The sequence below is a fragment of the Phascolarctos cinereus genome, unplaced genomic scaffold, assembly GCF_003287225.1.
Source record: "Phascolarctos cinereus isolate Bilbo 61053 unplaced genomic scaffold, phaCin_HiC Scaffold_1;HRSCAF=81, whole genome shotgun sequence".
NCBI lineage: Eukaryota > Metazoa > Chordata > Mammalia > Diprotodontia > Phascolarctidae > Phascolarctos > Phascolarctos cinereus.
In genome coordinates, this window is record NW_027555514.1 from 92154737 (window position 1) to 92276632 (window position 121896).

The 121896-nt window shown below is 37.8% G+C and overlaps 5 protein-coding genes across 7 annotated transcripts; 2 read left to right on the forward strand and 3 right to left on the reverse strand.

Moving 5' to 3' along the window:
- Positions 1–16323: 16323 nt before the first annotated feature.
- On the reverse strand, positions 16324–39029 carry LOC110201961 (GTPase IMAP family member 4-like). 2 transcript variants are annotated; one of them, XM_020977886.2, is made up of 3 exons: positions 38876–39029; positions 36258–36372; positions 16324–19486 (listed from the first exon to the last, which is right to left on the reverse strand). In XM_020977886.2, the coding sequence occupies exons 1-3, from the start codon at positions 38912–38914 to the stop codon at positions 18555–18557; spliced, it is 1086 nt and encodes a 361-aa protein (XP_020833545.1). In that variant the 5' UTR covers positions 38915–39029; the 3' UTR covers positions 16324–18554. The 2 variants fall into 2 exon arrangements, with proteins under 2 accessions (XP_020833545.1, XP_020833546.1); XM_020977887.2 differs by lacking the exon at positions 38876–39029 and adding an exon at positions 38359–38467.
- On the forward strand, positions 38494–63556 carry GIMAP7 (GTPase, IMAP family member 7). Of its 2 annotated transcripts, XM_020977888.2 has the most exons (4): positions 48586–48691; positions 52847–52959; positions 56710–56742; positions 62275–63556. In XM_020977888.2, exons 2-4 carry the CDS (start codon positions 52930–52932, stop codon positions 63178–63180), a joined length of 969 nt encoding a protein of 322 aa, XP_020833547.1. In that variant the 5' UTR covers positions 48586–48691; positions 52847–52929; the 3' UTR covers positions 63181–63556. The 2 variants fall into 2 exon arrangements, with proteins under 2 accessions (XP_020833550.1, XP_020833547.1); XM_020977891.2 differs by lacking the exons at positions 48586–48691; positions 52847–52959 and adding an exon at positions 38494–38649.
- A 24901-nt stretch (positions 63557–88457) lies between these two features.
- On the reverse strand, positions 88458–109673 carry LOC110201949 (GTPase IMAP family member 8-like). The gene is given in 7 exon segments (XM_020977855.2): positions 88458–92322; positions 92324–92361; positions 97375–97423; positions 98981–99705; positions 100400–100457; positions 108267–108344; positions 109247–109673. Coding segments are annotated over 6 exon segments (1548 nt in total). The 5' UTR covers positions 108282–108344; positions 109247–109673; the 3' UTR covers positions 88458–91659.
- Positions 95199–96007, reverse strand: LOC144456737 (GTPase IMAP family member 8-like; the record flags this gene model as incomplete). The annotated part of the gene is given in 1 exon segment (XM_078152107.1): positions 95199–96007. A coding segment is annotated over 1 exon segment (804 nt), but the record flags the coding sequence as incomplete, so codon positions are not given.
- A 2105-nt stretch (positions 109674–111778) lies between the features above and the next one.
- GIMAP6 (GTPase, IMAP family member 6) lies at positions 111779–121585 on the forward strand. Its single transcript, XM_078152942.1, has 3 exons — positions 111779–112044; positions 117917–117992; positions 119482–121585. The coding sequence occupies exons 1-3, from the start codon at positions 111913–111915 to the stop codon at positions 120303–120305; spliced, it is 1032 nt and encodes a 343-aa protein (XP_078009068.1). The 5' UTR covers positions 111779–111912; the 3' UTR covers positions 120306–121585.
- Positions 121586–121896: the final 311 nt, after the last annotated feature.

Genomic DNA, 121896 nt, shown 5'->3' on the forward strand with positions numbered 1-121896 from the left:
CCTCCCTCGTTTCTGCTAATGCACTGGGAGATTCCTTTGCAGTAGAGTGCTGAGGAACCTGCTGGTTTTCCAAACTGGCTTCCACCAGTCCCTGCCCCCCCCCACTGAGGCACTCAAACGTCCAGGTGTTGGTGTTTGCCTGCTCTACCACCTGGGCTTCAGTATTTCTTCACAATTGGAGGCTGCAGGGCTCTGACAACTCACCTGGAATTGCCTGGAACCAGCAAGACCGGAACTTTAGGAAGACTTTAAGTTGCTTTCCTCAGCTCCTTTAAGATGAATGCCACAGGATACTTATCTGCCTGGGGCCCCTTGTAGTTCTGCTACCCTTATTTTTGCTGAGGCACTGGGAGACCCGTTTGCTGGGCTGCTGCACTGCTGCTCCCCGTGTTTCTTCTAGTTCAGCTATTCCAGGGTTTTTTTTCTGGAGTGATATTTTCTGGGTTTTTGAGGTTCATAGGGGAGAGTGAGAGCAACTACCTTTTTACACTGCCATCTTGGCTCCCGGAAGCTGAAGTAGGAGTCACTTCCTCTTCTCTAACTTGCTGCTCAAACCTCTCCAATTTAGCTCCTACCCTCATTGTTGAAATGATACAGTTTTCTCCAAAGTTACCAGTTATTTCTTAATTGTCATACCTAATGGCCTTTCCCCCAAGCTTCATCTGCAGCATTTGATACTATTGATTACCTTTTCCTAGAACATCTCTCTAGGCTTTATGACACCCTTTTCTCCTGTTTCACTTCTTTTCTTTCTGACTTCTTTTTAATTTCCTCTGCTAGCTCTTCATTTATGTCATGGGGCAGCTAGGGGGCACAGTAGATAGGGTGCTGGGTCTGGAGTCAAGAAGACTCTGCTTTGTGAGTTTGAATCTGGCCTCAGGTACTTACTAGCTATAAGACCTTGGGCAAGTCACTTACCCCAATTTGCCTCAGTTTCCTCATCTGTAAATTGAGCCGGAGAAGGAAATGGCAAACCACTCCAATATCTTTGCCATGAAAACTGCAAATGGGATCATGGATAGTCTGAAATGACTTAACAAACATTTTATGTCATGCCAAATAACCATGAATGTCCTCTAAGACTCTGCCATGGGGGCTCTTCTCTTTTTTCTTTATACTATCTCACTTGGTGATCTTATTTCCCATTTCCATCAGTTCCTATATATGGTCAATTATTGTCTTTGTGCAGATGATTCCCAGAGCCATATAGTCATGAATCACCCACTGCCTCTTGAACATCTTGAACTGGATGTCTCAAAGAATTACAAAGGCAATATGTTGAAAACAGAATTAATTGTATTCTTTCAACTCTGCCCCAACTCTCCCCTCTCAGGAACCTTCCTAATACTCTTAAAGGCACCACCATATTTCTGGTCACCCAGACTCACTCCTCAGTGTTTTTATGGACTCTGACTTTCCTTCACCTCACATGTCCAATCTATTCAATAAATCTGATCATGTCACCCCTTCCCCAGACCTGGCCCTCTCAATGAGCCCCAAGGGCTCCGTATTACCTCTAGAATAAAATCCAAACTCCTCTACTGGCCATTGAAAGCTCCTCATCACCTGACCCAATTAATTCCTATTTTCCAAATCTCACACTTTACTCCACTCCATGCAGTCAAAGATTCAGCTGCACTGGCCTACATGCTGTTCCCCCAACAAGATCCTCCAGCTCCCATCTCCATGCCTTTTGTACTGGCTGTCCCCCATACCTGACTGTTCTCCCTACCTCCACACCCCTCCTTTATCTCTGCCCCCTTAGTTTCCTTGGTTTCCTTCCAGACCCAGTTCAACTATAACCTTCTGCAGGAAGACTTTCTTGGGGCCCCTAGCTACTTTTCTCTATCTACTCTGTGTCTACCTTGTATTTACCTAATTACTTACATGTTGTCTTGTTCATTAGAATATAAGCTCTTTTCTTTGGATCCACAGTGTTTAGTACAATGCCTGGCATATAGTAAGTACTTAATAAATGATTACTTCCTGACTGACCTGGTGAGCAATGTAGAACAATGCCTTGCTTGTATATAAACAGTAGGAAAAAGACTTATTTCTTAAAAAGATATGAGTATGAAAAAATACTTCAAAGGTCAGAAAATGAGATGTTAAACCATATTGATGACTTAGAATTACAGGAGTTTCTTCCACATTAATTCATTTGCATTTACCTGGTTTTTTTTTGTGTAAAAAGGATTAAACTAAGAAAAAAGAAGACAACAATGTGAAAGCAGCTACAAACAAAGCCTCAAAGAGAAATGCTAATTGAACCCAAATCCAACAAGAAATCCTGGAAGTTGGAGAAGTAGAGAAGAATAGTAGAGGAAAATTGGAGGAAAGAAATGAGAATGATACAAAAAATTATAAAATGAGAATTAACAGCTTGGGAAAAGAATGATAAAAAAAATACTAAAGAAAATAATAGCTTAGAAAACAGAATTGTCTTCATGCTAAAAGAGACAGAAGGTCACTAAAGAAAAGTACTCCTGAAAAAAACAGAATTGATGGGGTAGGCTAAGATAATATAATAAAATTACAATTCTACCAAAATTTATTTATTTATTCAGTCCTATATCAATCAGACTACCAAAGATTATTTTACAGAGCTAGAAAAAATATTAACAAAATTTATCTGGAAGGATAAAAGTTTCAAAATATCAAGGGGATTAATGAAAAGAAATTCAAGGAAAGGTAGCCTAGCCTCACCAGTTCTAAAACTGTATTATAAAGCAGGAATCATTCAATCTACTTGTTACTGGTTAAGAAATAGAGTGCTTAATCAGTGGAATAGGTATGCAAGACACAGTAGTCAATGACTATAGTAATATACTGTTTGATAAACCCAAAGACCCCAGGTTCTGAGATAAGAACTCACTATTTGACAAAATGTTTGGAAAATTGGAAAATAGTATGTCAAAACTAGGCATAGACCAACATCTTACACTGTATACCAAAATTAAGTCAAAATGGCTACACGATTTAGATATAAAGGTTGATACTATAAGCAAATTAGGAAAGCAAGGAATAATGTGACTATCAGATTCTATCGAGCAAAGAAGAATTTATGGTGAAATAAATGAGAGATAGAGATCATTATAAAATACAAAATAGATGATTTTGATTACATTAAATTAAAAAGTGTTTGCACAAAGCCAATGCAACCAAGATTAGAAGGGAAGAGGAAAGCTGGAAAATACTTTTTACAGCCAGTGTCTCTCATAAAGGCATCATTTCTAAAATATATAGAGAACTGAGTCAAATTTATAAGAATATAAGTCATTCTCCAAATGATAAATGGTTAAAGGATATGAATAAGCAGTTCTCAGATGAAGAAACTAAAGTCATCTATAGTCATATGAAAAAAGTGGTCTAAATCACTATTGATTAGAGAAATGGAAATCAAAACAACTCTGAGGTACTACATCACACTCATCAGATTGGCTAACTTGACAAAACAGGAAAATGATAAATGTTGGAGAATATGTGAGAAAATTGGAACACTAATGCATTGTTGATGGAGTTGTGAACCATTCTGGAGAGCAACTTGGAACTATTCCCAAAGTGCTATAAAACTGTGCTTACCCTTTAATCGAGCAATATGACTTCTAAGGCTATATCCCAAAGAGATCCTACAAATGGGAAAAAGACCCATATGTACAAAAATGTTTATAGCAGCTGCTTTTGTGGTGGCCAAGAATTGGAAGTTGAGGGGATGGCCATCTATTGGGGAATGGCTGAAGTAGAAGTAGAAAAGAATAGTAGAGGAAAATTGGGGGAAAGAAATGAGAATGGTACAAAAAAATTATAAAATGAGAATTAACAGCTTGGGAAAAGAATGATAAAAAAAAATACTGAAGAAAATAATAGCTTAGAAAACAGAATTGTCTTCATGCTAAATATGAATGCAATGGAATATTATTGTTCCATAAGAAATGATTGGCAGGTAGGCTTCAGAAAAACCTGGACTTACATGAAATGATGCTGAGTGAAGTGAGCAGAACCAGGAGAACATTGTACACAGTAACAGAAACATTGTGCGATAACCAACTTTGACAGACTTATCTCTTCTCAGCAATTCAAAAAGTTAAGACAATTCCAAAGGACTCATGATGGAATATGCTGTCCGTATCCAGAGAAAAACTATGGACTCTGGATGGAGATCAAAATATACTATTTTTTCTGTCTCTATCTCTGTCTCTCTCTGTCTGTCTCTTTCTGTCTCTCTCTTCTCTCTTTCTCATGGTTTTTCTCTTTGGTTCTAATTCTTCTTTGCAATATGACTAGTGTGGAAGTATATTTGGTATGATTGTACTTGTATAGCCTTATAACAGATTGCATGCCATCTTGCGGAGGGAGTAAGTGAAGGAAGGGGAGAAAATTTAGAACTCAAAATCTTATAGCACCAAAACAGTGGCCATAAATATTTTTGTACATATAGGTCCTCTTCTTTTTTGTTGTTTATCTCTTTGGGATATAGACCTAGTGGTTGTGCTAGGGCAAAAGACATACATGGTTTTATAGGCCTTTGGGTATAGTTCCAAATTTTTCTCCAGAGTGGTTGAATCAGTTCACAACTCCATCAAAAATGCATTAAGGTCTCATTTTTCTCACATCCATGACAAACTTTGTTATTTTCCTTTTCTGTCTTATTACTTCATCTAATAAGAGTAAAGTGGTACCATAGAGTTGTTTTAATTTGCATTTTATAATAAATAGTTATTTAAAGTATTTTTATATGATTATAGATGAGTTTGATTACTTTGTGTGAAAACTGCCTGTTCATATTCTTTGAACATTTATCAATCAGAGAATGGCTCTTATTTTTATAAACTTGACTCAGTTCTCTATATATTTGAGAAATGGGGCTTTTATCAGAGAAATTTGCTGCCATTTTTTCCCAGTTATAATTACTATTTTCCTCCATCATATTCACCCCCCCCATTTATCCTACTCTCTCTCTTACCTTTCACTCTGTCCATCCTCAAAAGGATTTTGCTTCTGACTACTGCCTCCCCCAATCTGCCCTACCTTCTATCAATCTACCACTTCCCTTATCTCCTTTTCCTCCCACTTTCCTGTAGGGTAAGATAGATTTGTATACCCATTTGGATTTGTATGTTACTTTCTCTTGGAGCCAATTCCAATGAGAGTCAGGTTCATGCTCTCTCCCCTCCCTCCACCTACCCCATGGACCCTTGCATTGTAAAAGCTCTTTTATGCCTCTTTTATCTGTAATAATTTACCCCATTCTACCACTCCCTTCCCCCTTCTCCCAGTGCATCCCTCTTTCTCACCCCTTAATTTTATTTTTTTGAGATAATCAAACCATCATATTCAACTTACTCCCATATTCTCAATGTATATTCCTTATATAATGGCCTTAATAATGAGAAGGTCCTCAAGAATTACAAGTATCATGCAAGAATGTTAACATTTCAACTGTATTGTATCCCTTTTGATTTCTCTTTCCTGATTACCTTTTATTGCTTCTTTTGAGTCATACTTTAAAGTCTATTTTTCTATTCAGTACTCATCTTTTCATCAGGAACTTTTCATCAAAGTTCTCCATTTCATTGAATGTTCATGTTTTCCATGGAAGGTTGATACTAGTTTTGCTAGGTAGGTAATTCTTGGTTGTAGGTAATTCTTTGCCCTCTGGAGAATCATATTCTAAGCACTACAATCCTTTAAAGTAGAAGGTGCTAAATCTTATGTCATTCTAATTGTGGCTCCATGTTATTTGAATTGCAATTGCTTCTTCTGGCTCCTTGTAATATTTTCTCCTTAACCTGGGAGCTCTGGAGTTTCATTTTGGGATCTCTTTCCGGAGGTGATAGGTGGGTTCTTTCCATTTCAATGGCTCTAGAATATTAATTCAGCTTTTCCTTGATACTTCCTTAAAAGGTGATGTCTAGTCTTTACTTTTGATCATGGCTTTCAGTTAGTCCAATACTTCTTAAATTAACTCTCCTCAATCTACTTTGCATGTCAAGTCTTTTTACAAAGAGATGTTTCACATTTTCTTTCATTTTTTCATACTTTTGATTTTGTTTTATTGCTTCTTGATGTCTCATGTAGTCATTGGCTTTCACTTGCCCATTTCAAATTTTCAAGGAATTATTTTCTTCAGTAAGCTTTTGTACCTCCTTTTCCATTTGGCCAATTCTGCTTTTTAAGGCACTTTCTTCATTGGATTTTTGTGCTTCTTTCACCATTTAGCCTATTCTGTTTTTTTTAAAGGCATTATTTTCTTTAGCGGGGTGTGTGTGTGTGTGTGTGTGTGTGTGTGTGTGTGTGTGTGTGTTTGGCTAAGCTGTTGACCCTTTTCTCCACTATTTTCTTGCATTATCATTTATTTCCCCAATTTTTCTTCTACCTCTCTTTTTTTGATTTTTAAATTCCTTTCTGAACTTTTCTAGAAATTATTTTTGGACCTGAGACCAATTCACATCTTTTTTTGAGTGTTAGGGTGTAGTAGTTTTGACTTTGTTGTCTTCTTCTGGGTTTGTGTTGTTTGCTCATTTTTTTTTTCAGCTAGTTGCCACCTAATAGCAAGCCTGGCTGGAAAAAAAAATGAGCAGACAACAACAACAAAAAGATCAATAAAGTGGTAATTAGCTAATATGATAACAAAATTCATATTGGTTTTATAAAGAGAAAGATATTCTTCCAATACAAAAGTTAAAACAGATGGTTAATGGGAGAGGCCCAGTATCTGACTATGTTAAATTTGATGGGCATTGGCTTCCTACTTTCTATGTGCCAGGAACTGTACTGGGTGTTGAGAATATGAGCACATGAATGAAAGCAGTCCATACCCTTAAGGCACTTAAATTCTTAAACCATTACACAAAGAAGTAAATATCAAATTCATTCAAAGACAGTGTATGTATGGAAAAGATACTGGCCCTCAAGTTAAAAGGCTCTGAGTGTGAATTCTACCTCTGACACTAGATGTGTAACCCTTGGTAAATGACATTTGAGGCTCGGTTTCCTCATCAGGAAAATAGATATAACAATAGTACTTAATTTACAGGGTTATTGTGAAGATCAGATATGGCAATGAATGTAATTTGTAAGGCTTCAAATACTGTATATGTTAGCTATTGTTATGCTTCTAAAAGTAAAAATAAATTGATTTCTAAAGTTAGGGAGACTGGCATCTGGTTGGATCAGAAAAGGTCTTGTGTGGTGTTTGAGGTGACATGGCAAATGAGGAGTCATTTGAGCTGAACCTTGGATGAAGCTAGAAATTCTAAGAGGGAGAGGGCAGACATTCCAGGCATGAGAGACAACCTGTGTAAAGACATACCCATAGGAATAGCAAGTTGACTAGTTGGCCTGGAAAGTAGAGTATGTGGTGGTGGGGGGAGGGGGGCGGGAAGCAGTTTGTAATAAATCTAGAAAGGTAAGTTGGAGCCAGATTTTGAAGGCCCTTAAATAACAAACAGAGGAGTTCATATTAACTATGAAGAGGCAATAGGGATTCACTAAACTTTTTGAGGAAGAGAATGACATGATCAGAATTGTGTTTTTGGAAATATCAATTTGGAAGCTGTGTATATGGGAGAAGAGAGAGCTTGGAAGCTATGAGTCCAATTAGGAGACTGTGGTGAAATCCAAGCAAGAGGTGATGACAGACTGAATTGAGGCCACTTGCTACATGAGTGGAGATAAGGGAAAAAATATAGAGATGTTTTCCAGGTAGAATTATCAACACTTGGCAAGTGATTGTATGTTTTGGTGAGGGTGAATGTAGAATTTAGCGTTACTCCAAAATTGTGAACCTGGATAACTAGAAAGACGGCAATGCCCTTGACAGAAATAGGGAAGGCAGGAAGAGGAGTGTGTTTTAAGATGATGAGCTCTACTGGTGCTCTGAATTCATGTTCAAAGCTTTGTTGAGGTTGAAGCGCCTCTGGGATGTCCAAGTGGAGATGCACTACAGGTAGTTGGAAGTAAAGAACATTTGCTCAGGAGAAAAATGAAAGTTGCCTATGTATCTTGGTGAGTCATCTCCAAAGAGATGACAATTGAACTCAGGAAGGCTTGATAGATCTGTAATAGAAAGGGAAGGTAAGAAGAAAAGGCATAGAATGGAAGATATTTTGCTATGGTCTACTTGAGACAAAAGGGCCCTGATTTTGGTGAATAACTTTAAAACTAAACTAAACTAAAACTTTAATCTTAGAGATTTCATGTATGAAAGGAGGGTGGTTCATGGCCAGGCAGTGGGAGAGGTGCCTTCAAGGGGGGCAGAGCCAAGATGGTGGAGTAAAAGCAGTGACTTGCTTGAGCTCTCCCCCAGACCCCTCCAAATACCTGTAAAAATGGTTCTCAACAAATTCTAAAGCAGCAGAACCCACGAAAAGACAGAGTGAAACAAATTTCCAGCCCAAGGCCACCTGGAAGGTCAGCAGTAGTTCATCATGGCCTGCATGCAAAGACCAGGCCTCAGTGAACCTGGAGCAGTCCCCAGGGGATTGAATCAAGGGGACGTGTGGTGGTTTCCAGACTTCTCAACCTACAAGCACCAAAGACAACTTAGAAGGTGAGCAGGAAATGTGTGTGACCAAGGTGAGAGAGGAGCATGGTCCAGCTCCAGTCCCAGTAGAGCCCCGGGGTGATGGCTTCTAGAGCTCTTGGCCCACAGATGGAGAGGGAATTGAACAGCTGATCAGAGGGGGGTTACAGGGATCTCTTTGCTGGTGCTGAGGAAGGATTCTTTTGCTTTGCCCATACTTAGATCTGGGTCACAATTCTGGGTGGTGGGACTGGGGCAAGGAGGAGTGCTGGCATGGTAGAGCTTATGCTTTTGTGCAGAAGGAATCCTTCTCACAGTTCCAAGGCAGAAAAAAGTGCTTGTGGGCACTCACAGACTCTGGCACAGGCCAGGAAAGGAGTGAACACCTCACCTTTGATTATACCAACTTGGAAGCAGAGAAAATTTACAGGTCCCTAGAAGTATCTCTGAAAACAGCTGCACAAACCCCTAAAGCTTGGGACAGTATATTCTCCACACTGGAAGCAGACCCCTACCTTAACAAAGAGTTTAAAACTCAAGTAATTGGCTTGGGACATGAGCAAATAGCACAAAAAAGTCAGGCCATAAAATCTTTCTTTGGTGGAAAAGAAGATCAAAACATACAACCAGAAGGAGACAACAAAGTCAAAGCTCCTACATCCAAAGACTCCAGGAAAAATATGAATCAGTCCTGTGCCATGTCCTTCAACTAAAGATCGTCTTATAGCACTCTAGTAGCAGAGGAGAAAAAGCTATATGGAGCTGAAACTTCCATTTAGTTTCCAAGTTGAAAGTGCAAGCTGGTAGCCATGATGATTTGATGACAGGGAAGGCGTGCTGGAGAGCCATATTATTTTGCCCACAGTATTACAAATGATCAGTTGATAGAAGGCAGGTCTGCCCAATGGAAATAAGATAAGATGGTATAGGAAGAATGACTTCTCCCTCACATTTCAAAGGTGTGTGAGCTAGGAAAAAGTAAGCACTTCTTGCTTTTTTTTTTTGCTACCTGGAACCCCCAAACCATGTCAGAAAGTTGATTTCCATTAATAGAAGGTAAACTCCTTGAGAACAAGTATGTTTCCATTTTTGGCTCTGTATCTCTAGCACCTAGCTCAGTACCTATCACATTGCTTTTCATTTTCTTTTTTTCAAGTTTATATAAAATATTTAATTCTTTGAAAACACAGACTATTCATGTCATATAAATATCTTCATTTCCAGGTTGGCTGCATATGGGCAGCAGGATTTCTAGTGTGTCTATGAGGAATAACTTAGATACTGTCATTTACAGCAAAGTCAACAGTTACCAGACTCACCTTACTTAACTTCAGATACTTGAATACTGTACCTACATGGCTAATTTTTAGATTTTTTTCTTCACTTGTGCAATAACTAATTACGAAATTGTTAGTGCCCTTCGGAGCACCAATCACCTTTTTAAAAATGGATTGTAAAAGGTATTTTTCTAAACTTTAAGCTGACCTGTTAAGGAACTTACTTTCCCTCCCTACACCCACATAGTTTGTAAATAAAGCCCATTGCGTCATTTTAGCATTTTGCTAGTCTATGCAGTAATTCAGAAATTTAAAAGAAAAATAACATGGACTTTTTTTCGAGATTGAATGCTTTATTTTTTTTAATTTTTAACATGTGTTTTTAAAACTTTGGGTTATAAATTTTCTCCCTTCCTTCCTCCCCACCCAACCTCATTGAAAAGGCAAGCATCTTGATACAGGTTATAGATGTGTAGTCATATAAAACACTTCCATAGTAGTCATGTTGTGAAAAATGAACTTTATTTTCCTTAATCCTATTCTACCCCCATTTATTCTATTCTCTCTTTTGACCCTGTCCCTCCTCAGAAATGTTTGCTTCTGATTATCCCCTCCCCCAATCTGCCCTCCCCTCTATCAACCCCCTGGTCTCTTGTCCCCTTCCCCCCTTATTTTCCTGTAGGGTAAGATAGATTTTCATACCCCATTGTGTATGTTATTCCCTCCTTAACCCAACTCCTATGAGAATAAGATTCACTCATTCCCTCTCACCTTCACCCATTTCCCGTCCACTGTAAAAGCCTTTTCTTGTCTGTTTCATGTGAGATAATTTACCCCATTCTACTTCTCCCTTTCTCCTTCTTCCAGTATAATCCTCTCTCACCCCTTAATTTTATTTTCCAGATATCACCCCTTCATCTTCAACTCACCCTGTGCCATCTATCTATCTATCTATCTATCTATCTATCTATCTATCTATCTACCTATCTACTTATCTATCTACACATACATATATATTTCTTTCCTTCCCACTGCCCTACTACTGACAAAGGACTCATGAGTTACAAATATCATCTTTCCATGCAGGAATATAAACAGTTCAACCTTAATAAGTCTCTTGTGATTTCTCTTTCCTGTTTACCTCTTCCATGTTTCACTTGAGTCTTGTATTTGAAAGTCAAATTTTATATTCAGCTCTGGTCTTTTCATCAAGAATGCTTGAAAGTCTCCTATTTCATTGAATGACCATTTTTTACCCTAAAGGATTATACTCAGTTTTGCTGGGTAGGTGATTCTTTGTTGTAATCCTATCTCCTTTGCCCTCCAGAATATCATACTTCATGCCCTCTGGTCCCTTAATGTAGAAGCTGCTAAATCTTGTGTTATCATGATTGTGTTTCCACAATACTTGAATTGTTTCTTCCCGGCTGCTTGTAATATTTTCTCCTTGACCTGGGAATTCTGGAATTTGGCTACAATATTCCTAGGAGTTTTTCTTTGGGGATCTCTTTCAGGAGGTGATCAGTGGATTCTTTCAATTTCTATTTTCCCTTCTGGTTCTAAAATATCAGGGCAGTTTTCCTTCATAATTTCTTGTAAGATGATGTCTAGGCTCTTTTTTTGATCATGGCTTTAAGACAGTCCAATAATTTTTAAGTTCTCTGTCATGGATCTATTTTCCAGGTGAGTTGTTTTTCCAATGAAATATTTCACATTATCTTTTCTTTTCTCATTCTTTTGGATTAGTTTTACAGTGCCTTGATTTCTCATATAGTTAGCCTCCAATTGCTCCATTCTACTTTTTAAGGAAGTATTTTCTTTAGGAAGCTTTTGGACTTCTTTTTCCATTTGGCCAATTTTACTTTTTAGGGCATTCTTCTCTTTATTGGTTTTTAGACCTCTTTTGCCATTTGGGTTAGGCTATTTTTTTAAGGTGTTATTTTCTTCAGTATTTTGGGGGGTGTCCTTTAGCAAGCTGTTGACTTGTTTTTCATGATTTTCTTGCATCACTCTCATTTCTCTTACCAGTTTTTCCTCTACTTCTCTACCTTGCTTCTCCAAATCCTTTTTGAGCTCTTCCATGGCCTGGGACTGATTCATATTTTTCTTGGAGACTTTGGATGTAGGAGCTTTGACTTTGTTGTCTTCTTCTGTATGTTTTGACCTTCTTTGTCACCAAAGTAAGATAATTTAGTCTGACTCTTTTTGTGCTGCTTGCTCATAATCCTGGCCAATTACTTGAGTTATAAATTCTTTGTTAAAGTAGGGGTCTGCTTCCAATGTGGAGAATGTACTGTCCCAAGCTTCAGGGGTTTTGTGCAACTGTTTTCAGAGATGCTTCTAGGGACCTGTAAATTTTCAGTTCTTCCAAGGTGCTATAAACAAGGGCGAGGTATTTACTCCTATCCTGGCCTGTGCTCTGTTCTATGAGTGACCACCAGAACTCTTTCCTGTATTGGAACTGCAAGGAGGATTTTCTCTTCACAGCCACTATGAGCTCCATCATGCCAGCACTCCTCCTTGCCCCAGGACCACCACCCAGGACTGTGAACCAGATCCAAGCATCTGCAAAGCAAGAGAATCCTGCACCATCAAAAAGATCCCTGTAATCCCTCTCTGATCAGCCACTCTATTGCCCCTCAGTCTGTGGGCCAGAAGCTCAGGAGGCAGCCACCAGTCCAGGGGTGAGCTCAGGGAATGGAGCTGAGCTCTCTCACGACAGAAACAGACTTTTCACACTGACCTTCTCAGTTGTCTTTGGCATTCATGGGCTAAGAAGTCTGGAAAACACCACAGCTGCCCATGATTCAGTCCTCTGAGGCCTGCTCCAGGTTCATTGAGGCCTGCGCGCCCATGCCGAACTGCGTTCCTCTCCCAGCCTGGCACAATATGACTTCTAATCAACCATCCAGATTGTCTTTGGCTGGAAATTTATTTCACTTTATCTTTTTGTGGGTTCTGCTGCTTTAGAATTTGTTTAGAGCCATTTTTATAGGTAATTGGAGTGGTTTGGGGGAGACTTCAAGCAAGTCACTGCTTTTACTCTGCCATCTTGGCTCTGCCCCCCAGCTTTTTTTGTTTTTTAATAGAACTGTTGCATCAAGAGAAAGATTGCGTCCTATTTTCTCAAATGAGCACAAAGTACACTTTTCACAATCACATTGAAAGAAGGTACAAAGACTGACAGTGACATTGGGGTGAATGTAGCTTTGTAAAAAGAAAAATGCCCAATAAGTCACTGCCCTTTCTGATTCTTGGCAAACTTCATTTTTGCATAAAAGGTGGTTCAAACTTACAAAGAAAAAGCACAGATATTCATAGTTCAGAAGATCTGCAATAGGGTCATAAAATGCTTGTGTCCCCAAGTTTAGGTACACTAATACTTGCAAAAATACAAAATAAAATTGCTAAATACAGTCTGAAGATGTACAGTACAGAGATCTAGTTGTCAGAACAGCATGAATTTAATCCAAGGTGGGTTTTTTGTGTGTAAGATGTTTTTTGTTTTTAACTATTCTAAGCAAGATCCTTTTCCACATATAAAATAAAACTGTTGTTCAATTAACGTTACTCAAGTGTATTGGATTGTTGCCTAAAACTGCAGCTCAGAAAAGTCTTTCCAGATAAAAATGGTGTGCCTGAGGAAAATTAGTTATGCAGTAGGGCAACCCTCTACCTCACCTTCTGCTTATAGATATGCTAATGCATCCCCTGTGTCTTTGGGAATAGCCAGGGCCTTGGGGGCAGTGGGAAGGCCATGTTTGTCTGTGCAGAAGGCCAGAGCCCACTGGGCTTTCCTGTAAGTTGCCCCAGTGGTTGGAGCTGTGCATCTTGGCTGGCAAAGAGTGAGTGCTCTCAGGCTCTATGGCACGGTCCCTGCTATTGGCCAGAACTGCAATTCCACTGTAATTATACTCAAATCTATGGTTTTTGTCTCCACCAAATAACATGGAACCAGTGTTGAAGTAAATATCTCCATACCCAGCTACTGAGCTGGAGAAGGATTCTGAAAAGGCAGGCAACTGAGGGGGCTGCCAGAATGAGATGAAGCCATGCTGTAGGTCTCCAAATACTGTATTTCTAAGTTTGCAATGAAGCTTCATCTTTCTCAGGCTGGGAATAGAGCCACTTCCTAAACCATCATTAACATTAGAGAAAGAAGAGGAGGCAAAATTATTCTTGTCATCTGAACTTGGAACATAGGTATAGACTGCTTGATAAATCATATTTATTTCCATTTTTGGGTCATCCTGGGTCTGATATAGAGCATGGAGCTACAACAGAGCAGCATTCACTCCACCATGAGGGTCAGTCAATGAAGACCTAGGTGTGGGCACATGCAGCTTTTCTGTCTGATAATCCAGATCTTCTTCAAAAGGGAGGGGTGACTGGGATTGGGGGGAATTTTTTTTGAGGGGGAGGCTGGCTTGGAGGCAGGATTCATGGTCACTCTTGTTCTGAGGTTAGCTCCAACATCCTTATCTCTGCGGGTTTGACATGTTCATCTTGCCCTACAAAAGGATGGCTGGGTTCCAGAAGCAGAAGAATTCCTCCTCCAGTCTGTTTTGAAGACTCCTGCTGGGGTGTTGGTGGGATCTGTCTATTTTTGACCAAGTGCTACACTGATGTTGCCCTGACATTTGAGTTGTGTGGTAATTATTTTCTCTGCAACTTCCAATCTTAGAGAGTTGCCTACAGCATTGGGAATTTAATTAAACCAGATAAGATGTGACAGAAATAGGTCTTGAATCTACATCTTCCTGCTTCCAGCTCCATATCCACTAAACTACATTGCTGCCTCTTTTTTTTTAACTAACATTTCAGGGAAATTCCATAATTGACCTATGACCATTGGAAAATGGACAATGTACCTAAGGGTTGAAGTAGGAAGGGAGTTTTCAAGCCATTCAGACAAAGGTAGATATGATATGTCAATGTATCACTAGAAGAGGAAAAGGAGGCATTGGAAGGGAAATGGGAGGTAGGGGCAAAGAAGGGGCATGAAGTTTCTCTGGACACCAGTTCTGGCTGAAATGTTCCACATAACCTCATAGTTTCTAGGGCAGTGGAGGAAGGGGAAGAGACATCCAACTTGGGACCAGCTGTGGCTATGGTTTATAACGTATAAGAGGAGTTGCCAAACTTTTTGTCCTCAGGACTCCTTTATATTCTAAAGATTATTGAAAACTTCAATAAGCTTTTCTTTTTTGTGGGTTATGTCTAGCAATATTTAACATATTGGAAATGAAAATGTCTTAGCATTATTATGAAAATAGTTTTGGCTTGAAAGACCCTAGGAAAGGGTTTTGGGATGTGATTTTGAGCTCCTAGGGATGCAGGGAGTAAAACTTATCCATACCTGACTGACAACCTCTTTATATCATCCCCTCAAAATACTTCTCCAGAGGTCATTTGAAGACCTCAAGTAAGGAGAAACCCATCAGCTCAAGAGGCAGCCCATTCTACTCTTGGTTAGAATAAGTTTTTAACATTTCCTTACAATGAGCCAGAATCTACCTCTGGAATGTCCATTCATTATTTCTAGTTCTTCCATCTGGGACCAAGAAAAACTACAAGTCTAATCTGTCTTCCACATGATAGCCCTTCCAAAACCTGAAGACAATTATTAGGTCCAACCCAATCCAACCCAAATCTTTTCTTCTCCAGACTAAATAACCTCAGGTACTTCAACTGATGATCATCTTATATCATGACCTTGAAGCCATTCACCGTTATGCCATCAACAGCCGGCTTGAAAAACAAACAGGCAAGGCTTTGAAATCAAGAACTTAATCCCAAATGGCTATTTATATGGTCATTGGTCTATTGCCCGCTGCAAATCAGAATTCCACCACCTGGCAGACATATATACACTTGTCAGAATGAGAAGAGTTGTATATGAGAGAGTGAGGATAATATCACTTCATCATACAGGCACCATGTTTTTCTAAGAGGACATTATAATGACCAAGAATTTAGTTTGAGGTATTTTTAGGATCTGTAAGAGACATGCTATCAGATCCCTAAATCTTGATGTCAAGTAGAAGTTGAGAGAGTGACTTTGGGAGGACAAATAGGAGCTTGAAGAACCATCGAGGATCCAAAGAAATGTTCTCCAGGATGTTCATCTGAATTAAGAGGTTCTGTCATTCAACTATGAGGATCCGACTTCAGGAGAATGTGCTATTACAGATAACTGAAGCTCTGATCCAAGGCAAGACCAAACCAATGTGACTAAAAATTATAAATATCTTTAAAAAAAAATCAACCTCCTGAAACTGGAGAGAAGAGTCCTTGCGAATGGGTGTGGTCAGCAGAGAATAAGTCCAAGAGAGCTCAATGGTCCCTGACCATGAAGAATTGCAAAGCAGGGATCATTACCACAGGGAGTAAACCAACTCTTGCCCACAAGACAACCTGAAACTTTACCTGGAAGGGATCTTCCTACATTTGTTTAGATAATATGGCAATGTACTGTCCCCAAATTGTCCTCATGCAAATACCCCACAGAAATAACTCCTGGAAAATTACAAATATGAACTTTTATTATTTAAAGCATATAATCTAGTAGAATGAGAACAAATATTGAACTACATTTTCTCATCTTCTGAGTCAATGTCTTTCTTTTACCTTCTCTGGTCATTATAATTTGGTCACTCCATTTATCCCATCATTATCTACTGAATATGCTCTGTACTAGGCAGATTAAATTCTGACACATTTAGCCAACAGTAATTTAGCAGGAAGGATGACATTATAATAGAAAAAGTGTTGGACTTGGAGTGAGGAGAGATGCAGATTTGAATACTATTCTGTACATTTACTAAGTATATGACAATGAGTAACTTATTTAGTCTTTTTCAGTCTCAGTTTCCTCATCTGTAAAATGGAGATGATACCTGCCACAGTCTCACAAAGTTTCTGGGAAGAATGGCTTTGTAAATTCTAAAAAGCTCTATAAATGAGTTACCATCATCACCATCACCATTATTTTTAGTATCATTAACAACCAATGAAAGAATTCTGTAAGCTTCAGTAAAGGAATAATGAGATAGGTCATCTTATTATAGCATAGGAACTCTCTGAGCAACTCCAACCTTTAGGCTGAGTGAATATGAAAATAATTGTATATGATTTCATCTCCTTACCCTTGGAATATTCATTAATATAAGGAGATAAATGCCAAAAGTCAATTAGATTAGCTAATATGAAGTGTTTCTTGATGTCATTAGTAATGGAAACGTGGATGAGGTCCAGGATCCAGTTGGTACCTTGTTCTCTTTTATTAGAAAAAAATATTTTTTTCAATGGATGAAAATCTACTTTCTCTCCTTACTGCCTCCCTTCCCTCTCATGTGAATTGAGAAATAAAGAAAAATAAAACCTACTACAAACATATATAGTGAAGCAAAACTTATTTGAACATTGCCCAAATTAAACAAAAATGAGACATATCTCAATCTGTACTCTGAACTCAACACCTCTTGTAATTAGGAGGTATGCAACATGTTTCATCACGTATCTTTTGGAATTGTATTTAGTCAATGTGTTATTTAGAGTTCCTAAATATTTCAAAAATATTTTTTTTGCAATACTGTTGTCATTGAATAAATTGTTCTAGTACTGATCACTTCACTTCGAATCAATGCCTACAAGTCTTCCCAGCTTTCTATGAAACTATCCCCCTCATAATTTCTTATAGTACAATATATAATATAGTATTCCATCACATTCAAATACAATAACTTCCTTAACCACTCCCCAAATGATGTGCACTTTCTAAATTTCCAATTCTTGAACGCCACAAAAAGGACTGCTCTAAATTTTTTGTACATCTGGGTCTTCTTTTTTTAAATCTCTTTCAGGATATATATCTAGCTATGATATTGCTGAGTCAAAGAGTATAGACAGTTTAATAGCTTTGGTGGCATAGCTCCAATTTGCTTTCTAGGATGTCTGGACCTGTTCTCACTTGTTCTCAATGCACCAACAGTGCATTAATGTACATGTTTTCCTACAGCCCTTCCAGCATTTATCATTTTCTTTTTTGTCAGCTTTGTAATTTGATATGTATGAGATGGAACTTCAGAGTTGTTTTAATTTGCATTTCTAAACTTATTAGTAATTTAGGGCATTTTTATATGGTTATTGATAGTTTGGATTTTTTTTCCCTGGAAAATGTTTGTTTCCTTTGAACATATCAGATGGAGAATGGTTCTTATTCTTATATATTTGAATCAGTTCACTATATATCTTAGATATGAGATCTCTAGTAGAGAAACCTGCTGCAAAGATTTTTTTCCCCGTTTACTGATTCTTTTCTAATGCCAGCTGCACTGGTTTTGTGTACACAAAAACTTTTAAATTTTATATAAACAAAACTGTCCATTTTGATATAGTGTTTTTAAAGAGAAGGAATGGGAAGCAGAGCTGAATTCCTAGTACAAGCTTTGCTCTGTATTCCTTCCTTTCCTCCAGATCTTCATGGAAGAATTCCCAAGGCAGTAACAGACCTTTTTTCTCTCAATTTTCACAGAAAAGAGGTCCTATTCCTTTATTTGTAGATCAATCAGGGAATTTTTCATGATAAAGTATTGACAATTATCTTTATTCTTGAATATCTGAGTTGTACAACTGATTCAGGAGAGCTGAATTGAGAGGACTGAGGGTTGAGGAGAATTGAGAAAAATCCCAGGATTGAGGATTGAGGATTAATAGAAGAAGCTAGAGTATAGAGTGAAAGATGGTTTTCCTTAAGCCTTAAATATGTTTTGAATGGTAGAAACCCCTGATTTCATGATATCTATAATTCTTTCAACGAATTTATTTTGGCTCAGAACCTCATCTCTGGCAAATCTTTGCTTGTTTGCATAGATTTCTTCTTTTTCTGAAAGATTCCTAAACATATTTTCTTTTCTTTCTTTTTGCTCCAGTTCATTCTTTAAGTTTTGGATTTCTTCTTCATATTCCTGTCTTATTTCTTTTTTTAGTCTTTCCAGGTCTTGCTCATAGGATCTTTGTAATGCTTCAATTGCTTTCTGAATCTTCTCCTCAGCTAGTTGATACATCTGGTTTGTGTAGCAAGAGCCTCCATTATTCTGTAATACTTTCTCAACGAAATGCAGAAGGTCTCTTAGCTGGGCTTCTTGCTCACTTGCAGTTGCTCGGTTGTTGAATGCACAGTATCTTCCATCAAACTGGCCTATTAGGGCTTTCAAAGCTTCATTCTTAGTTTCACGTAAATATTGATTCAAATCAGCACCTTCCAAATCATCCTTCCGGGTCAATAAAAGGATCATGTATTCCTTGGCTTTGGAACCAAAAATTCCCAGGATCTTCTTTACTGCATCTTGTTCCTCCTTGGTGTAACGAGTAAGTGGCACCACCAGGATGATGGCATGAGGCCCAGGGGAGGACATAATGAGGCAGCGGCTGATCTCCTTTGAAGTGTCCACATCAGACACATCAGTGTCAAAAATCCCAGGAGTATCCACAACTACAATTTCTCTCTCATTCCACAATCTGCTTGTTTTTTTACAATTCTTGGTCACCGATTTTGCTGCTAGTCTTGCCTCAAATGCTTGTTTTCCAAGGATGCTGTTCCCTGTTGCACTTTTCCCAGCTCCTGTTTTACCCACCAGGACAAGTCTCAGTTGCTTTTTGCTGAGGTCTTGGTTTCCATAACCTGAGGTGTGGGTAATGAGAGTGACAATGTTAAACTCTACCTTCAACTGTTATCCTTTCAGTCCCTCTTCCCACCCAGTATAGCCATGTCTCTACTCTATACTCAGTCTCTACTGAGGCTTCAGCCTCTGAGTCACATGCACTCTGGCATTAGGTTCTTCTCTAGCAAGAAGCATGCTAAAACTCCGGCTCAGAAATAGGTTCACCTTTTAGTTATCTGGTGGTAATAGTGGTGAGGCTTTTGTTGATCTACCCTCACATGTTTCCGTTTAATTACTTAACTCACAGAGTTATTACAAGGAATGAATGAGGTAATGTATATAGAGCTTGTCACTAGCCTTAAAGTAGTCTACAAATTTTAGCTAATATTCTTATTGTAGTGGTTATTATTCTATCTAACCCCCCCATTACCTTTGAAAGCATATAGAATTGTGCCTCTGGAGATATTAAGAAATAATCTTTTAACTATTTTTACATCTGAAATCCTTAAAACAAAAGATCTAATCTGTTTCTTTTTAATTTTTTTTTAAAAAATTTTAATTACACATAAAATAATTTTTAACAATTTTTAAAATTTTGAGTTCCAAATCCTTTCCCTGCCTCCCTCCCATTTCCCCTCCTTGAGAAGGCAAGCAATTTTACATAGATAATACATGTACCACCATACAAAACATTCCCATATTAACCCTATTGTGAAAGAAGATACAGGTTAAAAAATACAAGAAAAATAAAGTTTTAAAAGTATGATTCAATCTGTGTTCAAACTCCATCAGTTCTTTGTCTGAAGGTGGCTAGCATTTTTCATCATATGTTCTTCAAATTGTCTTAGATCATTGTATTGCTGAGAACAACTAAATCATTCATAGTTGATCATCTTACAATAATGTTGTTATTGGGTACAATGTTCTTATTCTGTTCACTTCATTTTGCATATTTATATGTATTCCCAGGTTTTTGGGAAAACATCCTGCTTGTCATTTCTTATAGTACAATAGTATTCCATAACAATTGTATATCATAACTTGTTTAGCTGTTCCCCAAATGATTGGAATCTCCTTGATTTCTAATTCTTTGACTCTATAAAAGAAGCTTCTATAAATGTTTTTTACAAAGTTTCTTTTTTTACATCTTTGGGATACTAGCAGTGGTATTGTGGGGTGAAAGGGTATATTCAGTTTTATAGCCTTTTGGGCATGGTTCCAAATGGCTCTACAGAATGGCTGGATCAGTTCATAACTCTACCAAAAATGCATTAGTGGACCAATTTTTCCACATTCTCTCCAGTATTTGTCATATCAGGGTAGTTTTCTTTGGCAATTTTTTGAAATGTGATGTCTAGGTACTTTTTTAAAATCATGTTATTGCTGAGTCATTTTTCAGTCATGTCCTACTTTGTGACCCCATGTGGAGTTTTCTTGGCAGAAATGATACTTGAGTGGCTTTGCATTTTCTTCTCCAGCTCATTTTACAGATGAGGAAACTGAGCCAAACAGGATTGAGTGATTTGGCCAGGGTCACTCAGTTTGTAAGTGTCTGAGGCCAGATTTGAACTTAGGAAGATGAGTCTTCCTGACTCCAGGACTGATTCTTTATCTACTGTATCACTTAGCTGCCTTTTCAAAAAAAATAATGAATTTGATAATGAGTACAACAATTCTTAAATTATCTCTCCTTGATTTGTTTTACAGGCAAGTTGTTTTTCCAATGAGGTGTTTACATTTTCTTCTTTTTTTCATTCTTTTGACTTTGTTTTATTGCTTTCTAATGTCTCATGGAGTTATTATCTTCCACTTACACAATTCTCATTTGCAGGGAATTACTCTTTTTCAGTGAGCTTCTGCACCTCCTTTTCCATTTAGTCAATTTTACTTATTAAGGAGTTCCTTTCTGCAGTGAATTTTTTACATTTTTTTCCAGTTGCCCGATTCTGCTTTTTAAGAATTTCTTCTCTTCATTGGATTTTTGTGCCTTTTTTAGACATCTAACCAATTCTGTTTTCAAGATGTTATTTTCTTCAGGATTTTTCTGCCTCTTTTGGCAAACCATTGACTCTCTTTTCATAATTTTCTGGTGTCATTGCCATTTCCTTCCTTAATTTTTCCTGTACTTCTCTTACATGATTCTTAAAATCCTTTTTGAGCTCTTCCACAAATTATTTTTGGGTCTTTGATGAATTTACATGTTTCTTTGAAGCTTTGCATGTAGCAATTTTGACATTATTTTCTTCTTCTGAGTCTGTATCTTGATCTTCCCTGTCACCATAGTAACTTTCCAGTGTCAGGTTCTTTTTGTGTTGCTTAATCACTTTTTTAGCCTATTTCTTGACTTTTATCTTTAGGTTAACATTGGGTCCTGCTCTTGGGATGGAAGAGGTACTGTCTTTAGCTTCAAGCTGTTCTTGCTGCTGTTTTCAGAGCTAGCTCTGGGGAGGAGGGGTGTTTGGTTTTTCCAAGATGATATGATCTAAGGAGTGGTAGGGTGACTAGTCTCCTGCTTTGTGTTCTAGTCGTTGAGCAATCACAGGCACTCTTCTACATCTTAGAACTGTGACCAGGGCTTTGTCATTCTTGCGAATACAAGTGCTAGTGAGCTAGTGCTCCTCTTAGCTCTAGGACTGCAACTGAGAGCTGTATATGCACAATGCAAAAGAGTCCTGCACCCAGTGCCAACAAAGGACCTCCTATGACCTCTTCCTTTCTTTTTTTGGTATACATTTATTTTTAGTTTTCAACATTTACTTCCACAAGATTTTGAGTTCCAAATTTTCACTCCATCTCACCCCTCCCCACACCCCAAGGCGGCATGCATTCTGAATACCCCTTCCCCTAATCTGCCCTCTCCTCTACCTCTGCTCCCCCCCTTCTCTTATCCCCTTTCCCTTCTATTTTCCTGTAGGGCAGGATAGACTTCTATACCCCATTTCCTCTATTTCATATTTCCTAGTTGCATGTGAAAACATTTTTTTAAACATGTGTTTTTAAAACTTTGGGTTCCAAATTTTCCCCTTTCCTCCCTTCCCACCCACCCTCATTGAAAAGGCAAGCAACTCAGTATAGGTTATACATGTGCAGTTATGCAAAACACTTCCATAGTAGATACGTTGTGAAAAACTAACCTTATTTCCCTTAATCCTATCCTGCCCTCCCATTTATTCTATTCTTTCTTTTGACCCTGTCCCTCCTCAGAAGTATTTGCTTCTGATTACCCCCTTTCCCAATCTGCCCTCCTCTCTATCATCCCCCTGCTCTCTTGTCTCTCTTTCCCCTCCTGTTTTCCTGTAGGGTAAGATAGATTTCCATACCCAATTGAATATGTATGTTATTCTCTCCTTAAGCCAAATCCTATGAGAATAAGATTCACTCATTCCCTCTCACCTTCCCCCATTTCCCCTCCACTATAAGAGCCTTTTCTTTTCTGTTTTTATTTTGGTGAGATAATTTACCCCATTCCACCTCTCCCTTTCTTCTTCTCCTAGTATAATCCTCTCTCATCCCTTAATTTTATTCTCCAGATATGACCCCTTAATCTTCAACTTGCCCTGTGCCATCTATCTATCTATCTATCTATCTATCTATCTATACATACATAATTTTTTTCCCCTAACTACCCTAATACTGACAAAGGTCTCATGAGTTATAAATCATCTTTCCATGCAGGAATGTAAACAGTTCAACCTTAATAAGTCTCTTATGATTTCTCTTTCCTGTTTACCTCTTCATGTTCCACTTGAGTCTGTATTTGAAAGTCAAATTTTTATTCAGCTCTGGTCTTTTCATCAAGAATGCTTGAAAGTCCTATATTTCACTGAATGACCATTTTTTCCCCCGAAGGATTATACTCAGTTTTGCTGGGTAGGTGATTCTTGGTTGTAATCCTATCTCCTTTGCCCTCCGGAATATTATATTCCATGCCCTGTGGTCCTTTAATGTAGAAGCTGCTAAATCTTGTGTTATCCTGATTGTGTTTCCACAGTACTTTAATTGTTTCTTTCTGGCAGCTTGTAATATTTTCTCCTTGACCTGGGAACTCTGGAATTTGGCTACAATATTCCTAGGAGTTTTCCTTTGGGATCTCTTTCAGGAGGAGATTGTGGATTCTTTCAATTTCCATTGTGTCCTCCGGTTCTAAAATATCAGGGCAGTTTTCCTTCATAATTTCTTGAAAGATGATATCTAGGCTCTTTTTTTGATCATGGCTTTCAGATAGTCCAATAATTTTTAAATTCTCTCTCCTGGATGTATTTTCCAGGTCAGTTGTTTTTCCAATGAGATATTTCACATTGTTTTCTATTTTTTCATTCTTTTGGATTTGTTTTACAGTGTCTTGATTTCTCATAAAGTCACTAGCTTCTAATTATTCTAATTTTTAAGGAAGTATTTTCTTCAGTAATCTTTTGGACTTCCTTTTCCATTTGGCCAATTTTGCTTTTTAGGGCATTCTTCTCCTCATTGGCTTTTTGGACCTCTTTTGCCATTTGGGTTAGGCTATTTTTTAAGGTGTTATTTTCTTCAGTATTTTTTTGGGTCTCCTTTAGCAAGCTGTTGACTTGTTTTTCATGATTTTCTTGCATCACTCTCATTTCTCTTTCCAGTTTTTCCTATACTTCTCTTACTTGCTTCTTAAAATCCTTTTTGAGCTCTTCTAAGGCCTGGGACTGATTCATATTTTTCTTGGAGGCTTTGGATGTAGGAGCTTTGACTTTGTTGTCTTCTTCTGGTTGTATGTTTTGATCTTCTTTGTCACCAAAGTAAGATAATATAGTCTGACTCTTTTTGCGCTGCTTGCTCATGATCCCAGCCAATTACTTGAGTTTTGATCTCTTTGTTAAGGTAAGAGTCTGCTTCCAATGTGGAGAATGTACTGTCCCAAGCTTCAGGTGTTTTGTGCAGCTGTTTTCAGAGATACTTGTAGGGACCCGTAAATTTTCAGTTCTTCCAAGGCTGTATGATAAGGGGCGAGGTGTTTACTCCTTTCCTGGCCTGTGCTGTGGTCTATTAGTGACCATAAGTACTCCTTTCTGCTGTGGAACTGTGAGGAAGGTTTCCTGTCCACAGCCACTACAAGCTCCACCACACCAGTGCTCCTCCTCACCCTAGGACCAACGTGCAGAACTATGACCCAGATCCAAGCACAGGAAAGCAAGAGATTCCTCCTTCAGCACTGGGAAAGAGATCCCTGCAATCCCCTTCTGATCAGCCACTCAATTCCCCCTCAGTCTGTGGGCCAGAAGCTCAGGATGCAGCTACTGCCCCAGGGCCCGTACTCTGCACTCTGGAACTAGCTCTGAGACCTAGCTCCTCTCTCAGCACTGCAGAAACAGACTTTTCCCGCTAACCTTCTAAGTCTTTGGCATTTGTGGATTGAGGAATCTTGAAACCACCACAGCTGTGCTTGATGCAGTCTTCTGAGGCCTGATCCAGGTTCACTGAGGCCTGTGCGCCCACGCTGTGCTGTGCTCTCCTACCAGCCCGGCAGGATTTACCTTTTGGATTAATCATCCAAGTTGTCTTGGGCTGGAAATTTGTTTGACTCTGTCTTTTTTGTGGGTTTTGCTGCTTTAGAATTTGTTTAGAGCCATTTTTATAGGTATTTTGAGGGGTTTGGGGGAGAGCTGAAGTAAGTCACTCCTTTCACTCCGCCATCTTGTCTCCGCCTGCTATAACCTCCTTCTGACTAGTTGTCCAAACTCCTTACTACTTTGGGTTGAGAGCTCTTGAAGATGCTACTGTTGCTTCTAATGAACTGCCTCCAAGGTCTGATGCTAGCACTCTGGCTTAGTCTATACTGCATGGTCTCTATGCTTTAGGTCCAACTACCACCTTGCTGAGACAGAATTTTCCCACTAACCTTGGTTGTCCTGGACTGGAAAATAATTTTGCCCCAATATTTTTTGGTTCTGCCATTCCAGAATTCACTTTGAAGTATTATTTTAAAGTCATTTGGAGGGAAATTTGGGAGAGGTCAGAGGAGTGCCTGCCTTTATGTTGCCATCTTGGCTCTGCCCCTTCTAATCTATTTCTTTTCAATAAAAATAAAAATAATAAAAAGTCAAATTCTGAAAGAGATCAGAGTTTTGTTTGTGGTGATCAAACTAAAGTTACTTTCATTCCATTAGGAGGAGAATCTGGAATTTCTTTTTAACTAGAGGTTAGCAAACTAAGGCAAACTAAAGTCCATGATTTGTACTGGTATGGTCCACAAGCTCATAATTGCTTTAAAATTTGTAAATAATGTTTAATTAAAAGATAGTTGAATTGCTAATTAATTCATGAACTTATAAAATAGGGCAGGCATACCTGGTTCTATGAGTACTTGCCAGGAAAGACCACAATGGCAGTGGGAAATTAAGCTACAATCACACTTTAATAAGGCACAAAAGGTGAGTAAAAAGGCTCAGAAAGTACAAAGACAAGCAGAGATATGGGTATAGAAGCAGATGGCATGGAGACAGGGAAGGAGTGGAAGAAGGTAAGTAGCATAGGGAAGAAGAAGGAGAGGGGGAGAGGCAATCATTCATGTCACCATGGATTACAGTTGGGAGCACTTGGCAGCATGGACCCTGATGGAGATGAAAGAGTGTTTTGGGAGCAGGAGTTAAAGGTCTCAGATATGTAGATAGATAGATAGATAGATACATAGATAGATAGATAGATAGATAGATAGATAGATAGACAGATAGATAGTTATAGATGGATATATATATGTATGCATATGTATACTTATATGTATATGTACGAGTATATATATATATATGTATATATATATACATACATGTATTGCGTGTGTGTGTATGTGTGTGTATGTGTGTGTGTGTATTATCTGTACTACATTGGGGTTAGCTTATTAATATATCCAGATCATCTCAAAGTTGTCAGTAAAACTTTAAAATTAATATGTCTACATCATCTCAACATCAAAATTACTGCAGAAATCTGGAGCTTCTCTGAGTTTTATATATAACAAGCCCGTGAGGTCTTAACAACAAAGTTTAGATGATTTCTCTTGACTTAGAACTTATTACCAGAATGTGATATTTGAACTGTCTGATGCATTTTTCTAGATCTTCATGGAGGAATTGTGGGTGACAGAGAGCTTGACTATATTTTTTCCTACTACTCCACTATCTTTGTCCTACTTCTTAGTAAACTAATCAATCACAGAGCTTAGGTGCAATCTTCAGGCAGTTAGCTATTGTAGATTTTTTTTGGTTCTTACTCAGTGCACTGGTATGGCTTCTTTCCAACCAAAGACTTGATCACATAATGTGATCATGCATCCATCCATCCATTCACTTACACATAGCATGTCTTGGTTTGGATCTGTTCTGGAAGATTATAATCCAGATAACCAAAAATTCAATGAAGAAAATAACTCCCTAAAAATAGAATTGGCCATGTAGAAAATGAGGTACAAAAGTTTACTGAAGGAAATCCTTAAAAATTAGAATTGGAGGAGGCAGAGCCACAATGGAGGAGCAAAGGCAGGGACTTGGCTGAGCTGTCCCTAAAATAGCTCTGAACATCTTTAAATAATGCCTCAAATAAAATTCTGGAGTGACAGAACCCACAAATGGGGATGCAGTGAAACAATTTTCCAGTCCAAGAAAACTTAGAAGATCAGCAGGAAAGCTCTGTTGCACCAGGATAGGAGTGGAGCACAGTACAGTGCAGGCTGTGTCAGCATAGACCAAGCCCCAGCAAACCAGGAGCAGTTGTTGGGAGTGAATTCATCAGCAGAGCCAGTGACTGCTTTTGGAGCTCTCAGCCAACAGATGGTAAGGGGGCCAAATAATTGGTTAAAATGAGGTACAGGGGTCTCTTTGCTGGCACAGGGGCAGGACTCTGTTACTTCGCCCATACTCAGATCTGAGTTGCAGTCCTGGGTGGCAGTCCCAAGGTGAGGAGGAACTCTAGCATATCAGAGTTTGCTGCTACAAGGGAATGGGGACGTTAGTTACAGTTCCAAAGCAAAAAAGAATGCTTGTGATCACATATAGGCCAGGAGGGATGCAAACAAATCTATCCTTAGATCATATGGCCTTGGAAGAATGGAAAACATACAGATTCCTAGAAGTATCTCTGAAAACAGCTACAAAAAATCCCTGAAGCTTGGGAAAATATGCCCTCCACCCTGAAAGCAGAGTGGTACTTTAGCAAAGTGTTAAAAGTCAAGAAATAGGCAGGAAAAGTGAGTAAACAACAGAAAAAGATCTTGACTATATAAAGTTACTATGGTGACAGGGAAGATCAAAATTACACACTCAGGAGAAGGCAAATTCCTACATCCAAAGCCTCCAAGAAAAATAATGAATAGGCCTCAGGCCATGGAAGAGTGAAAAAATGATTTAAAAAATCAAATAAGAGAAGTAGAGGAAAAATTGGGAAGATAAATTGGAATGATGCAAGATAATCATGAAAAAAAGAGCAAACAGCTTAATAATGGAGGCACAAAATATACTGGAAAAAAAACACCTTAAAAAAACAGACTAGGTCAAATGGTAAAAGGAGTGCAAAATTTCAATGAGAGGAATGCCTTGAAAAGTAGAATTGGCCAAATGGAACAAAGATATACAAAAGTTCATTGAAGACAAGGACTACTTAAAATGCGGAATTGGCCAAATGAAAAAAGAAGCACAAAAATTCACTTAAGAAAAGAACTTTAAAAGTAGAATTGACCAAAGAAAAAAGGTGGTATAAAAACTCACTGAAGAAAATAATCCTTAAAAATTAGAATTGAGCAAGTGGAAGCTAATAACTTTATGAGGCATCAAGAAACAATAAAACAAAGCCAAAAGAATGAAAAAAATAAAAGACAATGTGAAACATGTCTTGGGAAAAACAAATGACCTGGATAATAGATCCAGGAAAGATAATTTTAAAATTATTGGACTACCTGGTCATGATAAAAAAAAAAAGAGCTTAGACATCATCTTTCAAGAAATTATCAAGGAAAATTGCTGTGATATTCCAGAACCAGAGGGTAAAATAGAAATGGAAAGAATTCACTGATCATTTCCTGAAAGAGATACCAAAAAAGAAAACTCCCAGAAATATTATAGCCAAACTCCAGAGCTCCCAGGTCAAGGAGAAAATATTACAAGCATCCAGAAAAAAAATTTCAAATATTGTGGAGCCATAGTGAGGATAACACAAAATTTAGCAGCTTCTACATTAAATGATCAGATTAAAGGATCAGAGGGCAAAGAAGTTAGGATTACAACCAAGAATCACCAAACCTGTAAAACTGAGCATAATCCTTCAGGGGAAAACATGAACATTAAATTTAATATAGTATTTTAAGTGTTCCTGATGAAAAGACCAGAGCTGAATAGAATATTTGACTTTCAAATACAAGGCTCAAGAGAAGCATAAAAAGGTAAACAGGAAAGAGAAATCTTAAGGGACTTGATAAGGTTAAACTCTTTACATTCCTTTGACCCTTTGACCCAGCAATACCACTATGAGGTCTTTATCCCAAAAGAGATAAAAAACAAAAGAAGAAAATGTACAAAAATATTTGTAGCAACTCTTTTCTAGTGACAAAGATTGGTAATTGAGGGGATGCCTATTAATTGGAGATTGAATGAACTAGTTGTGGTATATGATTATGGTAGAATACTATTGTGCTATAAGAATCCAGTCACCTCATGAAAGAGATCCAAAAAGGAAAACTCCTAGGAATAGTATTCTTCAAATACACCGCTCAAGAAAAATATAAAAAGTTAAAAAAGAAAACACAAGAGATTCAATGTGGTTAAACTGTTCATGTTCCTACATGTTTAGATGATATTTGTAACTCTTAAGTACTTTATCGCTATAAGGGCAATTAGGAGTATAAAAAGACAGAGGATGCAGGAGTAAAATGACTATGATGAAATTATATAATAAAGCAAAATTAAGAGGTGAGAAGGACGATTACACTGAGAGAAAAGTGAAGGGGAACATAGAATGGAGTAAATTATCTCACATAAAAGAGATGTGAAAGAGCTATTACAGTAGAGAGGAAAATGGGGGTTAGGGGATGGCAGCCAATGCTTGAATCTTATTACAGTCAGAATTGGCTCAAAGAGGGAATAACATATACACTCCATTGGGTATAGAAATTTATCTTACCCTATAAGGAAATAAAAAGGGATAGTGATCAGTGAAGGAAGAGCCTGATAGAAGGGAGAACAGATTGGATAAAGCAATGATCAGAAGTAAAACACTTGTGAGGAGGGACAGGGTGAAAGGCAAGAGAGAGAGAAAGATAAAAGGAAAATAGGATGGAGGGAAATACACAGTTAGTTATCATAACTGTAAATGTGAATGGGATGAACTCACCCATAAAATGGAAGTGGATAGCAGAATAGATTAAAAATCAGAATCCTCCAATATACTGTTTACAAGAAACACATTTGAAGCACAGAGACATACACAGAATAAATCTAAGGGGCCAGAACAGAATCTATTATGCTTCAGCTGAAGTGCAAAAATAAAAAAGCAGAGATAGCAATTATGATCTCAGAAAAAGCAAAAATAGATCTAATTAAAAGATATAAGGAAGAAAACTGTATCTTGCTAAAAAGGTAACATAGAAAATGAAGTAATATCAATACTAAATATATATGCACTAAATGATATAGCATCTACATTTTAAAATTTTTATTTATTAATTTTTAGTTTTCAACATTCACTTCCACAAGATTTTGAATTCCAAAATTTTCTCCCCACCTCTCCACTCTCCCCTACCCCAAGACAGCATGAATTCTGAATACCCTTTCTCCCAATCTTCCCTCTTTTCTATCATCCTTCCCTTCTCTTGTCCCCTTTCCCTTTTGTTTTCCTGTAGGGCAGGATAGATTTCTGTACCCCATTGCCTGTATATCTTATTTCCCAGTTGCATGTAAAAACAATTTTTAACATTCATTTGTATAACTTTGAGTTCCAAATTCTCTCCCTTCCTCACCCACCCTCATTGAGAAGGCAAGCAATTTGGTATAGGTTATGCATGTGTAGTCATGCAAAACATTTCCATAATAGTCATGTTGTGAAAGACTAACTATAATTCTTTCCATCCTGTCCTGCTCTCCTGTTTATTCTATTCTCTCCTTTGACTCTGTCGCTCTTCAAAAGTGTTGCTTCTGATTGCCCCCTGACCCAATCTGTTCTCCCTTCTATCATCCCCCCACTTATCCCCTTTCTCCCTATTTTCCTGTATGGTAAGATAGACTTCTATACCCAATTGAGTATTTATGTTATTCTCTTCTTAAGCCAAATCTGATGAGAGTAAGGTTCATTCATTCCCTCTCACCTCCCTTTTCTTCCCCTCCACTGTAAAAGCTTCCTCTTGCCTCTTTTATGTGAGATAATTTACCCCATTCCACCTCTCCCTTTCTCCACCTCCCAGTACAATTTTCTCTCAGTCCTTAATTTTATTTTTTGCATATCATCTATTCATATTCAACTCACTCTGTGTATGCATGCATGTATGTCTGTATGTGTGTACATATGTCTGCTATCTGTATGTATGCATGCATGCATGTATGCATGTATACATGTATGTATTCCCTCCAAATACCCTAATACTGAGAAAGGTCTCATGAGTTACAAATATCATCTTTCCATGTAAGAATGTAAACAGAGCAACTTTAATAAGTCCCTTATGGTTTCTCTTTCCTGTTTACCTTTTCATGCTTCTCTTCAGTCTTGTATATGAAACTCAAGTTTTCCATTCAGCTCTGATATTTTCATCTAGAATGCTTGAAAGTCCCCTATTTCACTGAATGTTTACTTTTTCCCTTGAAAGATTATACTCAGTTTTGCTGGGTAGGTGATGCTTGGTTGTAATCCTAGTTCTTTTGACTTCTGCAATATCATATTCCAAGCCCTCTCAACCCTTAATGTAGAAGCTGCTAAATCTTGTGTTATCCTGATTGTGTTTCCACAATACTTGAATTGTTTCTTTCTGGCTGCTTGCAATATTTTCTCCTTGACCTGGAAACTCTTGAATTTAGCTATAATATTCCTAGGAGTTTTCCCCTGGGGATCTCTTTCATGAGGTAATTGGTACCCTACATTTGCCTGCATGGCCTATGTTGAACAGTACTCTTCTCCCAACTCAGCAAAACACACCTTTCACATCAACTATACAGGCTGCCTTGGCCTGGAAATTTGTTTTTCTCTGTCTCATTTTGAGTTCTGCTGCTCTAGAATTTGTTTAGAGCCATTTTTCACCAGTATTTGGAGGGGGTTGGCAGATAGCTCAAGCAAATCAAGCTTTTACTCTGCCATCTTGGCTACACCCCCTAGTATATACATTTTTAAAGAATTTAAATGAGTTACAGGAAGAAATAGACAACAAAACAATACCAGTGGGAGACTTCAACTTTCCCCCTCAGGACTACATAAATAAACAAAAAAGATGTTACAGGGGTGAAGACAAGTCTAGAAATTTAGATATGATAGATCTCTGGAGAAAATTGAATAAGAATAGAAAGGAACATTCCTTTTTCTTAGCATTACATGGAATCTACACAAAAATTGACCATATGTTAAGGCATAAAAACTTCACAAATATAGAAAAGCAGCAATATTAAATGCACCCTTTTCAGATGAGAATGCAATAAACGTTACATTCAAAAAAGACAGTGGAAGGGGAGATTAAAATTAATTAGAAACTAAATAATCTGTTCCTAAAGAATGACTGAATCAAAGAACAAATTATAGAAATAAATAATTTCTTTAAAGAGAATCACAACAATGAGACAACATACCAAATTTATCAAGGAAATTTACATATGTCAATGTTTGTATCATACATTTAAAAAACTTGAAAAAGAACAGATGAAAAGTCCTGAATTAAACAACAAATTTGGAAATTCTGAAAATCAAAAGAGAGGTTAATAAAAGTGAGAGTAAGAAAACCATTAAACTAATAAATAAAATTAGAAGCTTCTTTTATGAAAAATAAAACAATAAAATAAACCATTGATTAATTTGATTTAAAAAAGGAAAGAAGAAAAATTACCAGTATCAAAAATGAAAGGCATGAATTCACCATAAATGAAGAAGAAATTAAAACAATTATTGGGAGCCATTTTGCCTAATTATATGCCAATAAATCTGACAATATAAATGAAATGATTAACTATTTACAAAAATATAAATTGTACATATTAAAAGAAGAGGAAATAGAATACTTAGATAACCCAATTTTAGAAAAAGAATTTGAACAAGCCATCAATGAATTCCCCAAGGGAAAAAAATCCCCAGGGTCAGATAGATTTGCAAGTGAATTTTACCAAACATTTAAAGAATAATTAATCCAAATGCTATATAAACTGTTTGGAAAAATAGGTGAAAGAGTCCTACTAAATTTCTTTTATGACATGAATAGAGTGCTGATACCTAAAACAGGAAGAGCAAAAATTGAAAAAGAAAATTATGCTCACTAACTGTGTGACTCTGGGCAAGTCACTTAACCTCAATTGCCTCAATAAAAAAAATGAAAGAAAGAAAATTATAGACCAATATGCCTCATGAATATTGATGCAAAAAGTTTAAATAAAATGCTAGCAAGAAATTATAGCAATAGATTACAAATATACACATGAGCAGCTGGGGTTTATATGAGTAATGCAAAGCTGATTCAAAATTAGGAAAAATATCAGCATAATTGATCATATCAATAAGAAAACCAACAGAAATTATATGATTATTTCAAAAGATGTAGAAAAAGTCTTTGAACAAAATACAACACCCATTCCTATTTATTAAAAAAACAAACAAACAAACACTAGAGCACATAGGAATAAATGGAACTTACATTAAAATGATAAATAACATTTATCTAAAACCATCAGCAAGTATTATCTGTAATGGGAATGAGCTAGAAGCTTTCCCAATAAGATTAGGGGTGAAGCAAGGATGCACATTATCACCACTATTACTCAGCATTATTCTAGAAATGCTAGCTATAGCACTAAGAGAAGAAAAATAAATTGGAGGAATTAGAATAGACAATGAGTAAACAAAAGTATCACTCTTTGTGGATAATAGGGTGGTATCCTTAAAGAATCCTAGAGAATGAACTAAAAAAAACTAATTGAAATAATTAACAACTTTAGTAAAGTTGCAGGATACAAAATAAACTCATATAAACCATGAGCATTTCTATATATTACCAACAAAGTCTAGCAGCAAGGGGTAGAAAGAGAAATTCCATTTAAAATACATTTGATCAATATAGAATACTTGGGAATCTACCTGCTAAGACAAACTCAGGAACTATACGAACACAATCAGAAAACACTTTTCACACAAAAACAGTGAGATCTGAAAAATTGGAAAAATATCAATTTTTCATTGATTGACCAATATAATAAAAATTATAATTCTACCTAAATTAATCTACTTCTTCAATGCCATACCAACTGAACTATGAAAAAATATTTAATAGAGCTAGAAAAAAATTACAAAATTATCTGGAAGAACAAAAAGTCAAGAATATCAAGGGAATCAATGAAAAAAAAAACTGTAAAGGAAGATGGCCTAGTTAAGGAAATGGAGGTGTCATTCAAAACTATATTATATAGCAGTAATTTTCAAAATAACCTGGTACTGGTTAAGAAATAGACTGGTGGATCAGTGGAATAGACTAGGTACACAATACATTGTAGTAAATGTCTGTAGTAATCTAGTGTTTGATGAACACAAGATCCAAGCTTTTGGGACAAAAATTCATATTGACAAAAACTTCTGGGAAAACTGGAAAACAGTATGGAAGAAACTGGGCATAGAAAATCATCTTTCACTGCGTACCAAGGTAAGTTTAAAATGGGTCAAAATTATACTTAAAGGGTAATATCATAAGCAAATTAGGAGAGAATGCAATAGTTTACCTGTCAGATCTATGGATAGGAGAAAAATTTAAGACCAAACAAAATATAGGGAGCATTATGAAATGTAAAATAGATAATTTTGGTTATACAAAATTTAAAAAGTTCTTGCATAAGCAAATTCAATGCAATAAAAATGAGAAGGAAAGCAGAAAACTGGAAGAAAGAAATTACATCAAGGTTCTCTGATAAAGACCTCATTTCTCAAAAATAGAGAGAATTGACTCAAATTTATAAGAACACAAGTCATTCTGCAACTGATAAATGGTCAAAGGATATAAACAGGAGGCTTTTAGACAAAGAAATCAAAGCTAACTATAGTCATATAAAAATTGCTCTAAATCACTGTTGAGTAGAGAAATGCACTTTAAAAAAGCTATAAGGTACTGCCTCACACCTATCAGATTGGCTAATATGACAAGAAAAGGAAAATTATGAATGTGGGAAGGGATGTGGGGAAAACTGGGACACTAATGCACTGTGAGTGGGGCTGTGAACTGACATAACTATTCTGGAGTGCTATTTGTAACTATGCCCAAAGGGCTATAAAACTGTGCATACCATTTCATTCAGCAGTACCACTGCTAGGTCTATATCCCAAAGAGATTAAAAAGTGGGAACTATTTGTACAAAAATATTTATTGCAGCTTGTTTTGTGGTGGCTAAGAATTGGACATTGAGAGGATGCACATCAATTGAGGAATTGCTGAACAAGTTTTGGTATATGATTTTAATTGGATATTATTGTGCCACAAGAAATGACAAGCAGGATGATTTCAGAAAAACCTGGAAAGACTTACATGAACTGATACAAAGTGAAGTGAACAGAACCAGGAGAACACTGTACACAATAACAGTAATATTGTACATTGAAGAACTCTGAACGACTTAGCTATTCACAGCAATACAATCATTGAAAATAATCCCAAAGGACTCATGATGAAAAATGCTATTTACCATCACAGAGAAAGAGTTAATGTTGTCTGAATACAGACCAAAGCATACCATCTTTCTTTCTTTCTTTCTTTCTTTCTTTCTTTCTTTCTTTCTTTCTTTCTTTCTTTCTTTCTTTCTTTCTTTCTTTCTTTCTTTCTTTCTTTCTTTCTTTCTTTCTTTCTTTCTTTCTTTCTTGTCTTCCTTTCCAAAGTAACTGACATGGAAATATTTTACATGATTGCATATGTATAACCTATATCAAATTGCTTACCATCTCAAGGAAGGAGGAGGGGAGGGAGGAAGGGATTAAATTTACAACCCAAAACTTAAAAAGAAAAACAATGAATGCTAAAAATTATTTTTGTATGTAATTGGGGAAAAAATATTTTTTTTAAAAAAAAGACTACAGTCAGGGTTGATGGGTTGTCTGCAATTGAGAAGGGGTCCTAGAGTTTTCATATAGCAACCTTTGTCATTAGAACTTAAAATTCTGTCATCTGTATTTTTATACCCTTGGGCACAGATACACGTACTTTCTTTTTTCTTCTAATGCAAAAACAGTTAATGTGAGAGCAGCACAGAGAACAGTCAGATTGGGTGGACAGAATGAATGATCCCCTTCCCTTTCTCCCCCAACCTCTATGGTTCACAGTCTGAGATGTTATCTGTCTCCCAGGGTTCTTATTTTCTCTTAGGGATGAGAGTTGATGGAGAAATGTGAGGTGTGAGGCATGAACCTATATAGAGCTATTCAGACCACCAGAGGAAAGAAGGGTACTCCTTGATGCCATCATGTAGGGGAAAGCCTTGCCTGCCCCAGAGGGAGAGGGAAAGGTGTCTTACTGAGGGAAGACCAGGGAAATGGAGGCCATCATTCACAGCAGCTTTTATCTAATTAGAAAGGGACCACAATCTTAGCTGCCAAAAGAAAAAGGGAACCCTATCCCACTTCAATCACCTTCCATTCCAGTGCTGTCGTGGGGAGTCTTGGGCTGCTGCTCACCACGGCTTGACCCCTGGTTCATCTTGTCGAGAATTTTTCCACAATACCCTGCTGCCTTTCTGTGCAACTTCTGTAGACAGAGAATTTTTGAAGTCATTGTAATTGTGGTGAAGTGAAAAAGAGACTGCAGTTCAGAGTCAATAGACCTGGGTTCTGGTGCTAGCCTTGCCTTTAACTGGCTTTATGACCCTGGCCAAAATTATTTCCCTTCCCTTGGCTTATTTCCCCAAAACTCCAGAGTTCTTTCCTCATGTATATATCATTCTCTGGTTACTAGGATTCCATAAATAAACAGAAGCATAGCCCTTCCTTCTGCTTCTCTCAGGATATGTTTATAGGTACCTTTGGATGATTTATGGCGATAAGAAGAGATGGGAAAAAGAACCAGAGAGATCGCAATTCACTGAAACTCAGAGGTAGCCTTTACACTTTATCAGAGTCAACGGTTTTGTTTTTCATGACAGGTTACCTCAGTTGTTTAGAATGTACTAATGAGGCCAAATTCATGGGCTCATTCCCAGTGACAGGGGAGTTAGAGGGAAATGAGGAAGCAGTTATTTTGATACCTGTCTGTGGTCACAGGTTGAATCAGTCTATCTAGCCTGGCTATTTCACACACTTTGCATTAGTTGAGTGTGAGCATAGATGTTTCAGGGCAAATCCATCACCACTGCTGAAGACACAACTCTTAACGGTCTTAGTATATGAAAGGCAGCATGAGTTCAAAATATGTTTTGTACAGGATCCATGACTTTCATTGGGGGGAGGGAACTACTCTCGAGGAATGGAATATTGGCAAATATGAAGATGTTGGATTAAGAATAATTTCTGACAGACTGCTTTTTAGTTTTCTCAGATTTTTAAAAATCAAATAGACAAGACAAAGGAGATTCGGAAACTATGGAACTCAATATCCCAATGTTGGATAAATCAGAAAACAAAAATTAAATAGGAAAGAATTCCCTATTTGACAAAAACTACAAGACATTCTAAATGCATATATTCACTTTCATATCTCATCTAACCCTATATCTTCCTTTTATAGATGAGGAAACTGAGGCCCACTGACATCACTTTCCTGACATCACACAGGGTAGTATATTACAGACATTTTTAAAAATTGCTTTTGTTGATATCTCTTCTCATTACATCATGATCAGAATAAAACTTAAGAAACTTTAGTGTAGGCTTACAATGCCCATATTTTGCCTTAGGGATTTTGAAGGGTAAAGTTTTGTCAATATAGAAATAAATTTTAAAAAATTATTGAATGCACAAATATCATTTTTCTACTTTAGTTGTGAATGATTCAAGGTTCCTGAACAGTGTTAATAGACAAGAGAATGTATCTACTAACTAGGTCATTGGAGATTGGGGAAAGAACCCAATCCTAGTCTATCTGAAATCCAATCCCCTTCACTCATTGGCTATGTGATCTTAAATGAGTCCCTAACTGGTCAGTGTCTTCATTTCCCCAAATGAGTCAAACAGGGATAATGTGATTAAGTGAATAACTAACTGTAGTGTTCATTCTGAATAGACATTGTTTGCCCATAATAAGGGCATTCCACATTTCTCCATGGCTGTACTTGAATGGTAATTTCTGCCACATGATGGGGCTGACATTTCTCTTCAAGGCTCTGAATTAAAATATTTTTTGGGAAAAATTGGTAAATATTTAGTTTGGTTTCAGTGTGGTTTAAAATTACTTTGTTGTACTTTGAATCTGAGGACTTTTATAAATCATTTTGAAGAACCTTTTAGCTGGAGGCAATAGGCCTGTTTTCAGCTTCTCTCACCCACCTCCCCTCAAAAAGAGCCCTCACTCAGATTTGGCAAAGCATGAAAGAACAATCATTCAGCTGAGAGAGCATTGCCCTCCACAAGCCAACTCGGGTTCTTTGAGGGAGTGAGAACTCAGCCAACACACATGTTCTTCACAAGAGCTAAAGCTAAGCTAGCAGAGAAACAAAGCAGACAGTCTGACAAGGGCAGGTCTGTCCCGTGGACAGAGCAGGGAGCCCACCCTCCCACAGAGGTGTTGCCAACCCCTCACCTGGCAAATCCAGGCACTGTGGCTTTACTAAAATGAACAGCCTTCTGTCTCCCTCCTCAGAGCTGGGATCAGTGTTTGTGGGTTGTGTCTGGAGCCTGGATATATGTGAGCAGAAAAAGACAGATGGAAAATGAAAGTTGTCTGACCTAAGGACTGCCCATTTCCTGAAACTGGGGTGATTAAGAGAAAGAGAGGTCTAAGGTTACCTCACTGGGTGTGCTCATGCCTGTCGAGCCCTTTTAAGCCAAGAGGATTCCTGAGCTGAGGAACCAGGAGAACGACTTTTACCAGGTACAAAACACTCCTCTAGACAAACATGCAGCCAACTTTTAATTATTAGATTTGTGGATTAACAAGACATTTCCTCTCTCTGTCTTTCTCTGTTGCTGTGCCTGTCTCTCACTCTCTCTGTCTCTCTCTGTCTCTCTGTCTCTGTCTGTCTCTCTCTCTCTGTCTCTCTCTCTTCTTCCTTCCTTCTCTCCCTCCCACCTCCCCAACTCTGTCCCTTGGTACCTACCTCTTTTTGGGCCATTTTCCTGCTTGCTCTCCTGGCCATTATTTTCAAGCTCCTTCTTCCGTTCCCACTAAAATCTTCTGACAAGTGAGCTTTCCCCTTTCTCTTGCCCTGTAAGCTCCACTCTCCCTTTAAGGTTCCTTTCACATAGAGCAGTTTTGTGACAAAAAGAAAAGAAAAAGACATTTTTGTGTGAAAGAAAATATTTAAGTTATTACCACCATTAATAGATGATCCTTTTAATACCCAAAAGGAATAGGAAAAGAACTTTGTCTTAATTAATTAATTTATTTATTCATTCACTCATTTATTTATTTACTTCTTTATTTATTTATTGATGTTCTTCATTTTATTTTATTTTTTAAATTTTATTAATTTATTTTGATTTATCAACAATCACTTCCATATGCTTTTGAGTTGAAAATTTTTCTCCCCCCCCACCCTCCTCAAGACATCACACAATCTCATATATAGGCTTTACATTTACATTCCTATTAAACATTTTCACGTTACTGAAGTTGTAAGTAAAAATTAAAACCAATAGGAGGAACCATCAGAAAGATGAAAAAAAAACTCAACAGAAGGTAAAAATAAGTGATAGCAATTCTACTTTCATAGTTCTTTCTTTGGATGTGGACAGCATTTTCCATCCCAAGGCCTCTGGAGATGTCTTATATCCTTGTAATGCTGAGAAGGGTTCAGTTTAACAATATTAGTCATCACATAACGTGGCTGTTATTGTGTACAAAGTCCTCTTGGTTCTGCTCACTTCACTCAGCATCAGACCATAGAAGTCTTTCCAGGTTTTTCTGAAGTCAGCCTATTCATCATTTCTTATAGCACAATAGTATTCCATTACATTCATATACCACAACTTGCTCAGCCATTCCTCAATTGATGGGCATCCTTTCAATTTCCAATTCTTTGCCACCACAAAAAGAGCTGCTATGAATATTTTTGTACATGTGGGTCCTTTTCCCATTTGTTTGATCTCTTTGGGATATAGCCCTAGAAGTGCTATTGCTGGATCAAAGGGTATGCACATTTTTGTAGCCCTTTGGGCATAGTTCCAAATTGTTTTCCAAAATGGTTGGATCATTTCACAACTCCACCAACAATGTATTAGTGTTCCAATTTTCCCACACCTCCAACATTTATCATTTTCCTGTTTTGTCATGTTGGCCAATCTGACAGGTGTGATGTGGTACCTCAGAGTTGTTTTGATTTCCATTTCTCTAATCAATAATGATTTAGAGCATTTTTTCATATGACTATAGATGGCTTTAATTTCTTCATCTGAGAACTGTCTGTTCATATCCTTTGACCATTTATCAATTGGGGAATGGCTTGTGTTCTTATAAATTTGTCTTAATTCTCTATATATTTTAGAAATAAGGCCTTTATGAGAGAGACTGGTTGTAAAAATTCTTTCCCAATTTTCTACCTTCCTTCTAATCTTAGTTGCATTGGCTTTGTCTGTGCAAAAACTTTTCAATTTAATGTAATCAAAATTATCCATTTTGCTTTTCATAATGTTCTCTATCTCCTGTTTAGTCATGAATTCTTCTGTTCTCCATAGATCTGATAGGTAAACTATGCTTTGTTCTCCCAGTTTACTTATGGTATCCGCCTTTGTATCTAAGTCATGAACCCATTTTGACTTTATTTTGGTATATGGTGTGAGATTTGGGTCTATGCCTAGTTTATGCCATACTCTTTTCCAGTTTGCCCAGCAGTTTTTTTCAAAGAGTAGTAAGTTCTTATCCCAGAAGCTGGGGTCTTTGGGTTTATCATATAATAGATTACTATAGTCATTGACTACTGTGTCTTGCATATTTAACCTATTCCATTGATCCACCCCCCCTATTTCTTAGCCAGTACCAAGCAGCTTTGATGATTGCTGCTTTATAATACAATTTAAGATCTGGAATTGCTAGGCCACCTTCCCCTGCATTTCTTTTCATTAGTTCCTTTGGTATTCTGGACCTTTTGTTCTTTCAAATGAATCTTGGTAATTTTTTGGTAGTTTGATTGGTATGGCACTGAAGAAGTAAATTAGCTTAGGTAGGATTGTGATTTTTGTTATATTAGCTCGGCCTCCCCATGAGCAACTGATGTTTATCCAATTATTTAGATCTGATTTTATTTCTGTGAAAAGTGTTTTCTAATTGTGTTCATAGAGTTCCTGGATTTGTTTTGGTAGGAAGACTCCTAAATATTTTAAAATGTCTACAGTAAGTTTACTGGGATTTCTCTTTCTATCTCTTGCTGTTGGGCTTTGTTGGTAATATATAGTAATGCTGATGATTTATGGGGGTTTATTTTATAGCCTGTAACTTTGCTAAAGTTGTTTATTATTTCAAGTAGTTTTTTACTTAATTCTCTAGGATTCTCTAAGTATGTCATCATGTCATCTGCAAAGAGCAAAAGCTTTCTTTCTTCTTTGCTTATTCTAATGCCTTCAATTTCTTTTTCTTCTCTTATTGCTAAAGCTAATGTTTCAAGTACAATATTGAATAACAGTGGTGATAATGGACATCCTTGTTTCACCCCTGATCTTACTGGAAATGCTTCTAGCCTGTCCCCATTACATATAATGCTTGCTGAAGGTTTTAGATAGATGCTATTTATTATTTTAAGGAAGACTACATTTATACCCATGCTTTCTAGTGTTTTTAATAGGAATGGGTGTTGTATTTTATCAAAAGCTTTTTCTGCACCAATTGAGATGATCATGTGGTTTCTGTTGGTTTTGGTGTTGATATGCTCAATTCTGCTGATAGTTTTTCTAATATTGAACCAACCCTGCGTTCCTGGTATAAATCCTACCTGGTCATAGTGTATTATTCTTGTGATAAGTTGCTGCAATCTATTTCCTAGTATTTTGTGTAACATTTTTGCATCTATATTCATTAGAGAAATTGGTCTATAATTTTCTTTCTCTATTTTGACTCTTCCTGGTTTAGGTATCAGCACCATATTTGTATTATAAAAAGAATTTTCCCAAATTCTCTATATAGTATTGGAATTAATTGTTCTTTAAATGTTTGATAGAATTTGCATGTAAATCCATTTTGCCTTGGAGATTTTTTCCTAGGGAGTTCATCAATGGCTTGTTCAATTTCTTTTTCTGAGATGGGGTTATTTAAGTATTTTACTTCCTCTTTGGTTAATCTGGGCAATTTATAGTTTTGTAAATATGTATCCATTTCACTAAGATTGTGAAATTTGTTGGCATATAGTTGGGCAAAATAATTCCTAATTATTGTTTTAAGTTCCTCTTCCTTGGTGGTAGCTTCACCTTTTTCATTCTTGATACTAGTAATTTGGTTTCTTCTTTCTTTTTTTTAAATTAAATTAACCAAAGTTTTATCTATTTTATTGGTTTTTTCATAAAACCAACTCTTAATTTTATTTATTAGTTCAATAATTTTTTTAATTTCAATTTTATTATTTTTTCCTTTGGTTTTCAATATTTCTAATTAGTGTTTAGTTGAGGATTTTTTAGTTGCTCTTTTTCAATCTTTTTAGTTGTATGCCCAGTTCATTATACTCCTCTTTTTCTATTTTATTTATGTAAGCATTTAGAGATATAAAACTTCCCCTAAGAACTGCTTTCTCTGCATTTCATAGTTTTGGTATGTTGTCTCATTATTGTCATTCTCTTGAAAGAAATAATTGATTGTTTCTATGATTTGTTGTTTGATCCAATCATTTTTTATTGATTGTTTCTATGACTTGTTGTTTGACCCAATCATTTTTAGGATTAGATTATTTAGTTTCCAATTATTTTTTAGTCTATCTTTTCATGGCCCTTTATTACATATAATTTTTATTGTATCATGATCTGAAAAGGATGCATTTAATATTTCTGCCTTTCTGCATTGGATTGTGAGGTTTTTATGCCCTAGTACATGGTCAATTTTTGTGTATGTGCCATGTACTGCTGAGAAAAAAGTATATTCCTTTCTATCCCCATTCAGTTTTCTCCAGAGGTCTATCATACCTAACTTTTCTAATGTTCTATTCACCTCCTTAACTTCTTTCTTCTGTATTTTGTGGTTAGATTTATCTAGTGCAGAGATGGGGAGGTTGAGGTCCCCCACTAGTATAGTTTTGCTGTCTATTTCTTCCTGTAACTCCCTGAACTTCTCTAAGAATTTGGATGCTATACCATTTGGTGCATATACGTTTAGTAATGATATTACTTCATTGTCTATGGTGCCTTTTAGCAGGACGTAGTTTCCTTCCTTATCTCTTTTGATTACACATCTATTTTTGCTTTTGCTTTGTCTGACATCAGGATTGCTACCCCTGCTGTTTTTACTTCAGCTGAGGCATAATATATTCTGCTCCAGCCTTTTACCTTTACTCTGTGTGTGTCACTCTTTTTCAAATGTGTTTCCTGTAAATAACATATTGTAGGATTATGGTTTTTAATCCATTCTGCAATCCATTTCTGTTTTATGGGAGAGTTCATCCCATTCACATTCACAGTTATGATTACTATCTGTGTCTTTTTCTCCATTCATTTTCCCCATATTTATGCTTTTCTTTCTCCTTTTTCCTGTCCCCCCCTCACTAGTGTTTTGCTTTTGACCACTGCTTCCTTCAGTCCCTCCTCCCTTTTATTATCCCTTTCCCTTTTCTTCCCCTTTACTCTTACTACTTCTTCCCTCCCTTCTTTTCCCCCCTCCCTTTTCTTTCCCCTTTTCCCTCCTACTGCCTATAGGGCAAGTTAGATTTCTATACCTAACTGATTATGTTATGCCCTCCTTGAGCCAAATCTGATGAGAGTAAGGTTCAAACAATGCTCCCCCCTCCCTTCTTTCCCTCTGCTGTAATAGGATATTGTGTCTTTTCCTGTAATGTAATTTACCCTTCTCTGCCTCCTCCTTCCTAAGTACATTTTCTAAAATCAGATTGATCCACTTATTTGGATCTATTTAACCCACTTGATTAGATTTTTTTATCATCACATCAAAGTCAACTTATATCCACCCTCTTTATGTATACTCCTTTAACATGGTGTAATAATAATACCATTCTCAAGGGTGGCAAATGTCATATTCCTTTGCAGGGGTTTAAACAGCACCCCCCTTATTATCAACATATTGTATCTTTCTGTCCCCATTTACCTTTTTATGTCCTTCTTGAGTCCTGTACTTGAAGATCAAATTTTTTGTTGAGCTCTGGTCTTTTTATCAGGAAAGTTTGGAAGTCTCCTATTTCATTGAATATCCATGTCCTCCCTTGAAAAATGATGCTCATTTTTCCTCTGCTGCATTCCAAGCTCCTTTGCCTTACAGAATATCATGTAGCATGCCCTGGGGTCTTTTAATGTAGAAGCTGCAAGGTCCTGTGTAATCCTGACTGTGGTTCCATGATATTTAAATTGTTTCTTTCTGGCTGTTTGCAGCACCTTCTCTTTCATCTGGTAATTTTGGACTTTTGCTATTATATTCCTTGGCATTGTGAATTTGGGATCTCCTTCAGGTGGTGATTGATGGATTCTTTCTATGGTTATTTTCCCTTCTGGTTCTAGGACTTCTGGGCAGTTTTCCTTTATGAATATGTGTCTAAAGAAACAACTTTCATACAGGATTTGAACAGTTTCAGTTAGAAAATATACTGTGGCATAAATATAAAATGCTCAAAGCCCTCACTTGATCCTGTTATCGCAACTAGCTATCCTCTGCTTGGTGGTTGAAATTCTTGAAAAAAGTGGCACTAATCAGTGACTCCACTTCCTCTCCTCTTACTTCATTCTTTTTTTAAAAAAAAGATATAAATTATATTTTTATCCTGAACTCAAACACAAAAAAGAGTCTATACATAGCTGGACACAAAAAGAACATTGCATATGCAATTGTTAATGTTCATTTTATACTTCTGTTTTTATCATATAATGAATTCCACATATTACTTTCAAAACCCTCATTTTCTGTACTTTCTTCTGAAATTCCTTCCTTTCTCTCCCTTCAACCTGCTCCCCCATTAAAAAAAAAGAAAGAAAGAAAAATATGAGAATTAAGGATCATCGAATAATATAAATGTCCACAATGATCAAATGCAACAATGTATTCATCTTTTTTGTTTTTAATTTTATTTATTTTTAATGTTAACTTTAAAATTTTTTATTCCAAATTCCCTTTCCTTCCCGCCTCTCTCTTGCTTATTGGGAAGGCAAGCAACATGATACTCATTATACAACAATGTATAACTCTTTCTGCACCTTATATTCAACACTTCTCTGTTTAACAGATCTCTTAAGTTTTTGAGATTGCTTTTCTTTATAATGTTGCTTTTCTTAAGTAAGGTATTCTGTTTCTGCTCACTTCATTCTGCATGCATCAGTTTTATGGGTTCTCTGAAATCATCTTTTGTTATTTCTTTTGGCACAATAATATTCGATTACATGAATAAATAACATCATAATTTGCTCAGCCATTTTCCAATTGATATACTGTCTTTTAGATTCTAGCTCAATTCTTATTTCCCCTCTTTTAATTATCTCTTCAGAACATGGGAGTCTAATTTGTCTGTAGCTCTTATTCCCTTCCCAGTATTATCTTTCCTCTTAAGATGGCATCCTCCCTCATTGTTTCCCTATTGAGTTTAACACGTTTCTCTTTTCTACATTAGTGTATTCCTTTTATTTTACCTTCTCTTGCCCCTCTTCAAACAGAACCAGTTTACCTCTAGGTCCTCTGTTTTTCTTATTCCACCCTTATTATGCCCTTTGAGGACATTAAGGTACTGAGGAGACATTTGTTTTTCTGGAATTCCATTAGAAAAATAGATCTCAGGAATATGAATGCAATAGTTGTCTGTCTCTATATTTTGTTGCTTATAGCAATGATAATCATGGTTTTGTCAAATTAAATGAAAGCTTATTTATACTTACATCCCTGATGGGCCAATACGTCTTTAGGACATGAGGAAATGCCACCATGGAGTAGACTGGTGTTGTCAGACTCAAATAGAAACAGATCTTCTATCCCTGTGGGCTGCTTAAGTACTTAGAAAACCACAAATCTATAATATCTAAGTGGTATTGTATTTTTATTTATTTTGTTAATATTTCCTAATCATATTTTAATCTGCTTCAGGCCACACTTGGTAGTTTGAGGCCATGAGTTTGACACCTCTGGAGCAGATTAAAAGGGGGAGCATTCATACTATTGATGTGTGAGTCATTGCAAAAAGTTTAAATTCTAAACTAACTCTATCTGCCTTCTAGATGGTAGACATGAACAGCATTTCTTAAGTTTTGCCTTTTTGTTTAAGTTTCTGTTCCCCAGGGATTTGCTTTCCTTAGTCTCTAAATTTCTGACCAAAGATAGAGAAGGTACGTACCACTTGCCCTGACCTCTTGATTCTACCTTATTTGTAGTTTGTTGTAGGCAGCCTTGGGAAGGTTTCATCTTGAACTAATGATGAAGTCCTAAGTTCTGGGTCACTGGCTTGGCTTTCTTCTTTTACTCTATAGGAACTACTCTTGAGGGGAGAAAAACATTTGTCAGTACTTTTATACGAAAAGCTTGGGGGTATAAGAAGCTATGCCCTGAGGGAGAGGTTTTGAATCATTCAGAGGTACTATATTCTAGTGGTTCTGAATGCCAAAGTGCATTCCTGGTTCATTTTTATCAACAGAGCCCACAATATTCCCAAGAATCAGGAGTCTAGGATTGAAGGTGACAAATAGCTATTTGTACTCTTGGTCAGGGGCCTACAGTGAATTGGATTCTCTGCTTATGGGTGGACATCTGTTCCTATTTGTATTGGAATTCAACCTCCATTTACTCTATGATTCTAAGTGATTAATAGAGGTGCATTCTACACATCTTAATTCAAACCCTAATGCCAATTCGCTTCTCCATCAGGCAACAGTACCAAAAGTACTATGTTGTGGTGAAAGGAAAATATACTTTTTGATGTTTCTATTAAATAATTACAATAAGTCTATAAAATTTAGGGTTTTTCAACATTGTTCAGATCTATATTTTCTTTATTATTATTTTTATTTTTTTAATTTACCAAGTCCTGAAAGAGGAATGTTAAAAATCACCTGTAGTTATTGTCTCCCTGTCAAAGTCTTTTTGCATCTTAGTTTTTCTTTAAGTACTTAGATGCCATATCACTTGATGCATAGATATTTAGCAATAATGTTGTTCCATTAATTATGATGATTTTAGGCATAATATTGTTTGTCTATTTCTAGCTGCCTTATCTGGAATCATAATTACAATGCCAGCTAGTGCAGATTCATCTGATACAAAATGCGTTTTGTGCCAGTGCTTCATTTTAATCCTCTATGTGGTTTTTTATGTGTTAAATGCTTTTCTTGTATGTAGCAAGTTGTTGAATTTCTGCTTTCTAATGTATTCAGATATTCTCTTTCATGTTATGGCAGTCTATTAATATTTTCAAGGTTATTAAGTTTATGCTCCCCCTCACATCGAATTCCGTTATATTCATTTAATTTGCCTTCAGACCAGCACTAGGTACCCAAGGTTTGTTCTGCTTATACTAAGTTACCCATTTTGTTCATACCAGCCCAAGCCCAGTTTTCTGCTTTACTTTCAATCATACCTGCTTTGGTTTTGTCTGTGCAAAAAGTTTTTCATGTAATCAAAATTATTCATTTTACATTTTGTAATACTTTCTATTTCTTGTTTGGTCCAAAATTCTCCCTTTCTACATAGACCTGATGTTTAAACTATCCCATGCTCCCCTAATTTACTTACGGTATCAACCTGTATGTCTAAATCATGTGCTCATTTTGATCTTATCTTGGTATATTGTGAGACATATTAGTCTATATCTAGTTTTTGTGAAACTGCTTTCCAGGTTTCCCAGAAATTTTTTGTCAGATAGTGAGTTCTTTTCCCCAGAGCAGGTATCTTAGCATTTATCAAACACTACATTACTGTGGTCTTTACCTACTCTGTATTACGTACCCAACCTCTTCCACTAACCCACCACTATTGCTTAGCTGATACCCAGATCGTTTTGATGATTACTGCTTTATAATACTGTTTGAGATCTGGTACAACTAGGCCACCTTTCTTCACTTTTTTTTTCATTACTTCACTTGATAGTTTTTACCTTTTGTTCTTCCAGATGAATTTTGTTATTTTTTCTAGTTCAATAAAATAATTTTTTATAGTTTGGTTGGTATGGCACTGAGTAGGTAAATTGATTTAGGTAGGACTATCATTTTTATTACATTGGCTTGGCCTACTCATGAGCAATTAATATTTTTCCAGTTGTTCAGATCTGACTTTACTAGTGTGAAAAAGTGTTTTATAACTGTGTTCATATACTTCCTGGGTTTGTCTTGGCAGGTAGACTCCCAAATATTTTATTGTCTATAGTTATTTTTAATGGAATTTCTTTTTTCTATCTCTTGCTGCTTCTATCTTTGTGCTGGTAATATATAAAAATGCTGACTATTTATGTGAGCTTATTTTTTATCCTGCAGCTTTGTTCAAGTTGTTCACTATTTTGATTAGTTTTTTAGTAGATTCTCTAAGATCCTCCAAGTATACCATCATATCATCTGCAAAAACTGAGTTTTGTTTCTTCGTTGCATATTTTTAATTCCTTCAATTTACTCGTGATCTTTTCATCCCAAATTAGAAGGTTTAATTATAACATACTACCCCATGAAGACTACAGAGTTTATTGGTTAAGGCTACTTCCTGAACTTTCTGAAGTGAGGATAACTTGGTTTTTGAAGCAAAAGTGAAAGCAACACTTCAGACTGTTTTGTCAGCCCAGCAGAGAAGACTGCTTCTACTTTTCTGGGAGAAGGTGAGCCTGGTTAGGGGCTGAGGAATAGCAGGGGCTGTGGGAGGAGATTTGATTAGTTAGAGGAGTTGTTAGGAAGAAAAGGAGCAGCGATTTCAGGGTTTGGGATTGTGAGAAGAAGGGCAGGTCAGTTTAATTCGCATGGTTGGCTAATTTCTCTTTCCTTTTAGGGACTGTCTGTCTGTCTTCCATTTAATAGCTTTCTTTCACTGAACATTAAAAAAGGAAATGGTCCGTGTTTTTATGATTTTTAGAAAAAAATATTCTCCCCCATGATTTCCCCACCCCTGAATGATGGTCTAAGACTACACATATTCACTTGTTCCCTGAACAGACAATAAATATGGATAGAATTTTGGACTAGAAAGATGTGGACTCAGGTTCTGACCCAGGTATTTGTGGGTTGTATGACCTCTTGGCCTCAGTTTCCTCATTTGTAAAATAGGGAATTCAGATTTGATGATCTCCAAGGTCTCTTCCCTTGTTAAATCTATGCTTCCATGAGGCTTAATACACATTAGTATCAGTGGATGCGTTCTGGTCTGTTCAACTCTATCCCAGAATCTAAATGGCAGCTTTGTGCACAGGAGAGCAGGACTGCCCTTTGCCCCAACCACCCTAGTGCTTCAGGAACAAGATCTTTAAAAGGAGAGAGGCTGGCTGGTTGCCTGACTGCTCAGACTGAGCCTCATAGAATGCCTATTATTATTATTATTATTTAAATTTTGGGCAACTGGGGCTAAGTGACTTTCCCAGGGTCACAGAGCTAGTGTCAAGTGTTTGGTCTGAGGCCAGATTTGAACTCAGGATGTCTTTACTTCAGGGCTGGTGCTCTATCCACTGTGCAACCTAGCTGCCCCCCATAGGGTGTCTAAATCTTAGCTTTTGTCATAGCTGATCCAGAGCCTGGGGGGAAGCTCAACTTTCCTGGTTAAAAACTTGAATTTTATCAATATAAATGAGAAGTAATTGGGCCTGGGGTTGGGGTGGGGGGACTGATTCATACAAACTAAACTTATAATAGACTAATTGCTAAATTAGAATGGCAATTAATTTCAAATACAGACTTTTCCTGTAAGATAACAAATAGAAATCATCAGGACTGACAATCCTAGTGAACAGTTTCACTCCAGACAGCATATTACAGATCAGAAAGTGTTTGGTGAGTATGGAATTAAGCCAAAGGAAACAGAAGGTTCTTTTTTTTAAAAAAAAAAGATATTTTTATTGATATCTTTTGTGTTTTCATCATCTACATTTCCTCATTCCCAAATCTTCTTTCCCCTTTCCCCTGCCAGACAACAAACCTATAAAATAAATGCATTTAAAAAGAAAGAAACAGAGGAAGGGGGAAAGAAATTCATCAAAATCTATCTGTATGTTGGGGGGGGGGGAAATTGATATGTGAACTCTGACCTCTGTTTTCTCTTTTTCAGGGCCAAAATTGTAAGCCAATATTTCATATCATTTAGTTTTAGTTGCTTTGTGGTGGTTATTATTACCATTTATTTTTAAAAAAATTTTTTTGGCTAGGCAATGTGATGAAGTGACTTGCCTAGGTTCACACAGCTAGCAAGTGTTATGTGTCTGAGGCCAGATTTGAATTCAGGTCCTCCTGAACCCAGGGCCAGTCCTCTATCCACTGTCACCTAGATGCCCTTATTTCCATTTATTTTAATGTGGTCATTGCATGTGTTGCTTTCCTGTCACTGTTCATTTCCCCTTTACATGAGCATATGTATTTTCATGCTTATCTGTATTTATTATGACCATTGCTTTTTTTTCTAATGAAGATGAAATAAAAGCAATTATAAGGTATTATTTTGCACAGTTATATGCCAATACATTTAACAATTTAAGTGAAATGGAAGAATATTTTTCAAAAACATAAATTGTCTAGATTAGCAGAAAAGGAATAGAATATTTAAATAGATCTGCCTTAGAAAAAGAAATTGAACAGGCCATGAATGAGCTTCCTAAGAAAAAAACAGCGGGACCAAACAGATTTATAAGTGAATTCTATCAAACATTTAAAGATCAACTAACTCCAATATGAAATAAATTATTTGGAATACTAGGCAAAGAAGGGATCCTAACAAACTCCTTTTATGAAACAAATATGATACTGATGCTTAAACCAGGAAGATTAAAAAAAAGAGAGAGAAAGAAAGAAAATTATAGACCAATTTCATTAATGAATACGGATGCAAAAATCCTAAATAAAATATTATCTAAAAGATTGCAAATAATATATTACAAAGATTATACATTATGATCCAATGAGATTTATACCAGGAATGCAGGGATGGTTTAACATAAGAAAAACTATTAACATAATTGATGATATCAATAATAAAAGAAAAATAAATCATAATTATATCAATAGATGTAGAAAAACCTTTTGATAGAGTACAATACTCATTTCTACTAAAAACCACTTGAAAGTATTGGTATTAGTGGATTTTTTTCCTTAAACTGATAAAAAGCATTTATCTAAAAGCTTCAGCAAGCATTATTTGTAATGGAGATAATCTAGAAGCCTTCTCAGTAAGATTAGGTGTGAAACAAAGATGTCCACTGTCACCAGTATTATTCAATATTATAATGGAAATCCTAGCAATAGCAATGAGGGAAGAAAAAGAAATCGAAGGAATCAGAATAGAGAATGAGGTAATAAAACTATCTCCTTTTGCAGATGATATGATGATATAGTTGGAAAATCCTAAAAATGCAACTAAAAAGTTAGTCGAAAAAATTAACAATTTTAGCAAGGTAGCAGGATATAAAGTAAATCCACATAAATCATCAACATAACCATATATCACAAATAAAACCCTGCAAGAAGAAACAGTAAGAGGTACTCCATTTAAAATAACTTTAGACATTATAAAATACCTGGGAGTACATCTGCCAAAACAAATCCAGGAACTATATGAACAAAATAATTTTTAAAAATTATACAAATAAAATCAGATTTCAATAATTGGAAAAATATTAATTGTTCATGGGTAGGCAGGATGAATATAATAAAAATGACAATTTTACCAAAAGCTAAGTTGTATATTCAATGCCATCTCAATTGAATTACTAAAAAACATCATTTCACTGAGTTAGAAAAAATAATAACTAAATTCACTTGGAAGAACAAAAGGTTAAGAATATCAAAGGAAACAATGAAAAAATGTAAAGGAAGGTGGTTTAGCAGTACCAGATCTTGAACTATAAGGCAGTAAATATGAAAACCAACTGGTGCTGGTGAAGATATAGAAAGGTAGACCAACAGAACAGAGTAGACATGCAATTTATAGCAGCACATTAATATAGTAACCTTGTATTTGACAAATATGAAGACAAGATTTGAGGATAAGAATTCATTATTTGGTGAAAAAAAATTGTTGGGAAAACTCAAAAGCAGTGTGGTAGAAATTTGGCATAGACTAATTTCTTACACCATTACCAAAATAAGGTCAAAATGGATACATAATCATTGTTTTTTATAGCATACTTGTATTCCCTTATATTCATGTACTACAATTTGTTTAGCTATTTCTCAATGTGAATCTCTTTTATTTCTAATTCTTTGCTACTGCAAAAAGTAGAAGAATATTCATTAGGGAAATTTCCCTCTGTGATTGCTGAAGGAATTGCGTTTCTTTGCTCTATGGATATTTCTGTCCCGTAATTGGTATTAGTCATTAGAATATTAGGATTATAGAATTTAGAGCTGAAAGTAACTTTAGGGATCCTCAAAAGGAGATGTGGAGAGGTTAAGTGATTTGCTCGGGGTCATAGAGATTGTATGCAGCATACCTGGTTGAACCTAGCTTGCCTGATTATTAATTCAGTTCTTTTCGTATTTTAGCACCTGTCATTATGGAACAATGGTGAAGAAACATTAATATGTTCTTGTTTTTAGTTTCTCTTTTTTAGATTCCATGTAAGCCATCAATCACCCTTTTGTTTGTGTTTGGTATTCACAAGTTTCCATTCCTTTCATTAGTGCAGTAGTAACCCTCAGGACCTGCCAATTAAAATATAATTTCAGGAAAAGTAAGGTTAAACTTGAGTCACTCAGGCTAACTGCACAACTAAATTGTTAACTAGATTGCAAGCTCCTTGAGGGCAGGAACTCTTTCATTTTTGCATTTGTATTCTCAGCACTGAGCACATAGAGCTTTCTCCAGGAGACTGCATCATCAAACTGCTTGACACCTTCTCCAAATCTAGCTGTTCATTCTCTCATGTCCCAACAGACTTGGCGGAACAAAGGAGTAAGTATACCCCTGCCTCCTCAGAGGTACTGTAAGAGGTTTTTTCTGTTATCATCACTTAGCAAACACCTTTCCACCATGGCAGTTACCTTCATCTTCATTCAGCTCTTTGTAGCTGTCCTCCATGGACAGCTTTCCACCACCACCCCTTGCCCCCTTAATAAATTCAGTGCCCAGACTTAAGGGTTTCTTCCCTTACTCAACCTTCAATACCTTCAAATTTACTGGTCTCCTGGGTCCTGAACCTCCTAAGCTCACATAACCTTGCTTCCATTCTGCTAAAACCCTTAGGATTAGGTTTTGCTACTGGAAGCATAGATGGCAGAGTAAGAAGTATGTCACTCTCACCCTCCCTTATTGACCACTGAAAGCCCAGAAAATATTATAAAATATTTAGGAGTCTACCTACCAAAACAAACCCAGGAACTATATGAACACAATTACAAAACATTTTTCACACAAATAAAGTCAGATCTAAATAATTGGAAAAATATCAGTTGCTCACGGGTAGGCCGAGCTAATATAATAAAAATGACAATACTGTGTTAATTTACTTATTCAGTGCCATACCAATCAAACTACCAAAAAGTTATTTTATAAAGGTAGAAAAAATGATAACAAGATTCATTTGTAAGAACAAAAAGTCCAGAATATCAAGAGAACTAACGAAAAGAAATGTTAGGGAAGGTTGCCTAGCTGTTCCAGATCTTAAATTGTATTATAAAGCAGCAATCATCAAAACTACTTGGTACTCGCTAAGAGATAGAGTGATGGATCAGCAGAAGAGGTTAGGTATGCAAGACACAGTAGTCAATGACTATAGGAATTTACAGTTTGATAAACCCAAAGACCCCAACTTCTGGGATAAGAATTCACTATTTGATAAAAACTGCTGGGAAAACTGGAAAAGAGTACAACAGAAACTAGGCATAGATCTCACAGCATATACCAAAATAAAGTCAAAATGGGTGCATGATTTAGATACAAAGGCTGATACTATAAGCAAACTGGGAGAGAAATGAATAATTTACCTATCAGATTTATGGAGAGTAGAAGAATTCATGACCAAACAAGAGATAGAGAACATCATGAAATGCAAAATGGATAATTTTGATTACATTAAGTTGAAAAGTTTTTGCAACTACAAAGCCAATGCAACCAAGATGAGAAGAGAAGCAGAAAACTGAGAAAGAATTTTTACAACCATTGTCTCTGATATGTGTCTCATTTCTAAAATATATAAAGAATTAAGTCAAATTTATAAGAATACAAGTCATTCCCCAATTGACAAATGGTCAAAGGATATGAATAGCCAGTTTTCAGATGAAGAATTTAAAGCTATCTATAGTCATATGAAAAAATGCTCTAAACCACTATTGATTAGAGAAATGCAAATCAAAGCAACTCTGAGGTAACACATCACATCTATCAGATTGTCAACATGACAAAGCAGAAAAATGATAAATGTTGGAGGTGTGGGAAAATTGGAACACTAATACATTGTTGGTGGAGTTGTGAAATGATCCAACCATTTTGGAAAACAATTTGGAACTATGCCCAAAGGGCTACAAAAATGTGCATACCCTTTGATCCAGCAATAGCACTTCTAGGGCTATATCCCAAAGAGATCAAACAAATGGGAAAAGAACCCACATGTACAAATGTATTCATAGCAGCTCTTTTTGTGGTGGCAAAGAATTGGAAACTGAGAGGATGCCCATCAATTGGGGAATGGCTGAACAAGTTGGGGTATATGAATGTGATGGAATGCTACTGTGCTATAAGAAATGATGAACAGGCTGACTTCAGAAAAACCTGGAAAGACTTGTATGGTCTGATGCTGAGTGAAATGCGCAGAACCAGGATAATGTTGTACACGGTAACAGCCATGTTGTGTGATGTACTAATATTGATAGACTTAACCTTTCTCAGCAATACAAGGATCTAAGGCATCTCCAAAGACCTCATGATGGAAAATGCTATCCACAAAGAAGAAAGGACTATAAAATTTGAAAAAAGATTTAAGCATATTATTTGCTATTTTTTTTTCTTCTGTTGTGTTTTGTTTCATCTTTCTGGTGGTTCCTCCTATTGCTTCTAATTCTTACTTACAACATCATTAATATGAAAATATGTTTAATAAGAATGCATATGTATAGCCTATATGAGATTGTGCACCATCTTGGGAGAGGAAGGTGGGAAGGGAGGAGGAGAAAAATTTAAGACTCAAAAAGCTTATGGACGTGATTGTTGATAATTCAAAATTAATTTTTAAAAAAGAAAAAAATAAAAACCTGGAAAGACTTGTATGGACTGATGCTGAGTGAAACAAGCAGAACCTGGAGAACACTGTGCACAGTAACAGCCACATTGTGCAATGAATAACTTTGATAGACTGATCTTCAAAAGTTTCATGATGGAAAATGCTGTCCACATCCAGAGAAAGAACAATGGAGTTTGAATGCAGATCGAAGCATAATATTTGCTCTTTTTTTTTCTTTGCTTTAGTTTTGTTTCTTCTTTCTTGTGGTTCCTTCTGTTGGTTCTAATTCTTCCTTACCACATTGCTAGGGTGAAAATATGTTTAATAGGAATGTATATGTAGAGCCTATGTCAGATTGTAGGCTGTCTTGAGAAGGAAGGTGAGGAGGGAGGCAGAGAAAATTTAAAACTCAAAAGCTTATGGAAGTGATTGTTGAAAACTAAAAAATAATTAATTAATTGATTAATTAGAAAAACAAATATGCATTATGATGCAGTGAAAACTTAAAAAAGGGATTTTATATAGATAAGAAATAAAGCATATGAGTTAGAACTTACAAATAACTTCTCGATCACCTACCTTTGAATCATAAAATACAGTCAATCTTTAACACTGATGTTTTGATGATTTTCCATTTTCCGAAATAAATATGGTCTCTTCATTACTTTAAAAAAATAAAACAAAAACCTTGGGATTACCTTCTCTCTGCTCTCCACTCTGCCCTGCCACTCTGCCCGCCTCCCCCCCAATTTAAGTAAATTGGCCCCATGTACCAGAAATCTAGTTATGACTAATGGAATATTTCATCCTTGGAGGAACACAAAGACCTTATTACTATTTGTCCCTCCTTTGTCTAGATTCTATGTAAACCAATGAACAATCATTAATATGCACTTTGCAAATGAAAAAGTTACCTTTTCTTAATGCAGTGGATAAAGAGGTCACAGACATAGAAAAGGAAAAGATCTGAGTCATAGCAGTCAGTGCTCCAAGCAGACAGGCTTGAGCATGGGGCCATGCCTGGCAGGGGCCTTGATATGTGGAATACACTTTCCTTTCCTTTTCCTACTGTAATCTAGCCAGTCTTTCTAAGCATAGCTCACGTCACACATTTGTTGTTCATAAACAATGTGCAAGGTGCCATACTAAGCTTGGTGGGAGTGCAGAGATGGGGGACACAGAGATGTATAGGACACAGGCTTGCCCTGAAGGGGCTCTGAATTGAGCAATGGAAATACAAGATGTACCCAGATGACTATAAGAATGACTATAAGATAGATCCCCTAAAAAGCAGACAACATGGGCTATAGAAGGCAGAGGAGGGGCAGATCACTCCTAGGGAAGGTGGTCTGGGAAGGCTTCATGAAAAAAGTACTTCCTACCCAGTAGTTGGATAAAGCAATAGAAATTTGCTAATGAATTATGAGTGTTTTGCTAACTTTCTAAACTTGAATATTTTTCTTTTTCTTCCTCCCAAACCCTCAAAGATGGCTGCTACATCGAGTCAACCTGCCACCTCAGTGAGTATCACTTTCCTCAGTTCCTTCAGCATCCCAGAGCCAGATTAAAGTCAATTCTCTCCTGCTGCCTGAAAATGCCACCAAACAGATGGAGGTTAGGGATTCTTGCCCATGAGGGAGTGCAGAAAGTTCTGTCCCAGGTCTCCCCACACCATGCCATGGATACTTTTCTCTAAAAGAAACAATAGCCCACTTTACTGTGGATGAAACTTTTCCCACACCCCATATTTAGAAGCACAACAATCAGTTTCTGAGAATACATTAGCAAACTAGAGTTGAACTCAAAGTAAACCACAAAAATAAAATTCTGAATACATAAAATTTAGTACAGTATCATTATCTCGGGATTCAGTTCAAATGTGGAGTAAGGGACTCCTTGGCTTCCATGTTGTTGTTCCCTTCTCTTACCAATCCCCCTTCCTGTGCTTTCCTGCTCCTTCCTATTCCCTATCTGCTTTCAACCTTCCTTCTAAAGAGCTTCAGAAATCAACAGTCCTTCTGTCTACAGCCTCTTTGTTCTTTTCTCTGCTATTCACACTTAGCCATCATGAGTGCCACTCCATCAGTGTCCTATTCTCAGCTATAAGGTCATTTGACCAATTTATCACTTCTTGGAGGCAGGTGAGTAGGGGGCTCCGTAGTTTGAGCACTGGAGAGTAATCAGGAAGACCTGAATGAAAATCTTCCTGAGACAATTATAAGCTATGTTATCCCAGGTAAGTCACTTAACCTTTGCTTGCCCCAATTTCCTTATCTCTAAAAGACATATAATAATTACATTTACCTCCGAGGGTTACTGTAATGATTAAATGAGATAATATTTGTAGAGCAGGATACAAATGACAGTATTATTAACTAAAAAATGAATGGTTGATAATGGCTTTATTAGACTCTCCTTTCCGGAGACCATTATTTGCATTTTAATAGAATGTCAACTCAGCCCAGAGGAATCAATGATGAAGGAATTGTGTTAAAGTAAGATGGGCCTTCCCTCCCACTCCACAGCCTATCATATCCCCACCAAAGAAGCCCTTCTTCAACAAAGTCAATTTCTTACTCTGCCTACATAAAGGGACAGTGTTGTGTGTCAGTACACTTAAATCATAGACCTATAACTGTTAGAACAAAAGGTTCTATGGAGACTATTTTGTCCACCCCCTCATTGTATAGATGGAGACATCAGAGCTCAGAGGACTGAGGCATATTCACAAATGACAGCTAAGAGGTGGTATGAGATAAGGACTTTTCAAGTAGTATATACAAAATTCTGGGGAGGCTCAGTGGGAAGTGAAATCACCTTTAGCCAGGGTGACTAGGGGAAGAGCTGGGATGTGAGCTAAGCTTTGAAGGATGGGTAAGCTTCTGATAGGTGAAAGCTAGGGAAAAGATTGTCTAGATGGAAAGAATAACAGGAGCAAAGGATTGGTATGAGGAAAAAATAAGTCATTTGGGGGAGTTGGGTATCATTTACTTTATGTGAACTCTAGAATAGGGGGCATCTGTCAGTTGGTAAGCATTTATAAGTACAGTTGCTATGTGCCAGATGTTGTGCTAAGTTCTGGGGATATAAAAAATCCCCCCCAAAAACCCACTATATGTGTTTTAGAGGAGCTCACACTTTAATGGGAAAGACAATATGCAAACATGTGCATATAAGATATAAAAGGTGCACATGGAAGGTGATCTCAGAGGAAAATCACTGGGATTGGGGGTTCGGGAGTTGGAAGAGTCTTCTGCAGGTGAGATCTGAGCTGAGTCTTGAAGAAAGCCAGGGAAGCCAGGAGGCTTTCGTAAAGAAGGAAAGCATATCAGGAGACAACTAGTGAAAAGGCAAGAGAAACAGGAGATGGAGCATCCTTGCAGAGAAACAGCTAGAAAGACCAGTTTCACTGAGTCACAAAGCCCATCTGGTGGAGAAAAGTATAAGAAGTCTGGAAAAAGAAGGAGGGGACAAGTTGCAAAGGTCTTTCAGCGTCAAACAGGGATCTTATAGTTGATAGAGCTTATTGAGTAAAGTTCTAAAACATAGTTATACCTGCAATTTAGAAAATTTAATTTAGCAGTTGAGTGGAAGATTATAGTTGGGAAAGACTTGAGGCCAGGAGACTAATTAGAAAGCTATTGAAATAGCTCAGGCCTGGATGATAGAAAAGAGCCAGCCATGGGCTGGTGGCTACATGAGCAGAGAGAGTTTTGATAACAGATTGGATCCTGAGAGTGATAAAGAGTGAGGAGTAAATCAAAGGTCACATCTTGGTGGTAAGCCCAGGTGCCTGGGAGGACGGCAATATATGGTTCTTTAAGAGAAGCTTGTAAAAGCCCACTGGGGCTAGACAAAGGAGAGCTTTGAATTTTAGACTTTGTTCTGTAGGCAGTGGATTGTTGTTATTGGTGTTTTGACCACTCTAGACCTCAGCTTCTTCATAACAATTAATGCCTTCCCTGTTCACAATGTCCTTGTGAGGGTTAAAATAAAATAATGGATACAGAAGTGATTTGAAATAGTTATAGTCATCATATAAACATGAGAGATTGTTCTTGGCTCTCTATGAAAGAAAGCTTGAAGCGCCATCTGTGGACACTGTGACTTTGGGATCATACTCGATTTAATCTCATAATCCAGGTAAGGTCATGGCCAGGTGTTAGCTGCAGCTAGAACTGGTTCTGTCTGGAATAGTATTGGCTCTGCAACCAATCTAGAAACAAAAAATGAATGTATCAGAGATATGACCAAGCTTAAACATAAAGAGAGGAGGCAGCCACACCTTTGTGTGATGAGAGTCATTAATAGCTTCTTTTCCTCAAAATATCAGCCCCTTCATCCTGTCCTAATGTCTGAAATCTCACTCTCAGAACTTTGTTCCTTTACACCAAATCATTACTTTTCCAGGCAAATGAATATAATGCAAATGACTCAGGCACTGTTAACATTTTATACTATGATCTACCGTTAATACCTCAGCATGACCTCATCATGAATTGTTTTATCAGAGAATCAAAAGTCGAACAACTAGCAGGATATCAAGAATAGAAGTTGAGCCAGATAAATGTTAATAGGTGAGAGAAAATGTAATTGTTGTAGCCTGAGTTGACAGCGGGTGAGGGTCTGGACACTAAGATCAGTCTCCTGCTTATTGGATATCTGTTTGGAGAAGGGAGTCACAAAAGAAAGGAGAGAAACTCATTAAGGGGGTGTAGGAGGAAGTTTGCTCACTCTACATTTTTTGACAAATGCCAATCCCACCAATGCAATTGGGGAGAGGTGCAGAGAGGGGTTTCCTTCCCTGTTGGATGTGATTTAGGCAAAACTACCAGTCCATTGGAAGCAGCATAAGTCCTAGAGAAACAAACCAGCCAATTAACCCAAATCGACTGTAACTACAGAAATATATAAAACAAGGAGATTTGGTTGGAAGAGAAGAGTTAATCATTCAGCCCAAGAATACTTAGCCAGCACCTACTATGCATCCATTCCTGTTTTAGAAGCTGTGGAGATACTATGCAATGACTAATATTGATAGATGTAACCCTTCTCAGCAATACAAGGATCTAAGACATCTCCAAAGGCCTCATGATGGAAAGTGCTATCCACATTCAAAGAAAGAACTCTGGAGTTTGAGTATAGATCAAAGCATACTATTTGCTATTTTTTTTTCTCCTCTTGTGTTTTGTTTCCTCTTTCTGGTGGTTCCTCCTATTGGTTCTAATTCTTACCTACAACATCACTAATGTGAAAATATGTTTAATAGGAATATAAAGAGAGAGCCTATATCAGATTGCGCACTGTCTTGGCAAGGGAGGTGCAGAGGGAGGGGGAGAAAAATTAAAAACTCTAAAGCTTATGGAAGTGATCGTTGATAATTCAAAATAAATTACTTAAAAACTTAAAAAAAGAAGTTGTACAGAGAGAAAGGAACAAGAAGACATGGCCCTGGCTGACAGGGATCTTTAGGTCTAACTAAGGAGTCAAACTGAAGAAAATAGTTTGTAACAAATGCCAAATTGTGTGGCACAAACTGTGATTCTTTCCATCTGACTTTAGGGATTTAGATTTTTAAGTTATCCCTCAAAAGTCTCTTTGTTAGGAAATGTTACCACCAGAGTACAGTAGTGCTTTGGTTATAGCCAAGTGAGAACCAAGCAGTCTAAATTATAGATGTATGCCAAGCTCAGGCAAATGATGTGACCGGTGAATGTCAGTTAGTTTTTGAACCCAAGTCTTCTGACTCTGAGTCTCATACTCAACTCACAGTATTGCACCAAGTAATAGATAACCAAGCTTCTTGAAATAAATTAAAACCATTAAACATAAAAATTGAATGAATGAGTAAGCAGGATAAGGATAGGGACTAGACCTGCGGCTTCATTGGCAAAGGCAAGTCTGTCAAGTCAACAGGCATTTATTAAGTACTTACTGTGTGCCAGACATTGGGCATAATGGTAGGGATCCAAAAAAAGGCAAAATCAGTCCCTGCCTCAAGGAACTCACCAACTAATGGTGGAGACAACAGGCAAGCCATTCTGTCAAATGATATGTATAGCATAAATTGGATATTCTCTCAGAGGGGAGGCAGTAAGATAGCAAAGAGTGGGATTTTAGCAGGGACATGAAGGAAGCCAGGAAAAACAATAGACAAGAGAAAGAGAATTCAAGGAATGAGGGACAGCCCATGAAAATGTGGAGAGGTGGGAGATTGAGTGAGTGCTTTGTGTAAGGGAGAAGGCCAAAGTCACTGGATTATGGAAAGGATTAACATTTAAAGGCTGGAAAAGTAGGACAGAGCTAGGTTCTCAAGCACTTCAGATACCAAAGAGAGCAATTTCTATTTGATGCTAGAAGTAATAGGGAGCAACTAGAATTTTTTGAGTAGGGGAGAGACTTATATGGTCAGATGTGTGCTATAGGAAGATTACTGACAGTTGAATAGAGGGGTACTGAGAGATTTGAAGGAGAGAGGAGAATGCTCAATAGTTCAGCCCTGATGTGAGGAAACTTTCTCTACCAATGCAAATTGGCACTTTCTTCGCACCTTACAATCTTACAGTTTTGCCTAGAGAACTACAGGTTTAAGTAACTTACCCAGGGTCACATAGAAAGCAGGTGTTACAGATGGACAGGGCTAGAACCTAGGGTATCCTGGCTTCAATGCCAGCTCTCTATTGCACCACCTTGTCTCTTTCAAATGACTAAATTCTATGATGAAATGACATGGTAAATTTTGAAAGAAAACAAAGTACAGTGGAGTGTCTTTTTCACTAATCTTTAAAAGTTATAGATTTATTCTTATTTCTATACATCCATTCACAGACCTAAATGAGAAAGTTTTTTTTAACTCAGTCTACTTTTAATATTGATTCAAAAGTCAATCCTAATCCATATGTAACTCTTGGGTTCTGAGACTTCAGGCCAAATTGGGATTAAAAGCCCTAGCAATTGACTTTTTTATTTTTAATAACTAACCCTCTGTAGTTCCCTCCCATGTTTGTTAACCATCACATAAAGCTTTGAATCGGTCAAAATGTTTCCCACAGTTCCATGAGGATGCGGATGCTGATCAGGCCAGTGCCCTGAGGATTGTCCTGGTTGGGAAAACTGGAAATGGGAAAAGTGCAACAGGGAATACCATCCTCGGGAAGGAAGTTTTTAAATCTAAAATTGCACCACATGCTGTGACCAAGAAGTGTAACAAAGCAGTTGGAACCTGGAAAGGGAGAGACCTTATAATTGTTGACACACCTGGGCTGTTTGACACAAAGGAAAGCCTAGAAACCACTTGCAATGAGATCAGTCGCTGTGTCATCTATTCCTGCCCAGGGCCACATGCCATCATTCTGGTTCAGCAACTGAATCGATACACTGATGAAGCAAAACATACTGTCTCTTTGATTAAGGCACTCTTTGGAGAGGCAGCCACAAAGTACATGGCCATCTTGTTCACTCGAAAAGAGGACTTGGAAAATACACTAGAGGACTTTGTGAAAGAAGCCGATGAGAGCCTCCAAAGTCTTGTCCGAGACTGTAATAGAAGGTACTGTGCTTTCAGTAACAAAGCCGAGGGCAATGAAAAAGAAGCCCAAGTGAATGAGCTGCTAGCTATAATTGAGAAAATGATGCAGGATAATGAGGGGAAATATTTTTCAGAAAAAATATACCAGAAAACTCACAAGTCACTGAAAAACAGGAGAAAGGTCCTGAGGGAAATATATACCAAACAAAGAGACAACAATCTGCAACTTATAGAATTAAACTATGTTAAAATCAGTCCTCTGACAAAAAAGCAAGAAACAGAAAAGCAAGAAAAAAGAGCAAAGGTAGAGAGGGAATATGAAGAAAAAATGGAAAATATAAACACGGAGGCTGAGAAGTTTGTACTTGAACAAATGTTCCAGTTCATTAAGGATGTGATTTCTAAAATTTCTGGTTGGTTCTGGAAATGATGGTCTACCTGGTTTGTTTGTTTTATTTTTCATTAATTTCTCAGTGGGTCGGGGAGGGAATGAGAAGGAAAGAGAAATTTGGAACTCAAAATTTAAAAAAAAAAAGGAACGTTTAAAATAAATAAATAATTATTTAAAAATTTTAAAAAAATCTTGCCTGTCCATATCCTTTGACTACTTACCTATTAGAGAATGGATTCTATTCTTATAAAATCAAATAAGATCTTTCTATATCTTGGAAATGAGACCTTTATCACAGAAACTTGTTGTAAAGATTTACCCCCAATTATTCATTTCTCTTCTAATTTTTGTATTACATTTGTTTGTGCAAAGACTTTTAAGTTTTGTGTAATAAAAATTATACATTTTATCATGATTTATTGTCTCTTTCACTTATTTAGTGATGCACTCTTCCCTGGTCCATAGATCCTTGTTCCTCTATATGTGACCTTTTTATCTCTGGGTCATGTAAACATTTGGAAATTATCTTGGGATGTGGTAGGAAGTGCAGGCCTAAAATCAATTTCTACAAGCCTGCTCTTTAGTTTTCCAAGTAGGTTTTGTTAAACGGTGGGTCCTTCCCCTAGTAACTGCTGTTTGGGGGTCTACCAAAAATTATACTACTAAGTTTGCTTCTGTGAGTTGAACACTTAAACCAGGGGTAGGGAACCTGTGGCCTCTATGCCATAGTTTTACAGAACAAATCCTTTTATTAAGGGGATTTGTCCTCTGAAGTTTGGATTCAGTCAAAGGCCCATACCTGAGGACTTACAGGGCCATAGGTGGCCTTAAGGCCACAGATTCCCCACTCCTGACCTAAACTATTCCACTAGGCACCCTCTTTGTCTCTTTTTAAAAACCAGCATGAAATAATTTTAAGCATTTTATTTTATAGTAGTTTTCTTTCATGATTTCTTGAAACATATCTAGGTAACTTTTTTTGGCCATTGTTTTCAGGTAGGCCAAGGAATGTTTTTATTATTATTATTATTATTAATTTGTTTGATTTTAGTTTTCAACATTCACTTCCATGAGATTTTGAGATCCAAATTTTCTCCCCACTCACCCCTCCTCCCACCCCAAGATGGCATGCATTCTGAATACCCCTTCCCTTAATCTGCCTTCCCTTCCATCGCTCCCCTCTTCTCTTATCTCCTTCCCCTTTTATTTTCCTATAGGGCAGTATAGATTTCTATACCCCAGCGCCTGCATATCTTATTTCCCAGTTGCACATGAAAATAATTTTTTAACATTTGTTTTAAAACTTTGGGTTCCAAATTTTCTTCCTCCCCACCCACCCTCACTGAGAAAGCAAGCAACTCAATATAGGTTATGCATGTGTAGTCATGCAAAACACTTCCATAGTAGTCATATGAAAAACTAACTATATTTCCCTTCATCTTATCCCACCACCCATTTATTCTATTCTCTCTTTTGACCCTGTCCTTCTTCAAAAGTGTTTGCTTCTGATTACCTCCTCCCCCAATCTTCCTTCCCCTCTATCATCCCTCACTCTCTTATCCCCTTCACCCCTATTTTCCTGTAGGGTAAGATAGATTTCCATACCCAATTCAGTGTGTGTTATTCCCTCCTTAAGCCAAATCCAATGAGAACAAGATTCATTCATTCTCTCTCAACTTCCTCCACTTCCCCTCCACTGTAAAAGTTGTTTCTTGTCTGTTTTATGTGAGATAATTTACCCCATTCTACTTCTCTCTTTCTTCTCCCAGTAAAATTCTCTCTCACTCCTTAATTTTATTTTCCAGATATCACCCTGTCATCTTCAACTCACTCTGTACCATCTACCTATCTATCTATCTACCTATCTATCTATCTATCTATCTATCTATCTATACATACATACATACAATTTTTTCCCTCCAACTGCCCTAATACTGACAAAGGTCTCATGAATTACAAATATCATGTTTCCATGCAGGAATATAAACAGTTCAACCTTAATATGCCCCTTATGACTTCCCTTTCCTGTTTACTTCTTCATGCTTCTCTTGAGTCTTGTATTTGACAGTCAAATTTTCTATTTAGCTCTGGTCTTTTTATCAAGAACGCTTGATAGTCCTCTATTTCATTTAGTGTCCATTTTCCTCCCAAAGGATTATACTCAGTTTTGCTGGGTAGGTGATTCTTGGTTGTAATCCTATTTCCTTTGACCTCCAGAATATTATATTCCAAGCCCTTTGGTCCCTTAATGTAGAAGCCGTTAAATCTAGTGTTATCCTGATTGTGTTTCCACAACACTTGAATTGTTTCTTTCTGGCTGCTTGCAATATTTTCTCCTTGACCTGAGAACTCTGGGATTTGGCTATATTATTCCTAGTTTTCCTCTGGCGATCTCTTTCAGGAGGTGATCAGTGGATTCTTCTCATTTCTACTTTACCCTCTGGTTCTAGGATATCAGGGCAGTTTTCTTTGACAATTTCTTTAAAGATGATGTGTAAGCTTTTTTTTTTTTATCATGGCTTTCGGGTAGTCCAATAATTTTTAAATTATCTCTCCTGGATCTATTTTCCAGGTCAGTTGTTTTTCCAGTGAAAAATTTTACATTGTCTTCTATTTTTTTGTTCTTTTGGTTTTGTTTTGCAATTTCTTAATTTTTCATGAAGCCATTAGCTTCCATTTGCTCCAGTTTAATTAAGGAAGTATTTTCTTCAGTGAACTTTCTGACTTCCTTTTCTATTTAGCCAATTACACTTTTTAAGGCATTCTTCTCCTCATTGGCTTTTTGGCTCTCTTTTGCCATTTGGATTAATCTGTTTTTTAAAGTGTTATTTTCTTCAGTATTTTTTTGGGTCTCTTTAGCAAACTGTTGATTTGTTTTTCATGATTTTCTTGCATCACTCTCATTTCTCTTTCCAGTTTTTCCTATACTTCTCTTACTTGCTTCTTAAAATCCTTTTTGAGCTCTTCCAAGGCCTGGGACTGATTCATATTTTTCTTGGAGGCTTTGGATGTAGGAGCTTTGACTTTGTTGTCTTCTTCTGGTTGTATGTTTTGATCTTCTTTGTCACCAAAGTAAGATTCTATGGTCTGACTTTTTTTTGTGCTGTTTGCTCATGATCCCAGCCAATTACTTTAGTTTTAAATGCTTTGTGAAGGTAGGGGTCTGCTTCCAATGTGGAGACTGTACTTTCCCAAGCTTTGGGGGTTTTGAGCAGCTATTTTCAGAGATACTTCTAGGGACCTGTAAATTTTCAATTCTTCCAAGGTGGTATGATCAAGGGCGAGGTGTTTACTCCTTTCCTGTCATGTGCTGTGGTCTATGAGAGACCACAAGCACTCTTTTCTGCCTTGGAACTGTGAGGAGGATTCTCTCTGCACCACCACCACAAGCTCCATCACAATAGCATTCCTCCTTGCCCTAGGCCCACCACCAGAACTGTGACCCACATCACAGCATGCGCAAAGCAAAAGAATCCTGTCTCAGCACCAGTAAAGAGATCCCTGCAATCCCCCTCTTATCAGCCCCTCAATTCTCCGTCTATCTATGAGCCAAGAGCTCCAGAACCACCCACCACCCTGGGACTTGTGCCGGGACTGGGGCCAAATCAAGCTCTTTTCTCACTGTGGTCAGACAGACCATTCCTACTGACCTTCTAAGTAGTCTTTGGTGTTTGTGTGTTAGAAGTCTGGAAACAACCACAGTGCCCATGATTCAATCCCCTGAGGACTGCTCCAGGTCCACTGAGGCCCAGTGAAACCCATGCTGAATTGCACTCATCTCCCAGCCTTGCGCAATAGACCTTTCCAATCAACCATCCAGGTTGTCTTAGGCTGGAAATTTGTTTCACTCTTTTTGTGGGTTCTGCTGCTTTAGAATTTTCTTAGAGTCATTTTTATAGGTATTTGAGTGGTTTGGAAGGAGATCTCAAGCAAGTCCACTGCTTTTACTCTGCCATTTTGCCTCTGCCCCTTAGTCCAAGGAATCTTAAAGTAAAATTCTACTTGATCTACATTTCAGTTCAGTTATTTTTGATATGAGATTCGTTACACTTTCTTCTATATTTTTGCCATCTCTTAGATTTGTTTTAATATTTCTAATTGTCTCATGAGTCATGAATTTTTTCCAGTCCATTCTAATTTTCAAACCGTCTGGTTCAGGTTAGGCCTTGTATCCTTCATGCTAAGCTGTTAAGTCTCTTTCCAAGTCTTCCTTACAAATCTCTCATTTCTTTTCCAGTCCTTTCATATGGGGCTCTTATTTCATTTGTAATGTCATTTTTATTGGGCAGCTAGGTGGTGCAATGGATAGAATGCTGGGCCCGAGTCAGGAAGACTCATCTTCCTGAGTTCACATATGGTCTCAGATACTTATTAGCTGTGCAACTCTGGGCAAATCACTTAACCTTGTTTGCCTCAGTTTCCTCATCTGTAAAATTAGCTGGAGAAGGAAATGGCAAACCACTTCAGTATCTTTGCCATGAAAACCCTAAATGAGGTCATGAAGAGTCATACACAACTGAAACCACCAAAAAATAACAAGTATCTTTTTAAATTCTTTTCTTTTAAACTCTCTCTTCATTTCTTCTAGGAATCCTAATTTATCTTCCGGCTAAGATATGTTTTTATTTCAGTCTTTTTGAATTTTGCAGTTATTCTCCTCTCCTGTATTTGTGTTTTAGTCATTCTTGTCACCATAATGGTGCTTTATCTTTTGTTGTTCTTGTTTACTCATTCTCCAGTTTTCCTTCACAGATTGGAGCTTTGTGTTAGGGCCAGGTCCTGTGCAACTCTGAGAGAACTGTTGTGGTCTTGTATGTTTTTTTACCTGTCTTATTTGGGGTCCTTCCACTATGTTCTTGGGGTATTGAGTGCTATGTTCATAGGAGTAAGTTAGGCGAAGGAGTCACAAACCATCAGTGAGTCTTACTATGTCTTGCTGAGGACACAGTCCATCTTGGGCTAGGCCCTGGTTTGGGAGTAGGCAACACAACTTCAGCTTTGACAATGAGTGGTGCTTCAGTAGACAGTAGTTGACCTCAGTGATTATTGGCTAGCAACTTAAAGTTTTGGCAGGATCAGAGCAACCATATTGATGGCTTAACCAGGAACTGATTTCCTGATCCATTTTGGAGATGCTGCTAGTCTTTCATTATTCTGGTCCTGGGGCTGAATCCATGATTCCCTTTGGGCAACCCTATACTCTATTGCTTCTGATCCAGCCTTTTTGAAGCTCTGGATGCTAAGTCTGTGATGTTAGTTCACTCTTATTCCACAGTTCATGACTTGGTCACTTGTTTGTGTGTCAAATTTGTGATTGTGAGCTAAAAAAAGATGATCCAGTGTGATTTTTCCTTTGATTTCCTGATCAATTCTCAGAATGCCATTTTTCTTAGATCTCTGTTACAGTACTTGTGGTGGGAACTGGGCTGTACTTCTTCCTCTTATTTCACCATGTTGGATGGTCTTCTGCCCTCCTACTGTTGAGGGCATTACTGTCTTAGTATCTGCCATCCCCATTCACTAAGTCACCATCCTAGTTCAGAACCCTCTTACCTAGACTACTACAGTAATGCTTAGCATAGTGCTAGTTCATAGTAAATGTTTAACAAATGCTTGACTGATTGATTAATAATTGACAGCTACTTCACCCTCATATAGCATAATCTGATGATTCTTTGTAATTTTGGTTGCCCCTTTCTTGGACACACTACAGTTTATCAATGTTCTTCACAAAATGTGGCATCCAAAATTGGAAGAATATTCTATATATATGTTCTGACCAGAGTATAATACAAGAGGACCATCATCTCCTTTGCCCAGTACATTATGCCTCTGTTCAGTCTAAGATCACATTACCATTTTATTTTGACTGCCACCAGAATATAACTGGGGAAGGGTGATCAAGTATTCTAAAATTTAGAGGGTATTGTCAGTATGGATCTTTCAATGGGTAAGAAGAAGTGAGCTTAGCATTTAATTAACAATTATAATTAATTAAAATGGAAAATTATGTGATAAAATATCTCCTTTCCCAATGATGTAGCCCAGTTGAGCTCCTCCTATGTCCTATCTCTCCCCCTGCAATACCTTCCTATCTATCTGTGTTGGTCACTTTGGACAATTTTCCCTTTTCCTTATCATCAGAATTGTTTTTCTTTGTCTCTTTGAAATTTCATTTTTGATAGCTTCTCATTCCTTTTAGGATTATTTCTTTCACAGAATTCTAGGCCATGAGATCCTACTTATCATTTCCACCATCTCCAGTCATTTTGATCTATATGTTGCCACTGGACCCAGATGGCTTTGGAGGAAAGAGTGAGACTGAGGGCTTTGCACAGCCCTCCCTCATTTAAATCCAATTCACTTGTAAGTACTGACATCACCTTCCTGATGTCATGGTCCTCTTCAAGAATGAAGGATAAGCAAGGCAGCTAGGTTGCACAGTAGATAGAGCACCGACCCTGGAGTCAGGAGAAGCTGAGCTCAAATTCAGCCTCAGACACTTGACACTTACTAGCTGTGTGACTCTGGGCAAGTCACTTAACCCCATTGCTAGTAAAAAGGCAAAAAAAAAATGAATGAAGGACAAGCAACAAACAATAAATGATCAGTTCTCAAAACTTTTTGGAAACTGCTGTCCTAAAATATAGGGTGGATGTCAGACTATACTGGATTTTGTCTTCTCTGTACTAAAATCTAATCTAGAGTACTCTCTTCTTCCAAAGCTCCCATTATTCCCATCTAAGCAACACATTTTTCTTTGTTAATAAGAATCAGATCCAGCCTAAAATTTTACCTCCTTATTTCCTCCATCTGTTCAAGGATGTCATTTTCACTAAGGTAAATTAAGAAGTCATTAGCTGCTCTTCTTTTAGCACAGAGAGCTTCAAAGTATGTGTAGATCATTAAAGTCCTTGATTACCACTTGTATCAGTGCTAAGCTTGTGATCTGTTCACCAAACTCCTAATCTGTTTCCTCTCTGTCCTGGTGGTCTCTAGTAAACAACAACAGGAATATAACTTTTGCTTCTGTCTCCCTTGATCTTCACCCTAATGCTACCCACATGTATCTGGTTCCTGGTTTTCCTTACATGAATGCGTAGTCCTAATATGCAATGTTACCTCTGCAAACTCCCTTATACACACAAACCCATTAACAATCCTGTTCCTTTTGAATAAGGAACACTCTTCCAGAATTATATTCCACTCATAGATATCATCCTGTCATGTTTCAGTGATAAATATTAAAGTCAAATTTGCCTCAATGCATGAGGATGTCTAGCTCACCTTGCTTGTTACATATACTTTGTACATTTATTTATAGACATCTGAGGCATTTTTCAGCTGATTCTTTCCTTGGTTTTTGTTTCAGTCATCTCTATTGCTATGCTTCTTTTTCCGTTGTAGCCATTCTTTATAGTATAAAGCTTGGTAATTATATTGGGTAGTTTTTTTTCCTCCTCAACTCCTTTTCATCTTGAAAACCTTTCGATTAGTAAAACTATAGGCAAATATATCCTTTCTAGCTATTATTAGCACTACTCTTCCCCTAGCTAGGAGCCTCTTCTTCTCATGTTTTAAGCCATAGTCCAGAAATCCAATCCCACTTTCAGATACCATCTTCTTAACTAGTTATTTACTTTCTAAATTTATCTTTCTCTTTGGAAGCCCTTGTCTCTAAAAGGCAACAGTGAGGAGAACAATATCCATGCCTCTAAAGTCTTTCAGCCTCTTCTTCAAAACATTGTATTATTCTCCATTATTTTCTAGCTATTTTCTCTCAGTATCACTTATGCCCACATGAATCATGAGACATAGGTAGAACTCAGTGACTTTGATAAATATCAGGACATTCTCTGTCATATCCTGGCAAGCATATATCTCTCTATTATTGTTATCAGGTCAATATCTAGCTGCCTCAGTCACACCCAATATGGCATCATGACCCCTTACCACTTGTCTCTTCTTTTATTAACCCAATACTAGATGACTTCTCCCCTTACAATATCCAGGAGTAAGGTCTGAGGAGGAAAATAATGTTTTCTGAATGGGAATCCTAAGGAAGATGTTGTGGAGGAGATAACATTTGAAGTCATTCTTGAAGGATGGTTAGGATTTCAACTACTGGATAAGATGAAGATATTTTAGAAATGGGGCATAAGTAAGTAAAGGCACAGAGGTGAGGTGGTACAGGACATCAACAGGGGTGGGCAAGGGATCTAATGTATCTAAAGTTGAGAGTATATAAAAGAAGGATAATATTAAATAAGATTGGAAAGGGAGAGGGACACCAGATTTCAGAGTGACTTGAATGTCAAAAGACTTTAGTCTCTATTCATGAGATGATACATTTGTTGTAGTGAGGATTCCTTTGGTATATGGGTTGTGTTAGATGGTGTTTACAGTCCCTTCCAACTCTCATATTCTATAATTGTGAGCCATTGGAGGGTTTTGAGATGAGTCACTTAATCAAACTTGTGCACTTTCTACCTGTGTGACCTTCAGAAAGCTAGTGCGTTAATAAATATTTATTAAGTGCCCACTTATGATTATAAAAATGGTTATTTGTCTAACCAGGCACTGTGCTAAAAGATGGGGATACAAAGCAAGAAAAAATGTTGCCCTCAAGGAGCTCATAGTCTTCTTTTTCTTTTTAAACTGTTTTATTTTATTTTTAATTTTTAAAATGTGTTTTTAAAACTTTAGGTTGTAGATTTTCTCCCTTCCTCCCTCCCCCACCCACCCTCATTAAAAAGGCAAGCATCTCGATACAGGTTATAGATGTGTAGTCATGCAAAACACTTCCATAGTAGCCATGTAGTGAAAAACTAAGTATATTTCCCTTCATCCTATCCTACCCCCTCCCCATTTATTCTATTCCCTCTTTTGATCCTGCCTTTCCTCAGAAGTGTTTGCTTTTGATTATCCCCTCCCCCAATCTGCTCTCCCCTCTGTCAATTCCCTGCTCTCTTGTCCCCCTTCCCCCCTTATTTTCCTGTAGAGTAAGATAGATTTCCATACTCCATTGTGTATGTTATTCCCTCCTTAAGCTAAATCCTATGAGAGTAAGATTCACTCATTCCCTCTCACCTTCCCTCATTTCCCCTCCATTGTAAAAGCCTTTTCTTGTCTGTTTAGTGGGAGATAATTTACCCCATTCTGTTTCTCCCTTTCTCCTTCTCCCAGTATAATCCTCTCTCATTCCTTAATTTTATTTTCCAGATAGTACCCCTTCATCTTCAACTCACCCTGTGTCATCTATTTATCTATCTATACATACATATGATTTTTCCCTCCCACTATCCTAGTACTGACAAAGGATTCATGAGTTACAAATATCACCTTTCCCTGCAAGAATACAAACAGTTCAACTTTAATAAGTCTCTCATGATTTCTCTTCCTTGTTTACCTCTTCTATGTTTCAATTGAGTCAAATTTTATATTCAGCTTTGGTCTTTTCCTTAGGAATGCTTGAAAGTCCCCTATTATATTGAATGACCATTTTTTACCCTGAAAGATTATACTCAGTTTTGCTGGGTAGGTGATTCTTGGTTGTAGTCCTATCTCCTTTGACCTCTGGAATATCATGCTTCATGCCCTCTGGACCCTTAATGTAGAAGCTGCTAAATCTTGTTGTTATCCTGATTGTATTTCCACAATATTTGAATTGTTTCTTTCTGGCTGCCTGCAATATTTTCTCCTTGACCTGGAAATTCTGCAATTTGGCTACAATATTCCCAGGAGTTTTCCTTTGGAAATCTCTTTCAGGATGTGATTGGTGGATTCTTTCAATTTCTATCTTACCCTCCAGTTCTAAAATATCAGGGCAGTTTTCCTTTATAATTTCTTGAAAGATGATGTCTAGGCTCCTCTTTTTGATCGTGGTTTTCATATACTCCAATAATTTTCAAGTTTTCTCTCCTGGATCTATTTTCCAGGTCAGTTGTTTTTCCAACGAAATATTTCACATTCTCTTTTATTTTTTCATTCTTTTGATTAGTGTTACAGTGTCTTGATTTCTCAAATTGTCACTAGCTTCCAATTGCTCCATTCTAATTTTTAAGGAAGTATTTTCTTCAGTAATCTTTTGGACTTCCTTTTCCATTTGGCCAATTTTTCTTTTTAGGGCATTTTTCTCCTCATTGGCTTTTTGGACCTCTTTTGCCATTTGGGTTAGGCTATTTTTTAAGGTGTTATTTTCTTCAGTAAAGGAACTCATAGTCTTATGGGAGTGACAATATACAAACAACTATGCACAAACGACGTATATACAGAATAAATTGAAAATAATCAACAGAAGGAAGGCACAGAATAAAAGAGGATCAGGAAAGGCTTCCTGTAGAGGCAAAGACTTTAGCTTGGACTTGAAGGAAGCTAGGGAAACTAGGAGACAGAGATGAGGAGGGAGAGCATTCCAGGCATAGGTGACAGCCAGTGAAAATACTTCCATTTGGGCATTCAGGGAACAGCAAGGAGGTCAGTGTTACTGAATTACTGAATACATGAGAGGCAGGGGAGGGGTATAACATGTAAGAAGATTAAAAAGGGCAGGGGCGGGATATGGGGAGCTTTGAATCCTCATAGAAGATTTTACATTTTGTCCTGGCAAACACCTCTAGTAAAGTTTATTGAGTAGGTGTGAGGGAGATGACATGGTTTATTGACAGTTGTTTTTTGAACATCCATGTAACAGTCTATGGTAAGCCATGGAGGGGATATGGAGAAGTATATTACACAGTGCCTGTTCTCTAGGGTCTTACTGTCTGTTTGGGGAGACAAGTCTTACATAGAAGAAACAATAGGAGATAATACATAATCAAGCACAGATTAAGGCAGCTCTTGTATAACATACAAAAAGTATACTGTACCTTCTCTGAAGTATGGAATCCAGTAGTAAAGTTATTATTTTCAAGTTGCTAATTATATGTTACATAAATCTCACTGTTTGACTCTGGGCAAGTTGACTTTTCTTCTCAAGGCCTCAGTTTTTTTCATCTACTGATGAGAGAATTGTACTTGGCAATCTCTTAAGATTCCTTCCAGTTCTAAAAATTATTGTGTCTATGGGAACGTAAGTTGTTAAAATCCATCTCTGATGCCACATCCCCTTTGAAGTGGTCTATGAATGTCCCCTCTTCTGCCCTCCAGTAATAAGTTTTCCTTCCTCAGAGCTTGAATAGCACTTTGTGCCTCAGTTGATTGATGAGTCATCTTTATATAGATAAACCTATGAGATCCTGACAGATCACCAAGAGAAAGGGAGGGTAAGAAGAGAACGTGGCATAGCACAAAGTATATTTTGTTATGAACTGCTGGAGACAATAGCCCTGCTTTTTAAGTGTACATTAACAATCTAATGCTGGAAATTTCTTGTATGAGAGGAGGATTCATGGCCATGAAGTGGGGGCGATACTTTTGAGGAGAGGAGGAAGTTTATGGGTCATGGTTGAGGTCACACTACAGAGATAGATGTGTTATGTACTCCACCTAAGATTAGCCTCAGCCCTGGCTGCAGACCTGTTTTCGCTTCTTCCCTTACTGTGAGCAGGAAATGATTGTTTTTCTCATTGGCTCAGCTAACCACAGAAACCACATTCCTTCTGATAAGAGGTTATGAATTTGAAAATAGAAAACAAAACTAGTCATGGCTGCGGTGGTAACATGCAGGCGGGAAGTCACTGAGGAACAAACTGAGAACCAAGAGACATAAACAATTAATACAGGATGGAGTGGGCAGAGTGAGGTGCAGACAAAGGGGACACGAAGGGAAGAGAAGAAAAGGGCTAGTATTTGCTTTGGACAGACAGCTCTGACAATTCCAGTGCAAACAAGCTACTGATGTCAAATTGTCATCTGCCTTGGATAATAAGGATGTACCAATTAAAAAGTGTGCTATATTGGGAGAATGAAAAAATATTGTTATGTGCTGGGAACAAAAATACAAGCAGGATAGTCCCAGTCCTCAACGAACTTATTCTGCAAGGGGAGCAAAACATATATGGGGAATGGTGGCCAAGGAGGAGTATTTCAGACAGTGAAGTCAGAGGAAATAGTGGCTAGTTTCACAGGATGATTGATTGATTGATTGGCATGTCCTTTCCAGGAATGACAGTGTTGAAGTGATTAGTCAGAGTGGGAGCTAGAAAGTATGTATAATGGCGTGTATAAGTGTGGTGGTAGTGGGGGGTGGGGTGGTAAATGAAGGTATGTCAAGTCAATTCCATGGCCTTTCTGCTGATTCTTTCCTTGGACTTTGTATTCTGTGAATTTCTGTGCCTCTCTTTTGCTATACTTTTTTCTACTTTGTAATTATTCTTTATAGTATATTGCTTGGTGGTTATATTGGGTAGTTGGTTTTTTCCTTCCCAATTTCTTTTCATCTTGAAACCCTTTTGATTAGCAATATTATAGGCAAACATATTCTTCTTAGGTATCGTTAGTTGTAATTTGCCTCTAGCTAGGATCCTCCTGTTCTCCTGTTCTTAAATCCCCCTAACTCACTAGGTTTGAGGCTCATCAGTTACCCTCAACCTGGTTTAGCCTGTGTGCTGAGATGGTTTACCATAGTGTGGCCGCATGCTACAGCTTCTTGGAGTCAGTGCCAGGTAGACACCAAAGGTAGATAAGCAGCCCTGAAAAGGGCTCAGCAAGACCTCACAGCAAAGGTGCTAGTTCTCCTTGAATACTTCAAACACTCCAATGGCAAAACTCAGGTTCAATATGTATGCACTTTATTCCTTTTCACCTTCTTTATCTATAGTTAACATCTTCAGTCCTGGACCATGAGAATTCCTACCCAGAAAAATGACGCTAAGACGTTACCAGATCCTCTATCAGCAAAGCAATGGTTTTATTCCCCTTTCAGTTGAATCTAGTAACAGGTAGGAGAGAAAGTTGAGCCATTTGGGCAAAATTTCATTGAGAGTTGGAATAGTTTTGAGTTTAACCTCTGTTAATGGGCTAAGTCCTTTACTTAGAGTCCTCAAAGCATGTGGAAGTATTAGCACAAACAAAATCTTTCCTGACTTACATTTGAGCCATAAAAATTTTCTTGGAGAAAACAAATACATACTGAAAAATTCACGTTGTTAGTTCTTTCATTAAACCAAGTAGTGAAATAATCTCATAATGTAGATGCCAAAGGATTTGTAATATTTAGTTAATGTATCTAATACAAGTATTCATTCTGTATAGGTCTTAGATTAGGTGCTAGGAAAGATGTAAATATTAATCCCTGCCCTCATGCAGCTTACAGTCAAAGACAATGATAAGATATAGACACAGATGTGTACACTATACTATACAATGTAGCATATTAAGTACATGAGAAAAACACAAATAAAGAGCAATGTGAGGTCCAGGGAGTTAAATGATGTTTTCTGAATGGGAATTCTAGGGAAGATGTTGTGAAGGTGACATTCGAGGTCAATCTTGAATGATGGTTAGGATTTCAACCATTGAATAATATAAAGGAGGATATTCTATGATTGAGGAATAAGTAAGGGAAGGCACAGAGATGAGAGGGTACAGGACATGAACAGGGGATGGCAAGGAGTCTAAAATGTCTAGAACTTTGAGTACATAGAGAAAGGGTAGTATAAAATAAGTTTGGAAAGGGAGAGGGATACCAAATTTCTGAGTGACTAGAACATCAAATAGACTAGTTTAGTCTCTATCCATTAGATAACATGCTTGTTGTAGTGAGGATTCCTTTGATATATGGGTTGTATTAGATGCTTTTTAACCATCCCTTTCAACTCTCACATTCTGTAATGTTGTGAGTTACTGAAGGGTTTTGAGAAGAGGCACATGATCAAATTTGTACACTTTCTAACTGTGTGTCCTTCAGAAAGCCAGTCAGTTAATGAACATTTATTAAGTGCCTACTCTATGCTGTGCTAAAAGTTGAGGCTATAAAGAAAGGCAAAAGGCAGTCCCCATTCTGAAGGAGCTCACAGTCTTATGGAAGAGACCATATCAAAGAACTATGTACAAACAAGGTATATATAGGACAAATTGGAAATAATCAACAGAAGGAAGGCACTGGAATAAAAGGGGATTAGGAAAGACTTCCCATAGAAGGAAAGAGTTTAGCTTGGGCTTGAAGGAAGCCAGGGAAGGTAGGAGGCAGAGATGAGGAGGGAGAGCATAAAATGCCCCAAGTTGGGCATTCAGGGAACAGCAAGGAGGTCAGTGTTACTGAATTACAGAATACATGAGAGGCAGGGGAGGGGTATAATATGTAAGAAGATTGAAAAGGAGAGGGACAGGTTATGATGAGCTTCAAATGCCAACAGATTTCACATTTGATCCTGGAGGTGATTTGGAGCCTCCAGTGAAGTTGGTTGAGTTGGGGTGGAGGGGGTGACATGGTCATACCTGTGCTTTAGGAAGTGTTCTTTGACAATACTGAGTGGTGGATGAATTGCAGTAGGGAGAGATTTGTGGAAGTGAGATCTCTTAAGTCCTCAGTTTCCTTAACCATAAAATGAGAAGAGTTGGCCTAGATGACTTAGAAAGTCCCTTCTATCTCTAAATCTATGATTCAATGATCTATGACCATTGCAATAGCCTATGTAGGTTATGTCAGGATAGTAGTTTTGGGAAGAAAGGAGTGGACAGATGGAAAAGATATTTTGGAGCTCAAATGAACAGTTCAGGTAAAAAAGAAGGGAAAAATTAGAAAAAATCCCAAAGCTTCAAATATCAAGGACTGGGTAAATTTTTTGGCTTTTTTGCAAAAATAGGTAGGGAAAAGGAAAGGCACATTTTTAGGGAAACCTCATGTGTAATTTGTGTTACTGGCAAGATATGCAGGAAGAAATGTGCTATGGACAATAGGAAATGAGGGTCTACAGCTCTGGAGAGATTAAGCTAGAGATCCAGACATCAGGGTTATCTACACAGAAATGATCATTAAAACTATAGGAGTGGGTGGCATTGCCAAGGCAGGGGATATAGAGGAAGAACAGGAGAGAGTCACCATAGCTGCTCAAAGTAGCTCACAGCTTCACCTCAAACATGCCACTAACACTACCAGATAGCAGAACTATCAGTTTAATTTCCTAATTCTTATGAAAAGAAGTGAGAAAACTCTTGACTTCTTTTAGCCGTCTCTTTGCCAAGTATTCTCTAGAGGGTTAGGACTTGAAATCATATGTGTTTTTCAAAATTGGGGAAATTCATTTAGAAAAAATTCCATGATGGTGACACTGAGAAGGACCTCCTCCAATAATCACTATTAGGAACCCCCTTAGAAAACTACTCAGGCTGTTTGGGGCATTTTCCCATCTCCTCAATCAAATGGAAACAAAAGAATGAAAAAAAAAAAGATGAAAATGTAAAATACCTCATTGGTAAAACAACTGACCTGGAAAATTGATCCAGGAGAGAAAATTTAAAAATTATTAGTCTACCTGAAAATCATGATGAAAAAAAGAGCCTGGATAGTATCTTTCAGGAAATCATAAAGGAAAACTGCCCTGAAGGGACTTCCAAATCTTCCTGCTAAAAAGACCAGAGCTCAACAGAAAATTTGATCTTCAAATACAAGACTCAAGAGAGACATAAAAAGGTAAACAGAACAGAAAGTAACAACATGTTATTAATAAGGACAAACTATTTATGTCCCTACAAGGGAAGATTCTTGTAATTCTTGAGAACTGTATTGATATTATATCATGCTAAAGGAGTATACATAAAGGGGGTGAGTATAAGTTGACTTTGATGTAATGATTGAAAAAAAATCTAATCAAGTGGGTTAAATGAATCCAAGTAACTGGAATTATCTGATCTAAGAAAATGTACTGAGAAAGGAGGAGACAGACAAGGGTAAATTACATTACAAGAAAAGACAGAAAAACCTCTTAGAACAGAGAGAAAGAAGGGAGGGAGATTGAGCATCGTTTAAACCTTACTCTCATCAAATTTGGCTCAAGAAGGGAATAATGTAATCAGTGAAATATAGAAATCTAACTAGCCCTATAGGAAGTAGGAGGGAAATTGGAAAGAAAAGGGAGGGGGAATAGAAGGGAGGGAAAAAGTAGTAAGGGTAAAGGGGAAGAAAAGGGTAGGGGCTAATAGAAGGGAGAGGGGACTGAGGGAGGCACTGGTCAAAAGCAAAACACTAGTGAGGACGGAAAAGGGGAAAGGAGAAAGAAAAGCATAAACAGGGGAGGGAAAGGATGGAGAGAAAGACACAGATAATAATCATAATTGTGAATGTGAATGGGATGAATTCTCCTATAAAACAAAAGCAGATAGTAGAATGGATTAAAAACTGTAATCCTACAATATGTTGTTTACAGGAAACACATCTGAAAAAGAGTGACACATACGGGTTAAAGATAAAAGGCTGGAGCAGAATGTATTGCTTCAGGTGAAGTAAAAAAAAGCAGGGGTAGCAATCCTGATCTCAGACAAAGCAAAAGCAAAAATAGATGTAATCAAAAGAGATAAGGAAGGAAACTACATCCTGCTAAAAGGCACCATGGACAATGAAGTAATATCATTACTAAACATATATGCACCAAATGGTATAGCATCCAAATTCTTAGAGGAGAGTTCCAGGAAGAAATAGACAGCAAAACTATACTAGTGGAGGTCCTCAGCCTCCCCCTCTCTGAACTAGATAAATCTAACCACAAAATAAACAAGAAAGAAGTTAAGGAAGTGAATAGAATATTAGAAAAGTTAGGTATGATAGACCTCTGGAGAAAATTGGATGGGGTTAGAAAGGAATATACTTTTTCTTGGCGGTACATGGCACATACACAAAAATGGACCACGTATGAGGGTATAAAAACCTCATAATCCAATGCAGAAAGGCAGAAATATCAAATGCTTCCTTTTCAGATCATAATGCAATAAAAATTATATGTAATAAAAGGCCATGGAAAGATAGACTAAAAAATAATTGGAAACTAAATAATATAATTTTAAAAAATGATTGGGTCAAACAACAAATCATAGAAACAATCAATAACTTCATGCAAGAAAATGACAATAATGAGACAACATACCAAAACTTATGAGATGCAGTGAAGCAGTTATTAGGGGAAGTTTTATATCTCTAAATGCTTACATGAATAAAATAGAAAAAGAGGAGATCAATGAATTGGGCATACAACTAAAAAAACTAGAAAAGAACAAATTAAAAATCCTCAATTAAGCAACAAATTAGAAATATTGAAAATCAAAGGACAAATTAATAAAATTGAAATTAAGGAAACTATTGAACTAATAAATGAAACTAAGAGCTGGTTTTATGGAAAAAATGGAATAGATAAAACTTTGGTTAATTTAATTAAAATTAATTAATTTAATATAGTTTAATTCAGTTTAAAAGAAGAAAGAAGAAAACAAAATTACCAATATCAAAAATGAAAAGGAAGAGGAAATTGAAACAATGACTAGGAACTATTTTGCCCAACTGTATGCTAATAAATTTGACAATCTTAATGAAACAGATAAATATTTACAAAAATATAAATTACCCAAATAAATGGAAAAGGGAGTAAAATACTTAAATAACCCCATCTCAGAAAAAAGAAATTGAACAAGCCATTGATGAATTCCTTAGGAAAAAGTCTCCAGGGCCATATGGATTTACAACTGAATTCTATCAAACATGTAAGGAACAATCAATTCCAATACTATATAGACTATTTGGGAAAATAGGTGAAGAAGGAGTCTTACCAAATTCTGTTTACAATACAAATATAGTGCTGGTACCTAAATTGGGAAAAGCCAAGACTGAGAAAGAAAATTATAGACCAATTCTCCTAATGAATATAGATGCAAAAATTTTAAATAAAATACTAGCAAATAGATTACAGAAACTTATCACAAAAATAATACACTATAACCAGGTAAGATTTATACTAGGAATGCAGTGCTGGTTCAATATTAGGAAAGCTATCAGTGTAATTGATCATATCAACACCAAATCTAACCAAAACCACATAATCATCTCAATAGATGCAGAAAAAGCTTTTGACAAAATACAACACCCATTCCTATTTAAAACATTAGCGAGCATAGGAATAAACAGAATCTTCCTTAAAATAATAAATAGCATCTACCTAAAATCTTCAGCAAGCATCATATGTAATGGGGATAAGCTAGAAGCATTTCCAATAAGATTGGGGGTGAAACAAGAATGTCCATTATCACCACTATTGTTCAATATCGTACAGGAAACGTTAGCTTTAGCAATAAGAGAAGAAAAAGAAATTGAAGGTATTAAAATAGGCAAAGAAGAAACAAAGTTATCACTCTTTGCAGATGATATGATGATACACTAGAGAATCAAGTAAAAAACTACTTGAAATAATAAACAAATTTAGCAAAGTTACAGGCTATAAAATAAACCCACATAAATCATCAGCATTTCTATATATTACCAACAAAGCCCAACAGCAAGAGATAGAAAGAGAAATCCCATTTAAAGTTACTGCAGACATTATAAAATATTTAGGAGTCTACCTGCCAAAACAAACCCAGGAACTATATGAACACAATTATAAAACACTTTTCACACAAATAAAGCCAGATCTAAATAACTGAAAAACATCAGTTGCTCATGGGTAGACCAAGCTGATACAATAAAAATGGCAATTCTTCCTAAGCTAATTTTCTTATTCAGTGCCATACCAAAAAATTACTTTATGGAGTTAGAAAAAATAATAACAAGATTCATTTGGAATAACAAAAAGTCCAGAATATCAAGGCAACTAATGAAAAGAAATGCAGGGGAAGGTGGCCTAGCAATTCCAGATCTTAAATTGTATTATAAAGCAGTAATCATCAAAACTGCTTGGTACTGGCTAAGAAATAGAGTGGTGGATCAGTGGAATTGGTTAAGTGCGCAAGACACAGTAATCAATGACTATAGTAATCTATTATTTGATAAACCCAAAGACCATGGTTTCTGGGATTAGAATACACTCTTCGGAAAAAAACTGCTGGGGAAAATAAACAAATAAACAAACAAACAAATAAATAAATAAATAAATAGATAAATAGATAAATAAATGGGTGGATAAATAAATAAATGAATGAATGAATAAATAAATAAATAAATGAAAAGAAAAGAAAAAGCAAAGAAAAAAAATATGGGGCAGCTAGGTGGCACAGTGGATAGCACACTGGCCCTAAAGTCAGGAGGACCTGAGTTCAAATCCAATCTCAGACCAAACACTTGACCCGTACTAGCTGTGTGACCTTGGGCAAGTCACTTAACCCCAATTGCCTCACCAAAAAAAAAAACTGCTGGGAAAACTGGAAAAGAGTATGGCAGAAACTAGGCATGGACCCAAATCTCACACTATATACCAAAATAAAGTCAAAATGGGTGCATGATTTAGATATAAAGGCTGATACTGCAAGCAAACTGGGAAAGCAACTAATAGTTTACTTATCAGCTATATGAAGAACAGAAGAATTCATGACCAAACAGGAGATAGAGAACATTATGAAAAGCAAAATGCATAACTGATCACATTAAATTGAAAAGTTTTTGCACAAACAGAGCCAATGTAACCAAGATTAGAAGGAAAGTAGAAAACGGGGAAAGAATTTTTACAACCAGTGTCTTTGATAAAGGCCTCATTTCTAAAATATATAGTGAATTAAGTCATTCCCTAATTGATAAACGGTCAAAGGATATGAATAGGCAGGTCTCAGATGAAGAAATTAAAGCCATCTATAATCATACAAAAAAATGGTCGAAATCACTATTAATTAGTGGGGAGGAAAGGGAGGGGAGGCTGAAATGCTAACCAGGAAATATTGTTTGCTGTCTGTCCTGCACCCCAGCTCCTTGAGGCTCCAGTCTCCAGAAAGAGATGATGAAAAAAATAGGGAGTTTTATAGAAACACTCCTTCCTCTCCTTCAAGTTAGACTCTCATTAAGATCTTCAGTCAGGAGAGAGGGGGAAATCAGAATCTCAGAGGGGCCCAGCAATACTCCTCTGCCTGTCACCTTAACAAAGCTCCCCCATTTCCTTTTTAATGACTATTATTTAAATAAACCTTACAGAGAGAAGGGCTAGTTATGTCTAGTTGTGGGGGGAGGGGACACTAGGGTTTCTTTTTAAGGGTGTTGCTCTGAAGGTTGAGAAGCCATTCTTTGAAATAGGGCCCATCTCAAGACACCTTAGGCACCTAAGTGGAGTAATAAATAGAATGTCGGGCTGGGAATCAGGAGGACCTGAGTTCCAATCTGAAACTGTCCCCTTCATCATTTCTTATCACAAAACAGTATTCCATCATAGTCATATACCACAATTTATTCAGACATTCCCCAATTGAGAGGCATCCCCACGATTTCCAGTTCTCACAAAATTACTGCTATAAACATTTTTGCACATATAGGTCCTTTTCCTTCTTCTTTAATCTTTTTGGGATACAGACATAGCAGTGGTAGTGCTGGATCAAAGGGTATGCACAGTTTTATAGCTCTGTGGGCATTGTTAAATAGAGCTTTTCTTAAAATGATAAATACTGTGTATTTAAAATCAAGAGCAAACATTATCTGTAATGGGGATAAATTAGAAGTTTTCCAGTAAGATCAGAGATGAGCAAGGATGTCCATCCTCACCATTATTATTTCACTATTTTGTACCCCAATTCTGAAAACTAGATTAACTTGAATTTCTGGATTTGGTGGACAAAAGTATGAAACAAGATCTGCCCCAGAGTCCTAGAAACATAGCCCATCCCCACTCCTCTCCAGACCTACAAAAACACTGTTCCCTCTTGAACAGCATGACTGCCCAACTGGAAAAGTCACCCTCACTGTCAAACTCAATAAACTTTGCATTGGTTCAAAATTCTTGGTTATTCTTGTCTCACCACAGCTTTAGGAAAGTTATAGGATGTAAAATAAACCCACACAAATCATTAGCATTTCCATGTATTGCCAACAAACACAGCAGGAAGAGATAGAAAGAAATTGCATTTTAAATAATTGCAGATGGTATAAAATACTTGCCAAGATACACAGGAATTATATGAACACAATTACAAAACACTTTTCACACAAATAAAGATAGATCTAAACAATTGGGAAAATATTAATTGCTCACCTATAGCCTGAGCCTATATAATAAAAATTACAATATCACCAAACTTAATGTACTTATTCAGTGCCATACCAAACTACAAAACAAATATTTTATAGAGCTAGAAAAATAATAACAATTTTCATCTTGGTGAATGTAAGGTCAAGAATATCAAGGGAATCAATGGGAAAGAAAGTGAAGGAGGTTAGACTAAAGCACCAGATTTCAAACTATACTACAAAGTTGTAATCATCAAAACAATCTGATTCTGGATAAGAAATAGAGTGGTTGAGCAATGGAATAGATTAGGTACATGATAAAATGCAAATGATCATAGTAATCTAGTTTTTGATAACTCCAAAGATCCAAGCTATTGGGGCAAGAACTTGCTAGTCAACAAAAACTGCTGAGAAAATTGGAAAGCAGTCTGGCAGAAACTAGGCATACACCAACATCTCATACTATATATCAATATGGGCTCAAAATAGGTGCATGATTTAGATATAAAGGATGGCACTATAAACAAATTAGGGGAATATGGAAAAAAATTTCAGATCTATGGATAAAAGAAGAATTCATGACCAAAAGGAGAAAGAGAAGATAATGGGATGTAAAATGGACAATTTGGATTACATAAAATTTAAAAGGTTTTGCACAAACAAAATGAATGTAGCCAAAATGAGACAGAAAATAGGAAACTGGGAAAACATTTTTACAACTACTCCTCTGATCAATCCATCATTTCTCAAATATATAGGGAACTGGGCCAAATTTATAAAAAAATAAGAATCATTCCCCAATTGATAAATAATCAAAATATATGTGAACAGGCAGTTTTCAGAAAAAGAAATCAAAGTTATCGATATCCACATGAAATGCTTTAAATCACTAATAATCAGAAAAATGTATATTAAGACAACTCTGACGTACCACCTTGCACCTATCAGATTCGCTAAGATAACAGAAAAGGAAAATTTTAAATGCTGAAAAAACATGGAATTTTGGAAAAATAGGTACACTAATGCCCTGTTCATGGATCGTGAACTGGTCCAACCATTCTGGAGAATAATTTGAAGCTATGCTTAAAGGGCTATAAAACTGTGCAAACTCTTTCACCTAGCAATACCCCTACTAGGTCTGTACCTCAAGGAGATCAAAGAAAAAGGAAAAGGACCCATATGTACAAAAAATGATTTTAGCAGTTCTTTTTGTGGTGGCAAAGAGGTAGAAACGGAGGGGATGCCCACCAAGTGCGGAATGGTTGACTAAGTTGTAGCACATGATCGTGATGAAATGCTATTATGTTGTAAGAAATAATGAAGTGGATGGTTTCAGAAAAACCTGGGAAGGCTTAGAGGAGCTGATACAAAGTGAAATGAGCAGAAGGAGAACATGTATATAATAACAGCAATATTACACTGACAATCAAGTATAAAGTCTTAGGTACTTTGATCAATACTGTGACCCACAACTCCAAAACATGCATGAAGAAAAATGCTATTCACATCCACAGAGAAAGATAACTGAGGAGCTCTGGGTAAAAATTGAAGTATATTTTCTTTCGCTTTATTTTTCTTGCTTTTTTCTCCCACAACATGGCTAACGTGGAAATGTGTTTTGCATAACTTCATGTATATAATGGGTATCATATTTCTGCCTTCTAATGCATAATGGAAAGGGTAGAGGGACGGAGAGAATTTCCAATCGAAAATAAAAATTAAGCAAATAAATTTAAAAATAGATTTTTGGGGTCAGATATGTAATGCTGGTCTGAATCTTTTTTAATAAAATTTTTCCAGTTTTCCTAATAATTCTTTTCAAGTAATGAGTCTTGCCCCAATAATTTGTATTTCTGACTTAATCTGACATGTTTGCTTTGTATATTAATCCCTGTGTGTTGCTTATCTAGTCTATTTCACTTGTTGACTTTTCTCATTTTTATCCAGCATCAAATAATTTCAATAAATACTATTTTTTTGTATAGTCTGAGATCTGGTAGAACCAATTCACATTTATTCCCAATATATTTATGATATCCCTTGATGTTCTTGACTTTTTATTGATCCATATGAATTTTATTCTTATCTTGTCTAATTCTAAAACATGTCTCTTTGGTTATCTTGTTGACATATAACTAAATCTATCATTTTAACATTATTTCTATTTTTGCTATATTGGCATGGCCTAGCAATAAACACTGAATATTTTAAAAATTATTCATATCTTTTTCTTTTCTATAAAAATGTTTTATAGTTACATTTATACAAATCATATGTGTATTAGCTGTCACAGACATTTAGTGTATTTTTATCAGAAATGGAATTTCTCTTCCTTTACTGGGTTTTATTGGTAATAATATTCATTGGTTGATGATTTATATGGATTTATTTTGTATACTGCAACTAATACCTTGCTTAACTTTCTGTTGTTTCTCTGGGGTTCTCTAAATAAACCATCACTTTATCTATAAATAAAAATATTTTTCCTCCTTTTTTGCCTATTCTGATTCTTTCAATCCATTTTTCTTATCTTATTGAAATAATGTAATATAGTATATAGAATGCCGGCCTCAAAGACAAGAGAACCTGGGTTCAATTCATAATGGCTGAATAACCCTGAGCAAATCACTTAACCTCTCAGGGCTCTAGGTAACTTGAGATACAGATTACCAAGAAAGTGTTAATCTGTATTGTTAGAGGGAGGTTCCTCATTCAGGAATTCTCTAAACCAATGAAATCGTGGGTTCAGTTATTATGTCTATCATATTGCTACAGTTAAAATTTCCAGAACTAAAGCATGTGATAGTGGAAACAATGAACATCCTTTATTGACCTTTGCTCTTGTTGGCACAGTTTCTAGCATTTCTCCATTATCTCTCCAGAAGTAACATAGCTCTTGATTTTATTTTGTTTTATTTTTTGGTGAGGCAATCAGGGTTAAGGGACTTGCCCAGGGTCATACAACTAGTAAGTGTGAAGTGTCTGAGGCCAGATTCAAACTCAGGTTCTCCTAACTCCAAGGCCAGAGCTCAACCCACTGTGCTACCTAGCTGTCCCATAGCTCTTGATTTTAAATGTTTTTTTCATTATGTTATAAAAATGTCCTTTTATTCCTATTTATTTTAGCATGCTTTTTCAAACACCAAAGAGCACTGTTATTTTTTTCTGTCTGTCTTTTTTTCCATGTCTATTGAAATAGAGGGATTTTTATTATTTTCATTATGAATATAATTTATTGTATTTATGGTTTTCCTAATGTCAAACCATCCTTGCATTATTTCTGGCTAGGCAAATGGGGTTAAGTGACTTGCCCAGGGTCACACAGCCAGTAAGAGTTAAGGATCTGAAGCCTAATTTGAACTCAGGTCCTCTTGACTCCAAGGACAGAGCTCTACCCACTGCATCACCTAGCTGCCTCCATCCTTACATTCTTGATACAGCTCTGATCTAGTATTACTAATACTGCTGTAACCTTTTTACTAATATTTCATTTAATAAGTTTGTATCTTTGTTCATTAGTGATGCTGTTGAATAGTTTTCTTTCTCTGCTTTATTGTAACAATAGTTATCAATAAAGCTAATAATAAATATAAGGCTTGAAGGTTTACAAAGTACTTTACACATATTGTCTCATTTGATCCTCACAACAATCCTGAAAGCTAAGTGCTATTATGATCCCCATTTTATGGTTGAGGAAACCGAGGCTGAGAGAGATCAACTGACTTACCCAGGATCATACAACTAGTAAGTGTCTGAAGGCAGGATTTGAACTCAAGTCTTTCTAACTCCAGGTCCAACATACCATCCACTATACAATCCAGTTGCCTCCTTGAAGTGGTGATCAGGAGGCATAACCTCATAGGAGTATGATAAGTTACTGTCTTTCTCTATTTTTATGAACAGCTTACAGAATATGGTGAGGTAGGTGTTTGTTCTCTAAATATTTCATTGAACTCATTTTTAAATCTATCTGGTCTAGGATTTTGTTCTTTAGGAGTTTATTTATAGTTTGCTCAAACTTCTTTTCTGAAGTTAAGTTCTATATTTCATGTTTTGTTAATCTTGGTATGTCATATTTTTATTTATTTTTAATTAATTTGTTTTCAGCTTTGATTCTGTGGAGGGTTTTTGACCCACTTATTCTCTAGGGTAATATTATTTAGTTTCTATTTTCTGAGTTTTTTGTTCATGTTTGCTTTATTCATCATAATTTTTATTACATTAACTTCTATAAATGATATGTGACACTGTCGAGTTTATCAAGGGTACTTTTATTAAATTCCTGACTTAAAGCAACTTAGTGAGTATATGAAAAAGTAGCCACAACTAATATATACCTTCTAAGGAATAGAAAGACGCTCAATATTTGGTCAATCCAATTACACTTTTTTCTTCAAAAAAATATATGCACTTAGTTATTTCGCTCAATTCATTTCCTATTCTGATTCCCACAACACACATTGAAAACATCTCAAGTTTCTTGAGAGGTATAATAGGGAATACTCAGTCCAAAATCTCATTTAAACTAGTCCTAAACAACGTTGCCTTACTCAGGAAGGCAGAAACAGCAATGGTAGATTAGAAGCCAGTGGGTAGAGGCAAGGGAGGTGGATGCTAGCAATCAGAACAAATGGCTTTGGGCAAAGAAGATTGGGGTTACACCCCACTTGGTTTGGTTTCTGGTGAGGCTTCATTTAGTCATTTCTGGAAAGCTGGGGGCTCACAGTGTGGTTTCTTCTCCAAGAAGCCTATGAGCCAGGAAACTAGCCTTGGTCCCCCAGATCCTACTTCCAGCCTAACCCCCATACCTGTTATCTAGGGGAATAAAAAAAAGAAATAACAGAAAAATATAATGTATTAATTTGTTCAGATTCCATACACAAATCAATATCAGTCCCCATACATAAATGAACATAATATTCTACAGACTCACAGGGGTGCCAGTGTGGAGAAGGGAAAAAAATCTGCAGGAAAGCTCGTAGTCTGAGAGGAGTTAAGGCCTCAATGCCATCTACCTCGCTTCACAGAAGAAAATCTCTACAAGTTGAGTTCAGATGACTATATTCCCAGCATCTGCTGATGCCTCCCTTCTGGTGCTGATGCTGCTTCCTGTGGTCCCAGAGCTTCCTTCCTTTTGCTGCTCAACTCTGCTTCCACTGAAGTTCTGCCCTGTGCCACTGCTTATTACCGTTACCATTGTCACCTCCTGAAATGTTGTCCCCTGCAGATGTCATCCACTGGAGCTCTTGATCTGCAGCTGTCATTTGCTGAAGTTGCACCCTATTTTTACTCTCTACCTCCACAGCTGTCTTCATGTGTTTCTCCACTGCACTGCCACTGCCCTCCACCACATCCCCTGCATTCTGCCTTTTCTCTGGCTTCTTAAGTAAGACTCACTGAATTAAGATTAAGATAAGGGCTGAGGCCCTAAAGGCTCTTTGGTGATCCTGCTTTATATAGCTTTGGAAAAGTGTCCTTGCTTCCACTGAGTGGGACCACACAGGCCATGTTCCTTGAGGTTGGTCAATACACTTTCATCTCTGTCTTTGCTTGTTTGGCTTCACTTTACCTAGCATCACCACCCATGTGATATTGCTCAGGTGGCTATAATTCATTAATTACTCCTCTAAATGGAAAGCCCCTAACCGTTACTTTTGGCTGAGTCAGACTGAACTCAATTCACCTTCTCCCTGCCTTGGAGTACAGGCAGAGTCCTCCCTCCCTGACTAAGCAGAACCTTCTACTGAGGCTAGGGGAACAAGATCGAGTCTCTCATTTGCCCCTTTAATTCTTGTCATGCCCTAGCTCTGACAATTGTCTTGAAATGTTCATGAGTCTCAAGAAGATACTAAGGAAAGAGAGGGGAACTCTACCAGCAAAGCTTTTCCCTCTTATCTATCACAAAATGAAATAGATATCTCTAAAGAAATCTCTTTGATTACTGCCAGGAGAGGAGCAAGAGGTTTGGGGCCAGAGGCTGGCCACTCTGCTTCTCTCAGAAAAATATCACTAGGCTACATCTATACTCATCTTCCCCTAAAATATTTTTAGTATATGGAAAATTGTTTTTAGTTTCAAGCTAAGCTCCTTGTTGGTATCATTTAACAGGGAAGGAGTTTTCCAAGTTATATATCCAAAATCTTGACTCATTCCACAAAGAATACACAAAGAAGATGGCTATCTAAGCCGGTAGCAAATAGAAATCAGAGGAAGTATACATATGACAATATATAACACAGAATTTGAGTAACTGAGCTTTCCCATTGGGAGTGAGATAGTGTGTGTGTGTGCATGCGCGTGTGTGTGTGTGCGTGTCTGTGTGTGTGTGCGAGAGAGAGAGAGAGAGAGAGAGAGAGAGAGACAGAGACAGAGAGACAGAGACAGAGTTAGAGACAGAGAGACAGAGAGAGAGGATACAGAGAGGGACACAGAAAGGAATAGGGACAGGGAGAGAAGAAGGGGGGGGGGAGAGGAGAAGGAGGGAGGGAGAAAGAGAGAGAGTCTCAGATCTCACTCAATGGGAAATTCCCCAAAGTTTCCAGTGTAGCAAACTGGGGACATGGACACGATAGAAGTTGCCAGGTCCTTTACATGTCAGCTTCTTCCCAGTCTTTCTCTCTCTTCAGAGACCTAAAAGGAGCCTGGAATCCCATGTCTTCTTCCCTTGAAACTGGAAGCCAGAAGGCACATTCTCTCTTCTCCCAAGCTCTCACCAACACTATCCTTCATGCAGATGTGAAGCATTATCTCCACCAAAGAGCAGAGTCTTATGCAAATGGACTTTGAGTCACAGGTTATGCTAATATAGATCATAGCCCAACAGGAAAGAGGAATCAAAATATCGATTTATATTAAAATCTTCTTTCCAGAAGGTGATGCTCTTCTCTGTCCACACACTTGCCGCATGGACTAAGTGTTCCCCATGATCTGCTTGGTCTAAGCCAGCTATATTGTGATGATTTCGAGCCCCCATAGAACAGTTATCAACTTGAAGAAGAAAAATCAGTCTCCATAATCAAAGTATTTCTTTGTTATTGGTGCCTCAGATCTGTCCCTCTGCTCACTTTCCCTTGCCCTGAAAACACTTGCATATCTCTTCCTTCTTGATTGTCTCCCTAGACTTTGTATCGCCCCCTCCTCGGTTGGCTGTCTGATACTTGAGTCCTTTTCAAATGGTTACTGCCTTGCCACTTGTAATTTCATGCATGTCCAGATTCTTTCCAATTTACCTACCTGACTGCAACTCACAACCTAGTTTTGACCCTAAGTCTGTTTCCTCAAAACTTGCTTCAATTTTTCACCTTCTATTTTTTACAATCTGATGCTAGCCACACCCCAGCATTACAATAAACCAATAAATCCACCTATCTGACTGTCCCCAAGAATGCCCTCACCATATGTCCTGAGGTACTCCTTATTTTATGGGTCATCAGGCACAGCAAGAACCAACTGGATTACAGAAAAAATGAATTCTTCTCATATACCAATTTGTCTCTTGTCTTGAATAAATGTTTCCTCCGGAAATCTTCAATCCTTCTGGTGTAAGTCTCAGGTCTATAACTGAAAGCATAGCCTTGGCCTCCATGACTCTGGACCAGTTTATCCACCATTTCCAAGAGCTCATTAACTTGCTCTTCTTGGGCTAGACCACTTTCTTTATTGTTAAAAGCACAAACTCTGCTTCCACACTGTTTAATTAGCGTTGTAAGAGGTTGATTATCTGAAGTCTGGATGTAATTTTCCAGTGTTCCAGTACCTAAATCTTCTTTCCGGGTGAAGAGCACAATCATGTGCTCAGTGATCTCATTTCCAAATACGGCTTTTAGTTCCCTAATGCTCTTCTCATCTTCTTGAGTGAACCTGCCCAGCTGAATCACCAGAATGAAGACTCTGGCTCCTGGAGATAGGCAAAGGCTACGAACGACTTCTTTCCCTTGTTTAGAAAGAAGATCTTCACTAGCCAGGGTAAGGTCAAAGGATGGAGTATCAACAACTATAATAGTCTTCTCTTTCCAGGTTCTGTCCTTATTCTGACAGGTTGTAGTGACTGATTTTCCAGCAAGTTTGGCTACAAAAGTATGCTCCCCAATAATGGTGTTCCCAGTTGAGCTCTTCCCCAGTCCCACTTCTCCCTACAAGGATGAGGCTCAGCATATCTGTGGGAAGAAACATATGAAAGATTAACAATCATGTCCTCATTGGAAATGCTACTGTCCATGTGTTCTCTATTTCTCAAATGCTGCTTTGCTGGTCCAGTTTACATGTCTCCTCTAATATTTCCTCTTCTCTGGCTGAAGATATACCCTCCTATTTTCAATGTAATGGGAACACCTGATGAGCAACCAGTCCTGGAACCATATATATGTGTCTGGTGGCAAGCCTATATCTCAGGGCCCTCTGAAGCTAAGAGTCATTACACATTGTATCTAGTAGGAAAGAAAGAGAATGAGTTTCTCCACTGGGGCCTTTTGCATGCACTCTCACTTTTGACTCAGCACCCAACCAAGTGGCCTTCTCCCCCCCCACCCCCCATTAATCAGTGAGCAGACAGGAAAGAGCCCCAGAATATAACTGCACATGTTCTTAAGTGGAGAACTGGACCCCTCCATTCCACATTGTGTACTTCTAGAAACAAGCTCACCAAATGTACATGCTCCAAGGACTCGGCCCTTATTGTTAAGTTCCATGTCACGTGAACAATAACAAATTCCTTCTCAATCAGGAAACAGGATGATCTAGACAACTCAATACTGCTAAGCCCTTTCTACCACAGTCAGGCAAAGTAGCACTACAAGAGAGTTCCAAAGGAACAGTTGACACACTGGCACATTACATTAGGTTTTTGAGAGTTCGTGGTGGGGTTTGGTTACAACCTATTAATTAGGTTACTGCAAAATATTTTGCTGAAATAACGATCTATAGAGTGTGCTTTTGTCTTGATTACCTGAAAGTGATCAGAAATATGCCATCATATATTACCAGTTTTTGTAAAATTAGAATACACCAAGATATACTGCAATGAAAACCATGTTAAACATTATTGAAATTATTTGATGATTCTCTTAAGGACCATTACTAGAAAATATCAGCTATCATTTTCTACTATAAATGGCAAAGGAAAATGAAATTGTTTGAGCTCTCTAGTTGTTGAAATTACAGATAAAAAAGAATTTTCCATACATTTATCCTATTGTTTTTCTTTATGCCTATCTACTAGGCAGCATGTGTCTCTCATCCACTAAATTCCTCAAGATTCATTAATTTGTAAAGTCTTCATGAATTCATTATAATTTACCCTAAAGGCAATTAGAGAGAATTCTTCTCACTGTCTCCTGGGAGAAAATTGTCATATTACAATGCTCATAGTGCTTCTAGTTTTGCTTTAGAAGGTGAGTATTATTTCCTTTCTCTTTGGGAGTTCCTACACCAGTAGAGAATTACAACTGCAAACACTATTTTATATTGCTGGATCATAGGGAAATTGGAGATCTATGCCTCTATATAGTAAGACAATGTGACATCACAGAAAGAAATGTAGACTTACCAAAGGAACAAAGAAGAAACACAGCACCTACCTCTTGTGAGATGACATGGCCAACGTGACAATTTATTGTATCGCACTGTACATATTTGTTATGAGGGTTTTTTTAATTGTTCATTCAAATTTTTTTAAATTGTGAGGGGCAGTAAAAGGGAGAGATAATAAATGTAAAATAAAAATAAATTAACTTTTAAAAAATGCAGCCTATTGGAGCTGGGAATTTAGAGATGGTCTTACCAAGTAAGTTGACTTTCTTTTGATGAATTTCATTCTCATTTATACATTTATGAAAAAGAAGGGGATGAAACAGCCCATGGGAATTGTCAAATTCTTCTGCCTTTGAAGAATGCAAATGGAAATAAAAAGATTCTTCCAAGATCAGTAGCTGAGGATCCCAAAGTACACAAGGCTATCCTGGGTGCTACAGATAGTAACAGCCTATACTCATGGAACCTGTCCACCTAAAGCTTCAGATCCTAAGGAAAGCTCAGCTAGACCTTAATAAATGTTCCTGCTGGCCCTACCAGTGAAGGGAATGGGAGTGTCAAAATGCTGTGTTTCATCTTTGGTCCTCTGCTAAGTCTAAATCTCTTTCTGCAATACCACATTGCCTTACCATAGATGCAGAAGCATACAAAGACTCCTCAAATCTACCTCCCATCTGAAGTGTTTCCTAGAATTTCTTCTATGTTGATTGTTCTCAGTTGATTCTCTGTGAGGAGCTCTCAACTGTGGTAGGAGCTCTGAAGGATATCCATAAGGGATAATTGAGGTTCTAAACCCCACTGTTCTCCTGTACTTAGTATTATAGGGACAATGCTCTGTAGCCTAAGTATCCCCCAGGCTAGTCTCTGAATTTTTTAAATATGGAAACTGAAGCCCACAAGGAAAAGTAACTTGTTCAATTGCCCGTCTCCCTTCAGTGACAGAACCAACTTGTGCCAGTTATCACATCTTCTAAGTTAGTCTAAGGTCTATTCAAAGATAGATGCCCCAGAAGCTTAAAAAGGTAACATTACAGGAATGCAATGGAAACTCCAAGGCACAAATCTTGGAAATAATGCTGTTCCAGTCAAAAGGTCAATGTACTCATCAGTTAAGGCAAAGTAGGGGAAAGACCAGCAAATATGGAGCTGAGAGACCTGGGTGCTCATCCTTGTTCTACCACTTACTGCCTGTGTGACTCTGAGTGGAGTCTTTCACATGTCTTTACATTACTTTTTGCATTTGGCATACAAGAAAGAAATATAATTGTAACCTTCCAGTCTCCATGGGATCCTTCTGAGGGTAGCTCATATTATGGATATGCAATAGAAGCAAAAGCACGTAGTGCAAAGAGTACAGAATATAGCTTAGGGGACCCTTCTACTTATGACTATGTGATCTTTGGTAACTCAGCTAATGTTCGTAGCTATCAGTTGTTCATCTGTAAAAATAAAGGGCTAAAATGGATCATTTTAGTTTTTTTTAATCCCATAATAAATTCTTTTTGAGTTAAAACTGTGAGAGATTGTTGGGAACAATGTAAGGTTTAGGTTCAGATTCTTGGCTTCATTTCTAGGACATTTAGTAGGTTTGGCAACATATGCCTCAGAATCTTTAGTATATTTTTGCTTTCTTCTATTTACATTAAATTGAGCATAGCATTAGCCACCTTTCTGCTTCATCAACAATTCAATGTCCTCAAGGAGCCCCTGAACCTGAGAATCCTGTTCTTCCCCATCTACTTTGTTGTTGAAAGCACAATACCGATCCCCACAATTCTGAACCAGCTCCTTCAGGTACTCAGTGTTTTGAACATACGCTGGAAGTGATTCATCTCCCAGATCTTCTTTCCTTGTGATGAGAAGTAACATGTGCCTCCTGGCTTCAGCTCCAAAGAGCTCCTGGATGCCCTTCGCTATCTCTTTATCTTCCACTGTGTGATGGCCAAGAGGAGTCACTAAGAGCAGGATGTGGGGACCAGGAGAACAGAGGGTGATGCAGTGCCTGATCTCTTGTTCCCTCTCTTCAGTAGAGATGTTTGGAGAGAAAAGATCAGGAGTATCAATGACCACAACTTCCCTCTTTCCCACAGTTCCACTTTCTTTCTTGCAAGTTTTGGTCACTGGAACGTCACTGAACTTGGACTCAAACACTCGCTTCCCGAGGATGCTGTTTCTTGTTGCACTCTTCCCTGCACCATATTTCCCTAACAGGAGAATTCTCAGTTCTGAGGATACAGAGGGCAGTTCTGGCTCTCTTCCTGCTCCTGGCTCTTGTCATCTGGCTTTGTTGGCACAAAAGTGACCCATGAATAGTCATTCCCTCTGACTTCCATGAGGCCATCAGTATAACAAGAGAGTATATGCTATTTCACTGCAGTTTAATTCCACTCACAAGGCATTCATTAAGCAATCTATGAGGTGGTCAAATCTGTACTACGCATGATGGTGGGTAGAGAAAGAGGAGAAGGTACCCTTATACAAGGCATTTTAAGGATTTATCATCAAAAGGGGACAAGACAGCCCTGCCTCAGTGAGTGAAGCATTTTGTCAGTCAAGTCAAATAACAAACACATCAAAAACCAGTGTGCAGAGCCTTGTGCCATATGCTAAACAGAGTTTAGCTAAAACAATACTCACATTCATACAGCATCTGTAGTCCCATAAGACAGAAATCTACATAACTATAATACATACAGCAAATTGGGGGGACCAAACCGATGATTTCATCAGTATAAGGAATCCCGGGGAAGAAACACCCACTACCAATGCAATTTAGCACCTGCATTGCAACTTATGGTTGCTTGGAGCACTGAGAGGGTAAGTGGCAGGTGGCCCAGAATTCTTTTGGGACATCTACTCAAACTGGTCTATTCTTATCCACAGAGGTCTGGTGGTATATTCTGTGCAGGTCTACAACAATGACTGAATCCATAGCATGATGTACTGCTGGTCTACCTTACTTCTCTAATTTAAGTCCACACACAACCTCATCTTTCTCATCTTCTAAACAACCCGTATGAATGAGCCTCGTGGCCTATGGAAATCTGTGATGACCCCATTAACTAGTAGCTCATTTGGATTATTCTGTTTTTGGTTTTGTGTTTTAAAATTTTCTACAACTCAAATACACAATAAGAAAAGAATAAGAAACATAAACTTAAATACCAAATAAGAAAAGAAAAAAAATGTAATGTCACAGCAGAACATGAGAGGATTTATTTATCATTTATTATAGGAAGGAAAGAAGGAAATAAGTATTTATTAAGTGCCTACCATGCACCATGTACTGTGTTAATTTCTTTAACAACTTATCTCATTTGGTCCTCATAACAACCTTAAGAACTAGATGCTATTATTATTCTCATTTTACAGTTCAGGAAATTGAGGTAGATAGAGGTTAACCAGGGTCACACAACTAGTAAGTGTCAGGCCATATTTGCATTCAGGTCTTCCAGGTCCAGTACTCTATCCACTGCCCTGTGTAGCCTCTGTTATAGAAATATGAATTATTGTTGTTGTTATGCTGCATTTAAGGATCTACCTTATCTCAGCAATTGGTTCCTCTTTCTACTTCCTTTTACCTAAGGCGATGCATTGATACACACTCAGGGATGAGGACAAGACTCAAAATGTAGTCTTACCAGGTAGATTGGGTTCCTTTTGATGTGTTTTGACTCCTGTCACACAACTCTGAAAAATAAGAGGGAAGCATCCCACATGAATCACCAAATTCATCATGTTCCAAAGAATGGCAACAAAAATTTAAAAAACACTCTTCAAAGATCAGTATTTGAAGCTTCTGAAGAGCGTATTGTCCCAGAAGTTATCAATAGTACCCCTAGTACTTCTCCTCCTAAATGTTCAAGAGTCTGGAAGAGGAATTCTTAACTTTTTTGTGTCATAAGCCCCTTTGGCAATCTAGAGAAATTCGTGGATCACTTGTCAGAATAGTGCCTTTAGATGCATAAAATAAAATAAGTAGGATTACAAAGGAAACCAATTATATTGAAATATAGTTATTGAAATATTTCTTAAAGTTCATGGACTCCAGGTTAAGGACTTCTGGCCTAGCACAAGGCCAGCTAGGTCTACGCAGAAAGACAATTCATTCATGTGTTGCTCATACTGCAGACTCCACTGCAGAAAGGAGAGGACCGACATGAGAGAATTTCAAAAATTGCCACTCCTGTGAGGTTTTGCTTGTATCTACTTCTTCCTTGATTTCTTATCACATACCTCTCTATGAAGGGCTCTCAAATGTGGTAGAAATATCCAGTGACTCCACACATGATGACTATTATTCTCACCGTTACCCTCCAGAGCTTTTGGACTATAGGAACAGTGTGCTGTTGCCTAAGTATTATCCAGTCTGACACCTTCATTTTATATTTAACCACAAAGAAGACATTCTTGGCCAGCTGTCTGACCCTATTCAGTAATAAGGAGAAAGAGCAGCTCTTTCCCAGAATTCCACTTTTTCACCCTCACTGGTCATGTGCTCCATCAAATGGCCAAGGGCCCTTGGGGTTAACACCAAACTCTTTACAACTCTCAAAGAAATGGCTGTCTCTCCTGTGTTTCCCCTACCCCATTTTGGTAACAATGCTTGTGTTATTAATATAAGGATTTAGTGTCTGGATTTATTCCATCATATATATAGATAGAGATAGAGATAGAGATAGAGATAGAGATAGAGATAGAGATAGAGATAGAGATAGAGATAGAGGTAGAGATAGAGATAGATAGAGAGAGAGATACATTCAAATGTATTTATATATCTATATACATATATACACATGCACACACATTCATATATACATATGTGTTTGTACATGTGTAATTTTCACATATGTATACACTTGTATGGGTTTTTAAAAATCATACAAGTAAAGAAAGGAATAAAATGAAATACATCAAAGAAGCCTATGGATACATCCTTCTCAAACGTGGATCTTCATAAGAACAAATATCTCCAAACTGCCTTGGTCTATAGGTAAGACAAAACCAAGATGTTCAAAGATAGTTCAGATGCTCAGAGTCAAACCTCCTTTATGCCATGAGGCAAATCAACTAACCTTTAATGAACAATTCCTCATCTGTAAAAATGAAGGGCTTGGGCTAGATGATCTCTAAGGTCCTTTTGGATTTCTAAATCCTATGACAAATACTTTCTTACACTTAAAAGCATCATTAAAATGTGAGAGGTTATTATTCTGAACCATGCAATGCTTACGTTCAGGTACTTACCTTCCTTTCTAGGGTATCTGGTAGTTTTGGTGAGATATCTGCTTTGGAGTCCATAGTATTTTCTTGCTTTCTTCCACTCACATTAAATTCAGCATAGCACTGGCCACCTTTCTGCTTCATCAACAATTCAATGTCCTCAAGGAGCCCCTGAACCTGAGAATCCTGTTCTTCCCCATCTACTTTGTTGTTGAAAGCACAATACCGATCCCCACAATTCTGAACCAGCTCCTTCAGGTACTCAGTGTTTTGAACATACACTGGAAGTGATTCATCTCCCAGATCTTCTTTCCTTGTGATGAGAAGTAACATGTGCCTCCTGGCTTCAGCTCCAAAGAGCTCCTGGATGCCCTTCGCTATCTCTTTATCTTCCACTGTGTGATGGCCAAGAGGAGTCACTAAGAGCAGGATGTGGGGACCAGGAGAACAGAGGGTGATGCAGTGCCTGATCTCTTGTTCCCTCTCTTCAGTAGAGATGTTTGGAGAGAAAAGATCAGGAGTATCAATGACCACAACTTCCCTCTTTCCCACAGTTCCACTTTCTTTCTTGCAAGTTTTGGTCACTGGAACGTCACTGAACTTGGACTCAAACACTCGCTTCCTGAGGATGCTGTTTCCTGTTGCACTCTTCCCTGCACCATGTTTCCCCAAGAGAAGAATTCTCAGCTCTGAGCATACAGAGGGCAGTTCTGGCTCTCTCTTCTGCTCCTGGCTTTTGTCATCTGGCTCTGTTGGCACAAAAGTGACCCATGAATAGTCATTCCCTCTGACTTCCATGAGGCCATCAGTATAACAAGAGAGTATATGCTATTTCACTGCAGTTTAATTCCACTCACAAGGCATTCATTAAGCAATCTATGAGGTGGTCAAATCTGTACTACGCATGATGGTGGGTAGAGAAAGAGGAGAAGGCACTCTTATACAAGGCATTTTTAATGATTTATCATCAAAAGGAAGCAAGAGAGCCCTGCTGAGAAAAGAGTTTTGTCAGTTAAGTCAGAAAGTAAACACTTGTTTAAAAACTACTATGTACGGTAACTACTTGTGGCAGAAACCTGGAAAAGAAAAAGAGATTACCGGAGTACACTCATCAGATTGGCTAACATGATAGAAAAGGAAAATGACAAATGCTGGAGATGATAAGGGAAAACAGGTACATTAATGTGTTGTTGATGGACCTATGGAAATGATTCATCTAGTCTGGAAAACAATTTGGAACTATACCCAAAGACTACAAAACTGTGTGTAGAATTTGACCCAGCGACATTGGTAGTAGGTCTGTACCCCAAGAGGAAGAAAAAGGAAAATGACACTATGAAAAAAAATTATGGTAGCTCTTTTTATAGTAGCAAAGAATTGTAAAACCACCATCATCTAGGTCATTTGTAGCGAAGTGAGAACTCTTCCCCATCCTGTGCTTACCTTGTTGTCTGTCTTGTAGCTTTTCTGGGTGATCCATGTCTGTAATTTGCTGAAATTTCTGAATTGGAGTGGTGAGAAGAGAGAGAAATAAAGTATTCAAAATGGTATCAGATTATTCCAGTCACAAGTTATCCCAGATGACACAATTTATGAACTTTTTTGACAAAAGGACTTATTTTGTATTTTCTAAGACTCCTTTCTTCCAAAAAACATAGAACTTTTTAAATTAATGTGGAATATAGCAAATTCCATTGTTAAAAATTTAACATTATTTCAGTTCAACAAGAAGGTCCCTTCTGGCTCTAGATCTGTTATCATGTAATACCTGACATCTTTTGTTGATATTCAATACCACTTGTAGTATTTAGTCTAATACTAGACATTTAGTAGATGTTCAAAAGCTCTTATAAATTGGTTATTTCATTACTTCCATAATGCATTATTCATCCGTGAGGGGATGTCTGCCACTAAGCAGTTTATGACCCTCTCATGCCTTAGAAGATGGTCTTCAAGAGTTGCTTTGACTGAAAAATCCACCACTCTGCCTTTCTAAAGATAGGTTACCCTTAAGTGAGAGATACAGAGAATCTATTGCCATGTTGTCTACTCAACAAGCATTTATTAAGCTCCTACTATGTGTCAGGCACTGTACCTAGTGCTGAGGATACAAAGAAAGGCAAATGATAGTTCCTTCTCTCAAGAAGCTCACAATCTAATGGAGGAGACAACATACTAACAACCGTGTCTGATCAAGCTATAGGCAGGATAAATTAGAGATAATCAGCAGAAGGAATGCACAAGATTTAAGGGGGATTTGCAAAGGCTTCTTGGAGAAGATGAGATTTTAGCTGGGATCTGAAGGTATCCAGGAAAGCCAGGAGGTAGATATGAGAAGGAAGAGAATTTCAGGCATGGGAAATAGTCAGTAAAATGCATAGATGGGGGAGATGGCATTTTTGTGAAAGGAGTAGCAAAGAAGACGATGTCACCAATAATAGAATCCATGGAGAGAGGCCAGAAAATGGCAGATTGTGAAAGGCTTCAAAAGCCAAGTGGAAGGTTTTACATTTGATCCTGGAAATGAGAGGAAGTCACTGAAGTTTATTGAATAGATTTTACGAAGGTAGAAACAACAGGATTCGTTAACAGATGGATATGCTTAATATCCAACAGATAGAGAAATCAAGGATAATGCCTAGATTGTGAGCCTGGGTGACCAGGATGATGGTGATGCGCTCCATAGAAATAGGAAGGTTTAAAAGAAGAAGGAACTTGGGGGAAAGGGGAATGATGAGATCAGTCTTGGACATGTTAAGTCTAAGATGTCTGTGGGACATCCAATTTGATATGTCTAATAGGAAGTTAGGGATGTGAGTTACAGGAGATGTTAGACATGGATAAGTACATCTGAAAATCATCAACATAAAGATGATAAGTGAATCCAAGGGAACTGATGAGGTCACCAAGCAAAATAGCATAGAGGGAGAAAGGGGCCCAGAAGAGAGTCCTGCGGAACACTTGACTATGAGCAGGCTTGACATGGATGAATACCCAGCAAAAGAGACTAAGGAGGAACAATCAGGGTAGAGGAGAACTAGGAGAGAGTTGTGTCATAAGAGAGAGTGATCAAAGGCTTCAGAGGATTGACAAAAGATCATTAGATTGGCAATTAAGAGATCATTGATGATTTTTGGAGAGACCAGTTTCAGTTGAATGACAGAGTCAGAAGCCATACTACTGAGAGTCAAAAAAACAATGGGAGACTTCAGCTTCTGGGAGCCAAAATGGTGGAGTAAGACGTAAGTCACTAAATAAGTAAGTCACTCTTACCCTCCCTTATTAACCTCTGAAAGCCCAAAAAATATCACCCCAGGAAAAACCCTAGAACATCTGAACCAGAAGAAAGATGGGACGCAGCAGTCCAGTAGCCCAGGTAGCTTGAGGGATTAATGGGAAAGGCCTGTCTTACTGTGGGGGAAGGAAAGCAGTACAGAAAGGGAGGTGTCCCAGCAAGCTAGTAGAAAGCCCCACCTCAGCATACCAGGAGGAAATCCTGAAACCCAGGTGGTGGATCAGGCAAACACCAACACCTGGATCCCCAAGTGCCTCAGTGAGGGTGGGGAACCACTGGAAACCAGCTTGGAAAACCACCAGGTGCCTCAGCATTCTACAACAACTGGCTGTCCTAGTGTCTCAGCAAAACTAAGGGAAGCAACACTCCAAGGGGCCCCAGGAAGATAAACATCCTGCAACATACATCTGAAAGGAGCTGAAGAAAGCAAAGGGAGGGAAAGAAAAGGTCTGGGTGAGCAGAAAGTCTCCAGGGGCCACACTACCCAATCCTACCCCTAGAGTTCCACTGTTGCTGATTCCAGCCCAACACCAGGTAAGTTGCCAGAACCCTACAGCCTCCAACTGCCAGCATCGGACACCAGGCCCTAGGCTCCCAACCCAAGAAGCTTGGGTCAGTGCCCTCTGCTGCCTAGCCAGAGAACTCAATCTCTTTAAAGGCCAGAGAATAAGCAAACACCATCAGCAAAAAGAAAGGTACAATAGATTCTTACTACAGGAAGAGTGAAGGTCAAGGCAGAAATTCTGAAGAGGACAACATTGTCAACAAACCCACATGTGGAACCTCAAAAGGGAATATGAACTGGTCTGAAGCCCAAAAAGCCTTCTTAGAAGAGCTCAAGAAGGATTAAAAAATGGGAAAAGAAATGAGAGGTATGCAAGAGAGAGCAAATAACTTGGAAAAGGAAGGACAAAAATTAACTGTAGAAAACAAGTCCTTAAAAAATATAATTGGCCAACTGGAAAAAAGTACACTAAAGAAAACAAATCCCTAAAAAATACAATTGGCCAAATGTGGAAATCTAATAGAAGAAAACAATTTGTTAAAAATTAGAATTGGGCAAATGGAAGCTAATGACTCTATGAGAGAGCAAGAATCAGTCAAACAAAAACAAAAGAATGAAAAAATAGATGAAAACATAAAATACCTCATTGGTAAAACAATTGACCTAGAACATTGATCCAGGATAGACAATTTAAAAATTATTAGTCTACCTGAAAATCACAATAAAAAAAGAGGGCTAGACAGTATCTTTCAGGAAATCATAAAGGAAAACTGCCCTGAGGTCCTAGAACCAGAGGGTAAAATAGCCATAGAAAGAACACACAGATCACCTCCTGAAAGACAGCCCAAATTGAAAACATCAAGTAATATAATAGCAAATTCCAAAATTACCAGGTCAAAGAGAAAATACTGCAAGAAGCCAGAAAGAAACAATTTAAATATCATGGAAACATAGTCAGGATTACACAGGACCTTGCAGCTTCTACATTAAAAGATCATAGGGCGCAGAGTATGATATTCCTTAAGGCAAAGGAACTTGGATTACAACCAAGGAACAACTACCCAGTGAAAATGAGCATGATCTTTCAGGGGAGGAGATGGACATTCAACAAGACAGGGGACTTCCAAACCTTCCTGATAAAAACAACAGAGCTAAACAGAAAATTTGATCTTCAAGTACAAGACTCAAGAGAGACATAAAAAGGTAAACCAGACAGAAAGAAACATGTTATTAATAAGGGCAAACTGTTTATATCCCTACAAGGGAAGATGACACTTATAACCCTTGAGAACTGTATTGTTATTACACCATGTTAAAGGGGTATACATAAAGGGGGTGGGTATAAATTGACTTTGTTATAATGATAAAAAAAAATCTAATCAAGTAGATTAAATGTATCCAAGTAAGTGGATTAATCTGATCTAACTAAGAAAATGTACTGAGAGCAAAGGAAAGGAGGAGACAGACAAGGGTAAATTATTACAGGAAAAGGCACAAAAACCTATCACAGCAGAGGGAAAAAAGAAGGGAGATGAGCATTGTTTGAACCTTACTCTCATCAGATTTGGCTCAAGAAGGGAATAACATAATCAGTTATGTATAGAAATCTAACTTACCATATAGACAGTAGGAAGGAAAAGGGAAAAGGAAAAGGGAGGGAGCATAGAAGGGAGGGAAGAAGTAGTAAGGGTAAAGGGGAAGAAAAAGGATGAGGATAATAGAAGGGAGGCGGTAGTCAAAAGTCAAACACTAGTGAGGAGGGAAAAGGAGAAAGGAGGAAGAAAAGCATAAATTTGTGGGGGGAAGAGGAGGAGATGGAGAAAAAGACACAGATAGTAATTATAATTGTGAATGTGATATATGAATGTAATGGAATACTATTGTGCTATAAGAAATGATGAGCAGGAAGACTTCAGAAAAACCTGGAAAGACTTGTATGGTCTGATGCTGAGTAAAGTGAGCAGAACCAGGAGAGCGTTATACACAGTAACAGCCATGTTGTGCAATGACTAATATTGATAGACTTAACCCTTCACAGCAATACAAGGATCTAAGACATCTCCAAAGGCCTCATGATGGAAAATGCTATCTACATCCAAAGAAAGAACTATGGAGTTTGAATACAGATCGAAGCACACTATTTGCTATTTTTTTTTCTCTTCTGTTGAGTTTTGTTTCCTCTTTCTGGTGGTTCCTCCTATTGGTTCTAATTCTTACAACATCACTAATACGAAAATATGTTTAATAAGGATGTACGTGTAAAGCTTATATCAGATTGTGTGCCGTCTTGGGGAGGGAGGTGGATAGGGAGGGAGAGAAAAATTTAAAGCTCAAAAGCTTATGGAAGTCATTGTTGATAAAATAAATTAATTTTTAAAAAAGCAAACAATGGGAGAAAGGGAAGTAGAGGCATCAGTGAGGATCCTTCTGTGATTTCTGATAGCAATGACTTGTCTTGAATTCCATCATAAAGCCTTCCATTTCTACCAATCTACATGAATAAGCCATTTGTTTGGTGTTGGCAATGTTCATGCAGACTTTGTCCACAGAAGATGTTTTATTCTGTTCCTAGGTCTTACTCATTTCTAGCACTAATCAGAGGTTTTGACAAATCCAAAACCAGCTATCTGGGAGCATCTTTTATTACTGCTTGATGTAATGGTGACTTTTATTTCAAAAATATTTCAGAAGAATTTTGACCTGTTTGTCATGTTCCTTGGTAATATCTATCAATCCTTTTCTTCCTTTTTGACAGAGAAGTACTGACCTTTTCATAGATGCCTTAGGGTTGTAAATTCTATGTTTTGTTAATATTATGCAGTTATTATTATTGCTATTAATAATAACAAAAATTCACATTTATGTGGTGCTTTAAGATTTACAACACACCTTTCTCAAAAACAAAACAAAACAAGAACTACATGAATACCTAGAAGAAATGAAGCAAAAGAATAAAAAAATGAAATAAAAGCTCTAGAGGAAAAAAAATGGAAGCAGAATAGGTAGCTTAGATGAGAAAGTGAAAAATCTTACTGAAACAACAGACTCCCTGAAAACTAGAATGGAGCAAACTAAAATTAATGACTCTATGAGAGAGTGAGAAATATTGGAATAAAATCCAAGGATCAAAAAAATAGAAGATATGTAACATTTCCTATGTCAAAAACAATTGACTTGGAAAACAGATTAAGGAAAGAGAATTTTAAGAATACTGGACTCCATGAAAAACAAGACTTAAAAATAAAAGAAAGTTTGGATACTATATTTGAAGAAATCGTAAGTGGAAAATCTATTTTTCCCCTTTGAGTCTCTGCTTACAATTGTAATTCTTTCTCAGAAATCTTTAGATTTGCAATAATTTTTGATACTAGTCTGTTTTTTTTTAAAATCATCTCTCTAGCTTCAGTTCCTGACTTAAAGCTTAGTGCCAAGGACCAGACTAAGGCTTCTGATGAACTTTTGGGGAGGGTAGCTGCCCAGAATCTTCTCATCCAGACGCCCCTGTTTCTTTTGATTGACACCACCACCTAGAGTTGTGCTTCCCTAGAACTTTGAGGTGTAGCTTTCTGGATCTTAATGCCCCTTTCTAGCATCTTAGGACAGAATGTTAGGGAACTCAGAGCCCTGGAGACTGAACTGTCCTAATCTAAGCACTATGGCACCATGCTGGGTCCTTAGGTCTCAGTTTCCTCATCTGTAAAGTTTGGAGGTTGCTGCATGACAGCCTAGTGCAGGACTTGCATTGGAATCTTGCCTCTGACATTCAGTATTTAACTCTCTAGGGGTCAATTTTCCTCACTGGCACATAGCATAAGGTGTGTATGTGTGTATGTACATATATATAATATAGAGATATGTGTGTGTGGGTGTGCACATATATAGGCACATATATCCTAGATAGCCTCGAATGCCCCTTTAAGTCCTAAACCTATATGATCTTATGGCCTCTAGGCAGCTCATTCCATCTATATACATAAAATAATTTTAAATTAAGTTATATATAAAATTAATGATGATGATGATGATATAATAGCTAGCATTTATGTCATGCTTTAAGTTTATGAAGTGCATTTGATTCTCACAACAACGCTGGGAGATAGGTGCTATTATTATCTCAACTTTTACAGATGAGGAAACTGAGGCAGTCACTGGTTAAATGATGTCCAAAGTCACACATATAACCTATATCCGAGGCTGCAAAGCAACTTAGGTCTTCCTGACTCCAAGTCCAGCCCTCTATCCATTGCACTACCTAGCTGCTCTAAAATTAATGTTCTGATCACAATTCCCCATAAATTTTCTGTCTTCCCATGCTCAGCATGGTTGCTCTTTATATGCAACAGAGAGGTCTAAATCACCCCCTCCTTGCTTAGCCCTGATACATTTATTGTATAAGAATGAATCTCAATTGTTCATAAGATAGCAACACTCAAGGTGTTCAGATTGCCTGAGGGACTTGGTGATGCTCTCTGGGCCTGTATAAGACCATCAAGCTAGCTGAAATCACTAAGAGGAAAAGAAACTGTCTCTGAGAAGTAATTGTTTGTGGGGGAGGAGAGTGGTCAGCCTAGATTTCCTTCCCTTTTTGGGTGGAAGAAGACCTTGCAAGTTTTGAAAGGTTAAGAGGGTTTGGACTTTGATCTTCCCATCAGTGCAATGGTTATAGATTGGTCATTTTTCAGTCATGTCCAACTCTTTATGACCCCATTTGGGGTTTTCTTGGCAAAGATACTGGAGTGGCTTGTCATTTTTTTTCCAGTTCATTTTACAGATGAGGAAAGTGAGGCAAAGAAGGTTAAGTGACTTGCCCAAGGATACTGGATTTGCTCTCAAGTCCTCCTTACTCTAGGGCCAGTGCTCTATCCACTGCACTGCCTAGCTGCCCCACATTGATTTTTGAAAGTGTATATCATATTGATATTCTATAAATCAACTCTAAAACTCCCTTCCTTGGCTACCACTCCCTGATATGTTTTTATTTTCTCTTTTTAGAGACGGGTAGGTGGCACAGCAGATAGAGTGCACGGCTTGGAATCAGGAAGACCTGAGTTCAAATCCAGCCTTGGATACTTACTAGCTGTGTGACCCAGGGAAAGTCACATCAGCTTTGTCTCAGTTTCCTCAATTATAAAATGGAGATAATGATAGCACCTACCTTCCAATGTTGTTGCGTAGATGAAATGTAAAGTCCTTAGTGCAGCGTCAGGTATGTAGTTAGCCCTGAATAAATTCTTTTCTCTTCCTTTTTGAATGAAAGCTCCTGGAGAGCAGATTCTTTCTTTTTGTATTTGTATCCCTCTTATTTAGAATAGCGCCTGGAAAGTTCTTAATTAACTCCTGCCCCCCCCATCCCCCAGAGATTGGGTAGGGGACATCAGGCAATTTATGCTAACTGCACTTATATCTTTTTGTCAGGCATTGTGAGGTACCATTACTTCACTGTTGAAGTCCTAAAGTTCTCTTTTTTTAGAGTCCCCTACCATTCAAAGGGGAGACCAAACCTTTCCTACCTGTTCATTTTGCATCCCCCTCACGCTTCACATAGGCTTTAAGATGTCCCACAGTCCACTTCTGGGCAGCACTAGTATCTACGTGTGAAGAAAGAGCTGCTTACTAAATGGTCGGTGCACAGACTGTGATTTACACACTTAGTACAAAATGAAACTTGCTAATTTGTGCAAACAGGAAATCAGCTGCTCTTAAAGCATTAACCTTTTAGTGCCAAACCGCTACTATTTCTCCCTCAAGCTGCTGATCAAAAACTGACAAACAAAAGAAAACTGACTGCAAAATTATTAGATCAAAGAATTTTTTGTTTATATGTTGTTTCTTCCCCCTTCCTATTCCCCATAGTGCTCTTTGCTCCATGCCCTCCCAGGACCATAGTCCCCCTACTCCCTACTCCCTTAAGACCAGGGGTTCTTAAGCTTTTTTCGTGTCATAGACCTTTTAATAGTCTGGTAAAGTCTATGAACCCCTTCTCAGAATCATATTTTGTTCCCTACATTTATTATCAAAGGAAATGTTATGTATCCGTTAGAGGTGATTGAAAATAAAGATACCATTTTTTTCCATCGAAGTTCATGGGCCCCCTGAAACCTGCACATGTATCCCCTGGGGATCCATGGATCTCAGATTAAGAACCCTGCTCTATATTCTGCTCTCTGGAAAGGTCTCAGCCTCACTCATGTACATTTATCCTGAAGGTCTTTAGTCCTCCTCTCTCGGGAGGATAGGCTTTTTAAGTAGCTATTTTCTTTGTGGAATGAAAGGCTCTGCCTCAGTAGAGGGATTCCAGGTGAGCAGGTGGTGGAGAGATTTTTGTAAACCCTCTCAGGGCTCCTGAAATTATCCCAGAAAGGGCACCTTTGCCCTGTCTGAGTGAAGCTGCCCTGCCACTCTGGAGCTCGCTCTGAGCAAATTATAACTTTCAAAAATGTTTGCATTTCAAACACACACAAGCTTATTCACACAGACACATACAAGATACCTCTGTCCTTGTTATCTGGCTCCGGACACTTTCTGCTTGGCTTCAGTTTCCTGGGCTCCACTCCTGATAATGCAGTTTCCAAGTAAGTCCTTAGAAGATCAGAGGCAGGGAAATAAGACTATTGGCTCTCTTCTGTCTGGCTGTTCTTGAGAGCAGCCTTCTTTTTCCTCCCTCAAAGACAAGATATTAAAAACAGCCTTGTATGAAGGGTCTCATAATATCCGCAGTGTAGAGTAACATTGTGAACTCTGGATGTCAAAGGGAAAGCTACTCAGATGTGTGCTGAGTTGTCACGGCTGAAGGCAGAGACAAGCTGACATAAATTTAAAAAAAGACAAACACCCACTCTGATCCTTGGCGTATGGGGCCCTGAAAAATAAGTCTGGGAACAAATGGCTGGCTGCCAGAGGAGCAAAAAGACAGGAAGTTCTGAACAGCCTCCAGCAGGTCAAGGCTATGTCATTTCCTCCCTACCCCTTCCAATTTCAGTTCCTGAAACAGAATACATTTAGAATGGTATTTTACAGCAGCAACTCCAGGACTGGTGGTGATGGGGTGCTTGGGTGCCTGTGCTTGGATCTCAATTTCTTCCTGGCCCTAGAAACGCTATCCCTGGCAGTTTCCCTCCAGCCCAAAGACCCTATCTCTGGCAATAACTCATGAATGGGCCCAGTGAGGCAAAATCTCATTATCTCTCCCTGTTACAAGAACAAGCTGACCTCTGTAGAATTGCCCTTGTATGAACAGGACTATCTTGTACCAGCAGAACTATCACGTATTGATTCCCAGTTACCATATACAATCCAGAGGTCAAGCGATAGACGTCAATTCCTGAAACTATGTTGTTACAGACATAACAGACCAAAAATATACCCTTTAGGAACCTTCTTCTCCACCCCCTCCCCCCACCCCACCCTGTTTCCAGTAGCGAATGATGCCTGTGACCAAGATTGTGTGTTATCACCTAATTAGCATACTTGGCACACAATCCACTGCTTTTCCTATATAAGCTTTAGCATCATTCCTGTTAGGTTGCAAGTTCCCTAAAGAGCTCTGGCCACCATGGCAGGTTTCTTAGGAACCCTTGCCCACTGAAAAGAGTAACAATAAATCTTTGCCACCTTGACTTAAAGAATGCCTGAGTCTGTGAATTCATTCCAGACAACCCTGTCCTGTACTCTGTTCTTTGAGGAGTCTCTAAACCTCTCAGACTGCAACAGTGGCATGCCATTTGTGTCTGTTTGAATTAATGTAGTCTTCATTTAGAACGATGGGAGGAAAGTCACTAAATTATTCATATTCTTGTTTTTGTTTTTTGTTTTTGGTGAAGCAATTGGGGTTAAGTGACTTGCCCAGGGTCACACAGTTAGTAAGTGTTATGCGTCTGAGGCCGGATTTGAACTCATGTTCTCCTGACTCCAGGGCGGTTGCTCTATCCACTTTGCTACCTAGCTGCCCCTAAATTATTCATTTCTTAATCCAACAACCCTACTCATTGATATAAATCCCAGGGAGGTCAAAGACATAACGAAGTGACCTGAATCTGTCCAAATAGTCACAGCAGTCTTTTTGTAGTAACAAAAAAGCTGGAAACAAAATGGGTGCCTGCTCATTAGGGAATAGCTGAACAAATTGTAGCTTACATAGAGTGTAATGAAATGCTATTATGTTACAAGAAAGGCTGAAAATGAGAAGTTCTGAGTAACATGGAAGACTTCATCTCTGCCTCACAGCTACCTGCTCAAGATTCTGTGTTACTGGGAGATTCTTTGGAAACCCAGAGCTGCTTCCATACCACGATGAAATGTCAGAGGAGGACTTTTGGTAGAGATTGCAATAATAATTATTTTGCATTTACAAATGCTTTAGAAGATATTCAAGCTATCCATAGCTTTATGGGAAAATGTTTTACATTCACTAATAACTAGAGAAATGCAAACTCAAATAACTCTGAGGTTCCACTTCACATCCATAGTCAGAAAGACCTGAATTCAAATATACCTTCAGATCCTTACTAGCTGTATGACCCTGGGCAAGTCACTTAACTTCAGTTTCCTCAACTGTAAAATAAGGATGATAATAACAGCACCTATGAACCTCACAGGGTTGTCATGAGGCTGAAATGAAATACTGTTTATAAAGTACTTATCACAGTGCATGGCACACAGTAAGTGCTTAATAAATGCCTGTTCCCTTCTTTCTTCCCTTTTCATTCAAGAATTCTATTCAGTGCAATGACCAACCACTATTTAACACAAATTTTTGGAAGTGCTTTCACACACATGAGCTGATTTGATCCTTACAATGTCCCTATTAGATAAACAGGACAAGTATTATCCTCATTTTACGTATGATCACACTGAGGCTTAGAGCCATAGAGTGAATTGACCAAGGATATGTACCTAGTAAGTTCCAGAGCCAGACCTCAATCCACGTTGAAAGATGTCATGGAGAATTCTCCATGTTTAACTAAGGTAAAGTGAGCTATCACTTTCACAGCTGCCTTGGCTCGAGATGTAAACAGGGAGGTCCAGACTTCCTGTTTCTGTAGCTGACTGTCTCAGAGCCAGCAGCAAACATTATACTGTGTCAGGGCGGCTCCCACAAAACGAACTGTGTTTTCAGACCATTTTCTGTTGAAAAGTTTATAGAAGAGAGCAAAGATTATGCTGAATACATCTGGGGACCTGATGTTCAGTGGAACGCATCCAAGCAATAGGGAAATTTCTAACAACTCACAGACATCAGTGACAGAAAACAAGGCTCACCAGCACTGTGGTGAGTCTGTGTGTTCAGAAGTAGGTATGCTCATGTGTGTGCACTTGTGTGTGCTAATGTGTGTTAGCGGGTGGACTGCTGTGTGTGCTCATGTTTGTGTATTTGTGTATGTGCTCCTGTGTGTTTGTGTGGGCTCCTATGTGTGCTCATGAGTGCTTCCGATGTTTGTGTGTGTTCATGCATGTTCATGTCTGTGTGTTCATGTATGTGCTCCTATGTGTGTGCTCCAGTGTTCCTGTGTATGCTCGTGTACGTATCTGTGTGTACATGCTCATCGTGTATGTGCTTGTGGCAAAATGGAAAAAGCACAGAATTTGGGTAGAAAAGTTAGATTAAAGGGCTTACTCTGCCACTGACTTCCTCACTTAGATCTGGTCTGGGTCACAAGTTCTGAATTTTGATCTTCACCCTGTAAAGCCAAGTAGCTCCCTCACAGGATTGTTGTGGGCAGATCGAACAAGGTCAGAGATGTTATAGGGCTCCCAAAAGTCCTCTGTGAAAGGGAGAGATCGTTTATCTACCATTCACTTGTCTGCTCTGTTTGAAGAAAGGACCAGCTCCTTGATAACTAATGAGTGAATGTGATTCAGTACTCCACAAATAATTCAGGCCAGGAAGCTGTGCAATTGTCTTCCCTGAATTATTTTTCTTTGCTACCAAATGGCTGGTAGCCCAGAGATCATTTAAAAATCCACAGAATTTGTAGGCAAGAAAGGACATTAATGATTATCTTCTCTGAAACCCTCTCCTGACCACTACGGGAACCTGAGTCCCGGAAAAGTGAACTGCTCACCCAAAGTCACATGATGAATTAGTCAAAGAGCCAAGGCAGGAATAGGGGGACTTTTCTGTCATGACTCACTGTTCTTCCCACAATATCATTCTCGGTTATTTCCCTAAACCCCTCACACAAAGGACTTATTCTGGCCATGGAGCTCTATTCCACAATCATTCTCAAGTGCTCTTTGCCCTGTCCATTCAAACTCCTATCTGTCTGGCCTCCTGAGAGGAATGTACTCTGGGACTGTGGTATCTAGGTACTCTGTTTGGAGCTAAGGGTCAGGATGTGTAAGGATGACATTGCATCATTTCAATACAGTTTGTGTTTGTATGACCAGACCCTAGGATAGTGTCTGAAACACAGGAATAAATGCTTGTTGCTTAATAAATTAATTGATTAGAAAGGGAAGCAGACGCTGTCTGAAAAACTTCTCAGACAGAGCTTTATAGAGTGGCTATATTTTGGTGGAGTTACCAAAGAACAAGAGTTTGGCCCTCATGTAAAGTAAAATTCACATTAAAAAAAAATCAGGAGCTGGATTTTATCAATCCACATAGGGGCCATCAGGATTATTTGCTAATAGAACTCACATGAGATTGATTGATAATTCAGGAAGTTAAGTCAATAATGTATATACCAAGACCCATGCTGGCCAAGGGTTAGAATGTGCAAGTCAGCTGTTCAGCAAGTCATACTCTAAAAGGAAAACCAAGTCTTTAGGAAAATCTAATCATTTTCTTAGTGAGACTGGGGTCATAGAAAAGGGAATCTAATTCAGTTTAATTCTACTCAAAAAACCATTATCAAACATTTGCTTTGTACATGGTGTATACCAATATACCAGTATGCATAGTATGGAATAGGATAGAATATCTAGCTATCTTTATTTTTATCTATATATCTATATATTTATCTGTATTTACATATCCATATTTGTATCTATCTATATCTATAGGTATATATGTACATATGTGTGTGTATGTATATATATATATATATACACACATATATATACATATATATATATATGTATATACACGCACATATAGCTATATCTATATATACCAATATAAGGGGTAGCTAGCTAGCATGATGGATGTAGTGCTGGGCCTAGAGTCAGGAAGACTCATGTTCCTGAATTCAAATCTGGCCTCAGACACTTATTAGATATATGACCCTAGGTAAGTCACTTAAACCCTCTTTGTCTCAGTTTACTCATCTGTAAAAGGAGGTTGAGAAGGAAATGGCAAACCACTGTAGTATCTTTGCCAAGAAAACCCCAAAAATTGGTTCCCAAAGAGTCAGACATGACTGAAATGACTGAACAACAACAAATGCATATATGTGTATGTGAATATATTTATAAATATATATACCAGTATACATGGTGTCTCAAAAATCTTGAAGGATTTTTGAGCTTTTAATAGCTGCAAGAGCTTAAAACTGTCTTAAGACTTTTGAAACACCCTGTGCAATGCAATAGGATACAAAGAGGAAATAAAATACAGTCCATGCCCTGGAGGAGCTTACAAGCTAATAAATGGGGAAAATAATATAAACACAACTATCCTATTTTAATTTGATGATTATAAAGGGGGGAAAGGATAACTTTTTCCACAATGGTAACTGCTTTTCTACTGCAATCAATCAATTAGCAAGCATTCTTGAACACTAATAAGCATTAATAAATAGGAGATACAAAAACAAAAGCGAAACTTACTTTCTAGCCAGGGATACGTATCAGTATAAGTATATATACAAAATACATACTAGGTGTCAAATTAGATCCTGGTTAATTTGGAAAAGCACAAACAGCAAAGAGCAAAGAACCTTGGGAAAGACTTCATGCAGAAGGCAGTGTTTGAGCTTAGTCTTGATGGAAATTAGGAACTCTTAAAGGGGGAAGTAAGGAGGCAAAGCATTCGTTATAAGTATGGGCAACAACCAGTCCAAAGGAGATGGAAGGAGTGCTATTTGTGAGGAAGAGCACAAAGATCGGTTTAGCTTAGCTATTGACAGTCTAAGGGAAAGTAATATGGAATAAGTCTAGAAAGGGAGTTACTAATGCCTTCCTGAGATTTATTGAACTGTGTAGATATCAGAGTCTTGGCCAGGGCTGGTGATGAAAAGTTCTGGAACGTGACTGAACAAGTAGTGGAAGCTTGCTACCTGGGATTGGAATTGTCTTTCTCCCTTTCCCCCACCCACTAGTCTTATAAGAGAAAAAAAGAAGAACCTTAGAATTCAAAAACCAGGAAAACCTTAACTACCAGCTACAGAGAGTTGTTACATAGCTACCAAAAACCATGACCTGGTTTATAGTCTAGCAGCTAGACTACAGCTTTTAAAGATTAAAACTGGGAGATAAATGTAATACTCGCCACAAGCTAGTATTTACTCTCTAAACAATACCTAACTTACTGAACCAGGAAGAGGAGTCCAAAGAAAAATAGAAACACTAAGGCTTTTTTGCTAATTGGAAGGATCCTACTGTTTGTTCTAGAATAGGGTTGAGCCAAGTACAGCCAGTCTGGCCACCTCCTCTTTTTTAACTTTTATAATTTAAAATACAACAATACTTTATTTACAAATGTAAAAACTATTCTTAGGGAGGACACAAAAAGAGTGACCAGACCTGAGTTTGCTGATACCTGAACTAGTCACCTGGGGCTGAGAATGTCTTCTTGGAGAGATGAGAAGCCTCTAACCAAGACCTTGTATGGGGATAAAACAGAAAAACCCAAGGGAAAGCTTTTTGAAGGTCCCAAACAAGGGTTTCTGCCTTTTCTAAAAGAACTAGGAGGGGCAGCTAGGTGGCACAGTGGATAGAGCGCTGGCCCTGAATTCAGGAGGACCTGAGTTCAAATCCAGCCTCAGACACATAACACTTGCTAGCTGTGTGACCCTGGGCAAGTCACTTAACCCTATTGCTAGACAAAAAAATAATAATAATAAAAATAAAAGAACTAGGAAGAGGCTTTAAGTCAAAAGAGAATAGAGGCACCTGCTTTTCCCTTAAGGAGGAAATAGCCAAGGATTTGAGCTGAGACTGAAGCTGGAGGCAGCAGAGTCTATAGAACCAGCAAGCAACAGTCTAAGCAGGAGCAGCACAATGATATCATTAGAAGACAGTGGGCCTGCAGTGTCAGAGGAATGAGTTGCTCCCCCACATATTACTCCCTACCCAGCAGGGATATACCTTGTATACATCCACCCTTCTCACTGACGTTATGTCAGTTGGTCAAAGAGTCTGCCCCAAGATGATGGGAGAAACTTTTTTGCTACCATATATATATATATATGTATATATATGGAGGGGATCCTAAGTTATGCTTTTAGGGAATGTGGCCCATAGAGTACCTTGAACCTGGGGCCATTTCTTGGAGAAGGTTGATATTGAAAATTGGCAGTGGCTTGTGCCTGGGACTTGATAGAAGCTAAAAAGATTAAAGGAAATGGGGTATTGGGGTATATTCTCAGCCTTAAAGAAATACAACAGAAGGCACTGATCCTTCTGTGTAGGTAGAAGGCTGCTAGCATCATGAAGCAGGGGAACAAGAGAATGGAATTCAGTCACCCTAATTCAGCAAAGAGTAGGAGCTGGAGAACTTTATGTGAGGAGAAATAAATCAACATTCTCAAAGCACTTGGCATCCCATTGGAGTGACAGCTTGGTGGAAGCCAACAGGGCTTCCAATGTGTTGACTGCCTGAGGGTATGTTGTTGGGAGGGTTTGGGGAGGAGGATGTCTCCCTATGAAAAAAGCAATAACAGTTTCTGACAGCAGTATCAATGGTAGCGGGAGAAGTAAGGCAGAAACTTCAGAAATGGCACTTAAGAATCCTAACTTTAGGTGGCAGCTAGGCCCTGAAGTAAGGAGGATATGAGTTCAAATCCAGCCTCATACCAAACACTTGACATTTACTAGCTATGTGACCCTGGGCAAGTCACTTAACCCCAATTGCCTAAAAAGAAAAAAAAAGAATCTTGACTTTAAACTTGACAAAGCATTGTACATTTATTATCTCACTCTGTACCTTTGCACTGGCTATCCCTCTCTTCCTTAAAGACAAAGTTCAAATAATACCTTCTACACCAGGGGTTCATATATCCCTAAGAATTATGTGAAGCTTATCAAGGGGTCTGAGGAATATTTGGCTTATATCTTATCCTATTGAAATATTTCCAAAGTAGGGGCAGCTAGGTGGTGCAGTGGATAAAGCACCGGCCCTGATGTCAGGAGGACCTGAGTTCAATTCTGGCCTCAGACCAAACACTTGACACTTACTAGCTGTGTGTGACTTTGGCCAAGTCACTTAACCCCAATTGCCTAAAAAAAAAAAATGGAATATTCCCAAAGAGCAGTGTTAATGAAAAAATATATTAATTGGACAAGGCTGGAAAGGAAAGGAAACAGCATTTTAAACTTGAGTTTAAATCCCGGCTTTGCTATTAACTACCTGCGCAACACTAGTCACATTGTTTAACTTGTCTGGAAATCAGTTTTCTTTGTCTATAAAATGAGGAGGTTGTACTGGATGATCTGTGAAGTGCCTTCAGCCCTACAACCTATGATCTATAAAATTGCACAGTTATATTTCCACTACAGACCTCATAAGCTTGTTGCAAGGAAAATCTTTGTGAATCTCAGCTTGATGAATATTTGTATTATTTATCCAATCTTATTGCCTATTGGTCCCAATACACAATCTCATATCTGCCTTAATCTGTCTCCTCATTGTTTCCTCACATTCTGCTAACTCATTCCTGCCCATACTGTTTTCCTCTCCCTCTCTGAGCATGTTTATCTCTTCTCCTCTCCTCCAAATCCTAACCATCCATCAGGACCCAACCCAAGTTCTACCCCCTCCATTCAGCTCTTCAGACTCTGAAAGAATAGAGCTAGGAATGAGAAACAGAATCTCTCTTGTTTTCTAAAATAGATGCAGGGTCATATTTGACAAGTCTCCCTTCCCTCCTGTCATCCAGCTCCGTAGACTATCAAAAACTTGCCAAATACAACACTTCTGGAAAGAAAAGATCAGTGTATTTTAGACCTTGGACCTCAGGATAAAAATTAATTTCAGTTTCACGCCTGCTTCTTTCTTCAGATGGAAGGGAGAAGAGGAGATGGAGAGCCCTGTGGTGATACTGAAATTCTTGCTGATCAGGCAACTCAAGGGAATGGTGAGAATTGTTGATAATAAAGGATTTTCTCTAAAGGAGAGAAGTACCAACTGTGCCCGTGAACAGTTGAAGCTGGCCTTATGTAAAGACTAAGTAGGTGGCTGCCTAGATGGTATGATTTCAGGATATGAGGAAGGTTTCCCTTCCCCCTCAAATCTATTCCTCACCTGCCTTGCACAGTGCCTAAAATTCCATTAATATTGTCCCTTCGTTGGGTTAAGGCACTGAAGATACAAATACACTTAGACTGGACAATACATTAAGCCAGAGATCCCAAGGCTTTGGACTTAGTAGTGGAGTGACTCTGGGCAAGTTGATTAACTTTTTTTGCCTCAGTTTCCTTACCTGTAAAATGAGCTGGAAAAGGAAATGGCAAAAACCACTCCAGCATCTTTGCCAAGAAAGCTCCAAATGGGGTCATGAAGAGTCTGACATGACTGAAACAATGAAACAAACTCAAGGCTTTGTGGGAGGAGAATCTGCTTTTCATTTGCATTCTCCCCCAGACCCTTGAGATCACTTGAAATGGGGGATAAGGAAAAGGGAACAGAAAGGGAAAAGTTGAGAAGCAGCATGATATTGGGGGGGAAGTATCGATATTGATGTTGTAGTCAGAAGGCCTATCAGGATTTTGCTCTAATACTTACTAGCTGTATGATTCCAGGCAAATCACTTAAGGTCTCTGTGCCTCTGTTTCCCTACCTGTAAAAGGAAGACATTAATATATGCTTTGTATACATTATGTTATGAGAAGAGTATCTTGTCAATATTAAATGGGGACAGCTGTTGATAATGAAATTCATGATTGAGTTGAGTTGGGGAGTATAAATGAAGGGAGGTATGCTCACATCCCTACTGGATTTCTCAGTAAAACATAAGGAATGGGAAGGGTGAGATGGAGTGAGGGATAGGGAAAGAGGTAGGGGGAAAAAAAGAGCTTGGCCAGAATGAGATGAAACACAGCACAAATAAGTAAGGAAGTAGGGAGAGGACATGATAGATCAGAAAACTGGGGTATTATGTAGAGAAGGCAAGCTTTCCTATAGCAAAAATCTAGGCAGCCAGGGTATAACATAAGGACATCTGACCTGGAAATGAGGTAGTTAATAGGATTGTTTACTTGTCAAAAAGTAACTCTTCAGTCAGCAAAAGTCTCTCTCTCTCTCTCTCTCTCTCTCTCTCTCTCTCTCTCTCTCTCTCTCTCTCTCTCTCTCTCTCCTCTCTTCCCAATGCTTGATTCAAACTCACTCCCTCCCTCTCCCAACTGGGACTCAGTATTCATACGTAAGCTGGATAGGGAGTAGTGCAGGGGTGAAAGGGGAAGGAAGAGCCCCCTTGATTTCCTTCCCATGGTCCAGCTATAAAGCAGAACAATGACAACTACTTGGCTTTTGTTTTTCAATATGAGTTGGCCAAAGGCAACAGAGGAAAGGGATGTTTATGTCCTTCAGAATTCTGACCCTCTCATTTTCATGTTCTTGCTTTCCAGGCCCAGTGATGCCGAGTGAGCTGAGGCTCATCCTCGTAGGGAAGACAGGAAGTGGGAAGAGTGCAACTGGAAATACCATCCTTGGCAAGAAAGCCTTTAAGTCTAAGCTCAGTTGCAGGCCAGTGACTGAGAGCTGCCAAAGAGAGAGCAGGAAATGGCATGGAAAAACACTTGTTGTCATTGACACACCAGATATCTTTTCCTCCAGTGCCCAAACAAATAGAGATCTAGAGATCTGTCGCTGTATGGCCCTCTCTTCCCCAGGGCCTCATGCCCTGCTTTTGGTGATACAGTTGGGCCGTTACACCAATGAGGACAAGGAGGCCCTCAGGTGCATCCAGGAGATCTTTGGACCAGGGATCCTGTCTCACACCATCCTTGTCTTCACCAGGAAAGAAGACTTAGGTGGGGAAACCCTAAAGGAATACTTACAAGGAACAGGGAGCAAAAGCTTGGCCTGGCTATATGTGGTGTGTGAAGGATTTCACTGTGGTTTCAACAACAAAATTGAAGGGGAGGGGCAAGAGGCCCAACTAAAGGAACTGATGGATATGATAGAAGGGATTGTCTGGAAAAATAACTTCCGCTGCTACTCGAATGAGGTGTATGACTATATCCAGCAAAATATTCAGCAGTTAAGAGAGGAGCTGGGAGAAGAGCCAATAGGCCAGGGGCAGGGTTCTAAGGGAGCTTTCTGTAAAGAGAATATGGCATCAGAGGAGTCAGATCAGACCTGCTCTGCACTAGAAAGTCTGATGACCATTCAGAGGAAATATAAGCAGAATCAAAAATCAATGCTGAAGATGGAGTCTCAGACCCCTTGAGTGGATGACAACTCACATTGGGGTGCTTTCAGTGAAAGTTTTCCTGGCAGGTTGCTCAGGAGTCTTCCTCATCTCCTCTACTACCCATAAACCTATCCTACTTGATTGGACCCAGGCACTGCAATAGAGAGGAAAGAACCCAGACCTAAGAATCAGAGTAGAAGAAAGCTCAGGGAGCTATTGCTAGCCAGAGTATCATTGATGGCAAGTAGCCTAGACTAAACAATCTCATCCCAAGACATGTGTCAGGCTACTACACTTTTCAATGAACTTTTCCACCCATAATCTTATCTGATTCTTTCCACAATCCTATTGGTGAGGCAGGATCAAAGGATCCACAGGTGGAAAGGGATATTAGATATCATTTAATCCAATCTCATCATTTTTCATGGCAATATCTGAAAGACCCAACTGCCAATCCTACTCTGCCACTTGACTAGTTCTAAGGCTTGAACAAGTCACTTCATCTGATCCACCTTACAATTGAGGAAACTGAGGAAGGCAGAGGTAAAATGATTTTCCCAGAGTCACACAGCTAGTCAGTGTCTGAGGCCAGACTTGAACTACCTAGCTGCCTTTATATCTTATTTTGCATAAGATGCTAGGTATTGGTCTAAATCTAATTTCTTCCATACTATTATCCATTTTTCTCAGAAGTTTTTGTCAAATAATGAATTTTTTTCCTAGTAGTGATCTTTGTGTTTTAAATTTTTATTGACATTCTTATGAATGATAAAAGTAGGATGGGGGGCAGCTAGGTGGTGCAGTGGATAGAGCCCCAGCCTTGCAGTCAGGAGGACCTGAGTTCAAATCTGGCCTCAGACACTTGACACTTACTAGCTGTGTGACCCTGGGCAAGTCACTTAATCCTGATTGCCTCATCAAAAAGAAAAAAAAGTAGGACTGGCCTTAAATTAATAAAAAAAAAAAAGATAACAATTAATAATAAATAACAAATAACCATGCATAATGTGGGATAATGACCACTGATGAAAGTTGCCCCAATCAAATACACTTCCTTCACTGACTGGCCACCATCATTAAAATTTATACCATGAGATGCTGATTCCTTTGGACAAAAGTTTTGATACCTGGCAAAAATTAAAATGCTCTAAAGAAGGGTAACACATTAAGGTAAAATCCTAGCCATACTTTGAGAATCAGTTCCAACATTCCCTCCACCACTGTAGCTTCCTTGATACTGCCAAGCAGAATTATCTCCTCAGTCTTTGAACTTTGCTGCTGATACTTTGTTATTAAATATCTAATGAACTATCATATTCTATTTTGTACCATAGTCTTGTATGTTCATATCTTATCTTACCCGCTAGATTGTAAGCTCCATGAAGGCGAGCACCTTATCTAACTTTGGATCCCACAAGGCCTTGTAGTAGGCTTTGTGAATTGAATTTGCTCAAATAAATACATGAATCAGTAAATAAATAAATAATTAATGCCTTAGCAAAGATTAATTTAACAGGTCAACAGAGAAAGCACAAAGCAAGACCTTAAGGGGAAGAAATCTAGCACAGGTAAGAGTTGATGGAAGGAGGTGTTGTAATAAATAAATAAAGCAAGGGAGACTGTTTGG

Bases quoted from the DNA above. Each gene is read 5' to 3' on its own strand.
- GIMAP6 (XM_078152942.1), top strand. From the start codon at position 111,913: ATGCTGAATACATCTGGGGACCTGATGTTCAGTGGAACGCATCCAAGC. The intron at 112,045-117,916 runs GTAGGTATGCTC...TTCTTTCTTCAG, and splicing joins GTGAGTCTGTGTGTTCAGAA to ATGGAAGGGAGAAGAGGAGA. The intron at 117,993-119,481 runs GTGAGAATTGTT...CTTGCTTTCCAG, and splicing joins TCAGGCAACTCAAGGGAATG to GCCCAGTGATGCCGAGTGAG.
- LOC110201961 (XM_020977886.2), bottom strand. From the start codon at position 38,914: ATGGCCAGGAGAGCAAGCAGGAAAATGGCCCAAAAAGAG. The intron at 36,373-38,875 runs GTAGGTACCAAG...CTCTGTCTACAG, and splicing joins GGAAAATGGCCCAAAAAGAG to AAGTTGCACAGAAAGGCAGC. The intron at 19,487-36,257 runs GTGATTGAAGTG...CCCACACCTCAG, and splicing joins CGACAGCACTGGAATGGAAG to GTTATGGAAACCAAGACCTC.
- GIMAP7 (XM_020977888.2), top strand. From the start codon at position 52,930: ATGTCCCAACAGACTTGGCGGAACAAAGGA. The intron at 52,960-56,709 runs GTAAGTATACCC...AAACCCTCAAAG, and splicing joins AGACTTGGCGGAACAAAGGA to ATGGCTGCTACATCGAGTCA. The intron at 56,743-62,274 runs GTGAGTATCACT...TGTTTCCCACAG, and splicing joins CGAGTCAACCTGCCACCTCA to TTCCATGAGGATGCGGATGC.